The sequence below is a fragment of the Falco peregrinus genome, chromosome 4, assembly GCF_023634155.1.
Source record: "Falco peregrinus isolate bFalPer1 chromosome 4, bFalPer1.pri, whole genome shotgun sequence".
Classification (NCBI taxonomy): domain Eukaryota; kingdom Metazoa; phylum Chordata; class Aves; order Falconiformes; family Falconidae; genus Falco; species Falco peregrinus.
In genome coordinates, this window is record NC_073724.1 from 103,220,753 (window position 1) to 103,364,931 (window position 144,179).

General features: G+C 40.7%; 2 protein-coding genes and 1 long non-coding RNA gene across 6 annotated transcripts; 2 read left to right on the top strand and 1 right to left on the bottom strand.

Annotated features, from left to right (window-relative positions):
• Window positions 1-8,237: 8,237 nt before the first annotated feature.
• Window positions 8,238-49,747, top strand: RDX (radixin). The gene is made up of 14 exons (XM_055802535.1): window positions 8,238-8,368; window positions 16,127-16,195; window positions 26,520-26,603; window positions 31,654-31,749; window positions 33,934-34,208; window positions 38,086-38,169; window positions 38,646-38,792; window positions 40,258-40,354; window positions 40,998-41,161; window positions 41,797-41,927; window positions 44,067-44,227; window positions 45,213-45,305; window positions 46,127-46,369; window positions 47,357-49,747. Exons 2-14 carry the CDS (start codon window positions 16,184-16,186, stop codon window positions 47,519-47,521), a joined length of 1,752 nt encoding a protein of 583 aa, XP_055658510.1. The 5' UTR covers window positions 8,238-8,368; window positions 16,127-16,183; the 3' UTR covers window positions 47,522-49,747.
• Window positions 49,748-52,700: 2,953 nt separating this feature from the next.
• On the top strand, window positions 52,701-57,747 carry LOC114012611 (uncharacterized). Its single transcript, XR_003555171.2, has 2 exons — window positions 52,701-53,119; window positions 57,039-57,747. It is a non-coding gene; the product is annotated as an uncharacterized LOC114012611 (long non-coding RNA).
• A 7,806-nt stretch (window positions 57,748-65,553) lies between these two features.
• Window positions 65,554-112,256, bottom strand: ZC3H12C (zinc finger CCCH-type containing 12C). 4 transcript variants are annotated; one of them, XM_055802533.1, is made up of 6 exons: window positions 111,476-112,256; window positions 89,809-90,575; window positions 77,332-77,471; window positions 74,259-74,493; window positions 73,243-73,349; window positions 65,554-72,484 (listed from the first exon to the last, which is right to left on the bottom strand). In XM_055802533.1, exons 2-6 carry the CDS (start codon window positions 90,501-90,503, stop codon window positions 71,088-71,090), a joined length of 2,574 nt encoding a protein of 857 aa, XP_055658508.1. In that variant the 5' UTR covers window positions 90,504-90,575; window positions 111,476-112,256; the 3' UTR covers window positions 65,554-71,087. The 4 variants fall into 4 exon arrangements, with proteins under 4 accessions (XP_055658508.1, XP_055658507.1, XP_055658505.1 ...); XM_055802532.1 differs by lacking the exon at window positions 111,476-112,256 and adding an exon at window positions 111,034-111,463; XM_055802530.1 differs by lacking the exon at window positions 111,476-112,256 and adding an exon at window positions 110,750-111,001.
• Between the last annotated feature and the right edge of the window lie 31,923 nt (window positions 112,257-144,179).

Here is a 144,179-nt window from a genome sequence, read left to right on the forward strand (position 1 = left end):
TGCTTTTTCTCAGTGGCTGACTTGTTAACAAAAATACAACGAAGCATGAACTTCCAACAGAAAGTTTCAAGCCTGCCCATTTCTGTCCAGCTCCTTTTCTATCAATAAGATGCCAATGGAGCACTGACCCCTGCTTGGTTTTTTTTCCTCTATAATGCTCAGGAAAGGGCTGTTGGTTTGGGTTTTTTTCCCCCCTCCTAAGCCTCAGGCTTACATATTTGAATCTCTTCTTGTTTATTTCATTTTTTAGGCAAAAAGTTCTAATTCAGTTAGAGGCCTTTTTTTCATGCCCCTTCAGTGTCTCCAAATGTCTCTTAATTCTGTAGTCTTTTAGGCTGCAACAATCAGAACTGTACACAGATTTCAGCTGAAATTGTATGATCTGTACATAAATGAATCTTAAAACATTTTGTTGAACATAGCCACATACTGTACTGTCTACATTGACAGCTCTGTCTTTTTCTGGAAACAGCATTGCTAACATATAATATGCCAGATAAATTTTTTACTTTCTCTACCTTATGCAAACTTCATTTGCCATTGTGCTCCCTGTACACCAACACTGATGAAATTCCCCTGGTCTTTTGTAAGTTGAAAATAGAAATGCAGTTTGCAGGGCTCAGCTGAAGCAATGAGGAAAAATATTCTCAGCTGAACTTACACGATAGGAAATTATGTAAATAAGCAAGAAAGGGCAGATCTTCAAGCTCTGTTTCCATGCAAAGCCTCAGTGGTTTTGTCTGGCTCCATGTAGAAGAAACTCCATACGGAAGATGATGAGCAATCAGCAGGACAACCAGAGTAATCCTCCTCTTGATCTGTTAAGTGGGAGCAAGGAACATACTTTGTTTAAAAAAAACAAAAAATGATTAAATCAGAGGTCTTAGCAGAAAGAATGCTTCGTCCCATCTAACTAAACTCAGAAGATGAGCTATGGAGATGCACGCAGTAGACAGATGTTCAAACTACTCCCAGAATTCATCAACTTCAGGACGTAACAAAATTTTGAACTTTCAGATGGAAAAAGTAGTAAGCAAACCTGATGGCTTCAGCGTAGGCTGTGAGTAGCATTTAATGCCAAATGTTGAACTTAAAAATGCAGTCTGCAGTGTAATCTGAACATTACTTCAGGTTATAGGAAAAAAAAATTGTTTAACAAGATAAATAACTTGGACTGCTACTTCTGCTTTAATAGTGGTACACAGTTTTATAACTATTTTCAGCCCAGCTTTTGTCATCAAACTAGGTCCCTCTGCAAGTTTTCTTGGTAACTTTAAAACCTATTAGCCAACTTCCACCAAATGCAACAAAAATAGAAGCCTTGGAAGAAAATAATATCCTACAAATTTCATGTAAGTAGCCATCAGGAAAGAAGAAAAAAAAAACCTGAGGCATCCCCAGCTGGGAAAGATTAACTGAGTGATCTAACTTCTTGGTTAATAGGGAATCCACACCAGGCAGAGCTCTCAAGTTAGCCTCAGTCACGGGAAAGAATTACAGCTACACCAAGGCAGGCAGTTACAGGGCTCTGTTTCCAAGCACACATAACCTCAGTCAATCTAGTTCCATGAAGTATTTTGTAATTTCATCTTCAACAGCATCTGAAATATTAAGACTGTCTTTATGTGCCATCCTTCCAATCTCTGTTCACCAGTGAACTTCATGAATGGCATGTAATACAAAACCATTAACAGAATTTAGGCCCTTAAGGGGACTAACTCAAACTAATTTCCCATTTCAATTTAATCATATTTCACTGTTTTGGTACTCTTGTATATTCTATCCCACCTTGTTCAACTGCCTTTGAGGTATCCTTACGGGTAGCCAGACTGTGTCTTTTTAAGTATTTTTTCTAAAAGGAAATAAATAGTCTCAAATCTTTCAGACCTTCTTCATACACAGTGAAATGAAAAAGGAGCAGCCTTTAAAAATATACTTGGAGACATAGCACACTGAAGTTCTTAGCATCCTAGAATTATCTTGCCTTTCTCCCTTTCCTGCCTTACATTTCTCTTTGCTGAGCTTTAATGGAGGGTGACTTGTTCTGATAAGGTTCATATTGCAACATATTAACTGCTACAGAAGCCTTTCAGGGCTAAATTACCTACCAGACTCAAATTTGCATCTTTCTATCTATGTGTACTGATGATAAAGCCTTGATATTAATCTAGTTCTGTAAATGAAGTGCCTTAATACATTCCTCGCTTGCTATGTTTGAGATGAAAAAAAAAAAAAAAAGAATCTGTGGGGGTATCCACTTCAGCGATAGAGCTGTAGCTGGCTTTAATGACACATGCTTTTGCTACTACCAGCTCAGCCTTTTTGTTCTTAAATTCCTTCAGAACCCCAGTCTATGTGACTTATGACCTTGTACTCAGTACTAGCAGATTAACTCTGAAACGAGCCAGTGATTTCAGTGGAGGCACAACATTTAAAATCAGAAAGCAACTGTATCCAGTCTCTACCTCTTTACAGAATGTTAATGCTGGGACAATTTTTTTTCCCTATTTTTCCAGTAGTTTCATGATTAAGGGCTACACAGGATTTAGCTTAAAACAACTTTGCCAAAAATTGCCATCTGTTTTCTTCTAACTAAAACATTTTCTTAATAAAAGTCGGTTGGGGAGACTGCTGTAGAATACCCCTTTAAAGAGGTGATGGGGCGTTTCCTTTGGGTCTGCAGGCATTTTTTCACCTTTTGTGATGCTGCTGGCATGCTATCAAAAATGTCCCATACCTGAAAAACACAAAACTGAACAGTCTACTTCAATCAATTTTCACTCTTTTTTTTCCTAAATATATACAAATATTCCAGGAAATTCCCCTGTTAAAAAAAGGAGTCTTAGCCACCCTATTTGGCTAGAGTTCAGGGGGAAGGCAGATTTCTGTTTTGAGGTTTTGACATGTCCATTTTGGTAGAACAGGGAGATGACACAAAGTCTTGAGAATATATTTTGCCTGAAAAGTTGTAACTCTTCCTTCCACAGTTTTCCTGGTTGTTAATAAGGAAGCAAGTAAATGCAGTAAAATTAGAGGGAGTCAGGACCTAAAAATATTTCAGTGACTGATTCCTAGTAAAAAGCTCTACTTTTTAATATGATTTTGTTTATTCATGAAGTTGTATGGCTGAATCTCAGAAGAGTGTATACGTGCCTTATGAAAAAAAAAAACAACCCAAAGCATTTGCTTTCGCTTTAACAGTTGTATATATTTTTCAAGCTTGCAAACACTTGTATCCAATTCTTTGGTAACCATATTCCTTCCCCGCCCCCCACCCCCCGAAATAGTTTCATAAAAAAAGTTGTCTGGATTGGTACCTTTAACTCTGCCTAGTACCCTACATCCTATTTTATTTTATTATAAATACTTAACAGTATTTTGCTGAAGTGAATGCCTCCATGATTATCAATGACTTTGATTTCCAGTGCCGTGGACATGACCCAGCCACAGCCACATGAAAACTAAGATAAATGCGGTCACTAAAGAAACAAGGCTGTCACTGTGGAACAACTCGCACTTGCCATAATAATTATAACTATGAATGAGATAAAAACATTAAGTGGCCAGAAGCCAAAACTGCAGCTAAATGTCAGCTGTTACATGACAACCTTATGTATTAGTGAAGGCACGTTAGGGTGACATGACACAAGAGCAGTGACATGAGCAGGTATGTCCTATCTTGGGTACAGGAAATCAGATAGCTTGCCCCAGCCTTAATTGCAAAGTAGCTTGATTTGTTCACTTGCCCCTTGTGTAATTACCAACAGTTACAAAAATAATCATAAAATGATAACGGTGGTTGAAGTAATAGATGGAACATAAGGACTACATAATAAATAGTGTACAAAAATTAAATTGGTGAATTATTACCACAGAGATGCAAATACTGATTCACTTAGCCTGAATTGTTAAGAACCATATTTCACACTGCTAAATAACCACACTCCTCTACAAGTGATTTTGCTACTTCCCACGCTGAGCAGAAAAGGTATTAAAATTTGGCCCTGGGAACAGCTGACACCACTGTGGTATCTTTGCTGTAGTACCAGAGACTAAACACCTAAGAGAAAAACAAAGATGTGTCATTGCACGAGGTCATCATGTGTGAGAGATGGTCAGCGGTAAAGCCTTCAGGCTTGCCCCTCACCCAGGCCCTAGGCCAGTGTGACATGTTTGCTTCTGGTGGGCACAGTCACCAAAAGGAGCAATATTGTCCTTAAGTCTTTCACCAGGAATTCATTTGGCCTCAGGGCAAAACTTTTGCAAAGAACCTTACAGATAGTGAGGGTGTCTCCTGGCCAGCCAAGTTTCAATTGTCAGTGTTTGAGGCTAAGCCTCTTCAGCTAGGTTACTAAAACAAAAGCTAGAATGGCCTGACAGCAAGCCAGCTGCCAACACAGCAGTTCATTAGCAGATTATCCTGACTGCTGTTTTTCAGATGTTTTGATCAGGCTTTTGGGTGCTGATTTATCCTTTCTGTTTCCTGCATGTTCCTGAAGAGAAGGGAGAATCCCCCTTCCATACAATCTTTTGCAGGCTGGGTCTGTCCTCCCTCATCACAACGCTTGTGCAGGGGAATATCCAGCTGAAGAATCCTGGCCCTGGACTCCCTGACATCTTCCCTGGAGCTGAGGCTTGTGGAAGTGCTGCCAATTGCAGGATCATGGCACTGAAGGAGACCCAAGTGAGCTTCACAGAACTACGGTATTTCAGAACAGAAAAGGACAAATCCGTGCAGTGTTGTACCATATTTTGCCTTTTGAACTTAATCAAAGCTGAGACTACATAAAACCTGTTACTTTAGACGCTTATTGTAATTTCACCAAATATTTAAAATATCTGTGAACTGGATTCATCTAACGACCACAAAATTCTTTCAATTCCATTTGTTTCTAGCGAAGGCTTTAAAAGGCAATCTAACATACTTGTTGGAAAAATCAATGTGATTAGTGTTCATTAAGGCAACTTATCCTATTATTGTTATTTAAATACTAACAAAAGAACAAACTATTTGGTTTTAGACCATATAATTATTAATAGTAAGATTACCCTGCAATAATTTTAGACTATGTGAGGTCTGCTTCTGTAAACATATTAATAGATTATATGTCTGTGTTGAGTCATATGCATAAATATTCCCAGGCAGAGTGGCTAGCTTCCAGGCTTGTAGACTAACTCCATCTATAATTCTTCATATTAAGGGCATGGTATAGGCACGACTACACTTCTATCCTAGCTGATGGCATCCATCTTCATTGAATTACAGGATAAAGTAAAGGTATGTTACACATCATTTAAGATGCCGAAAAAACCAGAAATTCCTCAAGGTTGTTTTTTGGTTTTTTTTTTTAGTTCTCCTTTCCAAAACGTTTTCTCCAGTAAATGCCTCTTGGATTGTACATTTAGCTTTAATAAAAGTGGGTGCTAACCCACAACTGGGTCTTCACTGGCTAATACTTTATGCCTTTGCAGGTGCACTGAAAAAGAAGAGAAGCATTGGCCCAGAATTCTTTACTTTCAAAAGCAAATCTAGGATGGATTCCTCAGATTGGGGAATGAAAGTTTAAAAATCTGTTTTTTAATGAAGAGCTGTATTTCGGCATTACTGCAGGAAGACAAACTTCTATATCTTGCAGTTACGGTATTCTTATCATTAACTTTATCTTTATAATCTACCTCTTAAAGAACTGTGTAATTCAAGTTGATATGGCTATCTGAAAGCTCTCTTTATTGCCTCTAAGTTCCTTCTGTAGTTTCAGTTTCACAGCTGAAAAGAAAATGATCTCTTAACTACACTTTTGTTTTTACTGCCCTGTTTTATCAGACAAACTGCCATTTTACTCCTTGTTAAGGAAGCAAGGTGAGAAGAAAACCACATTATACTGTTGACAAGGAAGATAAGACTATTATTTACCTTGACATTTTTAAGCAATAATATTTTTCATGTAACAGGGTAAGAGATAAAGCATATCCTGATAGTGATAATGCACAAATTGAAAGGAACTTTCTTCCACACACTATCAACACAAACTATGCCCTAGTACAATAATCCTATATTTGAACCAGTTCACAATGGACTATTCGGGAAGAAAAGCGAGACTCTAATTCAGTCAGTCAACTGAAGTAAACACATTTTATCTGTGTGGTGCACTGATAGGTAGACAATTTATTTAGGTGACTGAATGAAACGGGGTTTGATTTTCCGTGGCTGGTTTTTTGTTTTGTTTTTCATTTCCCTTGGATCTTACTGTGATCTGCAGGAAAAAGCTACCTGAACAGGGAAGAGCATGTTGCAATACTCATGGCAGCTGGTCAGTGGGACTATGTTATCTGCAGAGACTGCAAGACACTTCAGAAGTTTAATGTACTGCAAAATACCCTGTTTCAAGCCAGAATGGAGAGGAAGAATTAGGTGCCATCACTTTTTCCTTGGAGCAAAATGTTATAAACAAAGCTGGAACTCAAGTTTTAGACCATGGGAGAAAACTGAATGTACTTTTAACAGACTGAGATGTTCAGGTTCTGTGGTGATGACTGCGAGAGAGATGCCTCTTTGAAACATACAATGCAATGCATAAAATCATCACAGATTAAACTCATTAAATGCCTCTAGAAGCAGCAATTAAACTCAAGCTTGTACAATTCAATTTAATTTCTTCATAGTTTGTCTTATGTAGTCATCTACTTTATTGGAATATTCTTTAAGTTTTGTCCAAACAAATTAAAAAAGATTTAGTCATTAAGGCTCCCACAGATTCTCTGGGACATGATTCCTTGTTGTTTGCCAGGCTGCTCTCCTCTTCCTCCCCTTCTCCCTACCTCTGATTCATCCTAAAATGTTCTTATTATTCTTTTTGAAGCAGCTTTAATTGAAAATTCCTCTTAGCTTTTCCCCCAACCTTTCTTTCTTTATCAGACAGCCAGAGGGCGAGGTGTATTAATAGCAGCTGCATGACTCAGAGGGTAGCTCAAGTGGATCCCTTTGCACCGAGCTTCGCTGCTTGACCTCCTTGGCTATGGTGCCACCAAGCTCAGGGTGCACCTTCACTTTCTTGCAAACAAAAATAAACTGCAAAAGCGCACGGGGGGCTGGGACTGCCTCAAGGCTTCTGTCCTTAGCAGGATTCTCTCTACTGCTGTCTTGTCCATTCCTGTTGGGATTGTATGCGAAAAAACAAAAATATGTATATGAAAAAAAAAAAGAAAAGAAGGGTGATCTCATCCCCCAGTGTGACTCCTTCCTCCACCCGAGGGATGAAAAAGGAGCGAGGGTCCCATCCCTGCAGCGAGATGAACGAGGGGCACGGGGTCCGCGCTCTGCACTCAAGCTGCATTCTGCGCTGCTTCCCTGCCTGAGGGGCCCCGCCCCGAGCCCCGCTCCCGCCCGCCGCGGCCGCTGGCGCCGCCCGCCCCGTGCCACCCGCCTGCCTTCCCGGGCACCCGGGCTCCCCCGCACCACGCGCCTGCCGCCTCCTCCCCAGCGCGACGGGCTTCCTCGCGGGGCTTCGAACGGGAGACATCCACGCTGCCCGCCTCACTGGCGTTTTCCGTCCCCGGCCGCCCAGCTGGAAGCGCTCGCTCTCTGCTCATCTTCCCCTCGCTTACTCCAGCGGAGTTTCAGGAGGGCGGCTTTACCGCTAAGCGCCCGTTAGGAGCAACCGCGCGGGCAGAGCCGGGCTCGGGCGGTGTCCGCGGGGCACTCGCGTCTCCCGGAGCCGGCTGAGCCCCAGCCCGCAGGGCGCCGCGGAGTCCCCGCAGAGAAGCCGCAGCGCGGTAGCGGCCCTCGGGGCAGCCTCACGGGGTGGGTGCTCGCCACCATCCCCTCACGGGAGCTACAACTCTCGCCCGCGCCGTCCCCCCCGTGACCGCCCCAGCCCCTCGCCCTCCCCGTTCCCGCAGCGGGAGCCCCGGCCGGCGCCGCCTCACCGCGGCCACGCACGGCTCCTTCCGCGCCCGGGGGCCGCCCGCTCACCCCCAGCCCCCGCGCCCCTCCGCCAGCCCCGGCACTACGGGCAGCGGCTTCGCGCCGCCTGTTGCGCATGCCCGGCCGCGCCGCGCATGCCCAGAGCGGGCGCAGGAGCAACATCTGATAGGGGGGAAAATCCGAACGGCGGCGGCCTCCGCCATATTGCGGAGCTGTCAGCGGCGGCCGCGCTTGGCACCTCGTCCCCGGCGGCGCCGCGAGCAGCGCGGGGCGGCCCCGCAGCGCCTCCTGCCCCGCTGCCAGCGGGGGACTGCGCGGTGGCGGGGGGGACACACACCGCCCTGCCCCGCGAGGAGCGGACACCGCCGCGCCCAGCGCCCTACCCCGGGGTCCCGTTCCCCCCCCTCCGCCCGGCACCGGGAGCGCGGGGGAGCGGAGCCGCAGGTGAGGCGGGGGAGCGGGCCGGGCCGCGCCGGCCCCGCGGGGCGCTGAGGCGAGGGGAGCGCGGGCGGCTGTCAGCCGGCGCGGGGGCGGGGTCTCCCCTGCCCGGGAGGGCAGTGCGGGGGCGGCAGGCCGCGGCCGTGGGGGCCGGTTCCCCCGCCGGGCTCTGAGGTGGGAGCCCGCCCGCAGCCCGGGGCCGGGGTGGCGGGGGGCACCGGCGCGCAGCGGGGCGACTTGTTGCGGCGGCACTGCAACGCGCCGCTCGTGTGCGGGGCGCCGCCGCCGCCCGGGGGGCCCGGCTCGCCCACCCCGCCGCCGCTGAGGGGGCGGCGGGCGCTTTGTTGGGGAAGCCCCGGGAGCGCGCCCTCGGCGTGCCCGTGCCGCGCAGCCCCCTCTGCATTATTCATGTCCCCCGGCGCCGCGGCTCTTGAGGTTACCGTAGACATGTGGCAGTCGGGTCGGCCAGCTGACTGTGGCGGTGTGGAAGAATAATAAGGAATTACTTCATAAACGAGTGCTGTGAAGCATCTGTTGCTGTCTGTTGTTTTCAACAAACGCACATTTTGAGAGTCCTTAAATACTGAGCGACGTAATGGGCACAGCGGCCCTGAATGAGCCTTTGTGCATTGTTTCTTTTTTGAATGGGTTAATGTTTTGTGCAAGTCGTGGGCATTTGTGATTAACCTTGCTGCTTAACGTCGAGCTCAGATAAGGAGGTTTTAGTTTCAACTTTTTGGAATTCGTGTCTCTTGTCAGTTTTCTTAAGTTGAACGTGAAAAAAAAGCCCAACTCTTTGGACTCTAGGCCAACGCAACTAATCACATTAGTTGTAAGGTGCTATTAAGCTGTATTTTGCAGTCAGTGTAACACCCTAGACAAGTATTTCATGTTCTTTCTGGTGCAGGCTTTTAAAAGATTCCATTTTTTTTAACCGAGTTATGGGAGTGGCAGTTCTGAGTTTTAATTAATTCTGCCTTTGTGCCTGGTTTTTGTCAGGCCTCAGACATCTGCCTGCATCTTTTACCCTGTTTTGTTTTCATCAGGGATGCTTGTCATCGTGTATATGTCGCAGAAGCGTTTTGAGAGCTCATCTGCCTGCACAGCACTTCGCATATTCAGAAGATCATAGAAATACTGTTGTTGCTGTCAGTTCTTATATAGTGCATTGGCACAATGCTGCTGGGCAGTGTGTGTTGAGAGGGAAGACATGGAGCTGGTATATAGTAACATTATGGCTACTGCGATGAGGTAGTTTTTTGATCGTTAAAGATAAGAGACAGGTAGTAACTGTGTGTTAGATTATAAGACTTACCTCTATTGATTTATCGATTTAGCATAAGATGGGCTGTGAGAAAAATAAACTACAAGCCTGTGCAATGTTCCCAGATAAGCAGCCTTCCAGCAAATGGCAATTGCAAGGCAGTGGCGCATTTCCAAGCTTTGTGCCAAAGTGACACTGCTCTTCTATCGGGGAGGGAGACTAGAGAGCAAAAGTGCAACAAACAGCTTTAGAAAACACATGGAAAATGACATAATGTGACATGTCAGGAGCTGTCCAGAGACTTTTCCTTCAGTGCTGACTGAAAGAAACAGTGTAAAAGTGTTCGTAGAGGTGACAAAAAGAATTCTGGTCTGACTATTTCTGCCATTGCAGTAGAGAGCATTGCGGGGCTTGATGATAATAGAACTGCCGGAAAAATGTTGGTTCACGGAAAATCAGGTAAAGCCATAAAGAGAGTGAGAATATGGATCCATCTACAAGATGCAGAATTAAGGGGGTAAGAAGTGCAGAGGTTATGATACTAGAAGGCAGTTCTTGGTAAAGAAAGTTACTTTAGCTGTTGCCAGAATAGGTATATGGCCTTTCTTCTTCGACAGTCTTGCCCTGATTTTTGAGAGAGGGTACTTCTGTTGGCAAAGGTGAAGAAGGAAGTTGTTGAAGGTATTACTTTATTCTATGGGATGTGTTAAATACATCAAAGCTGTCTTGTCTCTTTGTATTGCATTTAGAAGTCTGTGGGAGTAGAGGAAGGGGAGGATTTTCAAGTCTGTAAATGTAAACAAAGCTTTATACAAACTTCTGAAGAAAGGCCTGATTGTTGAAAGATATTGATCTATTAAAGCAGCACTCAATGTATCTTGCATGCTCAGCGAGTTTACTCCAGAGCTGAAGGGGCCTAGGTAAACTCTTTCCTTTCAACACTGAAGGACTGCATCTGGGGGCTAGCTTTACCAGTAGACTGATTCTCAGCTGTGCTTTGAATTTAAACAACCTTTTTTCCTTTCTGCTTTAGACATTTATCAATCACTCTGTGAAATGAAACTTTCAAGTCACATAGTATAAGGAAAACCAAGTATTATGTTGGCCCAAAAAGGGATTTAATAATCTTTACTCTGGAACATTTCAATTTAAGAACCCTAGGTAGTGTGTATGGAGACTGATGCAAGTGGCCGGTTCATATTCATAAGTTTATTTTATGGAACTCATTCTAAAAGACTTAACAGCATCATTCAAAAAATATAATACCTGGTTTTGAAATAGGATATACCCAGAATTTCAGTTATGTTATAATTCTTGCTAACTGTATTTCTAGAGAAGGGTTTATTTCACTTTGAAACAACAGAGTACCTGCATCAGTCACGCTTCTTAAATTCCATTTTTGCTGGTACGTCAGATGTACATGGGAAGACTAGCCATCCTGGCAGAGTAGTCCAGGATCTTCAAAATCTTCACGTTATTTCAAATAGTGCAGTTGTGAGTACTTTGAAGCTAAATTTTGAAGTTAAGGTTACTAAACTATTAACTGTACATAAATTACATAATACACCTATAGCATACCAGTTTATTAACTGTCAAACTGCAAGTATTGCACGAGTATTCTTTGGCTGGTCTGTGTTGCTTTTTGTTTAACTACTGTCTTGGCAACTGCCAAGTTTTCATTTGTACTTTTGGAGTTCTCGGGAACTGCAGTTTAGAAGAAACACTTCACTCTTCAAAATATATTGAATTGTAAATACATTTAATGCATAACGATTGTGCTGGTTATATTGCAATTATTTTTCATGGCGGCAGCAAGCCCATCTCAAGTATTTCAGGGAAGGTAGGGTTGGGGAAAGTGGTGGTTTTAAGAAGGTAAAGATACAGTACTAAAATAAAAAAAGTTGGTATATAAAACTCTGCATGTGATACCTAGTGCTGGTCAAGTCTCAATTATTACTTTGGCTGTAGAATTCAGCTCTTTATTTTTCTTACTTGCCTTTTCTTGTGAGATAGATGGCTTGTTTTGTTTTCCCCCTTGGCTTGCTTACATCGCAGACAGTTGTGTAATGACTTCTCTGTCTGTCTGAAAAAGATGTATGCAGAAGTAAAGTCTGTGGCGAATGAACTTCTTTATTGGACTGCAGCAAGTGTGTCGTTAGGGAGCTGTTAGTGGAAAAGATTACCTGCCCTGCAGGCATTCACAAGCTGCTTTGGAGTAGGGAGGTGTTTCTGTAGAAAGCTGAGACCAGTTAGTCAGGTACCGTGGCCTGCAAGTTCCCTGTTGCTGCCTCCCCAAAGATGTAAAACTTTTAGGTATCACAAAAAATGGAACGGAGTAAGACTTTGAAAAGAAAAAAGGTATGTAAATTTTAAGTAAGTTCCTGTAAATAAGTGAGTTAATTATATTGCTGTGGCTAAAGCTCTGTGGTCCTTGCCATCTGTATGTAGGAAAACAGATGGTGAACCTCTTGCTAGAGCTTAGGCGGCACACTGCTGAAGAGACTGCTTCTGAGAGAGGGTCCTAAGCTGTCAGATAAGGTCCTGCTTTTGAGGGCTAGTTCTCTGCCAGCCAGGCGTCCTGCTCAAGCCTTCTGCCTCCTATCCCATCCTCACCTGACCTCAGACCCATGGCTGTATGTATGAATGTTTCTTTTGAAAGCAGCTGCTGCATGAATTATTTGACAGAATTTTGGCATCAAGCATTTTGTGCACCATCATTTTCTGAAGAACGCTTTCTTTGTCATCTTTCAACAATTGCTTTATTTGTTGGTTTCTGTGGCATAACTGGAAACATGGATGATACTGATTTAAAAATACTAACTGCTTTGTTGTGAAATTAATTGAAATCACAGCTCTTCGTTTCAAGAGAATTCTTGAAGTTTTGGACGATTTTTTTGCTTGTTTATGGTGTGGAGCCTGCTGATACTTTGGTGGTTTAGTCCAGGGTCCAGATTACTGTGTATGCTGTGAAGGTCTTGAGCGTTGGATGTTGTAGCAGTAGAAGCTCTGCAAAGTTACAGCGCTGCTAATACTGACTTGAAAGAAGCACCTTTGTGAATTGGAATGCCAAAGTGATGAGCCTTTATGTCCAGTAGGTCACAAGCTCATTTCAGAATGCAGGAAATGACAGGAATATATCATTCCCAATCCCAGGTGGCTAGTTTTTTTCCTCTTATTTGCAATTCCATGTCACATGAGTGTTAAGATAAAACCACATAGAAGTAATCAGTTGTTTCAAAGATAAAGATTTAGTAAAACTGATAATAATTGCATCCACTAAATGTAAATTCATTGGAAACTCCTAAGCAGCACAAGTGTATTACCACTCCAGTAATAATAGTAGAATATTTTGCCTGGCAGTGATTTTTGGTTTCATTTGGCCAAATATTTTCCTTGTATTTAATTTGGTTTTAATGTTATATGGTGCCAATAATTGGGAAAGATAGGGTGATATTTTCCTGTTCAGTGTTTATTTGATTTTATTTTTTGCAGTTTTAAGATCTATGAACTTCTTTATTTTTACATATGTATAATATTTAGTTGCAATGCTTTTGTGTCAACAAACTGATTTGAAATGATATGATATTGAGTATGAAAGTATAGACACAGGCTGTTTTTTGCATTTGTGTATAAAATGGAAACAATGGTCCATGAATTTAAGTTGTAGACCCTATCACTCAAGTTTGATTATTCCCTTCCCCCCTTATTATATGGCACAAGTCTTTATGATCTGAAATAGAAACAAGTCCAGCATAGTTGGCTGTAAATTTATTAAATTTCATTCTTTTTTTTTTTTTAAGAAATGATAGATTATTTTTTTTACTCTAGTAAAAGATACTACAGCAAACACTTCAACAAAAAATACCTGGGTGTTATTTGTTTTGCATAGATTATTTTTTTTTCTGCTGCGTGTGTATTGTGAAAGTCAGGCCCATGAGATCTGTGACTCTTGACAGTGAGACTTCATTTGTATTGAGTTTTGCGCAAGAGCTTTCTGATAGCTTTGTTTTCTTGCGTGTGAACAATAAATGTTAATTCTGTAAACTCACTTAAATTGCATGTCTACTAATTGTGATTTGATGACATAGAATTATCCTCAAAAACTTTGTAGTCATGTTTCCGATTTTAAAAATTACATTGAGATTTTCAAATATGTTTCCAAAGAAGTAATTTAGAAAAATGTTTGGGTAAAACCAAAAGCAAAAAGTCAGGACGTGTTTATGTTTATGGCAGAATTTGCAATGATAAAATGTGTGAGGGTATGACAGTCATTTCAGGTGATAGACATGGTCTCTCTTAGCAAGACCTCTTGATAGAAAGTTGATAACGCAGATCTCGGCCTCTTGCCATGTGTTCTCATTTGTCTCCTGGAGACTGGACTTATCAGTCATCTTACCATACTCCTCCTTTTCAATGCTAATGTAATGATAGGCACATAAAAATGGTTGTGCTACTTTCTATTACTTTTAGTACTGTTGAGTTGGCACGCTTATAAAATGGTAGATGAGAATCTAATTTAGTTTTTGCATTGTTAATTAACTGAGTTTAGGGCTTCTGTCTACCTTCAGTTTTGCAAGCAATGAGCCTCTGCAGGCAGGAAGGTGAACACAAGTATTAGTACACCTTGGAATCCTGCCTACTGTTAGCAGGTCTTAGAGCCAAGCTTATTTTGCTTTTTGCTACTCTTGAATTTTTCTGAGGAGTATATTGGGGAAAGGGGGGAAGAAGACAAGGTAATCTCTTCTGTGAACTGGAAGCATGCTGTTGAATTTTATCAAAAGCCAGTGCTGTAAGCACCCAAAACCCCATTTTATTTTATTTTTCCTCTGAAAGCTTTTGTGGCTAAAAGAAAAGGGGTGTGTGTGTGTGTAGGAAATTGTGTAAAAGTATATTCATTCTTTTCAGGAATATATTGAATAATATCTTAGAACATTAGTCTTACTGATACTGCCTAATACTTCATAATATTCTCTGCGATTAAAATAAAAATAAATCTACTGGAATGTAATTGTCTTTATGCTAGGTAAATGTAGTATTATACATTTATAGCTGTGCTACATTAATTATATCATAATGAATATAACTTAAAGATTCTGTTTTAATTTTGCCAAACAAAATTTGCTCCATATCTGCATTATACCATTAGATCCCTCTTTCTGTAATCGTTAGTCTTGAGATTAACTTTTCTTTACCAGCTATCAACATTGATGCTTCTTGAATCCTGTTTTCATCCTTTATCTCTCTTTCCAGTCCCACTTTTGAAACGTATCTCCAGAGATTAGAAAAAGAAATAAAAATGAACTGCTGGTGCACCTTAGGTTGCTGTTCAAATGTTTCTAGTATTTACTGTATTTTTTTATTGCCAAGAGGCAAGAAAAAGATACGTTTTTATAAATATATGTAACAGCACTTTATATTTGCCTTTTCTGTTTATGAATGAAAAATCATTTATGCAAAAGATTGTTTTTGATAAATTAATTACTCCAAACATTTTGGGTTTTTTCCTTGGTGTTTGTTTTTTTAGCACTTCTGAAAATTTTGTTCTTCTGATGCAGGCATGGAGTTATAATACTGGAATCTTGAATTATTCTGAGTAGTATGTCACTTTCACTTTTATTAGTGTAAATGTAATTCCAGTTAATATTATTTTTGAAGGCAGTGCCATCTTCGGTACTCTTTGGAGACCAGCAGCAGGACTGATTCATGGAAGTCATTACTTTAAATGTGTGTGAGAAGGTGACTAGCTGCTTGATCATTCTGAGTTAGAATGAATCGAAAAGGCTGCAGGATGCTGTCTACAAATAACATTGCAAGTATTTTTTTCAAGGCATAAAAACTTTTTTTGAACAGAACACAATAGTGAATACTTTCATTACCACATAGTCATAACTTACAGCCTTTCTGCTTAAAGTAAAAAAAGCCCTTTTTTAAGCAGAGCAGATTTTCTTCCTTTTTTTACTGTGGTGGTATACTTGCATTTCATTTCTTGTGGGAAAAATGACCATGTCATTCCTTCACTGAGAGAAATGGATGCTGTTATAGAGATGAAATGGAGTTTTGATGCTTTAAAATTATGTTAGTTTGTTTTTTCATGGTGTTTCAAGTTTGACGAGAGTTGACAGATTAAATTGCAGCTTTGGAGTTCCTTGTACAAATTCTACTTCCTCGTAAATAATGTTAAAGCTTTTAATACTAGAAGGTGTCTGATATCAAAAATTTTAAAAAGAATTTGTAGCACTCGTGGAGCTGTTGTCTCTTTATTCTAACATTAGTGGATTAACATTCTACAAAAACTGGAAAAGAGGTTACTACTTAGAGACCTGTAGATTCTGTTTCCGGCTAACTTAATTGCTTTTTATTTTTATAAACTATTGAAAAGTGTATTTTGTATGTGTAGAGCACTTGTTTACCTGCTTTGGAATTTGTACTATTTGCTGTGACATACATGAGCTCTGTTTTGATTAATTAAAAAACAACCCCTTTAATTTTGTTGTTGACAGGAGAGAAAGAGTTTGTAGAAGATCTAAGTGAACAGGAGACTAAAGAAAACAAGAAAAATGCCAAAACCAGTAAGTAGCTGTTTTCTTACTCATCTAAAATCCAATAGGGTTTTCACGTTTGAGTGGTGGTCTTGTAACAGTTCTAGCTGTTTTGACTCTGCTCTTTCTAGATTTCCTAAGATCTGATAATGTGCCATTGGAGTTGAGATAGTTTAATAACAACAGGAAAAAAGATCAAGAAAGCTCGGTACTGCAAGTTGCATGAAGCATGCTTGGAGATTGGGTCAGTACTTAGAAACCACAATGAACTTAAGAGTCCATTTGGCTGGCAGGAGGAATGACTTCTCAGGAATTGTTGACTTTGGGATGAGATGACATACAGTAGTTAATGGAGGCATAATTTGAGCCTTGTCCGATGTCTGAGAATCTGTGGAAGGATTTGCTGCAGGTTTTGGCAGGGAAGACAGAAAATGTGTCTGTGACAGCAACAGCGCTAGGTTAGGTGGTAGTTTTACCATGGTAGAGGATATAACCTAGAAAGGTAAGTGTTGAAGGGAGGGAAGAAGCAATGTTTGTTGTCTCCTATTCATCTTGGCTCAGCTGAGAAAAGGGTTCATCCATTTTCTGTTCAGGGGAAAAGAAAAAATCTCCAACTTTAGTTTCGATAATAGTTCTAGAATTCTTTGAGGAGATAATTATTCAGCAGCTTGATTCTTTTGCTACTGATGTAAAAGTAGTTGCTTAGGATTTCCTCCGCCTTGTGTTAAATGACTTTTGGTTGTCTCTTCCCCTTATATCCAGTGAGCAAAGCATTCATAAAGGGAGCTGAATTGTCAGGGGAGATTATTTCTATTAAACTCAATTGGTTTATGTAATAGCCTTCAGGCTTGCTTTGTTTACTGATATTTTCATTGAAGTAGTAGATTAGGAGCAGGGCAGATATATTACTAAGAATAAATATGTCTGTGTGCATGCATGTACATATATACATACCTATACATAGATCTATGAAAGGTTTTTGCTATTTATCAGAAGTTACCAGTGTAAACAGTCTATATTGCATGCCAGTATTTGGAACTGGTACAACTTAATGAATAGTGTGAGCGTGGGAATGTCCAAGGGCTAGAAGTTCTGTTCTGAGCTTTGCTGTTGGTCTAATGACCAACTGGCCATATCATATTATTTCTGTAATTTCTTCTTTTCCTTGCTGTGGATTGGGGATTGTATTTTAGCACTTTCTGAAGTTGAAAGTTGTTACTCGTATCCTACCCCTTTCTTACAGAAAGCTGCACTATTATAGGCTGGAAAATGAATTAGTAGCATACTGTTTTCTGACCTTTGTGAGTCCTGGCTGTGATAATGTAGTAGTGTGTTGACAGAGTTCTCAATTGGAAAACTGTATTTTAAGAATGAGACAAAAAGTCACTGTGAGCTCATGTGGTTCCTGAGACCCCCAACTCCATGCAGCTACAGAGGAATGAAGTCATAGAAGTGATGACTACAAAAAAAAAGACAGCCTGAGTGAGTGGTATTGGAACCATGAAATTTAGGCAGGCTGGGTTCCCACTATTTTAAGGGCCTGAGAAAATTGTAGGAAATACAGTTACAGGGTTGTTCACAAGAAAAGCAGTATCTTTAGAACTGAGATTGCAGAGGTGTTAGAAGAGCTCGCTATCCACCCTAGGAATGGAAATCAGCTAGCAGATCTTAGGAAAGAAGCTGGACTCATGCCAAAGATGAGATATTTTTTTTTTTTTTTCCCCTTTGATGAGGGGATTTATATAAAGAGTTCTCATATGCTGGGATATTCTCTTTGGTCTCCTGACGATGCAGGCACATGTGAGATCTTAGAAGGAAGCCAAGTGAGAGGAGCTGTTCAGAAATGAAATGAAATTTATTAGATTTCTTGAAAAATGTCTTATGGATTTCTTCCTGTGAACTGTAGGTTGCTGTAATTGTAATTAGTAATCAGTGGATGAAGAAGTAGCACACATGCCAAAGATTAAGTAATTTTACCTATAAAAATCAGACCTCAGATTTTGCCCTGGTTGCTGCTTAAGTGATAGATTGCTTTGGAGCGCTTCATGTTTTTTCTTCTTCTTCCCTTTCCCTCCCGCCCCGCCCCCCCCCCCCCCCCCCTTCTTCTTTGGAGACTATAAGAGCCTGATCATTGGTTATGTTTAATGAATACGACATTGTTCTTTGAAGAGTCTTGCTGTTCAGCTAGGGTTTGATAGTACTGGACTGTAGAAGGTCCCTTGCTCTGAACATTCACTGTAGCTCTTACCAGTTGTCTTTTAAAGACAATCCACAATAATCAAATGTACTTCTAGCCTGCAAACTATTTGTGCTTCAACTCCTTGTTCTTTATTTTTGACAGTTGTTGCAGTAAGACTGTCAGTGTTCAGTAGTTTTATTATTGGAGGTCTTTTAACCTGACAACTAATGAAATAATCATGGATAAAACTAAGAAATCCAGTTAACATAATCGGTGAGAATGAAAAATGTTGACAGTGTTATTTTATAGCTCTCTTCTCTGTATTATTGTGACCTATTTAGGCATATTTTTATTTCCAGATTCTGCTGTAGTGATCCAATTGATACTTTTCAGAAAACCTGGTCATCTTCTAAATATGTGAACCAGTGCAGTACAAGTAAATTTTCTCCATGTTTTCTGAATGAATTACATTTTTTTCTTAGGTATAACAAATAATTAAGCTATAGATTTGTTTAAATGCAATCAGTAAACACTAAATCACAGAAAATACAATGGAATAGATTTCAGTTTCACTTCTGCTTTCACGTTGAAAAGTTTCGTAGTATTCCAGGCAAAATTAAGTAAATGAAGACCAGTGAATGGTCTTGGCATAATTGAATTTCAAAGCAACGATCTTTCATTTTTCCTGGAAGTCTCAGTGTAAAATAAGGTTCGTGCCACTGTGAATGATCTTCTTACATGTGGCAGTAAAAGGTCATTGTTCTTAGGCGTTTGGGATTTTCTGTCTTGGGCTACTAGGTTAAATAGCTTGAGTGAAAAGGCTACTTTGACTTTAATATAATGTCCTGAGGTATAAAGGCAATATGTGTCTGGAAAATACACATTATTGAAACACTTCCTTGTTTGATTGCTTCTCTGTTCACTTTGTAACAAAGTGGCTTTCCATTCTTTCAAGCAGTTCACTCGGGATCTCCTCTACTTTTAAAACAAAATAGTTCTGAGACTTAATATTCTCAGTTCTGCCTAGCAGTGAAAAATTAAGTTTCACTTAGCTTCTGTTGTGATCCATCTAAAAAAAAGAAATGTGAGTGACTTCATTTAATTAGGTCTTTGCTGCTGTAATCAAAATTGGAGCTGTTAATAGGCTGTTTTCAGCGTGCTTAGTTCTCTTGCTTACTAAAGAACAGAATATTTGTTGAATCTTATTTTCAGTGCTTTCTTCCTAAAGGAACAGATTCAAAATGTTTCTCAGATTCTCCCAGATCTTTACCAAAAATAGAAACATAGAAACTAAAATTAGACACCATTAGTTACATAACTGTTAATCATTTCATAGGCTAAGAAGATTAGATTTAATTGACTGAAATATTAGTTTCATGTATCAGGTGTAAGAGGAATTAAAACTATCAGCTTTTTTTTGTTGGTACTTTGCAGCATTTCTATATAAGACTATCTTTGTCTTTCTGTACAAGACAAGGCATGAAGGAGAAAGCATGCTAGATAGGAATGGGGTAGATGTCAAAATTACTAAGATTAAAAAAAGAATTCTTTTTTTAAACTTCAACATTTTACAATATTGTGTATTCAAAAGGAGTAGATAACAGATTCTGGAATAATATGGATGTTTAGAATTTGAATATTTATAAGATCAAGTTAATTTCTGCAAAATGGTTGAATGGAAATAGTCTATAAATTCATTGTTGACTAGAGTGTTCTTTTACAGGAAAATCTTTGAGATGTCTAGTGCAGTATTTTAATTATGGTTTGAATATGTGATTTATTTCTGGAGCAGAAATAGGTAACTGATATCAGTTTGGGGGACTGCTTTCTTTTTATTTGTCTGTTAGTAAAATCTATTTACCATTTTTTCTGTACCCTCCTGTTCCTAATGCTGTTTAACTCTTACCTTTTTACCTTATTCATCTTGCATCTCTTCCTGTGTCTGCTTTGAGGTTGATATGGAGAGTGTGCTGTGTATATTTGTAGTGGGACTAATACTGCTATTCCTTAACACAAATAATTTAATATGCAAACTTAATATAGTAATTGACCAAACTAGTGTGAAAAAAAACGTTTTTACTATATGCAATATTCTTTATTTATAAGATTTGAACTGATTTCTTGGCTTTTACATGTGATTAATTCATATTGCATTTATTAAAACAAAGCAAAACTATTGCAGCCTTTTTAATGTAATTTTAAATGGCTTTCTTGCTAAATATTGGTACCTACTCAGTTTCGGTTCCTGATGAAAGCTGAAGTGCTACGACTAATTATCTGTAAACGATGGCTCAAGTACAGTAATAAGAAGTATTAAGACTATTAAGCTGACAAGTGTTGTGCATATTCTGTGGACAGTCCGTGTTTGAGGAGAGGTCCAAAGATTAATGTGGTAACTGTAATATCCCAATAAACTGTGGAGGATTGAGGTGAGATACTACAAAGGAAGTACAGAAAAATATTTGCTGTGTCCTTAAAGTAGTGAAGGAATACAACAACAAATGTAATTCCCATATGAAATGCATGCTTTTAATATGTGCACATGGGTGTTCCAGGTATGTTCATTGACTGTGTTCTGTATTGGTTTTGATAAATTCTTTCATATACGTATTGCTTTAGATTGCCACAGCTTGCAAAATAGTTCTTATAAAAAGCAATTCTCTTCATAACCCATTAGCAACACTTGTATCTATTGTATGTATCTATATGTTCTTACCTTTCCCTTGACTGTTTAATTCATTTTGGAGCCCGTCTGGTAAAATACGGATGAACTAGTCTGCTAGTTCTGGTGCCAAGGACCTGGAAAAGCTCAAGAAGTGGGCCCATGTGAACCTCATGAAGTTCAACCAGGCCGAGTGCAGGGTCCTGCACCTGGGCTGGGTCAACCCCTGGTATCAACACAGGCTGGGGATGGAGGGCTTGAGAGCAGCTCTGCAGAGAAGGACCTGGGGGTACCGGTGGATGAAAAGCTGGACGTGACCAGGCAATGTGTGCTTGGAGCCCAGAAAGCCAACCGTGTCCTGGGCTGCATCAAAAGAAGTGTGGCCAGCAGGTTGAGGGAGGGGATTCTGCTCCTCTACTCCGCTCTGGTGAGACCCCACCTGGAGTGCTGCATCCAGCTCTGGAGTCCCCAGCACAGGAAAGATGTAGACCTGTTGGAGCAGCTCCAGAGCAGGGCCACAGGAATGATCAGAGGGCTGGAGCAGCTCTCCGATGAAGAAAGGCAGAGAGAGTTGGGGTGGTTCAGTGTGGAGAAGAGAAGGTTCCGGGGAGACCTTGTTGCAGCCTTTTGGTACCTAAAGGGGGCTTACAGGAAAGATGGGGACAGACTTTTTAGTAGGGCCTGTTGTGATAGAACAAGGAGTAATGGTTTTAAATTTGAAGAGTGTAGATTTAGACTAGATCTAAGGAAGACATTTTTTACAGTGAGGGTGGTGAACCACTGGCACGGGTTGCCTGGAGAGCTGGTAGATGCCCCATCCCTGGAAACATTGAAGTTGAGGTTGGACAGGGCTCTGAGCAGCCTGATCTAGTTGAAGACGTCCCTGCTCATTGTGGGGCTGGGGGATTGGAGGCGATGACTGTTAATGGTGCCTTCCAACCCCAACTATTCTATGATTCTATGAAGTGAAGAAGGTGACTTCTACAGTGCACGGTTGGAAGCATTTTTATCTGAGAAAAGTTTACAAATAAATTAAAAAGCTATGTAGGTGCACCCAGATATTGGGACAAAGTGGTTTTGTCAGAAATGAGGAAAACCCGTAGTTTATGTAGCAGTGTTCCCTAAATGTTTGGTGATCCTTTTATGGTAGAAGGTTTCTGTCCCTGGCTACCATACGTAAATCAGTCAAGCTAAATAATCACTTTAAATGCTGTGAGGTAGGTTTTGGTATTCTACACAGAGATTTGGTGCTCTAGAATAGAGCTTTTGCAGTGGCATTTTCCTAAATGTCCAGCATACTTTTTTCTGTGCTATGCTAAACTTCTCTGTGTTCTTTATACCCTCTTACAGCAGCTTTATTTATAAAATGCACTCCTAAAGGTAGCCAGATGAAGAAAACTTTGTGCTAAGCATATTCTTCCTCTTAGACTTCTTAAAAAAATTCAAATAACTGATTAACCTGCCATTGTATCTTGTCCATTATGGCATTTTATATACAGGCTGTGCTTATCTAGATGCTTGGCTTATGTACTTCAATGTACAGTTGCATAAAGGCAACATATTCAGGATGAAATTCTGCCAGAAAGAAGCGAGCCCTAAAGGTGTTTGCATTTTGCCTATAGGTTGTGAGTTTCCTTTTTAAATGCCACCTTCTTTCCAGCATATGAGTGCCCTTGTCCTGGTTTTACTGGATGAACATCAGTATAAGCATATATCTAAATTGGGACCTGAGAAGCTGTCCTATGTCCCCTGCATGAAAACCTCCTATAGCTCTGTGGGTTAGGTGTTGGAAGCATTGGAGGGTTTTTTTTGGTTGGTTGTTGAGGGGTTTTTGGTGGTATGTTGTTTTGGTTTGTTTGGTTGGTTTTTTTACTGTGTACATTGCAGTGGCCTAAGTCGGTGATTTCTGGTGTTGATGTGTGGGGGCTGGTCTAGGACTGCTGTATTGCTGAGTGTCAATTCTGTCATCGCAGAGCTGCCATTCAGGTATGATGGTGCCTGATCTGTGGAGGAGGAGGGGGGGAGTATCTTTCACCACATGGACCTTGCCACAAAGTCTTCAGTTACGCAGTTGCTAAGACTAGAATAGCATTTTTTAAGTATTTCCCAGACATGACCACCATGATATTTTAGTATTTGGTATTTGTGTGGAGATCTCAGAGTCAGTAATAAGTGATATAAATTATGGCACCAAAAATAATGTTTGTGTATAGAGGCTTTTTAACCTTTTTTTTTTTTAAAAAAAAAAAAAAAAAAAATGTTTGCTAAGGCATACTCCTGTGAATTGCAGAACCACCTAGAGAGTTCCTTGGTTAGTTTACTGGAGTAGGATCCTTAGAAAGCATCTACTCAGAGTTCAGTCAAAATCACATATGAACAAACCAAAATAGACTTGCCGTAGCTCTTACCCTGAGCCTGTGCACAGCAGAACAGGATTTGTCTAAGTCTCACAACTGAGCAGCTGAAGTAATTGGTTAAGTCTTGTGTAGTGCTTTGACATAGGTTCTGAAGTTTGCAGGAAGAGGTGTAATCCTGGTGAGGGCAAGACTGAAAAGCAGGCATTCAATGGGTCCTGTGGTATGAGTAGTGAGTGGTTGCCTTCCAACACTTGCTGCAGGAAACCTTCATACATTTCTCTTGTCACCATTGCCAGAGCTCCTTCCTGTTTCTGTGGCAAAGTCAGTTCAGAGTAATTTTGTTCAGATTAGTGTCTGTCTTCATAATTTGTGGTTCATGTAATTTTCCTCTGTCACCAGTGCCTTGTTATGAGTGTTGCTTCAAAGTAGCTGGATTCCCAACAGCAGATGACGTGAGTGGAAGTCTGTTGTTGAGTTTACTGGGCCTTCTTTCTCTGCCTGTGTTTTCCCAGTGTTATTTAAAATGTGGAAACTTCCCCCATGACTCTTCTTAATGTGTTGGTTAGCTGTGTTTTACAGACAATGCAACTGACACCAGAGGTTTGATTTTTGTTGAGAGCATGCTGTGTGGCGGAGGTTTGGATTAGATACGTAAACCTTCTAGGCTCAGTCTCAGGTTTTGCCAAAAGTAACATTATTTTCCATGCCTAGAAATAACTGAAGCTGTGAAACAGTGTTATAAGCTTGGTACTTGTATGCCAAAAATCTAAGTCAGTTCAAATGCCTTCAGAGGTAAAATGATCAAGTGTAGTGTTAGCTTTGAAAGTCTGAAGTATCGTATATCATAAAAGGTAACATTTTAATATTACTATAATTTTCAACTTCTAGTAGAACTGAAAGTGTAAATTTTAATTAGCAGTTGAGTGATCTGATAATCAGAAATTCAGAGAAAAAGAAAACTTCTGAAGACTTAAATGGTTACTGTAATGCATGTAGGTGACCAGGTACTCCTAATGTGTGTTTGTATTTATCACAGATGTAGCAGCTGTGTACTCCTAGAGCACTTAGGTTTTATTTGAGGTGGTAACATCTAGATGCGAACAGAATCTGTCAGCTGTGTTGAGTTTGCCTCTGTGTTACATCTACTATTTTACTATTTGAGTATTTTAGTTCTTGTGAGGGATATAGACTTTTCAGGTAGTAATTCTTGCATTTGTAGTAGATGACATTTGTTACAAGGATATTTATGTAAGAAGTTTCTGCTGCAACTCTTTAAGTCTGCTGCAATTAGCTGAACTTGCTGTGCTTTGTAGATCTTCTGTGACACTTCTTGCCTTGGCAGTGCTGCTGTTACATAACAGAGTGCTGTGGCATTTAATAAAGTTGCATTTTAGCTTTTACATTTATCCTTTGTAACTTGCTTACTTGGAGCTGCCCTGAAGCAGCCTTCATTTTCAAAACTGAAGAACTGCTTTAAAAAATTAACTTCTGCTTAAGGGTCAAGCCCTCACACTTAAACCACTGCAACTGGCAGTGAGTTAGAGCTACCATTTAAAATGGGTTGTTCTGTTGGAGAATAAGCAATTATTTTTTTTTTCCTTTTGAAACAGGCAGAGTGGTGCAATATACAGAAAACACCTCTTCTTTTCCCTCCTCTTGACACACACCCTCTGAATTTTTTTCAGTAAAAACTTACTATCTTTTACTCCAAAGCTTTCAACTCTTGTTTTTTATCAGTGCTTGCACACACAAAAAAGTGTGCTAACCCCTTGATACCTTCCTTGTTTGCAGGACTATAGCCTAGAGGTCTTCAAACTCCCACTACTGGCTACTGTTGTCTTGTGTATCCAGCTCGTGCCTAAAGTTGTTTACCGTGACACTAAAGAAAGGAGTGAACAAGCTTTATCTGTTGTATGGGGACAAACTTTATCCACTTTTCTGTTTCACACTTTAGATCTCCCTTTTGTGTTGTCTTGAGGAGACTTTTTCCAGGCTCTTACTTCTCAAAGTATTCCACCTGGTGGCAAAATCAGGGAAATAGTTAATGGAAATGGTTTACACAGGCACAGATCAAGTAGTGCAAGAACCTGTAATACAAGTCCTAAGTTATTCCTGTTCCATATTTTATGGTAGAGAGAGAAAAATTAGAATATATTTGTGTGCCTTAAGTTTCATGTTTCTGGATTTTGCATTTCTAGTGAAGATGATTTGATTTAACACTTTATATTTGTATTCACTAAAGATAAATAAAATGTGATCCTCTGGCAGGGCAGTAGGAATGGAGGACATTCTAACAATGAGAGGACAGTACTGTGCATATAGTACTTCATTCTGTTTCATGAAAATTTTCACTTCTCTGTGTACCAGTCAAAGAGAAATTGAGACACTGTTGTACTTCCAAGTAAGGTAGGCTTCCAGATATTTTCTGGAATATTTGACTGCTTGTTTTAGAACAAATGAAAACAGTGACTGTCAGGAGTCATCTGGAAAATGGCCCTCTCTTTCAGGGGAAGGAAGAAGTTCATGGGATAGTGATTTTCGGTCTTGTAGTAAGGGAATTGAATGGGATCATTCAATTATTAAGTGTTAAGGGAATCTAACTTCTATTGTTCCTCCTTCCATTGATGAAAACTCTGCTATTAGTCTGTCCTGAGGCGCACAAGCTCTAGTCCTATATACTTTAAGACTGCCAATTCTCTTAATTTTAGAAATTGCAAGGCAGGAGACTGCTTGTCTTTTTATATTGCCAAGTATAAATACCTTTAAATGATATGTCTATGACTAGGAACTTACTCTTTCATACGCATTTGGGAAGCCCTCTGAATGATAATGCCCAGTAGCTGAATGTCCCAGTGTTCTTTGAGTGTTCAGTAGTCAGTCAGCTATCACGTTAAATTGATTTTGCGCTTTCTTCCCTGGTTTGACTTTCAAACCTAGTCTTAAATATTATCCTGAATACGCTTTTTATACTAAATGAAAGATCAGATGTTTATGATTCAAGTTTTCCATTTTTATATCTTCTGTGTTCTCTGTGTATACAACATGATTAAAATTGCTGAATTTACTTACCATATATTGTTTCTTACAGGCTAATCACAGAATATAGAAGCGTGACACTATTACAGTATGATTTAAATGATGCTTTATTTTCTGTAGATCAATGTCAGAGTAACCACAATGGATGCAGAGTTGGAATTTGCCATCCAGCCCAATACAACAGGCAAGCAGCTCTTTGATCAGGTAACTTATATATATTTCTGTGTATGTATGTGTACAGACACATAAAACTATTCTGGTTATTAAGGCATAGTTTAAGAAAGTGGAAGTATTCTTCTGTATAGATTATGTTTTTCCTTATGTTACCTAAACTGTGGTCTCAGTTTAAACTTCCTCATTACTTCTCATGGAATGTATTAAATTCAAAGACTACTCTGTGTAAACAGATTAACAGTGAGGCTTCAACTGAATGGTGAATAGAACTGCTTTGAAATTAATTTTTTTTTATGTCTAATGTTACAGTTGTAGCTGCAATATAATAGAACTATGCATATAAGAAATTTATATAGCCTTTACTATTGAATAATGAATGTAACAATTAAAGTTTAAGGAAAACTAACATATTTTCTTTTTTTCCAAGAACAGAAGCTGTAGATACTTTTTTCACTTCCCAAATATTAGAAAAGTAATGTTTTCCTATGATTCAGTTTGAAATTTAAGTTAAAAAACTCCGTAAGTGGAAAAGTTAAAACGATGGCTTTAATGTGCTTATGGATTGCAGACCCATCAGAACTACAGATTCTCACTTGTCTGTTGTACACCAAATGGGCTAAATGAATGATTTCTTAAAAAGGACTGTTCTCATATTTATTTCATGTGATGTTAGCCATCAGAATCTTGAAAACAATTTTTTGATCTAGGTTGTGGTGTTTTGTAGAAAATGTTAAGAATAGGAGCTTGTTAATGTGCTTTTTTGTTTTTTCTCAAGAAACCAATAAATATATATCTAAATCCAAGATGTATGTATTTAGATAAAAATGCAGATGTATTTGAATTACTCTTCAAAAACACTTTAACTGTATCAGCAGTTATGTCTGGTAGAACTGTTGTGTCTGTCCACTATAGATGCATAAAGTATGTAATGATTGGGTATTAAGAGAAAGTAATGCATTGAAAGAGTTTTTCAAGAACTCCTTAAAACTTTTAATTGACCTTTAAGAGTCTATTAAATGTGTTAGTATATAAGTTGAAAGGAGGATAACGTTTATTGGTTTGTAACACTGAGCTTTTTCTTTTAGATAATTTGCTGGTTTTGTTTGAAATGACTGACTGACCTTCAGTGCTTTTACCTCTTGCCCAGTTCTCTTAACATCGGTAGCAATGTATCTTCAGTTTCTACATAGGAATAGACTTAATGATTCTTAAAAACTTAGAGAGGGGCTGTCCTGCTTTTTGCCTAACCCATACTATCATCAAATAAAAAGTCCAGTATTCTGTGGCACAGAAACCTGAAGCTGTTAACTTGTCTTTTGCCAACCTTTGCTATCATCTGCCATGCAGTATTGGGTGGGGTGACATTCTGCTGTGTAACCTCTTGTGCCCAGGTGATCGGGTTCTTGGACATTCACAAACGGGGAACAAAGATACAGGTCAGAACGCTTTTTCATGCTCTCTTCAGCTTTGTTCCTCAGTTCACTGTGTCGCGTTTGACCGATCTCACCAGCTCTTGCAATCAGCTTCTGCAAGTTTAAATTGAAGAATTGTTAGATCATGCAAAATCAACCAGCATAGTTGTGTGCGAAGGATTTTGAGCATGATGTTAGAATCATATGTGAGTTTGATAGAGTAATGTCAAGAGCTGAACTGTATTGCAAAATCAGCATTAAATTTTTGGACAAAAGTTATGCTGTTCCTCTGTAGAAAGAGGATTGAATAGCACTGTTATTGAGGGGATTTGTCTTCAAAGTTTATGCAGAAATGGTGGACGTGACAGCAGACTTCTTGATTATTGCTCTCAGAAAATAACCTCTCTGTGAATTTAGCTGTTGTCTAGTGTTCCCCTATGGTTTTGGTGAACAACTTGTCCTTTTTTTCTGTCAGTGGTTCTTTCAAGCTTTTAATTGGTGTTTTCTGGAGTTGTTGATTTGTTTCCCATTCCGTAAGTATATTTTCATCATCTTAATCGGCTAGCAGACATGAATTCAGGATATGACATCTATGGCGTTCCCTTTTGCTGTTGTGAAAGTCGGTAAAGTTCTTACTAATTGCATAAACCCTTTTTTTTAACTACTCGTATTTCAGAAGGTGTCTTAACATACTTATCATTAGTCCTTCTGTCTATCCTGTCAGTGGTTAGAATAGGCAAGAGGAGATCTATCCTCTTTTAGTCAACCAATTTAGCACCTCTAACTTTCCTAGGAGAGGAGGAACCCTGAGGTATGTTTCCACACACGGCTGTTAACGGTGGGGGTTGTTTTGTTTTGTTTTCAATAAGATGTTAGCACTGAGCATCAGTGCCTCTGGTTTACTGTAGTTGCCATTCAGAAAGAATGAGAAGGTTGTCTCCTATTTCGGGTTGTACTCCACTGTCCTTTCCAGGTATCTCAGAAGCCTCCCTTATGATCTTCAGAAGCTGACTCAATGAAATTCTTGCTACGTTGTCTTTGTGTGTCTGTTTTAATTTGCCAAAACACGTCTATTTCTCTAGTTGCTTTTCTTCTCCAAGAAGTTTTTATTGACTTATATAGTCAAATTGTAGGATGTGATGGTGGATAAATCTGGTTTACAAATGCAATGAAGACTTGCCTTAAGCCGCTTAATGAAGAGTCAGAATCAGACTCATAAGTTTCTCATTCTGTACTTAACTTTTCATGTCATGCTACTGCAGCACATAAGTGCTTATATTATCTTGGTATAAAGTTGCAGAGAATTTGTTTCCGTTGAGCTGAGAGGCGGTGATAGATTATACTCTTTCCTTATTTGTGGAGTCTGAAGTAAAAAAGGCTAATGTATAAGCTGGTTTTAGTGTTGATTTGCAAGCATGTGTAACTGCATTGCAGTAGACAAGTTGTCTGTATTGAATGTGCAGTGTGCTTCTCAGTGGAAGGGCTGTAGTTAGCAGGTGAGAGCAAAATGTTCTGACGTGAGCATAAGCACTTGTCTCCTTGTGCCTTATGGGCAGAGTTGTTGAGCATCTGCAGTTCTTACTACTTTTGCATCTTGGAGAGCTGATGAGGTACAAAGGCTCAGCTTGCACAGCTGCAAAGTAAAGAGCATTCTCAATCTGATAAAGCCATAAGTAGTTTGATCAGCATTGTATGGATTGTGCCAAAAGTAGTAGCAGGTCTGAAGTTTCTGTGTTGGGACACCAAATTCAATGTTACTCAGGTCTATACTATAACATAAACTTGTTTTGAACATTTCTGATGTTCTAAGGTAAATGATGTAGGAATTCTAGAGAAGATAACTGAGGTCACTAAAGGAATCAGGTTAGATCAATGAACATTCTTCATTCTGTGCTTTGGAGCTGGAAAGGTGAAAGGGTAGAGGAAGAAAAAAAGGTGCACTCTTGAATGATTGTTAAATAATAATACAAATGCAAGGCAACAGAAGTAAGTTTGCACAGCTATCTTGTGACATTTTCTAATTTTCAAAATCTTAATTTTGCAACCCGATAGTACTACTTTAAAATGGAGGAGGATCTATGTGTAAAATTCTATTTACTTCACATGCATCTGAATGCTTCCATAAAACAGCCTTCAGTAAACCAACTTGCCAGCATGGTCCAACCTGAGAACATATGTAAGTACTCCCATACTGGATCTTTTGGAGCCAGCGTTTAGTTATTTAATAATCTTTGCTGGACCTTTCTGATTGATTGCTTATTGAATGAACGTGTACTTTTACTATGCAAAAGGCTTGTAAGGTAGTTCCAAAGCTTCATTAATACTCTGTGTAGTAAAAGTGCTTCTTTTTGTTTGCTTTCAACCTGCTATTGAATGATTTCTGTTGATTCTCTTAAGTCTTAAATTATAAGGAAATAATGAATGTTATTCTCCATTTTTCTTCTACATGCCATGCAGGTTTTATAGACCTGTATTGTATTTTTCCTTTCTTCATTTCTCTGTCAGTAGCCTTAGTTCTCATCTCATCATGCAGAAAATGTTCCATGTCAATGATCATTCTTTTCAACATTTCTGAAACATTTTCAGTGCTGCAGCATCCCGTTTTAAGTTGATGTGACCAGTCCATATGTAGTATCAGAGATTTGGGAATAGAATCATAGAATCATTTAGATTAGAAAAGACCCTTGAGATCATAAAGTCCAACCATTAACCCAGGACTGCCAAGTCCATCACTAAACCATGTCCCTAAGCATCGCATCTATGTGTTTAAATTTTAAACATCTCCAAGGAATACCATAGACATGTATGGTAATATAACAGCTTTGTTGCTTTTTTCCTTTATAATAAGAGCTTTGCATAATTAAAATTGTTGTCTTTTACATACAGTATTTTGTTTTTATTAAATACCGTCTTTTATTGAGGTTCATCTTCCTTTTTACTGCTCATACACAGATCTTTATGGAAAGTTTTCTACAGCAGATTTTGTCATGTCAGTTTCATTCTTTTTTTTGCAGATTACATATGAAGTCCTGGAGGACTTCCCTAGTGGTTACTCTACAAGTCTGTTGTGAAAAGAGTTTATTTTTTTTTTTCTCTCCAACTAGTATGTCCATAAGAAGACCTTCCCTCTATTCAGGGAAAATTTTGTTTCTTTAGTAGCCTTTGGTGATAGACTGATCAGAAATCTTACAGGAAATCCACGTATGATTTATCAGCCAAATCATCCTTATTCCTTTTATCGTTAACTCTTCTAAGATATCAGAAATACTTTGAGAAAGCAATTCATCCTCATTACCTCATACTTGTCCACAAGTATTACCTGTTATTACTGTTTCACCAGTTGTCTTCTGTTGAGGTGGACTTGTCTGTAGGTCTGCAGATGACTTCCCATATGTGCTGTCAAATATCAGAGTCCTGTTTACTACGTTGTGTTCCTCAGGTGCTGAGTTTGATGTATGCAGTAAGCTGCACACTCCAGTTGGTAGTTTGGCAACACTGTGTTCGAGTTTTAGAGCTCTGAGGTGAATGCTTCCCTGAACTTGATATTTTGCTACTATTTTCATTTTTTTGGTTCTTGTAAAACCTGATTACATTTCAATTTGAGATGGTTTCTGTAGCTTAGTTACCATTAACAAAGTGCTGATGGTTATGGATCATTTTATCTTCAGGTGGTGAAAACTGTTGGTCTACGTGAGGTCTGGTTTTTTGGGCTACAGTATGTGGACAGCAAAGGCTACTCAACTTGGCTGAAGCTAAATAAAAAGGTAACAATTCCCTAATATTTAGGCAAGTCTATGGTTTGAGATATACTTTTATAAGGCTTGCTGCTTTAATGTTGTAGGTGAGATGTAGCTGACTTCAAATTTAGTTGACAAGTTGCTTTTTATTTGCTTTAAATGACAAAATACATTGTTTGGTTAGTTATACAAGAATATGCAAAGCTGTATCAACTTTTAATTTGAGAAGGAGATACCATTTCCTGTATTTCCAGTACCATGGTGATACGTGCATGAGGAAAACTTAAATTCATACGATAGTCCTGTTTTCATGTAGTAAAATGTAATAGAATGTTTTACAGTGGAGGACGGGTGTGTGTGAAGTATTTGAGCTTTGGGAATTTGCATGAATACAGCTATAGATCTTTAAACGAGGCACCAATAATAGGCTCCTAAAGTTCTATTTAGGTACCTATCTAATAAGTAGATTGTAGGATAATTTATGTTTTGTTTTTTCCCATCAGCTCTGAGCACCTTGTATCTCTCAGCTTTTGGCAACCAGGCCATTTGACTTGGAATTCTATTTATGAATTTGAATGGTCACTTTTCATTTTAAAATTGGCTGTCATGTTATTAATGGAACTATATAGAATAAAGAGACTTTTGAGTTCAACTTAATCAAGAGTACCTTTTTTGTCTTCAGTATTTTGGGGGTAAATTGAGAGGTTTTTAGGAGCAAGTCCCACTGCCTGCATTTATATAATCTTTCCTTCTCCTCTGTGGTAAATCCAGCAAGTTAAACCTGCTAACCACCAAAGCTGTCTCCTAGAATTTCATGTGTGTCTTGTTTCATATGCAATATACATTGTAGTGCTACAAATATTTTGTAAGCCTAGAGAGAGGCTTGCCTCCAGTGGTTGGAGACTTACAGGATTTAGCACATTCACTTATGAAAAACACAGAAGACGTTGCTCTATGAAAGCCTTTAGCAACTTAAGTTGCTGGTGCAGTTCAGGAGCAACAAGAGTGTGCTAATTTCTTTAGTTTTGACTAAGGCAAGTTTTTTGGGTTTTTTGTGTTTTTTTTTTAAAAAGCTTGTAACATTTCATTAAGTGCATCATAAACTGGCTCTAACTTGTAAATATTTGTGGTAAATACAGGTAAGATCCGATAAATCACAGAATAGATGTGGAAATAAGGTTTTATTATGGCAACAGCACAACTAATTGTTCATTGGTGAGATTAAATTGAATGCTGTGTATGTAAATCAGAGGCAGATGGACAATAATGAAAAGCAAGCAAAACTTAAAATTGACATATGAAATGTTGAATATAATACTTACACTGCCTTATTTATGTGTTTAAATGGCTGCATTATATTTACAATTTTTGCTGTTTCCTACGAGTCAAGCAAACGGATCATTTCATGCATAGTGAAGAAGTTCTAGAGGGACTACTAAGTGCACATAAAATTAAATATGTAATAAAGTGCTTGAGGAATTGGGATTTATGAGATTTACTATGAATGTACTTTTAAATAATAATTTTATTTGATGTTAAATTTAGTTTCATTGTGAATGTTTTTGCTTTAGTCATAATCAGGGCTGAAAGCTGAGCCCAAATGAAATGGAAAATTCTACATAAAAATGAGGTTTTGTTGAAATTTGAAGTAGACATTTACTTAAGATGACCACATCGGATTTCTTCACAGAAATCATGATTATAAGGCTTATGCATTCTAGGAAAAAAATGTGATTAATGCAGGTATGATTTTTGCATAGGAACAGAGCACATGTATTTAGTTCAATAGTTCAAAGACTTTTAAAAGAATCCACTTTACACTTAATGTACTGTAGTTCCGGCTAAAGAAATCTTGTTAGACTCTAGTTTGTTACTTCCTGCAGTTCATCCTTGGATATAGTTTTGATTAAAAAAATTGTGTTACAACTTCTTTTTTTTCCCAGATCTTTACTGTGATAAATACAAATTCACATAAGCCCACAAAAAACCTCTTAAACCAGCCTTTGAGTAATATTTAAAAATTGTCTGATTTATCCAAATTGGTGTACTTGATTCAGTGCCACATGAGCATTTAGTGAGTTCCACCGTGGGCTTGTCAGGAAGCATTGGATTTCAGAGTAGAGGAGCTAAAGAGTTCATTACTACTGAGTTAATTGTATATTAATATACCATTTAGTGCTCTTTTTATTTTTCTTTATTCCTCTCTATCAGGTAACACAGCAAGATGTAAGGAAAGAAAACCCTTTGCAGTTTAAATTCAGGGCCAAGTTTTTTCCAGAGGATGTATCTGAAGAGTTAATTCAGGAAATAACTCAGAGACTTTTCTTCCTGCAAGTCAAAGAAGCGATCTTAAATGATGAAATATATTGCCCACCAGAAACCGCAGTTCTTCTGGCTTCTTATGCTGTCCAGTCCAAGTATGGAGATTACAGTAAGGAGATACATAAACTAGGCTACCTAGCGAATGACAGACTTCTCCCTCAGCGGTGAGTGAAACAGTTTTTGCATCATCTGCTTATATAAACTTGATTACAGCACATTTTTTGATAATTTAAATATTAAGTGATGATGTGCATTTAATGGTAGCTTCCTTAAGAGTGCATGTCTTGCTAGTAGAATTTAGAGATCCTAATTTAGACTCTGAAATAACAAAGAAGCATCTCAACCATGTGGTTCTTGAGACCTGTTTCCTGTCCCATCCACAACCATCTGCATGGATATTTAGTTGAAGAAATTTTCAAATTAGTACAAAATTATCTAATGTTCCTGGAGGCTTGCTTCTGCTAAATTACAATAAAAATAATCTAATATAGAAGTCAATAAGATTCATTCGATACTCCTTTTCTTCAGTTCTTGATGGTTTTGTACATTAAATTATAATAATTTCCTGAAAATAATTATAAAGTGCATTGCAAATAAAATATATTGCATAAAAATGCTAGCCTGGACAGAGAAGTTAGAAACTAAATTGTTGCCACTGTTGTTGAGTATAAACTCATTTTGTGTCAGCTGATTATCTAATTGGTTAGGAAAAGTAAGCACTGAGATTATAGTTCTGTTTCTTTATGCAACTGAAACCACGCTCCTGGCGTGTTTTGGCAGCAAGAGAAGTATTGCAACAAAAATGTATAGAGTTAGACAATTTTTTTATGTGTGTAGATGAATCCATAGTGATGTATCGTGGACAAATGTGTGATTAATAAATGCATAACATTAATGCATCTTCAAAGAAATGAGAGCCATGGAAGAAATCGAGGTTTCTTTAAAAAATCATATGCTTTGTCTCCTTGGTTTGAAAACTAAAAGTGGAAACTCAATCATTAGTGTAACTAAGCTTGAGAATTTTCTAGCAAGCAAAAAAGCCTTTTGAAGGATTGTGGTAAAGTACTGAAAAAAATATTTCTGAAAATGCTTGAGATTTTAAAAAATCCTGGCTAAGAATTTTTTTTTGGCTGTGTACTGCCTTCTTGTGATGGTGAAGTCTATACCACTTTCGAGAAAAGTACTCTTTGTTAGGAAAGCAGGGAGATGCAGAACCAGTAAAACTGTCATTACTGAATATGTTAGTTCACAAATCTTGGGTTTTGCTCAGTTATGATGACAACCTGTCAACACTGGAGTACTTGTGTACAACACAAATTCAAATACTTAAGATGCTCCTTTTCAGTAGACAAATGTTCAGATGATCTCCGAGCATATGCTTTCAACCAGTCGTGTGCCAGTCTGTACTGAGTGAGCATGTTGCTTTTGTATTCATTCTAACGCAACTATTCATGTTTTGTGTCCTGTTACCATGAGATTTCCAGAAAACCAGCAAGTGCATCATAAAAATACTTCAGAACAATATTATGTCAAAAATACTTGTTTCCCAAAGTAGACTAGCTTTCAAAATTTTACTGAAAAGGGTGCGAAGATTTGCAGTTCCCATTAATTGTAGAGTCATAATGTTCACTTGTCAAACTACTCCGTATTTCTTGGCTCAAAACTGAGCTGGGTAGCACAAGGCATCAAGTCCTTGCTGAGTTACTCTGTTGCAATAGTCCTGGCATATCTGCTAGTGATGTTTCATCAATAGCATGTGAAGAGGGGATGGAGGGAACCAAATGACAACGTGGCTATTGCCAAAGATACTGCCAGCTATGAGGATATCATAGGAACACAGAATCATTTGAGGTTGGAAGGGGAGCTCTGAAGATCATCTAGTCCAGTGCGCCTCCTCAAAGTTAGTCACCTAGAGAGGTGATCGATGCTCCATACGGTTAGTGTTTAAGAGGCGTTTGGACAGTGCCCTTAATAATATGCTTTAACTTTGGGTCAGCCCTGAATTGGTCAGGCAGTTGGACTAGATAATCAGTGTAGGTCCCTTCCAACTGAAATAGTCTATTCTAATTACAGCAGGTTGTTCAAGGCCTTTTCCAGTTGGGTTTTGAATATTTCCAAGGATGCTGCTGCCTCTCTGGGCAACCTGTTGTAGTGTTTGACCACCTTCGCAGTAAAAAAATAAAACACTGTGTGCATGTGTATTTCACCTGTAGGCATTGTCTTGTGTCTTTCAACTCAAACTCAATTCTAAAAGAGGAAAGTGCATAGAATTTCTGTAGAAGTAGATACTTTTTTGGAAATTTTGGAAATTTTAATTTGGAAAGCTCAAGTCACCATGAGGGTGACTGAGTAGCTGGCACAGGTTGCCTGGAGAGCTTGTGGAGTCTCCCTCCTTAGAGATATCCAAAAGCTGTATAGACATGGTCCTGGGCAACTGGCTGTGCGTGACTGCTTGAGCAGAGGGGTGGACAAAGTGGACAGAGGTCACTTCCAACCTCAATCATTCTGTGATTCTGTGAAGAAGAGCTTGGGAGCAGGGCTTTTATTTTCAGGTGGGCACTTGAGGGGCATAGTGCTGGGATAGTGTACTTTGCAATATCCTGTTTTGTCCCTTTTTTTTTTTTTTTTTGTTAACTTTATGCTATACCACTGTGAAAGCTTTTGAACATTTTGTGAATGTCTGCTGGAGGAGTAGAAGAAATAATGGTGGAAAGCAGCTCGTAGTGTAGATACCACAATGTAAAAATCAGGCCTCATTTAATTACAGAAATTCTTTAATAAATTAACATTGTCCTAGAAGACTTGGAATTAATTTTTTTATGTAATAAAACTTGTAAAAGATTGCCAGGATGCTTTTTGGTTATTACAGACAGAGCAAGTTGTTCTTTGTGTATTCTGTAACAGGCTTCCGTAAGTATTACATTTAGGGCTTATACTTACATGCAAGGCTAAAGATGAGAAAAGAAACAAAAGGTATGTCCTGTCATTGCATGTTCTTGTGTCATTTATCTGTGAACATGTAAACTTGGTGCAGGTACAAAACCTAAAACACCTGCCTCAGTTTTGAGGAGGAGAGCCTTGACAGGCATGCACACTAGGCAAATCAAAATGTGATAATGGCTACCAGTGAAAAGTGCACTTCACTAGATATGGGGCAAAGTAGGAAATAGAGTGGCAGAAAGATGCTATAACAGATGAAATACTGCATTAGTATCTTCTGCATCACTTAGTCTATTCCTTATTGTACTTTGCTAAAAAGTGCAGGGAGAAGTAGTAAATCCTTACTTTCATGAGTAAAGAAAAAGGAAGGAAAACAACTGTTCTGACTTTTAGAATAAGATTATCTTGTAGTCTTTCTTTTTTTTTAAATTGTCATTTAAAACAGTTTTTCTAGGAATGCTTGAAATGCTAGGTGCATGGAATAAAAGCATAATAAAGTTGTCATATGCATTTGATTTCTTACTGTAGTACTACATTGAAAGTTCTAGTCAGTCAAAATACAATTCCATCATTGCAGCCTGCTGAGTGTAAACTTCAAATAGTTTTCTGAAACTGCTTCGCTATTGATTTTATTTATTAAAAAACGAATCCAAACTGTAAACTCAACAAACTAGTCTGCTAACTTGTCTTGATATGTTACTTTATCTTTCAAGCTTGAGTGTATCTATGCATACCTAGAGATTAATATGCACCATTGTCTTATAAGGATTTTATAGGCCTGCATTTTCAGGTGTTCCAAACATACTAGATTTCATGACTTTACTGAGAGTTGAGATACACCATGGTATGACTTCTACATTACAAAGAGTTCAGAATACCATGAAAAAAGAAGTGATTTCACACAATTGTAAGAGCGTATTTGTTGATATTCAAAGTTTCTGTGTTTGTCTGGGTTAAAAAGATGAGCAGCATATAGGAAGACATGTTCAAGTTTATTCCATTAAAGCATGTGTTATGCTGCATAACCAAACTTCTTTTTGTAACTTTAAGATACTAAATTTGTTGTCATTGTCATTTACTAGCAACAACTTCTATTCACAGGGTGTTAGAACAGCACAAACTGACAAAAGAACAGTGGGAAGAAAGGATACAAAACTGGCACGAAGAGCACAGAGGAATGTTAAGGTAATTATGTAAAAAATGTTCCAAGACCTTTAAGGGTTTTTATTATTATTGGGATGTATTTGGGGAGGTGGCATATTTTATTTGGCAACTGCTTGCTTTTACTTTGACCGGGGTAGGCGGTTATCAAAAACTTCCATGAAAGCTTCAGTGAGGTTTGAGATTCCAGTTAGGTTATTGGCTTACTTACATGATTTCTGGTAAGGTTGTCAAGTGCCTTTGACCACAGTTGTCTGCCTTTTAAAACATATTTAGTATTTCCTTTGCTCACAAGGTGAAAAGACAAAGTGTGATGATTGGACTGTACTTTGGTATTACACTGTAGAGCTCTATAAGTAGCTTGAGTCAATGTACGTGTGAATTTCAAAGAGAGATGTAATTACAAACCAAATTTTACACTAGTTATTCTGCAGTTCCCTTATTCCTGCAATGTACTTTTGATTTTTCTACACTATGCCGTTTTTTTCTTCTTTCATCAGGGAAGATTCTATGATGGAATACCTTAAGATAGCACAAGACTTGGAAATGTATGGAGTCAACTATTTTGAAATAAAGAATAAAAAAGGAACTGAATTGTGGCTAGGAGTTGATGCTTTGGGTCTGAATATTTATGAGCATGATGATAAGTAAGTGGCTAATACTAATTTTGCAGTTCTGTCCTAGGAGGTTCTATCTGAGATTACAGAAAAACCACCCTATTGTGTGTTAAATAACATCTAGCAAAACAGATTCTCAAAGACCTTCTAATCTACGTAAAAAATACAAAAAGAGATATAGATGTTAACTGCCAGAGTATTTGAATCTTGAACATCAAATACAGATGCAAAAGAAGGGAAAGGAAGAGCAGTTCTGTGTAAACTGAATTTTATGTTGCTTAATATGGCTATATGGTAGCTAGACCATCTTTATATGGCTTCTTTCTGTACCTTTCCTTCCCTCAAGACTTTCTTTTCAGTCACGATGAAAAGGACATTGAGAAGCTGAGCAACATATTTAATGAGAAACATTTTGTAAAAGCAGTAAATAGAGTTATAGCTGTTAGAGCATGAAAACCTATGAGGTGAAAGCTTTTAGACATCAAAGAAAATAGATTAATCTTGTGTCCTGATAAAGAGATCAAACATTCTGTGCTACTTGAAGAGAGGTAAAGGTGAAATGTACAAAATCTGAAGAATCTGAGAACAGAACAACAAACTTATTCTTTTGTTTCTTTCCAAACACTTGTTAATAACATCTGATATCAACAGTCCTTTCACAGTGATTTGAAGTTAAAACATGATATGTCAAAACCCAGATAACACCTGTCAACTGAACTGAAACTTAATGTTCTTCAATGTATACATACTCTGTAACAAAATTCTCTAAGCCTTAATTGCCATTAGATGGCAATATAACTCCTGAAAAAAGGAAATATTCAGAAAGCATTCAGATCAGATGAACAATCAACCAATTTTAGTATTCTTTAACTCCTGATAGTTAGCAATTAAATGCTTAAACTTTCCCTAATGCTTGCAATTAAGATAATATGAATTGAAAAAACTTTCTGTGCTCATAGAGAGAAATATTTACAGTTATGCAGTTGTTGTGTAACACTGTAATAGTTTCCGAACTGAATTTATTTTATTTGAGATGCAGGGGAAACACATTTAACTTGAACTTTAGAAATGTAATAACACATATCTTGCATCTGAGTTTAAATAAAGTACAACATTGCTGAAGGCTAATTTAATTTAGTCTTTGAAATGTTGTAACTTTTCTCAAATTTAAATATTCTTTTAATTGAAAATAGAATTATCAATAGCTTATAAAGAATCAGTACATGATTATGATGTTTTGCATCTATTAAATGGTAGTAAAATAAGTCACAAATAAAAGTTTCTTCTGTTACAGTGCCATGTAGTTTATATTCGTTTGATGGAATAAGGTGTAAAAAAACCAAGAAAAAAGTCTAGCAAAATATGCTTGAATGGTTGTTAAGTTTTGTAAATGTAACTGAGGGTGATAGTGAAAATGGTGCAGAGTTAAGATTTAGTAGATGTAAATAAAATGCATATCTTCAGTGCTTCTAATGAGAACTTTTTCTCTTTGAAGGCTGACACCCAAGATTGGTTTCCCTTGGAGTGAAATAAGAAACATCTCTTTTAACGACAAAAAATTTGTCATAAAGCCAATTGACAAAAAGGCCCCTGTAAGTAGTGTGTAGAATAGTATGCCTTTGTATATGAAAAGATTTAAGCCTGCAGGGACTTGCTCTGGTATTATGGCATGAGTATATTTTTTTTGTGCCATTTATTATTCTAATTGGTAGAATAGTCAGAAAGCAAAAGGATATTTTTATTTTCGAAGTATTGTCATGTCATGTTTATTTTCTGTCTTCATTCTGGTTGATACTTTTAAGATTGCTGCTTTTTTTTAAAATTTAAGTCAACTAATGTTTCGTGTTGTGTTGAAAAGATGCTAAATTCTCTGGCCTCCCACCTATATTTTTCTTTTTTTTGTATTACAGGGGCACATTTCATGAGACTTTCTAGGTCAAAACTCTTCAGAAGTAAGAGTAGAGAACAGTCTTACTTTTTCAGAAGTGTAGCTAGTTTACAAAAGATAATTTTTATTTAACCTCCACAAGGAGGCATCCAGGTGTAATTTTGAATTTATCTTGCAAGTTCCTGACAGTAACTAGATGTATAGATTATGGTGTTGGATTGCTCAGAGGATGAATGTCAAAATACTTTTAAGTTTAAATTTAAAAAATGCAAGCATGCAGTAATGGTTTGAATCTTGTCACAACTGTATTTTTAGATTAATGGATTTGCTGAAATTATTTTTGCTAGGATTTTGTTTTTTATGCACCCCGACTGAGAATTAACAAGCGAATTTTGGCACTGTGTATGGGAAATCATGAATTGTACATGAGGAGGAGGAAACCTGATACAATTGAAGTGCAACAGATGAAGGCCCAAGCTAGAGAGGAGAAACATCAGAAACAATTGGAAAGGTAATTAACAAACTTCCGTGAAAGAGAAAAAAATTCTTCTACCCTTTTAAGAAAACTAAGTCATAGAATATCAGACATCTTAGCATTCTAGAAAAAAGAGCTGCTTTTCTTTCTGTAATATGTGAGCAGGCTTGTGGAGTGGCTTGGCTCACCTGTCTTAATAGAAAGCGGTATCGGTTTTGAGCTTTCAGCATAGTAATAGTAGCTGTACCCTTGTTTCTCATGTTTTTGTGAAACAGGCTTAACTCTGTTGCTTGATCCTTAGGGACATTTATACTCTACGGGTGAACGTTTAAAGCAAGTTCAGAATGTCATGGCTTACCTTTTGTATATTTTAAAAAATACTGTTACCATTTCTAGTCCAGATGGAACATCATGTCTAAAATGCAGGTGTAATTGTGGATTTACCTGGTCGAACCATAACCAATGTTGCTAATCAATTCTGTTCATAAATTGGTTTTATGCAAAGTATTTTGAAGCAGAAATTTGGTGGTTCTTGCATTGTAAACAGAATTTGAAACACTTAAAATAACGTGCTTCTGCTGTAGTTGAGTAAACTGAAAAACAGGCTACTAGCATCCTTAGACTAGAATTTAATCTGAGGTTAGAAAAACTTTTACTATTTTTTTTTTCAGGGCACAATTAGAAAATGAGAAGAAAAAGAGGGAGATGGCAGAAAAAGAAAAGGAAAGAATAGAGCGTGAAAAGGAAGAATTAATGGAACGCTTAAGACAAATCGAGGAACAAACAATGAAAGCTCAGAAAGGTGAGCTCTTACTGGTCCTGGATTTCTTATATCTGATAACAATATTTAGTTCAGTTCCACAGTTCTGCTGGTATGTGTGGGTTTTTGTTGCTTTTTGTGTTTTATTTATTTATTTTACTAATAATAACAAGAATTTAGTGGTGTATTATTTGAGAGATTATTTTTCAGTGTTAAGAGTTATGAGATGGTATGCATGTATATGTGTGTATATTAGGAATTGGTTTTATATTACAAATATAGCAAAAGTTTCACTCTAATAAAAAGGAAATGAATGTTTACACAGTTCAACTCAGAATTATGAAGTGCTTGAAGTGCTGAAAACCTGGAGCTGGAGGGAACAGGGAAATTGGAGAGGAAAATTCAAAGTATTTCCTTTTAGGATTTTGTTGAATTTAACTTTTCATTTGGGTTGTTCCTTCATTTTCCTATTCCCTTATAAGTCTTGAGAATTTTAAAACTAAAATCTTGTCAGTTTTTAGTGAATTAATGTGGTTTCACCAATCACAGCTCTGTGTTGAACCACCCCATAGAGTCCCTGCTGCTGCTCCTTCCCAGTTGCTCCTCTCCATGTTCTTGTTTTGCTTCAGGTTGGGTTCACCTTCATAAAAGTTTTTTTCCTCTCATGTTCATAACTGTTGGCTTCAGGCATTATAGAGAGAATTACTGACTAAACCTGTGCACATAAATAACATGTGCCTGGCACTGTTCTCCAGCTCTGCCCCTGCATTTTTCAGTCTTTCAGTGCAGAACAGGTTGGACACATCCAGACAGGTAACACGTGAACTGTGCCTTGGAATTGTTTAAGTGAGAGCTATTTAGTTCAGCACAAAACAGTGTCAGGGTGATTCTAAAGGTTTAACGATATATATGCTTTCTCATAACTTCTGTAAGCGATATAGTGTAACTTCTGATTCAATATATAATGTTTATGTGTTGCTGGTCTTTTTAGCTTTCTATTCACATATGGAAAAGGGTTTATATAAATGATGTCTGCATTCTTTAGTTGACTTGGTAGTTACGTGTTCTCCATCTTCACAGAAAGATTTTGAGTAGCATTTTTAAACATTTATGCATTTTATTTCATTTGCTAAGTACTGCTTTAGTACAACTCCACATACTTGTAATACCGTTCATTTAATTTTGTAACTGAAGTCATAGACCTCAGAAACAAATGGAAGAATATTGATTACACGAGACGTACTTAAAACTACAAGTGTAAAGATTAAGCATGTGTCAGCATACCTGGGGAGGAGCTTTTATGGTATTAAAGCCTGTGGTGAAGGGTAAATGGATCGTTCCATTAACTGAGCAGTTGTTTAGGTTTTCTGGTGAAGGAATCTATGGCAGCTGTGCCTAGACAAAAACATAGTGGAAAATTTGTCATTAAAGTCAGCAAGGAACTTCAGGAGGAGTTTTTTTCATAGTCACTTCATTTTGCACATCAGAGGAATGTATTTTGCCTGTGCAAATCTTACCTTGCAGAACTGGTAGATTATTACTACGTCCTATTTCACTCAAGGTTGTTCTGCCCTTTAGATTGCAGTATTTTGCTAACCAGGCAGCTAGACAAATATTATCGCTCCCTTGATCTGAAATTTTCCTGTTTGCATCTTTTTGGCTCTGTTCTACAGAGTTTTTCTGACCCTTCCAATGGGTCTTAGACCATTGTGCTGGAGGCACGTGCCTAAATTGCCTAAGTTGCATTAAGGAGTCTTTGTCAGGCATTTCAATAGAATAGAAGAGGGGCTTGCTCTTTTACTGAAAGAGTATGATTCAATGTATATAAAGTCTCCTTAGTAGTAAGAGTGAGGGCATATGTGCATATACGTACAAATACATGTACATGTATTTGGGTGTTTACTTTTATCAGTGAGGTGATTAATTTTCTGAAATGCTGGGCTGTGATAACTGTCAGGTGAGATGAAGTATATCCAAAGTATGTCTTGCTGGGGATGGAGGGAATCAAGCACAGAGCATAGCTTCAGGTAACATGCTCAACAGCTCTTCATAGCTTGAGGCAGCCTTGTAAGTCTTTGTCATCTTTCTACGTTATTTTAAGTGTGTTACAGTTGTTATCTGTGTTATGTATGAGGAAGAGCTAGGTAGTAATACCTTATCTGCAAACGTTCCTTTTGGCAGAGCTAGAGGAGCAGACTAGGAGAGCTCTAGAACTGGATCAAGAACGAAAGCGTGCAAAAGAGGAAGCAGAGCGGCTGGAAAAAGAGCGTCGAGCAGCTGAGGAAGCTAAAGCTGCTCTAGCCAAGCAGGCAGCTGATCAGATGAAGAACCAGGAGCAGCTAGTAAGAAGCTTTAACCCTATTTAAACCTTTTGAAACAAGTTGGAAAAGATAATTGAGAATTTAGCCTTTATTCTTGATTATATCTGTTTTGTCAAATGGCTAAGCATATTGAAACACATGTAAAAGTATGGAAAATACTGTTACGGATTGTCATGAGAACTTTTTTAGAAAACTGCATTGGATTTGCCAGTTTTTGCAAGTAAAAAATAGAACCCCAGAGCTGTAGGAAATTAAATGAAGTGGACATTTCAGAGTGACAACACTTATTACATTCTCCTTCTAATAGTGTCAGGCTTATTCAGCTAAGAACAAGAGTAGCTTCCTTCTGCAGTCCACTGGGAAGCCTGTTCTCTGAGGCAGGTCTGTTCTGAAGCTTGGTGGTGGTGGTGGTGGTGAGTTGGTGACACTGTAGTTTGGGGTTTTGAAGGGTTTTTGGGGGGGTCAGTGGGTGGGGTTTTTTGCCTCTGTTTCCAGCATTTACAGTATCTTCTCAAATTCTGTGCTAGACTACTTCTGAATCAAGATTTGCATGTAATAACTGAGAAAGGCATGAAAATAGAACAAATGATTTCTCAACTGTAAAACAGCTTTCGATTTTCTGTAAACGTAGGACACAATTCTGAAGGCAAGATTTAGCTTAATAATACTGAGAGTGTGGTCCAGAATTATAATCTTATTGGTGGAACTATTAAAATTGTATTAAACTGAAATAGCCCTAAATGCTGGTTTGTAACTACAGCTTGCTCTTTTCCACCAGGCTTTGGAAGTGCAAAGACAATTTTTTTTTTTTTTTTTGGACTTATTTCCATCTGGCAAGAGTATAGACTCATTCCCTCTGTCATGTATGCTTAAAATTTTGGTTTTTAGCAGAGAAGTGATGGATGGTACTCTTTTCAAGTCGGATCACAGCAAAGGCTCTGCTTTCTTCCACTGCACAGCCAAAATGATGCCAAATTAAAACTTCTATTTGATTTGTTTGTTTCAGGCAGCAGAACTTGCTGAATTCACTGCCAAGATTGCACTTCTAGAGGAGGCCAAGAAAAAAAAAGAAGAGGAAGCCTCAGAATGGCAGCACAAAGTAATGAGCTCATGCTGTGTGAAGTCAGAACTTCAAAGAAACTAAGGGAAATGAGCATGGAAATCCCACTGGAAGTCCATGGGGTTGAATCTCTCCCTTTCCCCGTAGGCTTCAGAGAAGCCTTTCTTAAAGGTTTTTGTTCTCCAGTCTACTGAAGCCAGCCTATACTTCTATTTAGCTAATTTCTTCATATTAAATAGTCATGATGGGGGGAAATTCTCATCAAAGGTATGGTCAAAGATTTGAAATGGTTTCCTTATGTATGGCGATGAAATCGGTTGGAGCTTTGTGTTGGAAAAGAAAACACCTCAGGGGGGAGGTGTATAAAATCATGAGTCGTGGTGAAAAGACAAACCAGAACAGTAACAAAGGCACATCAAAGGCAACTGGACAACAGTTTAAAGCAAAATAGTATTTTTTTTCTCAAAATCTGCAATTAGCTGTGGGATGTGAATACTGCTTGTGTGGACAGATTTAAAAAGTGATGAACAAATTCTGGTTGAATATGAAATTTGGAGACATTACCTTTGATTTAGGAAGTCCCTGAGCCTCAAATTTCAGGAGGCTAGGAGAGCTCTAAAGCAATCAGTATAACTGCCCTACTCTCTCATCCTTCTCTTGTCTACTGCTGGAAATAGCTGGGCAGTACAGCTGGTTTTGAGTCATGTCTTTTTTTACCCTGCATTCCTATTTAAAAATTTTCAGTGCTTAAGCTTGTAGTGTCATTTATAAAGGACAGTTTCTGTGTGTCAGAAAACATCATTTTTCTGAAAATTCATAAATAATTTTTTAAAATGCTAAATACTCTTTACTATATTTAGGCTTTTGCAGCACAAGAGGACTTGGAAAAAACCAAAGAAGAACTGAAATCTGTGATGTCTGCTCCTCCTCCACCTCCTCCCCCGCCAGTTATTCCTCCAACAGAGAATGAACATGATGAACATGATGAGAACAATGCTGAAGCCAGTGCAGAACTGTCTTCTGATGGTGTCATGAATCACAGGAGTGAGGAAGAACGGGTAACAGAAACACAGAAAAATGAACGTGTTAAGAAACAGCTCCAGGTAATGAAGATTCATAGCTGTATCCACGTAATTCAGGCTTTGGGTTTTCATTCATTATTTGTCAAAAGTCTCATTGAAATTACAGTGTGCCAAGGGAACATCCTTTTTGTAATTTACTAGGTTTATTACTAATTTACCAACGAATATCATTCATAGTGTTCTAGAAGCAGAACAGATAAAAAGATTGGATGTAAGATTGTGCTTTACAGCTTAAAAGTACTAGAATGTTGTCACATTGGACAGTAAACATTTCTAATAATTATTTAATGTCCAGGACACTAAATGTTAACACATAATGCCTTCCTTTCTCAATACTGAACTTCGTGAAGTGGTATGAACAGGTGCTTGCTTAATAATAGTATTTGTTGTGTTTGCAATCATTCACAACTGTTGTAAATGCAAAAACTGAATTATGCCCATTTTGGATTAATCTCATTTCCTTGAAACAGAGCATTTCCTCCTAGACTAGTCTTACCCCTCAAAGTATAATAATCTATGTTAGTTGCAACCCTTTGCTTTGTTATGAAATGTCTGTTTGGGAAGGAATAAAAGAAATGGAAAGCTGCTTCTTTTTCTGGCAGCAATATCTTAGTAGTGTGTATGTGTAATATCCTTTTTGCTAAGTCAGTTGCTGAACAGGATAAGGGAGATAAACAAGAGCTGTCTTTACTCAAGCAGAAACTGAAAAACAAGGTCATTCTCCTGCTTTATCCTGCTAGTCCCTTTCTTCTTGGATGTTATGGCATGAGGCCGTTTTTTTCTTAGTTTGATGCCCACACTTGCGTAAGGAAAGAATCCTGTTTTCTCTTTCCCTCTGCAGTCTTTCTGATACACCTCACAACTTGAGTTACTGAACAGCACAACAAGCATTTCATAGGTTGGCATTCAAGAAATCCTTATCCAAGTTGCAGAACAGTTGTTATCAGAAATTCCAGAACCATTAGAAGATTAGTCAAAGCACTTAAATGTAAATATTTTATTCAACAGGCTTTAAGTTCTGAGTTGGCTCAAGCCAGAGATGAAACCAAGAAAACACAAAATGATGTCCTTCATGCTGAGAATGTTAAAGCAGGCCGTGATAAGTACAAGACTCTTCGACAAATCCGACAAGGCAATACAAAGCAGCGTATTGATGAGTTTGAAGCAATGTGAGAGCTGTTACTTTGCATATATGTTCCTCGTAAAGCTGAACCACCAACAGAGAAAAAAGCAGGCCTTTGCAGATTTGATGGATTGCACCCCATTTTGCCAAAGCACTTAATACCAGTTTGACTACAGTGGCTAGAAGACAAATTTAGGGAAAGCTATTCAACCACAAGGCAGTCTGTCATCCCTAGGTTTCTTGGGGGGGAGGAGGGTGTGGAGAATGATAGCAGTTTTTTCCCAATCATGTTTTCAGTTTGTTTCCTTTTTTTTTCTTTTTTTCCCTTTGGAAACTGATGTGAAGTATATAATGACTGACAAGTGTATATATTGCTTAAAAATTAAGAAATAGAAGAATGGAACTGAACCTAAACTGGATAGGTGCTATTTTAGTATGAAGTTTAAAACTACATTTTTCGATGTAGCTACACCATTAAGAGTTTGATATTGCTGACTTTTAGGTTTGGTGGTTTTGTGGGTTATGTTTTTTTTCCTCCCAAGTGAAATTCTTTGGTGTTTCATGTCCTGTCATCATTGATGGTTTTCTTTGCCTGCCTGTTCACAAAGGTCTGGATGGCAGGTGGTAGTTCCAGGAAATATTTTTAAATGGAACACTACCTGTGGGCAGCGCATGGCTGCCGATAGGCTTGAATAAGTATTGCTTTTCCTAGGTGATCCTTTACAGATGTGCAAAACGTTCTAATGCAGCAAAGGAAAACAAAAATGCAAAACTTCATGTGCTATTTGCTTGTAATTATTTTATTTGCAGTAGAGAGACCTGGACCTTTCTGGCAAGGGAGCATATGAAAACATCAGTCCCAGGGAGGGGACAGTATCCTACCTCACTACTATGTACATGATGACTGGTCCTTCAAACACCATGAAAAAAACTGTTTGAAATTGACTTATCGCTACACAGTGATATCATAGAATGCTAGGAGCCTTTATTCCTAGGATTTTGTTTTACTTTAAGATGGATTTATAGTGCTAAATACTGTCTTAACTGCCTTATGAATTTAAATTGTAAAAGCATCTTTTGTGTTTTAAAGCTGTAATGTGTCACTGGTATACTATCTCCTGGGAGGGGTGCAGATGTGGATGTCAGTTAATTTGGTTTCAAGTTTCCAAATACAAAACGAAAGTTCCCAGAATTGAAGTAAAAGTGTTCATAGCTTCAGTTTTCAGTGAAGCTAGTATTGTAATTGTCATAATGATATCAGATCATTGTTTAATAACTCCTTTCCCTCTTGGAAAAAAAAAATACTTTTTTGAGAAACTTACTTAGAAATTGAACTTTAGATTTACAGTTAACGTGGACTGCAGTTATTACTTTTGTTACAGTACTCTAGTAAATGTCTACAGTGGAAGAACCCTGCTTTCTCTGAGGATGGTTCAGCTCTCTTCTGTTTGATATTATGCACTCATAAATTTACACTTATCTATTAAAATTTGCCATTTTATTAAACATTTTTTTCATGCACAATAGGTTTAAATTTCTTATGAACAATTCAACTGAGGTTTTTTTTTTATTTTGCAGAGTTAAAGATTGGCTATGTGGGGTGACATCATGAAAATAAAATAAAGATACGTTAATATATTTTTGGTTTGTGGGGCTAAACATATCTGGTTGACCTTGAAGACTGATGTGCGGATGGTGTGCACATGCTTCAAAATGCTGCTTGGTGGAAGCTAGTGTTTCTACTTGCAGTGCATTGTAAGAACAGGTTTTGTTTCATAGGCTTCATACACTGAAGCTTAAGCAAATTTCTAAAGTATTTGAACAGTTTGCCATGGCAGGTGAAATACTGTGCTTCCAGTGAGTTTTCATTTTTCCCTGGAAAGTGTGCACTAACACTGATACATCAGTTTCAGTGTTGGGAAAAAATAGCAGTAAAGTTTGTTGTTCATAAATCTACAATATCTAGATTAGGGCTAAATGGATTAGATCCATTTATAAAGCTGTGTGATTTTTTTTTTTTTTTTCTAAACAACCAGGAACAACCATTTGTAATATGGATTTTCATGATGAACAAAGTGGTAATAGCTGCTGTCACCAGCTGTTGGGAACACTTACTGGTGCAGAAATACTAAGAATACATTTAATGATTACTTGGTGAAGTAATTTTCCACATGCTTTTTCCTTTAGCATCATGTTTTGTGTTGTACAATTAAGCTACAATTACATCTACTATTTTGGATAACATTCATTGGTTAACAATAAAGAGATACAGTTAATTTCTCTGAGGTCCATTGTTGTTATTTAATGCCCTTTATTTCTGACAGCTTTACTAAACACACTGTAATAGCCTTTTTCCAGAGCAGTATACACAAATTTTGATCATCTTTTGTTTCATGCTCTGGTCAGAATGAAATAAAAAAAAATACTCAAATTGTATCCCTAGAGGTGGTACTCTGCTTAAGAAATTACCACATACAGCTGGGAGGAATCACTGGTGATTGATTGTTGATTCAAAACAGGATGTGAATCATCAGAGCAAATTGTCTCTCGAGAACAGAGGGTAATTCAGCCATGTAAGGGCTCTATCGGTAATGTAAGAACTTTCAATCACTTGCTACATATTGCTTAGCCCCTGGTTAAGTGAAGTTTAGTTTAACAGGTCAATGTCTAAAGCATCGAGAAACCTTGACATGTTTTTTTGATGCTGCACGTTATAGTGGGTCGTGCTGTCAAATACATGCATGGCCGTATGTTTTAGGTAATGGCAAGTTTATGGGCTTTCACCTGTCTAGTACACTTGGAGAAGGCAGGAACAGTCCTGTGTAAGTAGGTATACAAACTAATGTGCTAAGCAGCTCTCAGAAATTAGATCTCCTCTCAGGTGACATTCCATTCTGTCTTGTATTTGTTTGGCCTTTCACTCAATACAAGCACATGACTCTTTTTGTTACTCCATATGGCAGAATTGCTATGATGCATCGTTAAAAGTATCAAGTACATGTTTTAATTCATATTTCTAGTTTATACTTTCTTGGAGTCCCTCCTGCTGAAGCAGTAGATTTGAGGTTTCTCACTTGTTAGAGAGCGTCTGTGTAGGTATGTAATTTCAGAATATTGTGCTTAAAAGGCGAGGTAAGTGCTTTTGAAAGGTTTATATAAAATGTGCTCTTGAGGTGGGGAGAAAAGGATGCAAAATAATTCCGGCTTGTAAACAGGGGCACTAATATAATCACCCAACATGCCTCGATGTGAAACAAGATGTTCTGTCTCACTGAAGTAGTCCCCTCTGCACATCAAAACCTACATTTTTCTGTTGGTTGTACTCTTCGAGTATGTTTCTTGTATACTGAGATTATTTTTTCCAAAATGGAAAGAAATTAATGTCTGACTTTTTAAACGCAGTTTGGAAAGCATTATTGTGCTTTTTGCCTCTTTCTTAAAACATGTTCTCTAGGGCTGTTCCTGCTTAAGCACCTCTGAGGAAAAAGGAGGTTTGTTCTAAATGAAACATTTTAAACTTATAATTGAGGTACTTTCTCCATAGGTTTTCTTAAGTTTTTAAAAGAACTAATCATTTAGATCTATATTTTAAAACCTTTTGTTTTTGTAAAGGAACTTTATGCAAGCATTTTCTATATCTGTTTCCACGTGGATAATCTAAAAAGTTGTTCTCCAAGACATCAGATTAGTTTCAAGAATTGGGGATTGTAACAAAGATGTATCTCAGTGGGATGAGGTTGTTGATGCCAGTGCTTATAAATGTACTGAGTAAAAATATCAACAGAAGAAATTTGAAAGCTTCCTTGCCAAAGAGCAAAGTTCACTTACTAATAGAAGTTGTCTCATACACACAACTTAATGTATCTTGGCCGGGTGATAAGATTTTCATGGAAAATGTAGTAAGTGTCAATGGATCAGCATACAAGCTGTGGCAATTTCTTTGTCCCCCTCAGAGCACGTTCCGTTGTTTGTGCTTAGAGATGGAGAGTACCTGCCTCCCAGCTGAAATCCCAGGCTGCCTGGTCAGCTGTGTGGGTGGCTAGGAGATGGCTCTGGCTGGCCACCGTGGGCATCTGCCAGGTGGTGTGTCCCTCTGCTCTGCTGAGCAGGCCAGTGCCAATTCTTGCCTCAACCAACTGGTCTGCAAGCATGTGAGTTTTACGTGACAGGTCCTTTTCCCAGGTTGGGGACCCAGTCAGCAGCAAGAAGGGGCTCGGGGCTGAAAGGGATGGCGTAATGGTGAAAAGTAATGGTAGAAGGCTGTAAGGAGGAAGAAAAAAACCCCAAACCCAAGCAAAACAAAACCAAAACACAGATGTGGTAAGCTAGAATCCTTAACTGGCCCATTTACTTGTGTTGAGAACTCCTGTTCAGTGTACTATTGCAGCATCCGTAAATTCACCGTGTGTGACCAGTAATTCGTTCAGCAAATTGAGCAGTCAGTTTGCTGGAGGGAGTTGCGCTTTTCATTTCACAGAGGTGAGCCCTGTTTTATAGGCGTAGGCCAGTTACCCGATTTTGGTTTGATTCACGGTGTCTGTCACTTGTGTTCACTTTACTACCTGCAGACTCCGAGCTGATAAACTGCTCCTTTGGAGTGCAGTTAAAGAAACTTCAACTTGTTTTGCTTTTTCCCCCTTCCATGCGAAGAGGCTGCTGACATGTCAAATGTATGTGTTTCGTTTATGTGAATAAATTGGACTCACCAAAGCCCAAAGAGCCTGCCTGCTCTGCTGCCCCCCAACCTCCAGTCCCAAACCATCACATTTATTCACAAGAAGGGACCGCTATATTTGCAGCAGTGGCTGCAATACTCTATAGGTACTCAGGAAGAGATAGATTATGCCCACACAGCTCATAGTTCAGGGAAAGACAAAGTTTAAGTTAGTGAAGGGAAACGGAGCATTTCGAATTGTTGGGATTCCTCCGTTAGTTGTTTTTATTGGCTTTTGTAAATAACGTGTCAAAGAGTTTCTGTTCGCAGCAGTAGGCTTTAGGCAGCGGAAGAAATGAGGGGAGATGGAAATGCACATCAAAGGAGGCGGCCTGGTTGGTGCAAATATTCCTAATGCACATGTGTGTAAGAGTTAATGTTCCCTGTGCTCTGGATAAGTGGGTCAGGCGAAAAGAGATCGAGGTCAGAGGTAGGACAATTGCATTGCTGCTTCTTTTCTTTTTTTTTTTTTTTTTTTTTTTTGCCTGTTTGTTTAGGGTTTTTTTTTTGTTTTGTTTGCTTTTAAACTCTTATTTGTGCAAGAGGAGTTGCTACTATCTGAATATTTAGCTGAAGGCTTTTAGAAAGCCTGCTGCTCAATAGTGAAAGGTCTTGGAGTTCTTAAGGCCATGTGGACCCAGCCTGGCCTCTGTATACTAAACTCTTATTAAACTTCAGCAGAAGACATCCTCTGGAGTCTGATAGTTTTGCCCAAGAGCATCTCTGCATTGATGAGAGTTGTGTACAGGCGAGGTTCTAGCTGCCGGCTGCTTGTTCCAGCAACGCGAAACCCATGTGAAACAGTAACTGCATAGAGGGCTCCATGACCACGTACACTGAACTCCGCTGGATCTCTTATCAAGTCTGCAGCTCCCCGCAGCCTCAGCTTTCATGCTTCTTATTCACCCTTGATTTCTTCGTTAAACTTGATACGGTATTTAACTTCTTAACCTATAACTTCAGTAATATTCTGCTAAACCGAGCTTCCAGTACATGGTTAACTACAGTCTCAAATGTTTTCTTAGAATACATTGTGCTGATGAGTTGAAATAATTGCACTTTACCTTTATTTAAGCAGCACTTCTGATTAATTAATTATCTCTATGAATATGGTAATTACAGTTGTATTGCCAGAAATAGATTCATTTGCATCGGGTCTGAGGCTGAAAACTTTTCTGCTGAGTGCACTTAGGTCTTTAGCAAAGTAAGTTGAGAAGGCGTAGGGTTACATCCAGAATACACAGACCAGTTGATGCTGCCGCTGCTGCCTCTATTGCTGGGAACAAATTTGTTTACATTTGAGTGAGCAGGTTCAGCGTTTCGGGACTTGAGACAGGACAGCAAGCTTGTTCACACATCAGAAAAATCTCTAAAAATACTAAGAAATCTTTGTATCATTAATTGGCACTTCTGGTGCATGTTTCCTATCCTTGATAGTTCTTCAATTTAATTCACGTTTTGAATTCTTGAATCTCTTCTCTTGCAAACAGAGTTTTGGGCATCCATCTTGTGGCTCAGTGCCGCTTGTTGTATTTCTCTGAACCATGTGAAAACACAGCTGCTCTTCTTTCTTCTTTTGCGTTTGGGATCTTACATTGTTGTTTTCAGCAAAGCCAGCTAACTGACCATATTTAAATTTAGAATGATTACTGCTACTTTTTAGAATAATCTTTGGATTAATTTTGGCTACACGCTTTCTTATCGGGCATGCATAGTATATGCCAGCTTATAGAGGAAATAACTGTATTTAGCAGTTAATAATTGCTATGAGCATTCTGGAGGACAGGAAATGTCAGAAAGCAGATCTGTTAATGCATGCAGGAAACTGGGGGAGATCTGAATCAGCGTTTACACCCACGAGGTTCAACTTTGAGCCTAGCCCGGGTCACACACCCATGGAAGCACGTGGGAGAGAAATTCTGCACTTTCATTGTGCAGCTTGTCTGTCTGCCTGGACTATGCAAGAGAAAGCGCTGGATCGGGGTGGTTACGCCTGCTCAGACGGCAGAGCAGCTGAGCACCACTGCATGGTGCTATGGCTTTGCTCTTCTGCACAGCAGTTGTCCTGGATGTACAAGTACTGAAAAGAAGAAAAACCATGAAATAGTTGACTTTTTCATGTGGACTCTTACTTAAGCGTTACGGTTATATTTCTGCCTGGCTTTGAACCTTGTCTGCAGATCACCCTGGCAGAAGCTTAACTCCTCCATAGCGTAATCGCAGGTATCTTGAAGGAGTTAGGTATCCAGTGGCTCTTCAGCCCATCCGGACTTCGAGAAGCAGGTGTGAGGGGGGAAAAGATCTCATATCAGTCTCTGTTCATACACAGCCATGAAAAGAAAGTCTGCAGAATCTTCTTTCTAGCAGCGGCTTCTGTATGCTTTGGGTGGCCCTTTTCATACATGTTTTTCCCAGTCTCTGAACGCGTTCTTACGTCTCGCTTTACTGCTGCTGGCGTTTTTTTGCTTTTGGTTTTTGTTTGGGCTTTTTTTGTCCTTGCCTAGTGTGTCATGCCATGTATTTAATCTGAAAAATAGATTTCAGCTTAGATCGCTGAGAGCTTTAATGCAATTAAATAACTTTGTTTCAGTATGAGAATGCAAATTAACACAAGGAAGGAAGATGTTGCATAATTATTAGTTTTAAAACATTGTAGGGAAAAAAGTCTAAACCTTAAGACTTACCAAAAGAAATAGGTTGCATTAGTGGACTACTTAAGACTACAGGGTGAAAACAAGAGGCAGGCAGCTACGTATGGCAACGCAGGCTTTGCTCAAAGTAAATTTATGGTAGCAAAGTACTTTGGTAAAATTCACCAGGCTTTTCATTATTTATTGACTGACATTTGCTGGATTCTTTAGTGACCACTGGAGAAGAGAATACTGTGTATTTCTTTGTTCAGTCGTGTTTCCTTTAATTACTTCTGTTGTGGCTTATTCTGTCAATTTAAGGGTTAAAATGCCTTTTTTTTTTTTCTCCCCAGTGATTTTGTAAAATTATGTTTTGCCTGTGACACTGCAACTAGCTTTGCAGTCTGGAGTTTAGTGGATGAAACTGTTTTCTGAGGGGAAAAGTATTATAATTAGCCTTGCATTTAACTGAGCTTGGTAATTGATATACGTATATACACACATGTGTATATAAAAACGTTCTTATATAGCATGGGTAAACTGGAGATTTCTAATACAGTATGTGGCATTGGGTCTTGCAATGGCTGTATTAAAGCGAAATGCACAAGTCACTACTTGTTTTTATATAAACTTTGACATTGAATATTTTTTTAGAAATAAGGCCTTTGAAAGCTAACTGCGTTTAAAATTTTTTTAAAAAAATATTACAGCATGCACAGTAAGTATGATTCAGTTTTGTCCTTGATATCAAAATTGGATCTATTTACCTGCATGTTTGCTTTTATCTTCCTGCAAACTTATTTTGGGGATCTCTCAGTACCAGGAAGCATTTTACTGGTTTCAGTGGTACCTTCCCAGTCTACAGCTTTACTTGCTGCCAGAAGCCTGTTTTTCCTCCCCGCCCCTGGCCTGGAATTGCTGTCAGACTTTTAAGACATGAGTGGGTTTAAGTGCTCCTAAATCTTAACCACACGGCTTATTTGGTTACGCTCAAGCCCTGGCAATTCCTACTGACTCTCTGTGCCAGAAAATGATTTGTGTGGGTCACGGGCTGTGGTATAAAATTTGACTTAGTGTTCCTATGTGTGACGGGCTGTAGCTGCACTCCTAAACGTAAAAAAGTGCTGTTGAGGGCTTGTTTCTTTCAAATGGGAACTAATTCCCTATGCTTATTGAATGACAAAGAGAATCTGGTTATTAAGTCTTTTTCCTGTTTCCTTTTGAATAAAATTCTGATTTATTAATACTGACAGCTGAAGTGTTTCTCTAAAACAATCGGAATGAGAGAGGTTCACACCGTAGGAAGGCTGAATTTAAAATACTGATTATTTTTTGCCTATTCAAAATATATTTAAGGAAGTAATTCTGCAAAAGGAAAATATTTTTCAAGCCACTTCAACAATGAATTTTCATAAAAATCAACATGGAAAATACGGATTTTTGAAACATATTTTCACTGAAGTAAATTTTGACTCATTGTTAAAACTTCCACCAGAGAACTTTAAACTTTAGGAGATAGATAAATTTTAGAGAGATTCTTTGTGCTGTCCTCACCTTTTTCTCCAAAAGGCTCATGCAAGGCAACAAACTGAATAAATTAACCCCCAGAGCTTAATACAGCAATCGGCACATGTGCTGTGCTAAAAAGAAGAGCTGGCTGAAGTCATATTGGCTGTGATTGAATGTTCTACAAATATGTCCTATATTGTTTGTATTTATGCACAAGACATCTTCTTTCAGCCACCTTTGGGAGCAGTTTTAACGCAGTCTTACCAGTGTCGTACTCGGCTGTGGTTTACGTTGTCTGCATTAGCAAATTAGTCCTTTAAAATTACTCCCTGGGTGGATTGTAGGTTAGGTTCTTTATAATGATAAAATTTAGCATCACAACTGTACTGGTATGTGCAAGAATTTGACTCTGGCATAGAAGAGTAGTTAAAGAGAGTTGGACCTGCTCTTCAAGCTGTAAGACAATGGAGACGGGTTCTGGGTGTCCTTGGAGGCCTTGTCCACAAGAACCACATGTTTCTTAAATTGTTCTTTTTCTCACGCTCCCTCATTCTGCCAACGTCTTAGGAATGAAATTCAGTCAGAAATGAAATTCAGAGTAGTTACAGGGAGTGAAGTGTAGCTCTCATGATGTTGCTGCATATTTCTATTTATTGTTTCTGTGTAGTATCCTTTTGCTAAATCTACTTGATCTCTCTGTGTCTTTTTGTGCAGGTTACAAAAGTACGATCTCTTGCAGCCCTTAGGATAGGAACAAGGTAAAGATCAGCAGAAGACCTGGGGTCTGCCAAGGCCTGCTATTGCGCTTCTGTAAATCTGGACAGTTTACAGTGCTTTAAATTAGGTGCTGCCTGGTCCGCGAAGAGTTTTTTGGAAGGACCAGGAAGTGCCGTTACAACATTTTGTTAATGTTTCGTTCTGTCATGGTCTCTCTAAATCATTCCTCTGTTGTCTTTCCCCAGGAGAAAATTAGCTTTTTTGAAGTGTTTGAGCTGTTGTTCTTCTCAGAAAAAACAGGAAATAATACTAATATGTTAATCTTTAACACGTAATGGGATGTGCTAGAGTGAAAGGTGGTGTGACTCTTCAAAGTGCTTGGGGATCTTGCAGACTTTGGCCTGAAATGATGTGGTGTGGGAAGCCTGACTCTATATCCAGCCTGGGTAAAGTGAAGTAAGAGTAGATACTTTCCAAGTTTTATTGGTTTTCTACACAATTTCTAATAGCTTTGATGATACATGAATAGTGTCAGATAATTTTCTAATGTAAAACTCCCAATTTAATGTCTGTACATACATTTCGAGTGTAAGCACCCGTTGCTACTTGCCTTTTTGTATGCTATTGGGATGTGCATACTGTGTATACGTAACTGCATTGAGTTGTGCACCCTGCACAAAAGCCTGAATAAATGGGTTTTAACGTTAATCCAAAGAATCACTATTCATTTGATGATCGGTGTTGCTTGTTGCTAGTGAAATAGCTTTTCACTTCTCTGAGAAGTTCATTATGTGGCACCAATCCAAAGGGGAGTTTCCAGGTAAACGTCTTGTGCTGTGATCAGATAAGCCATGGGAGGCTTTATTTGCAAAGAATGGATCGCTCTTCAAGGAAAAGATGGGAGATGGTAATTAAGGAATCTGGTACTTGAGTAGATGGGCACCTGAATTATTCCCAAATTCAGCTAGCATCCCATGGGAATATACCAAACCTTGGAAACACTTGTGTCCCTTGCGGTGCCTTCTTGCACGATGGCCTCCTGCATTGGGAACTGTGCAGGCAGATCAGTCAGAGGACTTAGATGTGAAGCAACGGCTGCCGAAGCGTTATGAGCAGAATCGTTAGCTGCTAACTGCTGGGCGAGGGAGCTGCCTCAGGGCTCCACAAGCCTCCCATTGAACCGGGATGCTGCCTGAGTGCTCGCTGCTGGGCCTCCTGCCCTGGTGGGGAACAGCCCTCCACCTGGGCTGGTGGAGGAGGGGCTGTGGGCTTTCCATCCTGCCAGGGTTTGGATCCTTCAGGACTGCAGGTGGGCAGGGCGGGCTGTGGGTCATGGCCAGCCTCCTGCTGAAGGCCCCCGGCTCTGCAGGGCTTGTGCAGAAGGAAGCCTCCCCTGCCTCTAGCTGGTGGTGGGTTACACTAGGGCACCACCAGTTGAAGCGAGACCCTGGCTCAGCCCCTGGTGGATGAGGTTTTGGGTTCCAGATGCTCAAGAGGAACACAAAATCCAGAGCTGTGGGATTTCAGGGGCTGTTTTGCCTTTGCGTGTCTGGGCCAGCACCGGGACTGGGGGACTGGCTTGCTCAGCATTTGAGTGATTCTTCTAAAACAGTTTCTGCAGGCCTCCTCTCCCTGACCCGTGTGGTGGGTTAGAGATGTTCCTGGTGCTCAGGGGAGCCAAGGCATTGTGATCTCTGTGAATTTTACTTCTAGCCAGATTTTAAAAGTGTTTCTGCAATAACTGCCACTTGAAGCAGCCTTCTCTAAGTTTGTGTTTGCTTCAGGTACTAACAGTGGAAGGTAGTAAGACCCTTTCATGGAAATCCACGTTCAGTGCAACTGTGAAATGTTCCCCAGGATTTTATTTACTGTTTGGTGCCTTTGCTAATATCTGCCTGTGGTGTGTTTTGGCTTCTTTTGTCAGTGTCAAAGTTCTCTGGAGGATGCCCTGCAGAGGGGGAATTGGGCAAGATGAAGTGTGATGGAGCTTAGCAGCCAGATTTAAAAACAAAAACATAACAGAAAGTGATTTTGATGCCATGAAAGCTTTGGGCTCTTTCTTGCCGCTTGATCGTAGCTTTGTTCAAACTGTAGCTGCTCCCACCCAGCTATAGCACCCCATCATTATAACAGCTGCTCGTTAGCTGGAAGGGGCAGGTTCACCCCACTGCTGGTCCCTGGCCTGAGCTGGCCCAGGAGGGGGTGGCAGGTCCCCACCGGTGGCTGCAGCAGGACCCAGCCCAGGGCCATTGTCTCATCCACTGCAGCAGCTGCTTTCTGTAAGCCTTGATGGCTGAAAATTGTCACTGTCTTCCACACGGGGTGGCAATCGTGCCTCTGGGATGACCACAGGAGGTTTCTCAGTCAGTCACCTTGGGGCGGGGGGCTGGATTTTGCTCTGGTGAGGATGATGATGTTGTGGAAATAGCAGCCTGGTATTTACCCGTAGGTGAAGTATTGTTGCAGCAGAGTTGTATGATGAAAAACGCTGTCCTGCAGGGAAGGAAAGTGTGAATTCAATCATGCCTGTGAATACACAGAGTGAAAGAGCAGTGCCAGGTCTGTAAGGCAGAAAGCAACTTGGTCACCACTTAAAGTGGTTTTTTCCTTCCTTGTCCCTGCCACCTCCATGCTATTTTCATACTTGGTGGCTGGCCACTGGTTTTGCTGGTCCTTGCAGAAGTTCATCATGGGTCTTTCCGCTAATTTCACAAGTGCTCTTCACATTTGCGGCGGCAGCAGGGTCTGGGTGTGAAGCAGCCGGGCTGCAGCCAGCCGGGCTGGGCAGGTGGGCATGTGGTGGCTGGGGTGTGTGCAGCCCCAGCTGCAGGGGGCAAGAGCAGGAGCCTACACACGGTTTACATTTTTTTGCCCCCTTTCTGCAGTGGCATGACTCAAGTTCTGCTACCACTTTGTTTTCCATAGTGGATGTGCACTGGCAAGTTGGTGGATGACAGCCTGCGTGCCTCCCCAGCCCTGGCAGCTCCTGCGGTGGTGCTTGCCGGGAGGGGGTTGTCCCACTGCATTAAAGGTCAAAAGGAAAGGGGGGGGGTGAACAAGTTAACTTTCATGGAGTCTGATCCAGGTTTAGAATAGGGTAGCAGCCCCATTTCCTGGCAGCACGTGGCACGCTAACACTTCCCGTTTTTACCGTGCTGACGTTTTCCTTTCTCTGAAACAATTGTATAGATGCAGCCCATGCCAACTGTGAGCAGCTCTGCTGTGTCCCCTGTGCGTGGCGTTTCAGCGTTAATTAAATGACTTTGTAGCAGAAGGCACCAAGAGAAATTGATTTCCTCTTGTATACAATAAATGGATAAACAAACACGACATCATGCCTCTCTGCAGTTCCTGGAGCATCTGGCTCTCAGCCGTGGTGGCCATGACGAGACCATGCAGAGGCTCAGCCCGTGGATGCTGGAGCAGGTCAGTGCTGAGAATCACCGTGGTCTGCACCCTCCCAAAAAAAACATTTCACTGGGGCTTACCCCAGCAGGTCAGTGGTTGTAGGCACTCTGTGTGGCTCATGCCAGAGTCACCGACATCTGCTGGAGCAGCCAGAGGTGCTGCTGTGGTCCGTGAGGTGGCTCTAGCAGCAGGGCAGCTAAGAAAGCACACTGCCCCAGACGGAGAGTTTTCCTGCTGAAACAGCATTTCTAATTTCTGAAATTAGCAAAATACAGATTAAAATCAGTTTAAAGTTAGGGCAGTGAAGCTGGGGAAGGGGCTGGGGCACAAGTCCTGTGAGGAGCAGCTGAGGGAGCTGGGGGTGTTCAGCCTGGAGAGGAGGAGGCTGAGGGGAGACCTTATCGCTCTCTGCAGCTGCCTGAAAGGGGGATGTAGGCAGGGGGTGTGTGTTGGTCTCTTCTCCCAAGTAACAAGTGACAGGACAAGAGGAAATGGTGTCAAGTTATGCCAGGGCAGATTTAGATTGGATGTTAGGAAAAATTTCTTCACAGAAAGGGTGGTGAAGCACTGGAACAGGCTGCCCAGCGAGGGGGTGGAATCACCATCCCTGGAGGTGTTTGAAAAACATGTAGATGCAGTGGTTAGGGACGTGGTTTAGTGATGGACCTGGCAGTGCTGGCAGGTTAACGGTTGGTTCTGATTATCTCAAAGTTCTTTTCCAACCTAAATGATTCTGTAATTTTAAATCCAGGTTTGTGCATGCCTGAATGCTTTGTATAGGTGGATGAAAACCAATTTCCTTCTCCCTGCCTCCCAAGCACCCCTGGCAAGACCCCAACGCAATTTTCCCCTTATCAGGCTGTTGGCCGAGGGGCGGAATATCCAGTCACCAAAGCTGCAGCTCCAGCTCCAGTTCCAGGGTGCAGTCGGGGATCTCTGTAAGGTGAGTCCACCTGACATAAGGAACCTGCCTGGCGAACATCCATCACCAGCTCCTCATCCCCCATGCTCCTCTGGCTTATGCTTTGCCCAGCTCATGTAAATTAATAGTGGCTTTTAATTTCCATCGTACCTACCAGCTGCTCTTGAGAAGTTCAACTGGGGGGGGGGAGGGGGGGAGTGGGGCAAGAAAAAAAACAACCCACAACACCAACTCTTACTATGGAGGCCATTAAACAGAGGGATACCAGGAACACCTGCAGACCTACACACACGGGGTGCACACATGTATGTCCCAGCACCTGGCTGTTGGCTGTGGTGAGAGTGGGGCACCCCTGCCCCTCAACCCACCCCTCTGCAGGGCAGGACTCCCATGAGAACTGGTCTCCTGGGTCTCCTACAAGCTGGTTTTAGGCAAGTCCTCCTGAGCCTGGAGCCTCTTCCAAGCTCTCCTCGGAGGGGCAGGAATTTCACACCCCCAGGGATGGGCAGAGAAATGCAGGGCAGCAACTCCTCCCTGGTGGTGGCTGAAGGACTCCGGGAGCCTGCCGTGTGGTTGGGAAGGCATGGTGAAACAGGCTGTGTGACAAACCTGCTCAGCAGAGGAAATTTCAATCATTTTCAACACTTCTGCTGCTCCTTCTGCCATGCTGGGTGTCTCAGGAGTGGGTGCTGGGGTTACCGAGCACAGGTCCTCTGTTGTTGCACTGAGAGCAGGATGATGGTGGCATTTAATGCATGTGCTCTTGATGTGCCCAGCTCCTTGCCAGCTTTTTCTCTACAGTCACAGCAAACCTTTGGAGTGAAGGGGACAGTCCGTGCACTGGAGCAGAAAATCTCTCATCCCTTTCTTCAGTGCAGAATGAGCTCAAAGATCCTGTGAGGCTGAAGGACGGTGCCCAGACCAGCCAAAGAGATGCTTTGTCCTGCTCAGAAATGGTCTAGCAAGGAGCCTCCCTGTGCGGTTGTACAGCAGCCTCTCTTGTAGCTCCTCTAGACAAGGTCATGCAGGTTGTCTAGTTCAGGTTTCAGCTCCAGGATGACTGACAGAAGCCCTTCACCTCTGAGGTAACAACGCATCAACCTGCATCAGGAGCTGCTGTGATGCCTGTCAGGCTCACATGGAAGCAGTTTCAAGAGACATTTGTAACCTGATAATGACTCAACTCGCCAAGCCTGTCTTGTATGATGCAGGCAAGCAGGTCCTCATGGGACTAGAAGACTTGACCGAACTGGGGAAACTCACTTTCCTTGATCAGCCCAAAGGAGAACTCAGAGCTGTGCAGAGGCTTGGGCAGTGGTGCAACTGCCATCCGAAGAGACCAAACCAGACAACATAAGCACCATTGGTGTCTTGAGCAGAAAAAGGCTGGGTTTGGTTGGCATTCTTGAAGCAATATCACAAAATGAAATCCAACCTGAGCCGGCAAACCACTGAAGAAACCAAGGTGTCCAGGGACATCCCAAATCACACTTGCCTCTTTGCAACTCCTCTGAATCATCCAGCATACCGGTTTCCTCAAAAAAATAAAGAATAAGCATGACTGTGGTAGCGGCTGTGAGGTCTCGCTAAACAAGGAGTTACAGCTGGGGGTACTGTTTAAACCAGTTCCTCAGTCAGGATCAGCTTCAGCACTTCTACTGTGCTTCCCTCAGTGTTTAATGTGGCCAGGGACATGCTGTATGCACTGTATGGGACAGAGCAGGTGGATCTGCACTTTTGTGTGCTGCAGTGAGCTGCGTGCAGCATCACAACCACAAACATAAGCCAATGAGTTCAGTAATGAAGTAATTTTTAGGGCACTTGTGGCTGAAAGCTGGCTGCCAGTGGGGCTCTGGGGGTGCTTGGCCCCCTCAAGGGAGAGAAGAGCAGGATGGTCACCCGGCATCCCCCACCAGGTACCATCCCGCAGCTTAAGACCAAGAGCTGGAGCATCCTACGGTCGGGAGTCAAATAGGGAAGCAAGCAATGCAACCAGGGAAGCAGCAACTATTTTTTTTTTTTACAAGAACCAACTTCAGTGTACTAAACAACTAAATAACAGAGAAAAGTTATAACCTGTTAATTAGATCTTGTACTGGGCTTACAACCTGTGCTCTGGATGTGCCCCAGGCCCCGTTACTCTTACTCTTTGCAGGGACAACAAGCTGATGCTTGTGGCAGGGCCTTGGGCATCTGCTCAACCCCACCTTCTGCTCCTCAGCTCTCTGGATTTACAGCTCTCAGCTTTGGAGCAGCATAGCATCAACATGTCTCCCACCTGCGGTTTGCTTCTGCATCTAAAATTCATGAAACGTGTTTTTTCTCTGCCCTTGTCCTAAGCGACGCCTTCCAGAGAACAGCAATTTGCAAGAAAAGCAACCTGTCATCTTAACTCATCTGGGTGGAGGCTGCAGGTCAAGCAGAGCAGGACAGGGTCTTCAGCCAGCCCTACTCAGCCTGATAAATACAGCAGAAGTAATTCGCACCTCTGAGACCATGAAGTGAGTCTGTCCTTTATGTGTGCTTTGGGGGATGGAGCCTCTGCCCTCCAAAATTGCATTTTCTTGCCAGGTGAATTATATGATACTGTTTTGAAAAGTGTGCAAATGATGCTATTTAATTTCCTCATCTACTAAAAATAGAAGATTTCTGGATCTGTCATGTGGAAACACAATGTAAATGCTTTAGAGAGACTTTCAGCAGCTGCTAGAGAAACCAACAGCGCTGCACTGTGCAGAGCAGCAGCCAAAGAAATCTCGGCTCTGGTCATCGATCCATTTTTTCTTTCTGGAGACGTGCTCACCCACCCCGAGTCCTCCTCCTGTTTACATACATGCTTTTTGCTCAAGCTCCAAGCATTGATTTACTGAAAAGCAGTTGCCACAGTTCAAACAGCACTTCAGAAAAAATGATGTATTTCCACGCAGCAAGTGTGAAGGCTCAGCTGAGCTGATGGCAATGGGCGCACCTGGGCCAGCAGTAGCACTGCCTGACCTCTGATGAGGCACGAGGGGGCCGAGTCCAGTAGCAGATCAGAAAAATGCAATGCACGCAGAAAATGGTGTGTTACAGACCAGGCAGCCTCATGCTGGAGCTTGCAAAGGAGCCACCACCCGGCACCGAACAGCGTATCAGCAGCGGCACGGGCAGCACCGGTATTTCCTGGGATGGGAAGCACCTGCTGCCCCTCACATCACACGCACGCAGCCTCCCGTCACTCCTCCGCTCTGCTGCCCTGTGCGCGGCCGTGGCTCATGCACACCACGATGACTTTTGGGGTCAGCATCCCTGGAGGTACACTGCTGTAATATTTCCACCCAGCTGCTGGGGAGGGACCTTTCCGTTTCACTCCAGCACCTCTGTTCGCCCTGGAAGGAGGCACAGTCATATGATACGCTCGTGCTGGACACACTAAAACAGCACATGCTCACAGCTGTGCGAAACATACGCATGAAGCAAATCACCAGTGGTCACAACTGATGAAGGGCAATGCTACGCTAGGTTGTTTTTTTCTTTAGGCCAACTGCTCATTCCATCTGCATTTGTATCGCTCTGCACTGCAGGGCTGGCAGGCTGCTCTCGCACCTGCACACGGGGCTACGGGGGGAAAGAAAAGGGGTCCCAGCAAGTCTGGCACGCTGGCCCTAGAAGGTGATGCAATTGTGCAAAAATACAATTCAACAGCTCCATGTATTCCAAACAGTCGTTTTATCACAGCTTATAGCAGCTTCTGCTGTATCCTTGCACTCTATCTCTATTCTATTGCATAGGTTTCTATTCTATTCTGAATTCTGTTCTATTTACCCTACAATATTCTGAGCTAGGCCACTCATAATTGTGTGATGGAAGACGAACAGATGTGTAGCAGTACTTGAAAGGAGACCAGGTCCATTGGCACAAAGTCTAAATCCAAATTCTGCTACTACATGACTGATGCGGCTATTCAACCCCAGAGTTTTAGTTTTCTTAGTAAGCAAAATGAGGGGAAAGAGCCTATTAAATATGAATTACTACATTACAAATTAACTGACAATCTATCATTGTTTATAGGTTTTAAACTCTGTTTAAATTTACTCAAAGTGAGCAGTTTTGTCATGCAGGTTGCAACACAGAGCTGTCTATAACTCACTGCTAACTGCTCTTGAGACTTTTTTCTTTTTTTCATGAAACAAAAGCAGCCCATCAATGAGGAAAATGAATCTTTATTTTTTTTCTCTAAAAGCAGAATCCATGTACATGGTTTTTTGTATGGTTTAGAAGGTGGTTTTAAGATGTGAATAGTCACATCACAGAAATAATACAGAACAACCAGTGAAGGAATGAAGAGCCAGTTTGACAATTGCTTTATCAAGTAGCCCAAACATTATTAACTAATTGTTTTGGGGTTTTTTGCCAGAAAGGACTTCAGGACAGCATTAAAATCTCACCTACTCAACACAAGTACAGAGATAATGAGGGGAAAAAGAACTACAAAACACAATTATTGCTGCTGTATCTGCAATTCTGTTTCCTTGCAGGATGTTCTGTAATACTCCGGTAAAACATTTTTTAAATACCAGTTTCATTAAGAATGTCATGCAGATAAAAAAAAGTAACCAACCAGCCAACCTAATGTAGTAAATTAGACTTCATCTGAGACCAAAAGAAAAAAGCTACAAAAAGCGGAGAGGTTTTGTTTTACAAGGTGAAGAGTAGATTGGAACACCAAGGATGGATGTGCTTAAGCATCCAAGTAGATTTGGTTTGTAGGTGTTCTCAAGGACCACAAAATGCAATCCTGGCCAAAAGACCTGCCAGCACCAGTGAGATCTCACCTCCGTCTGGGAGCAAGTTATGCCAACCCTTTAAGACCTGAAAATGGAAGCTGGAAAATTATTTATAGCATACCCATGACCATGAGCAACATGCTGTATTTGATATAGTGCCTTTATAAACATCTACTGTGTACTTCATGTGTACTAGTGTATTACCTTGTAATGCACTGCAAGGAAAACCCAGCACACGGTACGATCATTCACATGCAAACAGACATTTAATGTGTGATCAGGTGACTAGATCACCAGTTTCTGACAAAGCGTTAAGATATATGAAATGTATTCTAGAACATGTAAAGATGAAGTCTAAACATCTCATGTTACCTAGCAAAAGGTTAGCTGGAACAATCATTTAACACAGATGACTTTAGGATTAGTTACACGGTTAGTCTAAACAATGTGCACATACATATTTAATTTGAACAAAATTCTTAAACTATGCTTCTCTAAAGTTTACAAAGTATATAAAATGCATGATTTCACATTTATAAAACCACAGCCCTTTTCTAAAAAACTAAACAAGGCTATAGACTTTTGTTTTGTTTTAAGTTTAAATGTACTGTTTTTTCTTTTCAGCAGTTTTAGTTCCTATGATAAATAAAAAATATAAATGGCACTCCACCACGGCCTTATAATGCATGGAATAAATTATCAAGAGTCACACTGTAAATCAAAATAAATAATTTCTAAATTATTTTTATTTTAAAAAATGGTCTCTTTTTAATTGCACAGTATTTTAAATTTTCAGTAGCAATGAAAAGTCAGTTGGGTATTTTTCTAAATGCTCCAGAGAGTATGAAAGCATTGTGTCTCATTTTTCAAGCTTTACACATCAAAAACACCTTGGTCAAACCATCAACTGATGAAACTGATAGATGTTTCAGTAGTCTCTTACTGCAGCAAGATGCTGTGCTCTCTCTCACCCTAGGCGTTCAGTCCTCTGGTGCTCACCTTACCGGGGCGAGCGCCCCCAGCTTTCCATTCCAAGTGAGGTACTCTGGTTTACACTGATAGCTTTGATATTTTTGGAAAAGTGTTAGCTATGACTTTCACAGCAGAAGATCATCAACAGCTCAACAACAGTCCACATACTCCAAGGCTACAAAAGTCTCCTTCCTTCAAGGGCTTCCCCAGAGTGGCACGCCTTCTTTTTGGGGCATCACATGAACACAGTGGAGAACCCGGCTACAATTCAGATGTACCAAAGAAAACAGGACACCTGAAAAGATACCTATCTTACCTCAGACTATTAACAGTAGTCTTAAACCCACTTGCCAAGTACCTGTGAGTGTGATACACGCACATGTACACGTTTTTTGTTTGTTTTTTTGGGTTTTTTTTGGTTTGGTTGTTGTTTTTGTTTTTTTTTTAAAAAAGAGACAACGAAGTCATTAATACTGTCATAGCCCGGGAATATTTAGCTCCAAGTTAGGTATCCATGGGACATATTTTAGAACTCTAAATATTGGCAACATATTGTGTACAAAACATTTGTAGACAGATGCCTAATGTGAATGTGCATTCAAAATACTGTGTATCTATATACTATTACTGATGTAGCTGTAATAGCTTGAGACTGTATCTAAAAATAGGGAGTTTCTGCTAAGTATCAAACCAACTCTCAAGTACCGAAGAAAAGGGAAAGTGTTGCCCTCTTCTTAGTGTTGGGACAGGCCTAACTTGAAGGTACTTCATCCTTCACTGCAATTCTAGCACTCAGCTGGGGCAAAGACAGTATCACTGAACCACCTCTATTGTTTAAGTAACACGGGATGTTACTTTCACTTATTTGCATCAATGCAATTACGTTGACAAATGTAGTATTTGACCAGTATCATTGCGTTCATGTTTATTACTGGTGCCCTCTCCAAAGCCTGTTAAATACATAGACTGATCTCTTCACCGTGTGGAGGAGCTCACAAACAACTCCTCATTCTCTCTATTATCACAGCAAAACCAAAGGAAATACCAACACCAATGTTTTGTCCACAGTAAATTTGCTTTACCCAACATAACAGAGTCTAAGAGGAACTAGCATATCATTGCACAACATCAAAACCCACCAATTGACTTCTACTTTTAAAGCATTTTCAGTGCTTGAGTACAAAGCACAGAACCTATTACAAGAATTCTCTAGCAATCACCACACTTTCAGGGATTCAATACTGCATTAAACGTATGTGGAGGCAATCAGTGCCATGATAACCCAGGCCTGGCCACTGCAGCACACAGCCCCACACGTCTCCTCACACCGTTTTAACAACGTGGCTAAGCCTGCTGATCCAACACTCTAGGCCAGACAGCTTCATGTACATGGTAGGAAGCATTCTGATGCTCATGCGATAGGGAAAAAGACAAAATGCCTCTATTACATACACGTTTCTGTTCATGCTTAAAGGAATTCAACTTTCGGCAGAAGTAAATTCCTACATAAAAAATAAATGTAGAAACCCATTAAAAAACACAAATATAATACTTGCATTATTAAAACAGATGCATCTACACTATGGTGTAGTACTTGAGTGTAATTCAATTTAAAAAAATCTTAGTGTACAACTAAGATGAGACCCATTTCCCAGTCCAAACCTCAGCATCAGCGCTGCATCGACCTCTACATTAAAACACGCTCTACAGATCACGACCATCCAAATCCAGGGAAAAACTGTTGCGACAGGTGAAGAGGTCCTCTCCCTAAACAGGTAAAGCAGGACAGATGGCATAGAGCCCCTCTGGTACCGCCGCTGGGACAGGCAATGGCAGATCCCGCAGCACATCAGCAGTGGAAGCTGCACGAACACTACGTCCTGAATTGGTTTGCTGAACATGGTTCAGATTATTGGATATGTCTATAAGCACAATGCTCTTTAGAAGCATTTACTGTATACCCAAACCCTACTCGCTGCAACACACAGTGTCACACAAGTAGTGAAAACATCTTCGTATTCAAAGGTGCTTGGACATCATTTTCAGGCAGCATTTTACCTTTATTTTAGTGAGTTCCCACTACAAAGATTTTAGAGGGAGGAAGAAGATGCCAATAGTTTCTTTTTTCTTTTTAATATGTGAAATTGAGACAGACACCTATCTACTTTTACTTGCCTAAGTCTACTCTATGTCTGAAATCTCTAATTTTTAAATAAGGGATAAAATGTTGCCCAAAAGACTAGTTATAGTTATACATTTGTGTTTCTACTACATCTACAAATCAAAATAGTTCTCAGTTAAAAAGATACAATTTGTATCAACAGTAAAAGGTACTTTCTGGTTCTTCAGGGCCTTACTTTAAATTCCAGCAAGTGTACCAAAATTATCAGCAGTAATAGTGTAAACTTGTGATTTTTTTTTTTTTTAATGCTGAACATCATTACAATGGATGGAAACCTAAAACTGTCGGCAAGTATATCTGACATCAATTGCAAAATCTATTTCTATTATATGTATATATATATATATATAAAAGCTTACGAGGTGCTAGTAAAACCCATGACTTAAAACCAGAAATATCCCTTACTAATACTAAAACAGACTTGGTTTGTCTGTTTCTAAAACTACACTATTTGTGGCAAGAATCAGGCCTAAATGATGCAACAGACCAAAAACTAGCTTCAGGAACACATAACAGTATCTTCTCTCTCTGCAACCCTCCCCTCCCCAGGCAAAACAGAAAGAAAAAAAAAAAGTTTAAGTTATTATTTTGAGCTACAATATCATTACCATAGTGCAGTTAATAATGTTGCATATCCTCAACACACAAAACCTTTTCAGGCCAGCCTTGATAAATAGCAAGAAAAATCAAAACAGTATCTTAAATACAAAATTGCATTGAGATAATTAAATTCATTTAAAAACAGGTAAATATTTTATGAAAAGCATATTTTATCCAGTACACTTGTGCAGCAATACAAAGAAAAACCCCCACATAAAACAGCTAAGCAGGACCCTACAATTTCAGGCCCCCTTCTACTGACCAGAAATACACACAGCTTGGTAACAACACACGGGAACTGAAACAGGGTGGCCTGGTTTGGGGAGGTTCTGAGCATCTGCAGCTTCTCGTCAGTTCAACAGGCGCTGCAAATTCTCAGCACCTCTGAAAATCAGGCAATAAGGCTTTTCTCTTACCCATAAATTAGTGAAAAAAAAAATTTTTTTTCCTTGTCTGATTGCATTTGATTTTACTAATCGAATGCATCAACAATACAATTAACTATTTAAACAAAACAAAGCAAGCAATGAAAAGTGCCATACTATAAATTACCAATATATTGTTACCCATTTCACTGTTTAACTGGTAACTCAATTATTTGTTTAAAAAAAAAATGAAGTCAGTGCTGTAGTAAATCTTTGTTTCCTATAAAAAGATGATTATAGCACAAAAAAGCTCACAAAAAACAAACATACACACTTACGGTGTTGTAAAAAGTTCAAAAACTTGGCTTGAAAAATTGCGTGCCAGAAATAGCAAAATCCTCTTTCTGCAGGTTGTTTTAATACCACGCAGCCCAAGGACAAAGACCCAGCAAGTTAAAAACGAAAACAAAAATCCCAACATGTAACAAGGATAGAAAGTGCTGCATATAAACCCCTGATGCACCAAAGATTATAACCAGAGACCACATTTTTTTTTTTTTTATATATATATATATATATAAATTTAAACTGGAACATTCTCCAGCTGTGAAAATAGCCATTTAAAAATTTTCAGACTAGAACACAAAACATATCTGGTACTTCTGATGCATGGGGCTATACACACAGACTCCATGATACAGTATTTCACATAAACGGATTACTATATAACCTCCTTGCTGAGAAGGAGATCCCAAATGCTATTGTAGCAAACCTCCCTCAGCGTTAGAGCTGAGCTGAAAACTACTAGACACCACAAAGATGCATCATCTCTCAATAACCTAGCTGAGATTTTTCCACTAAGATAGCTGCAGCGAGCTGCTGAGCGTCCATCACGTGAGGGTTCTTCTTCATAACGATCCTCACAAGATCAGGGGGGAAGATGTTGCAGAGGTTAATGTAAACCTTCTCCCGGGTGTCTTGGTGCCTTGGAGGGTCTTGAGGAATTCCACAGTAAGGTACGCGCCAGGTCTGGTCCTGCTGTTCAGGTAAGCTTTGGAAGGCAAACTGCTCGTAACACGGCTGTGTGGGGTTACTCGGCAAGGAGTAGGTCTGGCGGTAGCCATATGCATCCAGCCCATAACTCTGCCTATCCCAACTTCCAAGCCCGTCTTGGCCAGAATAAGGCTTTCTGTGTCTTAATGGAGAATTATCATATAAACGCGAGTCTGAAATGCTGTCTATTCTTGTGGACACGAGGGCTCTCCCCAGATGCATGGTCTTTGAATGTGATGAACTCTGAGACGTAGAGTAGTCATTTGGACAACTAGAACGAGCACCGACTGTGGGATGCTGTAGATGCACAGCCATGTATGGAACTGGAGGTTTGTGGTGATGCTTTGGTTCTTCGTGACTATAGCTTTGCACTCGTGTGAGAGGTTCGTGGTAGCTCTGTAGGAAGGGCTGAGTGTTAAGGCGGCCATGGGAGTGCATATGTTGGCACTTCAAATTCTCATCTAGCTGCGGGTCCGGCGAACTCATGTAAGAGCGATCACTGTAACCCACGTACGAATCACTACTGCCACAGCTAATGCTCCCTTCGCTGCTGCAATCAGAAGCTACAGAGCTAATCCTATAATCTGTGTCCAGGGAGAAGCGCCTTTCAGGACTACGCGGACCAGATATACTTAGATTTGAATACGCACTCAGCATAGAGTAATAACCTACGTCCACAGGAGACTCACATTTTGGATACTGGTCATAAGGCATTGGCGTTCCATGATTTTTGGTTGCCATCATCACTGCAGGATACTGTCCCTGTGGTCTTTGATCCTGAGGTGGAAAGTGAACTCCAGATGGAAGGCCGTTAGTTAAAGGTGCAGTACTTTGGGATTTTGCAGCAGAGGAACTTGGTATACTAACTAAAGAAGGTACAGACCTGGTTTCCAATTTGTTTTTGGTGGGAAGCTTTTCCTCTAAGTCTTGATAGACTTGAGTCCTTATACTAGGATCAGATTGCCTCTTTGGAGCAGCACGCTTCAGCTCAGAAGTGCCGTCATTTTTAGTGCTACAGGGAACACTATTGCTTTTTACCAGTCCTCCTTCACTTGTAGTTTTGGCAGCTGTGTTTCTAGACATGGCACGAAGTTCATCAGCTACAGACCGCTGAGGCTGATTTCCTCTTTCTGGATGATAGTATTTGCATTTGTGCCCATAGGTACATTTCTTCCCTATGAATACAAACATAATCAGATAAAAAAACCTTCAACCAAACTCTGTTAATCATCAAACAATGGAAACGCTCCTCATTTAAAGTTTTACTGATGATTTGAAAAATCTTGCAAATGGTTTTGTGTGACAGGGTGAGATCTAAGATCTCCTCTTGTATTGTGGAGAAAAGGAGGCAGTGGCAGTGTGCTGCAGGTCGTACTCTAGGAATGCAGACCAACACTATCAGCCACGTTTTGAGCTGAATGTGACGCTGTCAGCATGTCTGTACACACCTGCTCTACTGGGCCAAGGAGATATAGAGCAGAAAACTTAATAGGAAAGTCCCACAGAGTCGTAACACCAGCAGGTTTCAGCTCAGTCAAGACGGTGGTGTTCCCATAGGGATACTCAATAGCTAAACTTGAGACAGCTCCATCAATTTTTTGGAAGAAAACCTGGATGTCTTATGACCAAATCACATTAGAAAAGGGTTTTCTGAAGCCTGCAGAATTTAGGTGCTGGTTTGGATCTATTCCTATGAATGATTAATAGAGTTGTTCCTTTAGTTCAACTAGTAGATAGAAATTTCTCTAACTAGCACATGAATAAAATCGCTTCAGTTTCCATCATCAGCTCAGCATTTCAACCATTCTCAGACTAACACAACAATGTAAAAACCTCTGTGAAAAAGCTTTTATTTTTGGCAGTATTAAAGTAAAGCAGGAGCTTGGTCTCCAGTCCCAGCAGTACAGAAAACTGGTAAATTAAACCAAATTACCGTATGGACATGGTTGCTTCTTGTGTTCTGGTACAATAGGCTTCTTCCTAAGAAAATTGTCCAGACTTGGACCATGGCGGCCAAGAGGATCATCAGGAGGCATAAATCTATAGAGCATAAAACAAACAAAAAAAAAGTATTATGGAAGCAAATGAGCCTCTTCATATTCCTCATGCAATGAGCAAGAACCTCATGACTGTGTTCTACACCATAACCTGCCATGCTGACATTTTTGAGCCCGAGTAGTTTGAGAGCTGTTTTGAAAGGCCACCTTTCTGCTGCAGGTACTGCCCGAGAGATGAGTCATAGAAATAGACTGTGTGGACACCCCTAGTCTGCTTCAGACACCTTTACTCGAGCTCAGCTGACCACTCTGTGGCAAAGCAGAGCTACACACCACCAATTCCTAAATCAAAGTAAGGGCAGCAATTTCTCAAAACGCCACAACTAACTTTGCAAAATCATGATTGTCTGGGACTTTTGCATCAGTATTTAGGCACTCAAATACAAGTGTCTGCTTGGCAGAGTACTAAGTCTTTCCCAATAAAAGAAGCCACTAATAGTAATTGCAGTTGGTACGTATGCCAGGGTATGAAGATACTATGGATGGATCGAAGCAGACAGCTGAACCACAGACCTCTTGAGGTTCATTCTGGCATGGGTTTTCTATGACTCTAGGATTTTAGGGGTCTAACCACGGGCACTCAAAAATGCTGGTGGAGTATATAAAGAGAACTGGAATATTATACCATAGCATACATCAAATATACATTGGCATACACCAACACAGGAGAAAAAGAGCATAAAAAGATATAAAGATATTGTTACAAAAAAGCACTAGCAAAAACCAGAGTTTGAGTACTTTTAATTAGAAGACCAAATCTATGACTGACTATTCCTCCTGTTTTCCTACAGGTACCTAATGATTTGGGTGTAAGGTAAGAAATTCATGCAAGTGTTCAAACTGTCCTTTCCTCAATTATTTTAGTGGCATGTATAAAGAAAGAATGACTTACTTGTCATTAACAAATGAATACATCAGCAAGCGTTCATCTATGAACTTCTTCCATTCAGGCTTTTCATTGGCTAGATCCCTGTAGTTATCATTAGAAACAATAATGCCATCTGACTCAAAGGCCAACTTCACTATGAATCGGTCATCATAGCACACCACCCTTCTCCCTTGCACTCGGCGGGATGGTGTGAACACAAGAATCTTCTCCTTTTCTAATTTACGCAAGATTTCTTGATCTACAAGGAACAAGAATTGAAAGTTAAAAAAGAAAAAGACAGAAAAGAAAAAGACAAAAAAGACAGAAAAGAAAAAGATGTTTGTTTAATCTCCAAATACATTAGATTTGATGAAGAAAATCCAAGCATATAGGACTAAACATATCTTAAATGGTTACAGTCCAGCAGAAAGCATTTGATGAAGTCACAGTCAGCAGTCAACTAGCAATACTTTTTAAAAAAAAACCCACAAACAAAACAAAACCTCCTGCTCCACACCATTTCTCTAAGACTAACACAGGAGACCTTGTTCACGTTGCTGTGGTTCAAAAGAAACACTACTTATCAAAATGTCTATGAAAAAAACTCCTCCAGTTGAAAGGGTGGTTTTAAACATTAATGAATGTTTCGGTCTAGGAGGGCTACACCCAAGTATAGTCAAGGGTTTCCTGTAACTGAGCTCCTTGGTAAAAACAGACCTCTTCCATCTCTTTGTGGTACCCAGCAAGAACTGAAATAATTTCGGTAGCTCATGTTAATGGAACCATCTCATTAAAGTCTCTGGCTACAAAGGGAAGGTACTGTTAGTACCCACAAGGACCAGAAAACCCGTGTTCTATACAAACACTCAGGCTCTTCACAAACATTAACAGCACCCCCAAAAAGACCTCTGATGTCATCCTATAACCAAGAGCAAATGTGGTTTTGGTGTTCTTTTACCTACAGTAATAGTTCAGAATGTATCTTTCCTTGAAAAGTTTACAAATTTATATATAAGGTCTCATCAAATCCGAACAGATTTTTCTTTAATCCGGCTAAGTAAGCACTTAATGTTCTATGTAATTCCTTCTTGTCCTACACAGTCTACCAATCACCTATCCAAAAGCATTTTCTCTTTCTCTGTGTGGAAACTGGACATCTCAAAGAGCTTTGAAAGATGCGCTCAGGCTACTAAGGCGGTTGTACAGAGCACTGGGGCACATACCCCTTGTGTTGATTCTCCAAACTATCACTCTCCTCAGAGCAGACAAGCTATGGAAGAAAAATAAACAAAAAGCTAGGCAACATCTAGAATGGCGCAAGATTCTTGCACAAAGAATGAGTCATGGCTCTTAATAATGGTTGAGATCTCAAATAACTGTTTTGTAGCACAAGAAACTTGACAGGGAACATGTTCCATCTAGGAAAAAAAAAAAAAAAAAAAAAAGACTCCAACAAGAAGAAATACAGAATTAACATTACATATAAGCAATATACTTGATACAAACATTTATCTGCTTAATAGAAAAAGCACAAGATTTTACATGAAATCCAGCCTTCTGGTTCACCCCCTGTCTCCTGTCATATGGTAAATGATGAATAAGAGTGTGATGGAAGGTCATTTTTTTCCCCCACTAAAAAAGAATAAAAAAATCTGCCATGCGATGATTGGCAGGTAATAATAAGAAAGATGCAGCTGTTGTTTAGTCCAAGAAGCTTCTGATAGTCCAAGAATACTGACAGTCTAGAACCATTCTCATGTTAGTCATCTAAGACTTTTTCAAAATTCCAGGTGGCGGCGTATTTCAGGTGCATGTGTCTGGAAAGGGAGTGTCAGTGCAATATAATTCACCAGACTGGTAGCAAAGAGGCTCCCTGCATCCTGGTAAGAAAACTGAAGAACCTCTGCTTTACAGAAGATACTTGCTTTGATCTTCCCCCCATTTTCAGGGTCTGTGATGACCCGTGGCAAACAGATTCTTCATTGCTAGACACCTGGTCAATTCTAAGTCTTGCTACTTTCTTGAAACTCCTTTTGGGGCTTCTAGCCCTATCCACAGCTCTAGTAGATGTCACAATCTATATGTAAATAGCCAAATCTTTATTACTTAGCCAATGCTCTTCTCATACCTCAAATACTAGTACAGTGAAAGAGAATGGCATCAAGAGAAAGGCTTCACGCTGCCTGTGATGAGGGGACGATAACAACTTTCCAAACATTTTCCTGCATCAACATGATAGATTCTAGTAGCAACGAAGCAAATGAAATTAAGTGTTGTGAAGATCTTTCCAGATTTGAAAATGCACATGGTAATCAAAACATGTGTCCATATTATTTTACAAACTATAGCTACTACTCTCAAAAGCTTCCCCCCCTTTTAAAGGTAGCCATGTTAAAAAAAAAACCCAAACAAACAAAACAAAACACCAAACCAATATGCAAACAAAAAAAACCCCCCAAAACTCAATCCCCCCTCTCCCCTAAATTCTAGAGGTTTTTTTAACTCCAAATTCTCCTCTGCTTCAACTTTAGGGCACAGGGAGGATGACTCTCCAGCCTTCACACAGAATCAATTAGTCCAATCAAGAAATAAATAACTCTACACCAGATTCTTCTTCTAGATAAACACCTTCAGAATTAAATTTTTTGAAAGCTGTCTCACTTGTCCATAGTAATGATGCAAAGAGGAACTGTTTCCTCTCTGTCAGGATAATTCACATAACCCCAAGTGTGGCACTGACTCACCACAGCTGACCGGCAGAACCTGCTTACTGCAAGAAAGATCACCCAGAAAATCAGTAATTTCAAACCTCTTTGCTGCCAATACTACATGAATGTAATAGATTTTAAAAACAGCAATTAGATGCTTCAAGAAGTTAAGTAGCAACGTTAATGGAAAACTTATCAGGGAAACAGAAAAGGATGATGGGGAGAGGGCATCGCTTTGTCTGCTTCCCTCTGGAAGACCATAATGAAGTCATTACGCCAAATATACTTTCTATAATAGTGTTTTATTTCTAAAGATTTGTTAATCTGAGCAGTAGCACTCATACTGTGCAAAGCATCAAACCAACCAGCGAAGGTGGAACAGAGCTTACCTGTGATAAGCGCATCAGGTCTCGACTGTTCTTTCCTCCATGCTGGCACAAACACAGTAACATCCTTGTGGCCTCTTTCCAAAAACCAGTCTACTGCCAATTTGATTCCTCGACAAGAAAACACTTCTTTGTTCCCGTGGCTGAAACACACATTAAAATTCCTTATTATATGACTATAAACTGAGCACAGTAAAATGCAGTTCTCAAAGCTGTGCTCTTGGCTTCTAAAGGCAGCTGCGAGTCAGACTGAGCCTTGCCCAAACACTGCCATCACTTGCAAAATGGTGTGGGAGAGGGATACTAAATCTTCCAAACATCTTTAGCATCTGTACACAGATTCAACAAGAAAGGGAAAAAATCTAAGTAGGGAGTGTTAAATACCCTCATAACCCAACCAAAATTATGGGGTGTAACAGGCACCACAGAGACCTGATGAGGGAAAGCAGGAGGCCTGAAATACCAACATGAAAGAGTGCTGTGTGTTTAGGAACTGCTGCAGATGAGTACTGAGCACCAGTGTGCACGGCAGCAGGGGAAGAGACAGCAAATTCCCGCTGCAGGAGCTCTGTGAGGTCCCATCTGAACAAAGAGAGAAGGTCTCCAAGCCCAAGGGGATGGCAGGCACTCTGCAGGACAGATTAGGCAAACCAGAGAGACTGTCCAAAATCAACACAACAAAACTAAGAATTTGCTTAGTACTGCACTTCAGAAGGAGAAATACATTGCGTATTAAAAAAGCTGTGGAGAGGGTTTAAGCAGAAACTGATCAGACATAAAGCAAAACAAAAGATGTGCGTCTGTTGGGCAATTACTGTCTGAGGTAAAGCAAGAGACGCAATTATGTCATGTTTCACAGGCAGATGAGTCCTCAGCCAACTTCTACATCCAGTTTCGGGTATGATGGATTACAAAAGACACTGATGAACTGGAAAGAATCCAAAAGAAAGTGAACCAAAACCTATGGGGAAAGGCTGAAGGAAGTGCATTTAGTTCATCTGGAGAAAAAAGGCAGCCTGTAGAAGAAGAAAACAATCTTCAGTATACAGGTGGTAATTAAAAAAAGAGGACAGTGATCAACCATTGGGTGTCTAAGGAAAAGTTTTGGTAACAAAGGGCTGCAGGGTGACCTCCATGAGAAGAGGTCAGGGGCCACCCCATGCCCGGCATGCCCAGCTCTAGCCAGCTCCACAGCAGAGGAGAAAGGAATGAGGGAACATCAAGGCTAGAGAAGAAGGTGTTCCAGGAGGAGCAGGTACACCCCCACAGCAACCAGCAGCTGGTGGAGAACAGGAAAAGTGCAAGAAGGAAGGAGCAGCAGAGAAAAACTGTGCCATCCCGACCCCAACACCCCGCACTGCTCACTGCATCTCTGAAGGGACTGAGTGCCACTTGCAGCCATGACAAGGGACGGGTGTCTGGAGTGATGCTGTGGCAGGGAGGACAGGTGTTTGGAGCAAAGCAAGACTGGAGAAAGGCAAGATATTTTTTCCCCTAAGTATTTTAACGTTTGTCTTTTTTGTTATCCAATACCTGAATCAGTAATTAAGTATTTATGTTAATTGGTTATAAGTTAAGTTAAATTCCCCTAGCTGAGTGTTTGGCATGCAACAGTACTGGTGAACGATATCGCTGTTATCTTGACCCATGAGTTTTCTTGCTCCTGTTCCTCCTGTTCTGCTGGTGAGGCAAGCTGCGGCTGACCCACCATAGTCCTACTGGGTAAGGACAGAAAAGTCTTTAACTAGAGTAAGGAACAGTTAAGCTATGTTAGAAAAAACTTTCTAACTGATCAATGGGACAGTCTGCCCATGGGTTTTGGGACCTCCTCACCAGACACTTTGCAAAACAAGTCAGATGGCTCCTCTGGGACAGTCTGGGTTCTCCATGCACAGGAGACCACCAACTCTTGCAAGGTCTCTCGCAACCCTACAGCTCTGTGTAGCGGAAGAAACAACAGCAGCATGGCAGCAAGCCATTACCTGTCACTTGTTGTATATAGCAGGTATGCCACAATCTGCTTTCCAGAAAAGTAAAAGACAATTCTTTCACTGTGGAGTGATTTGTGAAGGGAACAATATGATAATGGATATTCATGGGGATCCTCCTACTTAACTAACATGCTTTTGAGGCAAATAAAACCACCAGAAATTTATTAAAAACTTTTTTTTTTTCATTCAGTAGGACCATTTTAAAGTACCTACTATTTCCAGCTTTCTAAAACATAGCACTGTTTTATGGTCCTTTGTATTTTGAGGGAGTTTGAGTAATTGTGCAATGGATGAAGTGCCACAGTAAAAGTGAGAAAAGTTTTGGAACAATGTCCAGATTCCAGAAGCCTGCAAAGGGGGTGGTGTAAGCCTTCACCTGTGTCTAGGTGTCAAGAGAGAATGAGTCATGGCTAATACCTCTCACAAAGCATCATCCTCAGAGGCTGTGTTGAAGGTCACAGGCCCCTAACAAAAGAAAATGAGGAAAAAAAGGAAAAAGCGAGGGGGGGGGGGGGGGGGAAGAGGGAAAAAAAGAAGAAAAAGAAAAGGGGGAAATGAGCCCACTACTATCATCTGGATTTAAGTGAGGAACTGTACTACTGCTTCTAATGGTGCTGGAGACAGGACCTGGAAACAATCATATACTAAAGATATTGCAATTGTTGCTGGCCATGATAACCAAAGTTTGTAGATTTCAGCACACATGAGGTACTCCAAGGATAGCTTAAGTCCATCCTCTGTGCCTATAGGGCTATATTAGGAACACTGTCAGGAGAAAGACATCTATGTATTTCAATATGCTATTTAGCTATGGTTATAGGCCTCTGCAATAATACATTCCCTGTTTTGTTCGATAATATGTAATACACTATTACATTGTAATAACACCATAATAATAAAACACATAGCAGTATTTTTTCCAGGCTTTGTTTTACACAATTTTTCTTGTGCTTGTTTGGCTGAAAAAGCAGTATCTTTGTGGATTTCATAACTTCCCAGCAATGGGAACTGAAACCACACACCGATATCTCACACTAAAATGCACACATGCATAGAAGAAAAGCCCAACAGCATTTCCAGCCGTGGCAAGTCTAATTACATCTCCCTGTAACAACAAAAAACCAGGACTCCTGGTGTGCATTTAGGACCCTGTGGGCAGCCATGAGGCCTCCTTTGCAAAGCCTGATACAAGAAGTTACTGTTCATGCTATCAGCAGGTCACGTGCAGCCATATTGCAATCCCTTTCAAAACAATCGGGAAGGGTTGTTTCAGCTACTAAATTCCACTGAAATCACTGTAGTGTTATTACTCTAAACAATCTCCATGGTTTCAAATGGATAACACCACTTCTCACTCCTGACAGCGAACAAGCGTTTTGTTAAGACATTTTAATAACAGTATGTTTCTTCCCCTAAGTCTGAGAAATCATTTCTGGAATGAAATCCTGGCCTCTCTGAAAGAAATGGATGTTCCTGCCTATCTCTTTCCATCAGGTTGGAATTCAAGTCACACTTTGAAAGGCAGAGGGAAGACCAGGCAGTTCAGCTCCTTAGTTTGCTCTTGCCTAATACAGACTATTAAAGTTCTTTCATCCAGAACATAAATTTTAAATATATTTAAACTCTACAAAACAGAAATCGGAAATGCATTACAATGCATACTAGCTTTTCTGCATTGCTGAGCAAGTGGATTTACAGCTCGTATAAATCTTCACTTTTTTTCCGCTCCTTTTCAGACACATGCCTAAGCTTCTATCTGAGTGGATACAAATTACAAGAAATTTAAATGACTAGTGAGAAAGTCTGTGAAAAAGATGTGCAATTAAAATTTGTTCTTTTCTTCTGTTTTGTTGTCATGCAGATTGGATGCTCTCCTTTTTGTGATCTTTGTGCTTTATCAGCTTTATGATACATCATATGGTGAAAAGACTGAAATCATGCTGCTGCTTCTGACTTTCTTCCCCTCTGATTAGTTGTAAAAAAGAGGGTAACTGTTTGTATTTCTTTGTCAAGAAACTTTCTTTTAAAAATCTCTTCCCAATTATCAGAAGTATGTGAAAGCTCAGAGCAGTCAGGATGACAGCTGTAGCCCTGGGTGAGACATTGTATACTGCTTTGGTTCTGCTTGCTGACTATGTTTAATCTACAGTCCTTTAGTTGAAGGAAAATAAAGTATATTCCTTAACAAGTACCTATTTCTCTTTTATACCATGCATGAACGATCCTTTTAATCACCACTTTAATATTAGGCCTGTTGATAGCTGTGGTTTTATTTTTAAATGAATGAAAAAGAAAAAAAAAAAAAGGCAGTATAACACTTCCTGAGCAAAAAAAAATCAATCAAGAATTTTCTAGGCTAGGACAGTTAGCAGAAAGTGATAAAACATCTGATGAGAACATTTTCATTTTCTGTTACCTTCCTAGCCCCCAAACTAGATTTTCAACTGACTGTCTTGAAAAGAGTTGCTGTACACACTCCTAAAACACTGACTACATACAATCGTTGCAAGACTTCTGGCATGCTCTAATGCAATACTCAAACCAACACAGAGCACTACAGAAAACACACACAGTGATGACAATACACATTATTAGCTGACATCTACAGTGTGTGTTGCGATACACATACAGGTTTTTATACATATATAAACTGAAAACTGGACGCATCAAGGTACTTCCCACGTAAAAGTATATTGATTGAAAGCAAGAACAGAACTAAACCACAGATCTGCTTGGTAAATTTAGAGTTACAAAACAATTTTCTTCTATCATGTCATAGGAGGAAAACAGTGTTCAGTCCAAAGCATAGAAAGATAAGAATTTCCACCCTGTATCATATTAGTGACTCATTAGCCTGGCAGCCTGATTTTGTCACTAGTCTCATCGCTTGTTTGGTTTTTTTTTATTTGTTTAAAGCTCTATTAATTTCCTAATCACAGAAACAATTTGTCCCAAAGTATTTCTCAGTAACCTGGGCCTTCTATCAGTCCTGTATTTCTTCCTTTTATATATATATATATATATATATACACATGTATGTATATTTTGGTGCTGACACAAAGACGATGAAACAGTTCCCAAACATTTTTTTTTCCATTAGCCCATGACAAATTACTCCAGTGCTTTGTGGTCTTTGAAGGAAGAAGTTCCTTGGAAACTATAATATCTTTCAAAACATCTTTTGCCTGTAGGACTTCCAGTGCTGGGGCACTCTGTGGACTACGGCAAGTGCAAGTCACCAGACACACACTCAGCAGTCAAGAGGTCAAAAACAGGCAAAGAGAAGTTACACTCAAAGCTGCCAGTGATTAGCTCCTATCCACATCACTGTTACTTGCTGGAAAAATATTTTTATCTATTCCTTAAAGTGATTTCTCAAAATAATCTCAGAAACTAGGCAGCCGGTGCCACTGAAAGACAGATGTCTGAATCAAGGTGCCCAGATACAATCATGCCTACCAAGTGCAACAACACACAACCTGAGAAGAGGCTAATGCAGCTAAACTGTTTGTTAAAATACATATGCCATTAAATTGCCATATGAAAACTACGTATGGCATAGATAAGACAACCAAACCATCTTTTGGTTGACAGTTGTGCAAAAACTTGTATGCAGACCGGGTATCCGCAAACCTTTTACTATGGCCAAATGACCTGCCTCATGGTTAACGCACTGGGACAAGACTCAGCTGCCTGCCCAGAAATGTCTAACGCTGGTTAGGCACCTTCGAGTATCTCGCACCTCCTCCAGCTGAATGCCACTCCTGAATGGCACTGTGGTCTCTGTCACATCTGCCAGGCCTGGCCGTTTCTGATGCCACCAAGCACCTAAAACATCTGCAGCTGGAGGGATGGCTGGGCATGAAAGCTGTAAGAAACTTGTAAAGCACCTGTCTTTGTGTGCCAACTTTTAACTAAACATTTAACTAAAAAACAACCCCCCCAAAATCAGCATCTACCTCTTACAAATAAAAATTAAGTATGCAATGGTTATCTCGTATGGTGTTTTCCCTTGTGCAATGAAGTACCAACAAGCATCATTGAAATATACAGGTCAAGGTTTTCCAAAAGGGGAAACTGAAGTGCATCACCTCTGTGGCCTGGGGATCCTAAGGGTGACATTTGCAGAAGAATCTAATTGCTCAAAACAAGGTTAATTGATTTCAACCTGCAAACCCAGATGACACATGATCAAAATACTTCAGTTCTTCTGTCTATGTAATTCTGAAAGCGGTTGTCTTAATAGTTATAATACAGCAAGTAAAATACCTGATTATTTGCTTATCAGTGTCATCTTCATGTTGCACTCTCTGTAAGCACAGCAGACTTCTTTTTTGCCTACATGTTTTCAACAAAGTTTTGTATACATCTAAAATTTAGAACCCATTCTTTTCACTGTTAGCAAAGTCTGAAGGCACCCAGGGTAGCCAGGGAAAACTAACAAATATGGAACAAAAGCAAATGAATAAAATAGTTAAACAGCTAAAGTTTTCCCCTTGTCTTTGTGACTAACAACTCTGTTCCTCATTCCTTACTTCTTGGTGGCAAAAGACTGACTTTGATTCCAGCAAACAGAAGTATCACAACAATAACCAGTTTTAGGCAATTTTCAGCAACCCAACTTTGAAAAGGACAAGCAAAGGAAAAGGACTGTACAAATACGCTGCAGTGCGTTTCTCTCTTCAGAATGACTTCCCTCTTTCTCAACCTCAGCAGTGAATGGAAGTCTTAAGACAAAGGGCCAAAAGAGAACCTCAAAACCTTGCCTCTGCTGCCTTGTGGAGAAATCGGACCTTCTCCCCTCCATCTCAAACTGCAGTGGCTCAGCTGAGGAAGCTGGGAATGCATGAAGAGCAGGTCCAAGAACACACTGGAGAACAGACAGATGTAGGGATGAAAGTTGACAATTTGCTGTTTCTGGATGGGCAGAGATCACCTTTTGCCCACCTCAGTGATGTTACGAGAAAATTTAGGATAGCTTAAATCATCACACAGGGATACAGAACCACTATTGACTGAAATGTGTTACCTGTCTAGTATCTGTGTCATGCAGTTTACACTAGATAAGGTCCTGAATGCATTTTTATGTCAACAGACAAATGCCTTTCTCACTCACGTGGACTAAGGTTCTAAATGAAGATTTTTGCATTACAACATCATTACCTACGTGCAAGAAACCCCCAGCCTTATGAAGAAGGGTTAGAGCTACACAGTTCTCTGGAAAGCCAACATAGGTACAGCACGACTGAATCCCAGGTCCTATCCCTTAGTCCAGCCTCACTCTCAGCTGTGGGAAGTGTCTATCAAGAGCTTCACAGCTGCCTTAGGGAATTATCTAATTTGCTGTTCAGCTCATATTTTAAGTTTACACACACACACACATATGCATGCACAGGAAAATCAGTCTCATCTGTAAAAGCGTTCTCACAATAGATTTTGTGTGTGTTAGGCTTAAACATGTAGTCATCTTTGCTCTTCTGGAAAAGGATTAAGTCAACACCATGAAACCTAGAAGAGCAAAAGAACAAGATCAGATTTGAAGTATCCCACAGAAACTAAATAGCAATTCTTCAAATCATACCCTACAAAAGCCACCTTTCTCCTATCCAGTTGAAAAACAGGGTTTGCTTGGTTTTAAAACTTGAACAAATTCATATTCTTCAACCAATATCAAAGCTTTACACTTGAAGTACACAAGATACATATGATCAATCACTTTCAGCAATGCCATTTTAAAGTACAAGGAAAGCTTACCAAGCATTACCAAATGGCAGAAAAAATGAGAGTTGTTTTGCTTTGGGTTTTTGGGGGGTTTTTTTGGTGGTTTTAACTACAATTTGCTAAAGCAGCTTGTCTGGAACAGTAATCACCAGACCAGACCAGTATACATGCTGGCTAGAGTAAACTACTCCAGTCCAAGCCTCGTTTTGTTCTGCCCTCAAGGAACTCACAAATCCACCCATCATCAGTTGACTAGATGCACCAGATACACAAACATGAACATCCAGTCACATAATCAGACACATCCTTCCTCCTTTGTGTCAGACTTAGCCTAGCTGTTCTCCCAACCACAAAAACACTGGGTTTCGTTTACAGGTCTAATGGAAAAATAACCCTTTCTGACTTCCCCCCCCCCCCCCCCCCCCCCCCAAGATTAGGAAGCTGAATCAACTCCTTTTGCAGCTGTGCAGCCACTAGATGACATGCAGGTAGGAAAGCATCCCTGGCAGCGAGATAGATGTGTGGCTGAGAGTAAGTCACTCTGTCACTCAGATGTTTTGTGAAACCACATCCTTAATTAGTCATGCAATGGAAAGACAGGGCACCATTCAGTGTTTGATCCTTCCAGAGAAGGACAGCTGTCTCATCCTACTTGTAATATTGGACATCACTCACCTCAACCTTCTCCACAAAACTTCTGCCTGCCCCCCCCCCCATCAAATACATCCTTTAAAGGAAAATTAGCAGTTATTATCTAGAATAATTCCAACAGTAAATGGTATCATCAAGTAAGTGCATTACAGCAACATGGGAGTAAGAATACAGATCACAGTCTACCCATTTCTGCGAGAATATGAGAGCTCCCAAGAATATCCCTGAAAAGACTATCTACAGTCTTGCTTAGGGAATAGGCGCGTATCCCTTTAGCAACTCCAAAGTGAACTCACTGGTCACAGCTTAGAAATGCAAAGAGGAAAGAAAAGGATGGACTGGGCCAATATAGGTTAGTTAGTTGTAATTTAGATATTTAGACACAGAAATCTGAACAAGATTGCCTAAACTGCAGGTGAATTCCTGTGTCTCTCCCACTGCTTTGACCACTGTTCTGAAATCTTTCCTTTTAAGTATTTAAAGTGCTTATTTACTATTACCTATTTTCTTGAAGGGGAAAGGACAGATCCTGTCAGTGAACAACTGGTTGCACAGCTGGCATCAGCAATAGGGGCTCATCTTTTGCAAACGTGGGAACAGCTTTGGCAACCAAGGACTGATTTCTAGGAAAAGGTGGGATCCACTTGACCAAGCAGAACAAAAGCATCTTTGCCAACAGGCTGGCCAACACAGCAAGGCGTGAGCAATCCAGGAGGTTTCTGGAGTGCATTGATGGTAACTTCTTTTAACATGGGTAAGGACCCAGCATACTGAGGACCCAACGAGGGAACCTGCTGGACCTCGTACTTACAAACAAGGAAGAACTGGTCAGAGATGTGAAGGTTAGGGTCAGGGTCACAGGCAGCCTGGGCTGCTGACCACGAGTGGTGGAATTTGGGAAGTGAAGAAGGAGCAAGGCAAAAAGCAGGATCACAACCCCAGACTTCAAGAGAGCAGATATTGGCCTGTTCAGGAGAATCCTGTGTGACATGACCCTGGAGAGAAGAGGGGCACAGGAGAGCTGGCTGATTTTCAAGGATCACCTCCACCCAGGTTGGTCCACCCTGATGTGCAAGAAGTTGGGCAGAAGTGACAGGATAAGACTTTCCTTCAGCAAAGGTTAGGGAACACTGAAATGGGACAATCCCAAGCTGCTGGGTGTCGATGGAATGCACTCAAGGGTGTTGAGGTAGTTGGCTAATGTCATTGCAAGGGCAATCCTGGTAACCTTTGAAAGGCAGTGGTGACTGGGTATGTTCCTAAGGGCTAAAAGAGAGCAAATACCCCTTCTGTCTTCAAGGGAGGCAAGGACGATAATTCAGGAACCTACAGGCTGGTCAGCCTCATCTTGATCCCTGTAAATGTGATGAAGCAAATGGTCCTGGAAGCCCTTTCCCAACAAATTATGTAAATTGGGTGATTTGGAACAGTCAGTTCCAAATCCAACAGTCATGGATTTATGAAGGGAAAATACAACTGACCAACCTCATAGCCTCCTAATACTCTCTATTGTGGCTTTAACAAGTCTTTTGACACTGTCTCTTACAACATCCTCACTGACAAACTAATGACATATGGGCAAAATAAGGAGACAGAGAGGCGGACTGAATTCTGGCTGAACTGCTGCACTCAAAAAGGATTGTCAGTGACATAAGGTCCACCTGGAAGCCAGTCAGTATTGCTGTACCTCAGGGATGGCTACTGGGCCAAGCATTGCTTAACATCTTCATTAATGACTTAGATAACAGGACAGAGTACACCCTCAGCAAGTTTGCAGAGCACCCAAAGCTGGGAGGAGTACACCAGGTGGGTGTATCGAGATTCAGAGGGATCCCAGCAGCATAGAGAAATGGGCCAACAGGCACCCTCCAGCAAGTTCAACAGAGCGAAATGCCAATCCTGCACCTGGGGAGGACTATCACCAGGCATCTGTACAGGCTGGGGGCCAACCCACTGAAGGCAATTCTGAAGAGAAGGTTCTTGGGCTTCTGGTGAACACGAAGCTGACCATGAGCCAGAAAGGTGCATTTGCAGCAGAGAAGGTCAACAGCCTCCTGGGCTGCATTGGGAAAAGTGTTGCCAGTAGGTCAAAGGAGCTGATCCTTCCCCTCTGCTCAGCCTTGGACACATCTGGAGAGCTGGGTTCAGTTCTAGGCTCCCCACTGTAAGACAGGCATGGGCAATACAGAAGAGAATCCACTGAAGGACAACAAAATTATCAAGGGACTGGAGCACCTGTCACACAAGGTGGGGCCGAGAGAGCTGGGACTGGAGAAGAGAAGGTTCAGGGGGATCTTATTCATGTGTATAAATATCCATTGTGAGGGAATAAAGAGGACAGAAACTGACTTGTCATTGGTGTCCAGTGATAGGACAAGATGCAATGGGCACAAACTGGAATATAAGAAATGTCATCTAAACAGAAAAAAAATAAAACTTTCTTACAGTGAGGGCATTCAAACACTGGCCCAGAGAATATGTCGGGTCTCCATCCGTGGAGACATTCAAAACCCAACTTGACATGGCCTTGAATTGACACTCCTCTGTGCAGGGGATTGGACTAGAAGATCTCCAGAGGTCCCTTCCAAACGGAATGATTCTGTGATTAAATTTGGCAGAAAACACATGAAGAACTGTTAATCTGATTCTTGGGTACAGAAAGACTGTTATATTAATAGATTTAATCTAAGGCCCTGTAGCATGCTTCCCCATTTGGCTCATTTTCTGTAGGTGGTCAAGAAAGCAAATTGAGCATAGGGAGGCAGCTCCTAAATATTTATGCTAATAGCTGAATAAACATTAAGGAAAAGTGACTGATCTGGAGCTACTTCTGGAATGTGCTCAGTGCAGTTTGTGGGAGAAGTTGAACCTAAGTCCACCCACCAAGTCTGAGCTGTGCTAACTAGCTAACACTTACACAACTGTTTCAGATTTACGTGAAATACAATCCAAACCCATTTTAGAAGTCTCTGGATAGCTTCTTGTTTGAGTACCAGAATAGTGTTTGTTCAAATAGACATACTTCCTTTACAGGTCAAGTTGAACAAAAAGATTAGGAATGACACATCAGGTAGAAGGAACTCACAGGAATACCCCATTAACAAAGTAGTAATATCCTTGCTTTATGAGCTAACACATTTACTTAAACAAAACCTATCATTTTGGCGTAAATAAGAGCTGTATTTGAAATTAGTTTTAAAGAGACTCATTTAAAGGTAACTGACTTGATTAGGAGCTAAAAAACCTAGGCCTTTAGCCCAGAAATGTCTTGCATGAACTTTTATTACTAAGCTAATGAAAACCACATCAAGCTGTCAGAAAACTAAAATTGACCTTCTCAACCATGGTGCTAGTAATCAGATAATCCTTATGAATTACCCAATTAGTTACTAATCAATTTGTCACTTAATCATTTACAGAGCCACAAACCCCCCATCTCTCAGCATGTGCCTGCCATTTCCTTCTCTCTCTCTCATCACTGATGAAGCGTGAACCCCTCACCTCCCCACAGACAAGTTTCTTGCTGTGCACCTAGATGACTGGGGTCAGGATGAGTGAATGCTGTAGGTAAATGTATATCTATGGGCATTTAAAGTGAAAATCTAAAGCACAGTAACCTCAGGAACTGATGGCAATAAAACCTAACTCCAAATCTGATAACCAAGACCAATTTTACAGACAGAGTAGTTATTATAAAATAGCCTACCAAAAAGTATCCCTTAAACCACTTAATTCTAAATCGCTGTTTCATAACCCTGGAGAATCTTACATTTGCTTTAACCTCCTGTATCTAACTGGATACAGCGATTACCCATAGCAATGGTGCCTACCAAAAATGAATTAAACACTAGATCGGCAATGGGAAAGAGATTTGATAGCTGCCTACAAGAGGAGACTGACATTAACCTATAGTTGTTCTAACAGTGAGTACAAATCACTGAACTCTTACAGACCTCTAGTCTGATTAAAAGATTGCCGTACTGTGTGGTTGATGAAGATGCTTGCAAGGGAACCAGCATACAGTCTTCAGCAATTATACCAAACAGCAGTGCTTGAACAGGACACAATCTTTTGGTTTTCACCTAAACATAAAAGCAAAAGCTTCATGATCACATACCTCATTGCAACATTGCTGCCATCAATAACTATTGGCCTCAGGTTGTCACCATCCTCCGTCACATCCTCCTGCAGTGGAGATTCTGACCTCTGAGACTCTATGGAAGACGCTTCACGCATTACACTAGTGTTAGCATTAGTTACAGTCTGATCAGTCTCAGTTTTATTCCCAAGTTTGACAAGTTCTCCCAAAATATCATTTATTAAAGCATCAGTACCAAGTTTATTTAGTACAAGTTGAACCTGCTCTTCAGAGTAACCCAACTTAAGTGCAAACTCCAGTTTGGTTTGATATTCTTTCACCACATCAGGGGGCTTTTTTACTTCCTTAGGTACTATCTGAGCCTCTTCTATCCTAAAGTCTTGCAAGATTTCATTTCGTTTTAGTATGTGAGGCTCTAAGCAAGGAGACCGGCACAGCTGTCGGTGAGTCTTAGGCAGTAAATGCGATTCTGATGCAGAATTATTCAGTCTCTCTGAATCATTGTCAGAATTTGTGCTTTCTTCAGAGTCACAACTAGAGCTTCCAGAAGTCTCTTCAGATACCTCTTTGTCTACATCTTCTTTCCTAGAATTAACCTTATCCATCGTTGGCTTCTCTGCCATTGACCAAGGTTCAATTGCATTTATTTGTGTGCCAGTGCTCCCCACATAAAGGTGGCCTAAGTCATGCCCCAGATGATCCTTCAAGCCCATGAAGCTGCTGCATGTACTTGACTCCACTTTGTTGTTTTTCTTGTATTCTTGAATATAAAGTGTTCCGTATTCCTAAAGAAAGAACAAAAATGTTGCAACTGGTTATACATATTATTTGTTTTCTATTTTCTTGCTGCTTCCTCAGAACTGCATTTATTCTCCCCCCGGAGAGAAAAAGGACTTTTTTGTTGGGTTTTTTTTAAACACTGAAAACTTTTTTTGGGCAAAACTTTTCCTAAGGAACACCCATAACTAAGCAGATAAACCACTAATCATCTCTTTTTGGAGTGTATAAAATGCTTTTACTTAAGAATTTCTAAAAACGGGTTTATGAAAGAGTAGAAACCACACTGCAAGTATACCTACTGTAATGCAGAGACAGCTGTCAATATTTAAAGGAATAGAGATATTTCTTCTAGCTTAAGACAGTATTGTGACAATAAAAAAAAACAACCAACCCAAAACAGGTGTAAAATACAAGTGCTAGGAAAGCTTTTTAAACTAAATACTTTAAACTCTCCGTTGAATAGAAAGAAATTAGCATAATACTAGATTATCTGGCTTATTATGCAAATATAAGACATCATAACACAAAATGAATTAGTAACAGAAAACATGATTCAGTAAAAACTTATTGGCCCTAAGACACACCATCAGTTCAACTGAATACACTCAAACTATTTCTGAATTCCCTTTTACAGTGATAGTTAAGTCAAGAAAGACTAATTGCTCTCAACAGAGTGCTGCATTACTAACACACACAGCATTTAGAGACACGGATTGATCTCACAGCCAATAAAGCCAATGGACGTCTTTGCACTGATTGCAACAGACCATTCATCAAGCCAACGAGGCAATAAAATTAAAAGCTGATTTCAACCCTTGGACTAACGCAAACCTTTTCCTGAATCAAAGCTATATATAGATAGAAGCAACATAGGAAGAACAGAAGAAGAAATGCTGCTGTTTTCTGGACTTCATACAGTTGCCACATAGGTTTTTCTGGACAAATTTTGCATAACAGTACTTAGAACTTAACTACCCATTTCAACACCAGGATTACTTCCACAATCTACGTTTAAAGGCAAGATTGCTACCTCCTTCACTTATTTTATTCTTTTAAACAGGAATCTTTGCTAACTGCTTCAATAAAGTAAAAGATAAATTATTTCTCACCGATAAAAATGGACCATATGGACCAATTGTACTCAAGGTTACCATGAAAAAGAAGAATTTACATTAAGGGAAGACTATGAAACAAAGAGTTCTTTCACACTTCCATCTTGCAAGGCAGAACATAAAAGCCAGATACAGAGGCAAAGGACTTCACTTGAACTTGACAGATACATTACAGACACAAATCTCATCAGGGAGGATACACTGAGAAAAAAAACATTACATCAAACAATCTCTTGATCTATACTAGCACAAATTACAGCTCTATCTCATGAGCAGCCAAAATCGTTGTCAGCAAATACATTAACTCTCCCATCCCCTTACAGGTTAGCATTTAAGAACGACCCAGCGTTTTTAGATTTAAGAACAACTCAGTGTTTTTAGAATATGGTATACTTTCCTCTTCTTGGGATAAAGATCTGAGAGTGCACACAAGAAAAATTCATCCAGTCTTAAGATTAGAGAGAATCAAGCAAAAAAATCCAATCCGTGGTTCAGTAAAAGCAGACTCTGTAGGCACTGAGAGGCAAGACATCACCACTGCTGTGGAGCTTTTTGGTTATGGGGCACAAAAACTTGCTTTACCTACGCATTTCTAGTTCAAATAAATAAATCTATCATCAGCATTTTCATGTCCAACACCTTAATCCAGGCAAGACTGACAGGAAGGAAAATACTCTACAGAGTTTTATTTAGATCTGATCTTGTTACAAGGCAGTAGGGCTGTAATTCTCAGGCAGCGTATCAATGAATATTACTCTCTCAACTCAAAAGCTTTAGGTTTTCAAGCAACGCCACAGATGAAACACAACGAGAATTTAGGAAATGAACCTTTTCACACTGTGATTTATTTACTAAGGTAATGCACTTGATAGCGCAGTGCTAGCAACAAATCACAAGGATAAAAAAAACAAACACTGTGGCCTTCACAGAACTGACACCAAAAAACAAAAAAGACAAAAAACCAACAAAAAAAACCCCAAACCAACAAAAACCCCACCACCACACCCACCCTCAAACAAGAAACCCCTATTGGAAGTGAGGCTGCTTAGCAACCAGCCTGTAGTTGCTAGGATGCGCTCCTTTAACATACCATCATGAATACTAGCACAGCCAAAGAATAATTTGGTATGAACAAAAGCCCATGAAAGAGAGTGGGACTGAAGTGCGTCTGGTTTCCCCTTGGAGAACAATGCAGCTGCCAAACCGATCTGGAAGCCCCGACATCATTGTTCCACCAAGCCCACAATCTGCTCTGACTCGAGGAAGTCTAGTTAATGGGCAACACTTTTAAGCTGGACTGAAAAGTTGAGCTGGCTCATGTACTGCCACCACAGCATACAGGGAGATAATGGGTCACTGCCTAAATCCGTGTACTGTGAAATGTCATTTTAGTATTGAACTAAAAGCAGAGGGAGGTTTTTTTCTGGGAGGGGGGAAGAGGAGATTGCATATTAACAACGTGGCATAAACAAAGCTTGAAGTGCATGCCTAGATCAGAAAGAGGATTATTTTTTTTTGGTAATATTAGTTAAAATAATACTTAAGTCATTCTCCAATCACTTCTTCCTTGAAGTTTAAGTGCTTTACAGCAGCTGCAATCGTAACACCCTCCAGTGGGATTCAAAGAAGTCAGCAGCATATGAACGTGTCTGAAGATCGGGCATTACATGAGACATACTTCAGACGATCTGCACATCAACTGCATATGAAAAATGACCATAAACTGAGCTTTGTCTGTTCTTGGGAATGTATACATAATCAGCCTCGCATCTATCTGCTTTAAGTCTCCTGCCAATCTCCATCTTGCTCCAATATGTAATTGGGTTTTTTTTTGCATAGAACTCTAGTCTAGTTTGTCAGAAACTATTTAAAGATTAGAGTAATAAGAGCAGCAGCTTTCAAATCTACACCAGATAACATACAGTCACCATACTTTTACTTTAAAAGGGTAGTTAAATTATGTTTACACTGTAAATCCAAAGCTAAAGATTTCTCTGGCTTCCTGCATAAGCAGTACACTATTCCTGGCATTTGGCTTAACCCCTGCATGCAAACTGCATTCATTTTCACACAAATTTTTACAATGTCTGTGAACTTTGTACACTGTATTTGTGGTCAGCAGCACCTCTCAGAAACACAACACTTTGGAGCTCCCAACATGATGTCCTTTATGAGATTCATTGATTAGAACCATGAAAATCAGATGTCACTGTTGAACGCTGCTTGAATTGATTATTTTATCTTGATTTGGTCAGTGAAGAGCAACATGCCAGTCAGCCTATTTGAATGAATTTGTATTCCAAATAAACACTAGCGTACCTATATATAGGACAGTGAAGCTCATGAAAACCTGAAAAGGTCACATTTATCCAAGGAGTAACATCAGCAAAGAACAACTCCTTGCACTCTTTATTTACAACAAACCCTCATTACACAATACGGTTTTAAAGTATGCTTACTGATACAATGCAATATAGCTAAGAAAAATATCCGCTATGAATTCTGACTCAACTGAGAACCAACCAAACAAAAAATCAGCCAAAAAATTCTTGTCAAGAAAGTATTCAGCTTTTGGTTACGCTCACCGCAGCTGAGTAACTGAATTTGTATTTATGAAAAGGTTATTAAAATGGGTAACGCCCAATTTGGACATACTACACCGTAGAGTTTTAAACTACAGCCTGTTTAAAGCTACAGTATCTCACACTATGTTCACTGTTAAAGGCCTAAAATACTGTACTACTGAGTCAAAGACATTTATCAAGTATAAATGTAATATAGATGAGCACTGTGCTACTACACTGTAGAAGTGTAATCTTTTCCCATTTCTTAGAAGTCACCACTGTTTTCCACTAACCATTAACAATAATCAGCCCATTATTTCACCTTCACACAAAACAGAAATATTTCTCAAAGGGATGTGGGCAAGTAGATCATCTAATCTTTCAATGTGTATCCAGAATACTTTCCACTTACAACTGAGCATAAGAAAAGCAATTAATGCAAATTTAATTCACAGAGGAAAATAACAAGGAGTAAAATAGTGTCATGTAGGCACAGTATAACAGAAATGGTGTATTCTCAAAAGACTGTCAAAAGTTTCTGAAGAGACATTCTACAGTGAAATAGCTGCGTGTTTTCACACAGGCAAGTCTTCTAAACACAAAATGGAAAATATTGAAATCACAGTTTGTTGAAACACTGTCATTACTTGTCACAAACAGAAGTGCAGAACTGATCAGAAAAAAAAATGAACGGATCTATTATCCAAATGATAAAGATACAGCAACAATGCAAATAAAATAATGAATATGTAATAAATACCTACTGCTGTAGTTTCTATGTATTTAATTACCATTGTATTTCAGTGAGTGCTGTTGTCTGCATCACTCTATCCAACAAAGGAAGGATGTCCCATTGAACAGATTGGTTAATGCTCTGGGGCAACAGATGTCTACTGGAACTGCAGGAGACCAGCAACTGGTGGCCTGCCCATCTTCTGAAAACTTTCAATAGACTCATGCATATGTTCACACAATAGAGCATGTGGTAGAAATGCAAACCTCTTTTTAACCCTTTTATATGCCCTCTTTCCCTCCCAACTGATATATGAAGGTCTTTGTTTTGGTTTTTTTTTTTCTTTACAGGATCCTTGGAACACAGGCTCATGGAGTACACAGTGTTTGTTCTTCAGCCTAACATTCGAACTCAAAACATAAAACAAAACAGATTAGAAAGTTTATAAAAATAGCCAGGCTAGATCTGACACACTCATGAATAGCTTTCAAAGCACAAAACCTTTGACTGGAACATGTCCCCATCTGACAGCATCTGAATGCTCTATCTTGCGCTACGGCATCTTCATATAGCCCACAATGGAGCTCTTCCTATTTTCACAAACACAGGAAATATCACCCATTGTATGGTATAATAGAAAAAGGTGTTTGTTTCTTTTTTTCTCTTAAAAGCTCTTTCTACCAGTCACAAATTAAAGTAAATAATACCTTATTTGCAAAAAAAAGGGTAAATACCTATAACTTAAAGTTGAAACCTCCCCCCCAGGGGGCTAGAGGAGAATTTGTTCTGTTGATGGCTACTGCCTACCATTTTCAAATTCTGGGAAACACACCATTACCGATGCTTTTGAAAGTTCCTTAATAGAATGCACTGGGTGAGATCATTGCTCTTTAATATACTTGGTCTTCAGACAAACTGTTTTTCTTTCCCGCTTTTTCCAAGAGACACCCAAAGTGTGCAAATCTCAGCCGATACATGCACCCACTAGCTATGCTGTCCAAACGCAAACTGATATGCTGAAACACCAGACAGGTGAAATGTCCCATTTCTGCAGAGAGAAGCCCATATACTTACGATAGCTGGAAAACACACAGACATTGGTTTCTTGTAGCTGTTCCAGAAGCAACTCCTTAACACGATTTCAGCTGCAGACTTCAGGCAAGCAAGCAGAACAATGAATGGACGAACAGATGGACCCGCGATGTCTTTGCTTAACCTATTACTGAGCGGCCGCAGAGCCAATCACGACCCGTAGAGCTCACAATTAGCACGCCGGGCAGATGCAAGGCAACCTCCCCACCCTGCATCAGGTTCGGAGGTTTCTAAGATAAGCAAGTTGATGTCATTCTCAGGGTCTGCCCCGGGCAGCATGTGTATTAACGAGGGGTGTGCAGCAACAATAGGCCATACAAAAGAGACTAGCAGGCAGCTGCTGTATGAGAGCCAGAGTCATTAGGGAGCAGGCTGCCAACAAGAAACACCTGGCTTGGGCAGACTTCAGCTTCTCCTCATTGTTTCTAATTCATGAAACAAAGAAAGGAATTATTTTTAAGTAGTAAAAGTTGTGAGTTCCTATTAAAATACATCAGTCTTAAGGAATATAATCCCTTCTATTATGGAAACAAAAAGTTCTTTGTGAGGAAAAATATTAAAGAGAAATAAATCTATCAGTAGCTATTGTAGTCCCCTATTCTTGTTAGCAAAATTAATCATATTGGTATAAAGTGCAAGAAGGTATGAAAGGAGCCCACACTAAACACTGAAATGTATTCAGAAACCCCTTTCTGAATTTCCCGACACTTTTGTACATCAGTCAATAAATGTAATAAACTTGCATTTACACACAACACTAACAGTGTACTTGTGGATAATTTGAATGGAAGGTGAAACTGATTACACTAAACCCATGTAATATTAATATGTGGAATAATGGATATTTTTAAGCACTGGCATTGAAACATTAGGGCACTTGATAGAAAGGAACTAACAACCACTCTTTTGTTCTGGAGTCACTCATATTTGTTTGCAACAGAACTTCTTTCCCTTTTATTTCACAGATCTGTTCTAGATGCCAAGATCTTCCTGTCTCTTTGCAGTAACAAAATATTTGAACAAAAGTCAGGAGCTAGGCCATAGCCAGCTTTTTATTGTTTATATTTTTATTGAAGTAAGCCACATGGAAATATTAACTGTAGTCCACACCCTCCCCTCCCCTCCCTTCCCTTCCATGCCCAACACTTCCAATATCATCAAGCCCTGTAACACATACATTTAGTGATGCACTAGTAGCAGCAAGGTTTGATGCTTGATAAAAAAGGTGGAGTAATGTAGACTTTCAAATAAGAAGTTGCTACTGCTGGCAACTTCAGTGAAGACAGCCCAGCACAGAGGAGGGGATTCTACGTTTGCAAGTGTTCATTTGAATGACTACTAGAAAAGAGTATTTACTGAACTTCAGCATCATTACATAACTAAAAGCAATACTGAGAACTACAGAGGCAGCTGTCCTATGCTTTGAGAGGACAGGCAATCTGCTGGGAAACACCTACTGTGATTTAAAAGAAGAAAAGAATTAGAATAGGTTTGTTAGAGCTGTTTTGAGTAATTTCCCAAGCTTTATGTGGATATTAAAGTGATTCAAGATAGAAAACGAAATCACATACCGTCTATTCACAATAAATCACAATGTTATTACACTGATGCATTTATCATATATCCAGATATTAAGCTGCAAACCAAAAACCCCAGCTATAGTCTCTCTGCACTGTCCATTAAACATGCCTCAGAACAACTACTAACACCACTATTTCGGAGCTTTTAAGTCAGAGGCAGGAGGAGACTCCTCACTAATTTCTGCCACTGTGAACACAAAGAGTGAGAGAAAGCTACCCACGAGCACAGTGGGACGCCTGATCTCCAGCACTGGATTAAGCCTCTTTGCAAACAGCGAATAAAAGCAGTGATCTGAAAAAGCTAATCAGACCCTGCTGTGGTATTTAGAGTACCTCAGTTGCCGGTATTGGATAATGTTAAGCATATTAAAACTTCTGTAGGCAAAATAGGAAGCCAGTCCAACTCACCTATGCCCAAAAACTGCAGTTAAATGCAAGCAGGATCACTTGGCTAGTCAGTTGTTGAATATCAGGCACTTCTTTTGCAATACCAGAAACACTTGTTTTGCAAAGGACATGTATGACACTTTATGCACAGCTGTAACAAATCGAGAACTCCATAGCACAGGAGTGGCGTACTTCAGGCTCTACAAGCACAACGAGGGCAAGTGTATGATCTGCCTTAAAAATAAGGCTGTAAGAAATTTACTCGCAAATACCTGCCACCCCAATGCCTTCTACAGTAACAGTAAGAATACCCCACACCTCCAAACCAACTCTCCATACTTCAAGTGCATGTCTTCAGGAAACCAGGTCTACTTGCAGATTAATGTTCATGCTAATGCCATGCTGCAGCTGACTATGACCAAAGTTGGAACAGATACAATCTGAAGACTTATGTTATATTATTTAATGTACAGAAAATATTCTAGCAAAGCTGTAGTTGCATGAATTAAGAAGACATTTTCTAATTCTACCTTGTGGACCACGTCAGTTACTGAAACCAGCTGTTCTGGAAACATCTTCTCAGTTCTTCTGTAAAAGTTGGGCTGTCCATGGTTTAAAAGGTGTCAGATCATCCTATTAAATCACACTTGCGATGACAGAAAAGCATTTGTATTAAGGTTTAACCAGTACACGAGGCTTCCTTGTGGGAACGATGAGCTCAGCAAAGAAACCTTAGCAAGAAACACTATGGCTCTCCCATCACATCTGTGAGAGGCTGTAACAGCATCACTAGAAGGTACACAGCATAAATGGGCAAAGCAAGCTCTACTTATGCTCATCCTTCCAAATCCAATAACCTGACCAGTTTAGTAGTCTCCTATTAACACATCTAAAAAGACAAGATGTCAGTAAGTTAAATCCAGTCACCAAAATACAGCAAACTTAGCAGTGCTTCAAATTTCTGGTCTTGCAAGATCAGTAAGCTGTGAAAACCTAGTTTTGTGGCTCCTAGAGACTGGACATTGTGTGCAGGGCTCACTGGGTCCCTAATGCCACTTCATTAAACAGCAGGCCAGCACAAAATCCTGAACTGGCTGGAAATGATGGGCTCAGGGACTCCATGGTGGAAGAAGATTTCCAAATGGCACACAGCAAGGGGACGGGGCACTGCAGAGGGACGGGAGCCAGGGTGAATCTCTCAGCTGGGCAAGGGGTGGGAATGGAGAATGTGTTTCCCCCCATGCCCCCGCCCGTGCCCCCCCCTGCTGCCCAGTTTGGTATGAAAAGCACACATGGCAGGATCAGAAAGACCAAAGGAGGGAGAGCTGGAGCAGCTGGGAAATTCAGACAGTGTAGGCTGAAGATATTAGGGAAACACTACTCTATGGAAGGGGGAGGGGGGGGGGGGAACCCACCCTAAAATAAAAAGCTGCTAGTTCCAGCCAACTCCTGTTGTTTCAAACACATTGGAAACAAAGCCCTACTTAACAAGATATTATTTTATGCAAGCATACAAAATGGTCATTCTGTAACTTAAGTGGTATTATTGCAGCAATTAGAAAGACAACTTGTCCCATTAAAGTATTTAATTATCTTTTATCGTAGACCTTTATGCTAAGCCTCCAGTAACAAATGATGCATTTGTAAGAATACAGTACACAAGTTAAATCAACCACATATTTATGAATTAGAAATGAAAGTTTATGCTACAGACAAAACTCACTGCTGTACCATTGCAAAATATTCTACGTTTACTGTTGGAATTGGGAGTTGCAAGGGAGACGCTTATCTTTAAAATTATGAGGTGGCAATACAACAGAAATTCTTCTTTTCCAGTTAGTATGTTAAGAGATGCAAACTATCTTAAGGAGAACACTTTAAAAAAAGTCTATTTAGTTTTGAGGAATAGTAAGTGGTGCTCTAAACTGTATCTACACACAGTCATAAAAACAAACACCACCATTCTACAGTCACACAGAGTGAATTAAATGACCAGTAAAAAGTGCTTAGAATTCAGAAAAACACAAATGGTACACTGATAAATATGAGTAATGCTTTGGCTAGAGAATAACTAGCCTTTAAAAATAACATTTAAAAAGGATCAACTATTTTTAAATACAACATAATTTCTCTGTAGAAAAACATGCACTTTCAAATGCACTAAAACAAAGTAGCAGAGTTCTTTCACTCTTTGAAAAAAAGACTCATTTGACTGCACTTACCCTTAAAATTTAAAAAAGCAGAGATGCATTTTCCAGCATCTTAAAAGAAGGTTAGGAGGTCTACAGGCTCTAGTATAATCCCAGTAGATTGTCAGTATTGACTGCATGGAAGACTTGAGCAAACCACTGCAACATTTATCATGATATCCTCTAATACCTTTCGAAGAGAAGAGGGCAAGTTTTACCACAAGTAGTGATTACTTTTTTGCTAACCTTGGGTATAAACAGATCCAGTCTTTCCTTGTCTGTGGGTAGACGAAGGCTGTGACCATGAGATGACAAGATGCCTGCCTGTAGCTGCACCTAACTGCACAGTCTGCCTACACGAGGAGCCCAACAGGCATGAGCCATACCAGCAAGCCACACAGAAGGCATAAAGCTGCATTCTGCAACAGCAGAAACACTGGTATCACCCATCAGTACCACACTGAGAAGTTGCTCCTAAAATGAGACATTCTCTGAAGCAAAGACTTTGATTTTGAAAGTGAATACTTTTGATTATGCTTACCTAAGAGGATAATTAAAAAGCAGCTGCCTCAGCACCGTAACTTCAGATATCCATTGTAGGCATGGATCCCTAAGCAATGCTCCTGCCATAGTATCACAGAACCACTGAGGTTAGAAGAAACCTCTGGAAGTCAGCTGGTCCAACCTCCCTGCTCAAGCAGGGCCACCTACAGCTAGTTGCTCATGACCCTGTCCAGACAGCATCCAAGTATCTCCAAAGACAGAGACTCCACCACCTCCCGGGCAACCTGTGCCAGTGCTCAGTCACCCTCACAGTAAAAAAAACCAAAACATTTCCCGGTGAGAAGAGGGAACCTCTCCTGTTTCTGTCTGTGCTCACTGCCTCTTGTCCTGTCCCTGGGCACCACTGAAAAGAGCCTGCCTCTGCCCTCATTGCACCCTCCCTTTGGCTATTTATACGCATTGGTAAGATCCCCCTCAGCCTTCTCTTCTCCAGGTTGAACAGTTCCAGCTCTCTCAGCCTTTCCTCACAGGAGAGATGCTCCCTTAATCATCTTTGTGGCCCTTTGCTAGACTCACTCGAGTATGTCCAGGTCTCTCTTGTACTGGAGAGCCCAGCACTGGACACAACACTCCAGGTGTGCCTCACCAGTGCGGAGCAGAGGGGAAGGATCCCCCCTCACATGCTGCACAACTCCACATAATGCAGCCCAGGACACTGCTGGCTTTCTCTGCCACAAGGACACACCACAGGCTCAAGGATTCTTCCCATCTTTAAGTGGAAGCTCCAACTCAAGTGTGGTTAAAACCTGGCACAAAAGATGAGTCACTAACCGTACCAGCACAAGGGCGTGTGCACACAGACAACATGATCACAGAAGCCTGGCTTCCAAGGGCAGTATTTCTTGGGTTTTTTGGGGAACAGACACCCAAGAGCATTCCACCAAATGTGCAGGGGAAATGTTTTTCTTCACATAAGCAATGTGACCATTTCCACAGTTTGGCCAGTTAAGGTTCAATTTTGCAACAATGACTGTGCTCATAAGGGTAGATCCCTTTACTCCCTGCTGTGATACAGCCATGTGTAAGAACCACCCCATTCTGTGAGTCTTCGTTTAGGACAAGGCCTCAGTTACCGTTTCCTGTCTGAAAAAAAAATAAAATCTTTTTATTTAAAAATGCAAATGTAAGGGAAAAGCACAACATCTGCCACTAGCACCAAGACATAAGTCTAAAAGTCTTTAGTTTTCTTTAACACTGCACTTAACATCTTGTACTTCTTTCTGCCCTTTTTGGGGATGCAAGAGCGTAAAACACTTAAGCTTTTAAGAAAATTACCCAGATTAAAAATCCTTAAACAGAAAAGGCAAAAAACCCCAAATCAATCACCTGCCACTGGTTTTCAGATTCCAATCTACAGACACCGAAGGGTCTATCCTATTTTTACACACTTTGCCAAAGAAACCCAAGAAAATCCAACCTGCAGTTCAGCTACATCAATGCTGGGCCTTTCAGCTTTACTGGAAAAATTTCAGGGGGTTGCAAGCCAGAAAACATTGAAAGCCCTTGCCATGCACTAAGACGGCTGTCGAGCAACTACTCCTATCAACACCAGGGCAGTGTGGAACATGCTGCTGATTTCTGCAACAAATGGGGTAACAGTGTTTATTTTAAGATTATTGCTGGAGGGCATTCTGCTTAATTTCTTTCTTAATTTTATTACTTATGAATTGAAGCAGAGACACTGAGGTACAAAGGACTTTAGGGAAAAGTTTCCAGCAATACATGTTAGATTTGATCTCTTTCCACTTCCAGAATGAGTCACACTGTCTGGATGCTTTCTGAGCATAAAAATTTGAACTAATTAACTTTCCCTGTGACAATATTGGGCAGCCAGACAATGCCTACAACTGTACAAAGTGTACGCCGTCATGCTTAGCAAAGTACTTTTATTCAAATTTGTTCTGTCAGAAGAAAATCCTCTAACAAAACTAACATGGTTATGTTAAATAAAAAAGTATTCTCTTCATTTAAATACAAATTTAAGAGACTTAGCCAGTCAACCTAACATCTTTTATCTGTGCCACAGACTATTATTAAGAGTTTGAAAGGCTCGTCAGGGGAAAATAGGCCTCTCAAACTGTCTACTGACATGGCCAGGTTGTGTTTCAGGTCATGCTGTTGGCAACAGAGCTCCATAATCTCCAGGGTTCCTGGATGAAGTTCAAGGTGTTAGTTGGACTCTGCATCACCCTAAATGGCTTCACAGGGTTATGCTTATTTGAGAGACAATTCCTGTGCCTGTACCACAGGGCTGCAGTTGTCATTTTGGACTGGAGCCTTCTGTGAGAGAGCTGCCAGCAGCAGATTTTCTGCAAGACTTTCGGCCTTGCTATTTACTCTCTATTGGAATGAAAGAGCCAGAGAGTATCTTACGGTCCAGTTTTTTTGTCCAGATTTAGTAAGTTAAAAATCAGGGAAGACAGAGATGGTCATGTGGTTTGTCAAGACACACTTAGTATATAATTATTTCTTACTTTGTGGGGAAGCTTTTACTAGAGCTGACATGTAGCAACAATAGCCAGATCTTATAGAAAGTGGGCTACTGTAGCTGCAAAGACAAGTTAAAAAATAAATAGAAAATAACTACACATAAAGTCTACCTGTCATTTAGGTATGGCTGTTCTTCAGATTTATTGTATCCCTGAATTCAGGGCAAACCACCAGGAAGTCCCCATACTGAACTATGTACACCAGGCCTTGAAATCCTAGTATTTTATACGTTAATAAAACAGCTTGCTCACTTTTGTTTAATAAACTAACATATCAAAAAGAGACAATCTGCTAGTGATTTCACATAATTTTAGGGGGTCTTCAGAGTTTCAGAGTCTTTCCATTCTGAGCTCAGACATTTCAACTTCTAAAGCAGAAATTAATATTGCAGACCAAACTTCCTTATGTTTAGTCTCCACTTTATGAAGCTTCCCCCTCCTTTTTTTTTTTTAAGTTAGACAGGCAACTAGATTTTAGTCCTATGAAACTTGCATAGATTCCTTCATTAAAAGTTAGTATTTCAAGCCCTTTTTGGCCTCCAGAGCTCACACTTTGCTTTTCAGAGTCTTACCACATCATTGAGTTAGATCTAACAACAACAGATGCAAATATGAAGATTTCATTCAGAACTGGTGATACTATTTAACATTTATAATTAAATAATTGAGTTTGGAAGGGATCTCTGGAGGTCAGCTAGTCCAACAAACTCACACTCAACACAGGGTCAACCACAGTAGGTTGTTCAGTGCATTTCCCAAATCAACTTCTGAGCATCTCCAAGGCTGGAGATTCTACAACCTGTCCAGGCACCTGTTCCAGTGTTTATCTTCATGGTGACATTTTTCCTAATATCCAATCTAAACCTCCCTTGGTGCAACACTTCAGGCCATTTCATCTCATTCTATGACTTGTTACCTGGGAAAAAAAGACAGACACCCACCTCGCTGCAACCACCTTTCAGGCAGTTGTAGAGAGCAGTAATGTCTCCCCTCAGCCTCCCTTTTCAAGGCTAAACAACCCCAGGTTCCTCAACTGCTTCTCATAAGACTTGTCTTCTACACCCATCACCAGCTTCGTTGCCTTTCTTGGGACACGCTACAGCACCTCAACATCCTTCTTGCAGTCCTTCTTGCTCACAGAAATATGCAGAGCACAGCAAGAAAAGATCAGCCTTAAGAGAGTGATGCTTGTTTTCACACTAATGAGCTTGCTTATCTGAGGTCTCTCTTGTGACAGCTGTATACATTAAAAGGCAATTGATCTGTAACATACTAATGTCTGAAATTAATAAGGTGTCCTGTGCAAACTAAAGACTGCTAACACTGCCTTAGAAAATCTGGAGCTGCCAGTTTTATGAAACAAATCAGACAGAAGACCATCACCAAATACTGAACAAAAACTTATGGAGAGACCATGCATGGAACCAACATAGTTAAACTTATCAAAGTCAAAGAGCAATTATTTTGAGTCTTGAAAACAAGACTGGTTGTGTAATTCCACAATGCAAAGACATGCTTAATCTCTGCGAAGACTGGTAGTTTAATTTCTCCTAATTCATCAGGCAAGTGTGGTTTACCAAGTTCCACTTGTAACAAGTGATGGTCAATTCAGAGAAGGAAGAAGAGAGCTCACAAGAAAGTCGCAAGACTGAATGAATCTTGGTAATAAGGTCAAACTCGACCTTGTGGGCATCACCTAAACACATTTATGGGCCACGCAGTCTTTTGCTGGAACCAGATGAAAGTCACATCAATGTATGCATGATACCAGATGTTATTTTCCTCCACACAAACAACTACAATAAAAAAAGCTATTAACAGGCAAGTGAACAAGCGGCTGGGGAAATGGCAGCTGAAGCAGAAAACTCTTGACTTCAATCTTTCAGCAGTAAGCATGGGCTGTAGCTCAGCAACAACTTCAAGAAACCCAGACTGTAATCCCAACAGTGACAGTTCCAGAAACACTAATGAGTCCAACTCACAGCTCGGCAAGAGCAGCAAAAGCCCAGTTGGCAGCCCAGCAAGAATGGCAGCAGCAACCCCAGAAGCAGCTGCTACAGAGACTCATGAACCCAGGTGCACAGCCCTGGGCGCTTGTACATCATAGTCCTTCCCAAGCCAGAACAAACCATTTCCAGAGGTGTATCTGGCATTACAAATAGTACGTATTGGAATTATTGCTGAAGGAGAAATCATCTAAGGTTTTCAAATCAGTTGAATGCTTTAAGGTGGAAAGGCCTTAGGGGATGTTGCTGCAAATTATGAGGCTCTCAGACCCTCCACTTCGATAAAGTAGAGATCTCCATGAAAGTGTTGATGGAACTTTTTATAAGAGAAGTGCTTCTTATCAAGGACGAGGCCATGCACTGATGCTAGAAAGATTAGATAACTCTGTGATTCAAACATCAGCTTTACAGATGATGAAGGATTGAAGAGATCTGCCCAGAGTCAGGGCACCAATGGTAACAGTGACTAGGAAAGCACAGAGATGAGGGTTTATAGGTACCAGCTACTTACATTAACAGTTTGAAGAACAAAAGGAGACTAGCAAAGTAGCTTCTGTTAAAGGAAATGTAATCTGTCCCTTTTCCAGCCAATCTCTGTCAAACTACTAAATTTCATTAGTCCTAAAATAAAAGGTCTAAAGTCATAACACAATAAAAATTTTCAGTCACGGCAAAACGTCAAAGTTTGATGGGACTGATTCACTGATTTTGCAACTTAACACATTACTTTTTACAGCTCACAGGAGAGGATGGCTCACACAAACAGTCATTCAGGAATTATCATGACAGTTTTTGCAAATTAGTAAAGGACTCCAGGACTTAAGACTCTTCCCAGCCTCTGAGCTTTACCTGCTCACAGCAAGCAGACCGCTTTTAAGGAATTTTCAGTAACTTGCATCACATTTACTGCTGAACACCTCCAGCTTCACTGACTTCCCCAATCTCTGGCACTCCTCTGCAACTTTCAACCACCTCCCAAGACATTCCTTTCATACCAAAATAAATTACTGTATTTCTTCCATTGGGACGATTATTAACGTCCATTAAACTCTCTACTCCCAGCCACTGTCTTGCTTTGCCTCTCCCTCTTCTCTCCCCACTCTTTTCTCAAAATACCAACTTCCTATTAAGTAAAATCCTTACTCCTGGTCGTAACTTCAATTTCCTCACTATTTACCCTCAACAAAACTATAATTTTAAGACAGAATACATTTAAAATACTTTGTATAATCTTGCAGAAGTTTTATGCTAAGGACGTATTTATCCTGAAAAGATTCAGAACTAAATCACTTTGGTCTAAAATAAGAGGTACTGGGTGCTGTATTTGTGAGCACATAGGCGCCTCCTACATTTAAAGGACCGCAGATCCTGGGATGGTCTTGCATTCCATTCTGCATCTATCTACCTATACACACACATATACAGGTACATATATACACGTAAACAGACATTCCACTCCCAGGGAGAAAGAGGACGTATGTCATATTTTGAAGTGTTACACTGGTATTGTAAATTATGAAAATACAACCTTAAAATGGCCAGGCAGTCAGAAAAGGTAGTCTGGCACACACTGTGAGGTAAGCCTGGAAGAACGATGAATCTTGCAATTGCAGAGAGTGAGCTTCGTTACTCCCCAGGGCAAACTTTGAAAAGGTCTTGTCCAGACCTTTCCAGTCGGGACAGCATAAGTACGAGTCTTACAATTAAAATACTCTTTCAAAACATTCTTATTCTGCAGCTATGATTCAAGAATGAATGGAGTTTGAGTTTACCAAAAAACTAAAGTAATTCCTTAACGGGGGGACAGAATATCCTTGCAGAATGAGAAAGTCAGTGTCAAGTGATAAGCCCAGCACCTCATACTAAGCAAAATGCAGTTTGGATTTTTGGTAGTGCATGCTCAGCCTTTTACACAAGAAATGTGATCTAGCCTGAAGTAATCAATCCTGATAGGTAAAAGAGAAATGCCTCGTTCATCTAAGCAGATAGCCCCAAGGTTATGAAAACCTCCCTCAGTTTCTGCTCATCAGTAAACAACATGGTAAGGAACATGCTTTTTGACAGAGCCTCAAGCAGTTACACAAAAACATTTAAAGATGCAGAGCTTTACAGTGAAAAATATCTGTACAGTATTTTTCTCTTCTGACTCTGGAGAGCTGCCTATTCCATAAGACATGCAGAGGAAAAAAATATGGAGAGAGAGGGGAAAAAAATTTAAAAAGGGAGGAAGAAGAAGAAAAAGAAGGGGGTGGGAAAAGAAATGCCTCATAACTCTACCAGGAAGGCAATTATGAGCAGATTACAATTGATTTTCTATCTATGTCTAACTGGAAATGACTACAGTTTGAGACAAAGAGGTAAGAAAAATGACTCTGCTTCTCGTTACACCATCTCACCTCTGCTTTTGTTATATTCTACCTTTAACATGTAATTTAGTAACTAAAATGAATTAAGTGTCAATTCTTTCAAGCATAAAAATCGGGCTTGTTCAATTAATGGGTTTCTCGCTTCAAACACAGGGTAGAAGTAGCATGTTTATTGTAAATATTGAGCAAGCCTGAAGACAGGAGGCATTTTAAACATAACTACGCATAATAAGAGCGATAAAGCATCACTATACATTAACTTCAATCTGAGGACAGAAACATTTTAGTCTCTTCACAGAAACAACTCATTGCAGTCTTTGTACAACATCTGTTTCTTACAGTTTCCAGTACCACACAACAAAAAATGAAATGTAACCACCTTGATCACTAATAAGGCCGCTGGCTAGCTGCCATAGCAACAAACACTACGGAAATGAGTGAACAATGACGACTCTCTTGACTAACTTAAAAAACCCTTATCCATGACTTCCTAACTACACCTGGGACAGTGCTTCACAGAACAGCAAAAGCAGCAGAAGAGTAACAGCCTACACCATAACCTTAGGCATCACACATTTTCTAACCTTCCTCTTCGATACTCTAACACCCCTTTCTTATTACTATCACTTTCTTTCAAGCACTGAAGTTTTTAAGAATTATTTAAAATACAGACTATGAAGACATCCATGACTGGCAGCTGAAGCTAGCAAAATTCAGATTAGGAGCAGTTTTAATTTAAAAAGTGCAATCAGTGAAAAAACTACACACACTTAAGTTTTCAAGGGCAGATTTTTTTTCGTTTTCTTAAATTACTGGTTCAAGCTCAAAGTTACGGATCCAATGCAGAAAATACCAAACAAGATTTTATGGCTTCTGTAATTAAAGAAGTCAAACGAAATCACACATCTCTTTTCTACCAAACATGGAATTGCTTAGCCATAGCCATTTCCTAGTACAACAAAAACTGACCTGAGCCAAGCAAGTTCCTCATTTCACTTCATGCTAAGTTTGAATTGTCTTTTTTCAGCTCACTTAAAAAGTATTTTCCACTGTACGTAGGATGTATAAGATCTCACAGAAGAAAATCTCATACAGTTTTCAACTTACCTATGTAAAATTGAACAGCAAATAGATTTCTTCAAAAATCAAACTGAATCTCTGGCCTTTTCAAGTCTCATCGACTGCAAGCCTGGTGTTTTGGGTTTTTTTCCTCAAAGAAATAAACAGCTCTGGAACACCCATAGTGTTTTTAAAGGTTGGTACAACCCAGAGAAACAGGCAGTGAAATCACTCCAGTGGACTGTTGCTCAGCTCAGCTTGAAATGCACAATCTACATAGATGAGGCAAGTCTGGATAATCCCTTCATGCTCTGTCAGGTTGAGAGTATGGGATTTGTTGTTAAATTGCATACCTTTAATAAACTCCACTTCTCTTTGCATTTACATTACAAGATGACTTTTTTTAAAGCATGTTTTGATTTGCAGATGCTTAAAAAGTTAGTGGAGCTCTATCAGGACCTCATAAATAATAACTGCCTTTCTAAAAGGATCACAAATGGTAATGGCAATTATAAGACCAGAGTGACTGCTGCCCTATAAGTCTAGTGTAGTAACAAAGGTGTAATAACTACGTTGGACTAAAACCATAAATACAGCAAGGTTTGTGCAGAAATGAAATACCTTGAATTGGTTCAACTACCTCCATTAGGAAAAAAAGACCCCAAACCCCAAACCTTTTGAATTCTCAAGACTAATTGGTCTAATTAATAAAAAAGAAGGGGGAGAGGGAAGAGAGAAAACAAAAACCACACCTTTCCCTATTTTCCTAAAAGAGTTGCAAATGTGTTTTATACTGACATAACAAATTGTCTTTAAAATGACAACATGCTTAAATTTTGATCCATTCACTACAGTACACTCTGTTGAAGTGCAATCTCACCCCAGAGCATAACCAGACAAAAAAATATAGTTAATTAAGATTTATCTAATACAGCACTGGAAAAAATGTTACTGTGAAGTCACTGGGTCGCTAAATGCGAAGTGGCAAGGAGGCAGTGGAAGAGGAAGTACCCTCTTACTTTGAAAACCCCGACATGCTTGAATGCTTTCTTTCCAAATGAAAAGACTAGGCTACCGCTATCTTAAGTAGGGTTATGCAGTTAATAACATAAGAGCCGCAATTATGATTTATGCCTCTGTTGTGCAAACACAGACCAAGAGAAGACACAGTAAACAACACGTTTCACTACATCTGCTGTTAAAGAAACGTGGTTTGCCGTGCAGCTGGAAGAGCTTACCGAGCCCTGTTGTCGGCAACACCATGGCAGAAGGGCTATCTGGCCCCATCAAAGCCACCAAACCGGACCGTGGCACGGGAGCACCAGGCTGGACGGGGCCAGCTGCCGGCGGTGCTGTTCAGACACAGCCCGGCGGAGTTTCCTCCCCGGGGGCATCGTGGAATAACGTCACCGCTCCACAAATACAGCCGCACATGCCCGGCGCTACCCAGGCACGCCTGCAGAATTCGGTCCAAAACACACAGGTGAATGAAAATTAATTTTTAAGAAAAACCTGAAACATAAAAGCCACAAGTACATCTGAGAATGGCGCAGCCAGCAATTTTAGAGGCTTCTGCCCGTTACGGTTCGACTACACAGAGCAAGCCAATTTAGGCAGCCGGTTCCCCTACCCAAAGGGCGGTGAATAAATCTCGCACCGTTCTCACGGAATTATTAAAAAAAACCAAACACACACCCCCCAAAGCCCCCAAACAGCCCGAAAGTTACAAGCAGCGGACGGCACGGCTGGTAGAGTACCTGAAATAACTTTTCGGCTCCTTCTCAGACGGGCGGCACCCGCGGGTACGCGCGTCCCCCGGGCCGGCGGCAGCGGCGAGCAGCCGCGGGTCGGGCCCCGGGCGCAGCCCACCGGGCGGGCCAGCCCGGCGCTGCGGGGAGGAGCGGCCGCTCCGGCTCGGCCCGCGGCTCCCGCCGGGGTCGGCGGCGGCCAGGCCGGGGGAAACTTTCCGCAGGGACGGGGCCTGCCGAGGCGCCGGCCCCCCGGAGCGGCGGGGCAGAGGGACGGGGCTGTCTTCTACCTCCCCGGGAAGCGCCGAGCGGCAGCGGCGGCTCCTCCCAGCCGCACCGCGGCCTCCGCCGCCCGGGCGACCTCGGGGAGGCGCCGGGGGCAGGGCCGGCGCCGCGGCCCCGTGTTGACACGCGCCGGCTCGGCCCCGGCAATGGGCGGCGCCGGGCCGGGAGCGCGGAGCGGGGCAGCGGCCGCCGGGCCCGGCGCGGCGCTCCCCGCGCTGCCATCGTCGGGAGCAGCCGCGCATCCCGCCCCGTCCGGGGCTGGGTCTCCCGCGCCCCCGCAGCTACCCACCTGCAACCTCCCAGCAGCCGCATGCCGAAGGGAGGGCGGCCTGGCCCGGCCCGCCCCGCCGCTGCGGGCGGGAGAGGCGGCGGCAAGGTCGCCTTCACCTCGCCCGCCGCCGCGCCGCCTCCCGCCTCATGCCCGCGGTGCTGCGGCAGGCGCTCCACGGGCCCCTCGCCGCCACCCCCTCCCCGCCTCCCGCCGCGCCGCTGGCGGCCGGGCCGGGGCGCGCAGGCCGGGCCGAGCGGGCGGCACCTGCTGCCGGGGCGCGACGGAGCCTGGCGGGGAACCGCCCGCCCGCGGCTGCTCGGCGCCGCGCCATGAGGGCCCGGCCCGGCCCCCGTGGTGCGCCGCTGAGGGACGTGGGTCACCCCCCCGTCTCCCGGCTTCCCGCCGCGGGGGGCGAAGGCCGCCGTAGTTACACCCCCTGCCCCCACCCCCGAAACGTTACCGGCTGGGGCGAGTTAGGCGGGAGGCAGTGGGCCGAAGTGGTCTGGCCGGTCGGGGCAGCGGATCCTCCTGGCCTGGCACGGATCCTGCCGCCACCCGAAGGAACCTCCGGTGCTTAGGGCCGCTTACTGTGCGGGTCCCCCGGGCCTCGCTGCCCCTGCCCGGGCAGGCGGCTCAGGGGAGGCGGGAGACCTTTCCGCCAAGGATAACAAACTCGCTCTGTGGCGGAGTTGGTAGAAACCTGGATTTCTGTCCCGTGTTCTAATTATGAGATGTTTCCTCCCACCCCGCAGTTACTTTTATGCAGATGAAGCAAACTACCTCTCACGGTCCCACCCTGCCTCCCGCCGGGGCGGTCGGGGCCGTGGATGAAGCTCTGCCGAGGGGACGGCGGCTGGCGAGCGCCGGGCATCGCACACAAGGCACGGCACACGGCGGTCCTTACTCACCGGCTGGAAACGTGTGTGTGCAATTGTTATCCGCTCCTATTCTACTACTGAAGTTCATAAAAAAAAACCCTCTTCCGGTACCCAGTAGAAAATGGGCTAATTTTTTTCAAGTTTTTCATCGAATCTATGCAAATCGTACACAGAAATACTTGCCTGAAGGGCTGCTTCGCAAGGTTTATTTTTCCAAGAAAATGTCATAGGATCTGCCTGGACAAAAGATTGTAGAGGAACGGGGCTATGCTGCTTTCCTACATATGTTTCACTAAACCCTCCCTCTCGGAGCTGACATCATCTCTAAGAGCGACGGCATGATTTTGTCCGTTCAGCTCATTCAGTACAATCTCCCAGTGTATCTCATCCCCAGGCATGAGTTTGGAGGGTTCAGCTCATGGTGCAAGAGGCTGGCTCTCTGGTCTGGTTAGTTACTTAGCTGTGCAGAAGGAGTTTGAAAGCTCTACTAAAAAAAAAAAACCCAACCCCAAAAACCCCAAACCAAACACAACACCCAAAGTTGTTCCCTTGGTTCCAGACATACTGATGCTGTTCCAGAGTCAGAGTGGTGTCCAAATGGGACTATGAATATTAATTTAATAGAGGAAATGGATGAAAGCAAGACTAAAGAATTAGCCACATGACGGTACTACTTTGCTGCTTATTATGGAAGCCTTTGCTAGTGATTGAGGAGCATATGAGTCAGTTAAAAGCACTGCAGTGCTGGAGAAAATGATTCTCAATTATCAGAATAAGACAGAACAGAATAATATGGAGTGGAATTGATTTTGAAACTACTTAAAGTCACAAGAGTTTCACATTAACATTTTTTTCCTTAATATACTCTAGTTCCTGCTGAGTTTGTCTAAAAGATCTTTTTGACCTCATCTCCTCTTTAGAAGAGATTGCGATTCTTTAAACCTACAGTACCTTTGTAATTGATTAAAACATGGTCTTTACAAGTACGAGTTAAGTCTGTTCAAATGTGAGGTTTACTCGAAGTGAGCTGCTTGAAGTCACTGCACTGCTCATTGGTAAAACCTCATTTCCTCTCTATTGCCTTGGGAAGCGAGACAATTAAAACAGACCTTTGGGAGTCAGATTCCGGGACTTTCCTGTCCTGTGACTACAAACCGCAAATACAGCAGTAGGACCTTGGAAAGGGGCTTGTAGAGTGTTGAAAGTTTTTCTTTCTCTGGGTAGGACAGTCAGAGGCTGCGGATTCACATGCCTGCAGAAATTTTGACATCTCTCATCCTCTGAGTTTGGTTCCCCATTGTATGTTAGCAGTCCCACATCACTGTTCTTCAGGTTGTGCCGAAACTCAGGATTTCCGTAGCTTCTCTGGGACTTTCACACATTGCACAATGCTTTCCTGGTCAGCAAATGAAGGAAAATGTTAATAAATGAGAATGCACTCATGGGATTAATCAGTACTTAGAAGCAGGAAGAGGGGAAACAGGGTCAGCTGCCCCATTCTGAAAGAGAACTGCCTTCATTTCCAGAATCTGTATTTGTTTAACTACAATGTAACAATGCAGAATAGCAAAAGTTTATAAACCATACTTTTCTATAAAACTGGCCCCCTGAAGCTCTGGTTTCCCTTCTGTCTTCTTTATGAATCTCTGTCAAGTCAGACTTGCTTTAGCAACTTTGCATCACAGTCACCTCTTCTTTTAATTAAAAAAATGCACATTCATATTTTCAAAATTTCTTTACCTTCTCACTTACGTTGTGCATTTAATCTGCCATTTCTGCCCTCCTCTTATGAACTACAGCTGTTTTCCATGACTTGCATATTTTCTGCCTGTGACATAGAGAATGCCTGTTTTATTCCTGCAGTTGTCCTACGAGCTGGCCAGCCCCTGTAATTGAGCCTACTCGGCCTGGGAAACTCGCTCTTCGTGCCTCCATCCACAACAGCCCACTTCTCAGGTAACTCCTGCCCAAAACTCACTTGATCCAGCTTGTTCTTGACATTAGCAGATATGCCAGAGCAGATAACTGATTTCAGCAGCACATTGTCACTGTTAGCACCTGTTGCTTTTGTCTTCTTAAATAATTGCTGCTTGACTTGAAGATCCTAAACATTAAGTCAGCTTCTTGCTGGCTTTCTGCTTCAGTCATTTGAGTACCTTTTGCAGGTAGACCCTCATCCTTTCCTTCCACTTAAGCACAGTTACGGTCCCTCGTTCCAAACTGACATCCTTGAAATGTCTAGATGATTTATCAGTTCTTTGTTTAGCCTCCACCTGGCATTATTTTCCCTTTTCAGCCACCGCATTTTGTCCAGATACTTTTTAATCTCAGAACCTTGTGCTGCTTCTGCCATTATTTGCGTAGAAAAGCCTACATACTTCATATGACAAAGCTGCTACAACAACGTACATTTTGTTAATTTATGTTACCACAGCAACTGAGTCATGCGAAAATGTAATGTGGCATTGTTTGGTATTGTACCTTGGTATTCTGATAAAAAGCTAGGGAAATGTAGTCTGCCTGGAGCGGCTGTGGATCTGGGGTTTAACTAGGTAGAGAACTGTGCCTACAGAGGAGGTATCAATTGCTGGTGTCTAAATGGGTTTACCACGTAGGAATCCCCTAGGAATCTAAATCCAGTTCTTTTCAGTTCTGGGAGGAATTGCAGGCATGTTGGAGGAGGGAATTAGGATCTTGACAAATACAGAACTGATCTAGTAAACATAAGGCACAGGCTGGGGGGACAAAAGCAAGCTGCTGAGCCTAGGCAGGAATAAAAAAATAGCAGAAATTCGGGAAAAAAAAAACAATTGGTGGAAGAGCTATCTTCCAGAAAGGAATCTGGAGCTGGAGTCTACTGTAAGTCACGAGCTGAACATGAGTCAGCAATGTGTTTTCATGACAAAACCAGTAAACATCCCAGGAAGATGTGTGCGTGGGAAGTGATCCGTGGGCTCTATGCAGTCAGTATTGGTAGGACCTCAGTGGAAGGGCTAGTTTTCTGCACCATAGCTCAAGAAGTATGTGAACCAACAGGAGACGGGGCAGGTGGCAACAAGAATAACAGTGGACTGGGAATACTAAAGGAGCTGGAGTTGTTCAGGCTAAAGAAAAGAAGGCAGAAGAAAGACATGCTAAGAATCTTCATATTCTTAAAAGGCCATTGCAAAGAGTAAGAGAATAATCTTGGTAGGTAGGATAAGATGTAATGGACTTAAATTGCATCAAGGAGGAAAAGCTTTTTTAGTGGTAACATTAGTGAGGCACAGCTTTATATTACAGAGGGTGTAATAGTGTTTCCATTACTAGAGGTCATACGTACATACTGGACAAATAGTAAGTACTATTGATCTGGCACTGGAATTGGAGGATGGACTAGGTGACTAATCAAGGTCCATTCCAGACCTATTTCTCTGTGATTACGTATAATCTGAGTCTTCTTATTAATCATCATTCCTTTATCCAGTCCCATTGTACATTCTGTTTTCTTTTCAACTAGGATCCCTAGTTATTCCTGTGTCCCTTGGAGGACAAAAAATGTTTTGTCCCATTTTTCTCTGAGTGTATTCGAATACCAAAGCCTTTCTCGTTTTCCTGGCAGCCTGCAATAGACACAGACTGGTGAGTTGTACTGCACTGAGCTGCTGAGATAACTATGATAATTTCATGGGAGTCAAACATGCAGTAAAAATTATTTAGATGACTGTTGCCAGTCCATTCAAACACATTCTACATAAACTCTACATAATGTTAACATAAGTCTGAGATGCGTTAGACCAATACTAGATAAAATTGCTCAATTCATAAAATATTTTTTTATTATATTAGACCTACCTAATATTATTATATTAGACCTACCTAATGCACACAATCCTCAGTTCTCCAGTCTTCACTGCCAGGAACCCATAGAAGTTTTTAATGTGAACTGTACCATGTTACTTATTTTCTAGGCATGATTTGTTTTGCATGATTTAATATACAAAGTCTTGTATATTAAAGAAAAAAAAAGTAGTTTAGTATTTACTTCTGCATTTCCATTTAAAATAAATAGCTTATACCAAGAACAATTGACATTTGTTTACTTGGCAGATTGGATCAACAGACAGCACTCCTGATAGGTTTTCTATTTTTCCAACCATGTTATCTGCTCTAATTAGGTATTACTTCTTTCACAAACTTTTGCTGTTATAGCCTTAAATCAACATGTTTGTGAGAGCAAAACCATGCATGTTTTGGGCATCTTAGAATAAAAAAAAGCTACTGCAATAATTGCCAGTGCTGAATACATTATTTACTGATCTTTTAAGGCAGTGTCCATCAGGAGTTTAAGGCTACTCTTTTCCCCCTTAGGGACAACTTTGAAAACTTGTATAGTCGTTTTATCCTTTTTGAGAATGAGGTATTTTGTCCTGTACTGATTTCTTGTTAAGGATAAATAAAGTGCTACACAGAACACGGATTGCCCATGTACCTGCGCCGATCAACATGCTCACAGGTGATGTGGAAGAGGTGGGGAATAAAGTGGCAAAATTTCATGGTTATATTTTGTTTCTCAGGGTCATAAAAACTAACATTCAACAATGAAGAATCATCGACTTCATGTAAAGTTAAGGACATTGGAGCTGTAATGACAATGTCAGCGTTCAGCCATGGCTGAAAGAAATAGATATTAAGAAAAGAATAGGAAACAGAAAGCATCATTATGCCACTGTTTATGGTGCTCCAGTTTTTTTGAATGCTGCAAGCAGCTCTTGCCTTCACATCTCAAAAGAGATACAATAGAACTAGAAAAGAGTGATATGGATGATTAGGGATATAGGACAGCTCCTCCATGAGGTGTGCCTGAATAGACACTTTTCAGCCTGAGAAGGACACAGCCAAGACAGGGTATGAGAATGATCTGTAAACCACAGATGGCACAAACCCCATAAATAAAGTACCTGTCTTTCTTAATGTAGGAATTAGGGAGCATCAGATAAAGTTGTCAGATGTCAGATTTCAGAGAGGCAAAAGCAGAAGTTCCCTGAAACTACCAATGTTTTCAGAAAGCAAGTGAGTATGTTTATGGAATAAAAATCCATCTAGAGCCGTTAAAAACCAAAGCATAGAGAACTCTGTTTCAGCAGGTCCCCAAGAAAGGCAGCCCCAAGCCCCAGGTTCCAGCCCTGCTGGAGCCTTTATACATTTGTTTAGTTCTTGTGTTTGGCAGAGGACGTCTTCAGCTGGCCGCTGTCAGGGAGAGGTCTGGGACTGGACAGAGACACGTGTCCCAGTGTGAGCATTCTTACTTTGTAGTTTATTAGCCTGCTCACTGAGAAAGCTCTGAAATCCTTTGACTTGTCTGGGGCTGTGCTTCTGCAAGCTTGCAGCACTGCGGGAGACAATTAGCCTGGGAAGTGATCAAAAGAATAAGCAGGAGGCAGAAATCTGCCCTTGATAAGTCAGAGCTTTTTAAAATTTTATTTTCTTTTAGTTAGAAAAAAAGATTGCCTCCACATCCATGGACACAGACAAGCGTGGACACATGCCTGACTCCATTATCACCTTCTCCTTCATCATGAAACAGCCAAGCAAAATCCTAAGGCACTTTAAGGCCACAATATGGGTCAATAATGTTGGGGGTGGGGGAAACAGTGAGGAACATTTCCTTGCTGAGCCTGCTGGAGAATGAATCTAGCGAATGCAAACCTACTTTCTGCAGCTGGGAGACATCACCTGGGGGATCCCTGAAGTGGGTCAGGGCAGGGGTCATGCTTGCTGTTCTCAAAATTTCCAGAGCATCAGCAAGAAGGAGAATTATCCACTGTCAACATATCCAGAGGTATGACTGAAAACTAGCACGGGAATTTTCTTCACTGCAGAGCACAAGAAAGCAAGAATTTGATGTTTGATCAAGTCTGACTGACAGGAATATTAAACAGGCTTTCACTTAGCAGGATGCATACATGTTGGCTTCTGCAGGCCAGGAAGGATAGAAGTCACCTCAAACATGCTGCATCTGTCTGGAGAACTGAGACACTGTATAGCCAGAGGAAGAAGGTCAGTGCTGAGAGATTGTTCATACCTATGATCTCCTTTAGGCTGGGGAGAGTTCTGGGAGAAGGTGATTGAGAAACCCAATGTTAGCATAAGAAAAAGAATCCTGTCCCTGTTTTAGGAAGGTTGTTATTACCCCACACATTAATCTATTGCTACTGTCATGCGGTGGTTTAATGACTAAGGGAGAGAAGGATATGGAATGTAAAATGTCTTCATCCCATTTATTTACTATTGGGTTTTTGCATTTTGAAACAATGAAAATTCAAGCAAAAGTAGTTGCTACAGCGTTCCAAATTTTGAGTAAAAAATGTTAAAACACTGAGCACTTTTGCATGCATAAACTTTACAGAATTTTCTTTAAGTAAAATAATTTATGTTTCCATCCTTAGTTGGTTTTTTTGATACCTTGATTTGAAAGAAATTTTCAGTCTGAAATTTCCTTTAGTTTGTCTGAAAATACTTTAAATGCCAAAAATCAAAATGAAAGAGCACTGTGGTGATAATTTTCTGAAAATCAAATGTTGACCTTAGCTCTTTTATTTTCTTCATAGCTGTCAAAAATTGGCAGAGCACTACACAGGAACAAGCTCTCTTCTGTCCTTCTGCAGCCAATATGACTTTTAGTCATATTCTGCTGTATCACCTGAAAGGATTTTTTATTACAAGTTTTAGAGCTACACTGTGGGTAGTTGGTGCTTCTGTAAGGTGAAGTGTTACTATTTTATTTCCTTTGTTTTGGTAAAGTCTGTTCTTACTGATGCAAAAAAAGAATCAATGCTTGTGCTTTTTTTCCTGGGTGGGGGTTGTGTTATTTCATGTGTCGTTCTGCTTCGTGATGGCTCAGAAGCGAACACAACACAACAGTTAGCACAAATGAACAAAATGGCTTTCAGCTGCAGTGAGAATTCATTTTTTCAGGAACTGTGCAACTTGGCCCAAAGCTGGTATGCATCGGTATGCTACCATTTTCTTAGTGGTTTTGCATATCATTAATAAGATAGCAGTAATATATTCTCTCCTAATGGTTGCTGTTCTTTATACCTCATCTCCTGGGAGATCAGAATCTCTACTTTCTTTATTCCCCACATTTATGTAATTTTTCTGTCCCCTTTTTTTGAGCAAAACCCTGAAATCAAACAAGTATTAAATCATCTCAGTATTTATTTATTCGTTGTATTTTAGATAACCATACTGTGATAGTTGGAACTGAGCATCCATGTTCTCAGCTTTTGGTTCACTTTAATTTCTTTTTCAAGTGTTGAATTAACAGAACAGTTTCCAGTGTCTATATTTTAGTCAGGAGCAATAACAACTTTATACACTCACTTTTTAATTTGCTTTGGTCTTTGCACCTCTTGGGGTCTATTTCCCCCATTCTTGGCCACCCTTGTACATCGTTATAAGCAGAATCATATAAACCACAGAAAATAGTATGAAAAGAGACATATTTTGGCCCATCATTATAGTCCACAGCAGGTTAATCTCCACCTAAATTAGTCCTGAAGGAGTTTGTCCTACTTCTTGAGAATTCCTGGTGATGGAGACACCATATACTTTGTAGGCAAAATGCTCCAGCACTGACTGGTCTGTACTATTTGAATAATTTCCCTGGGAACTGTCTTTCAAATAATCATCATGCAATTAATTCTCTATGTGTAGATGTCTACAGGTATACATCTACAAATACTGCAGGTTTCTAAGTTTCTGCTGGAAGATGTGGAGATCTGGATCTTGATTCATTTGTCTACAGATAGGTGTTCAGAGCCATCTGAGATGGAAAGAGCACCGCTGATGTCTCACCTATACTTAAAGCCATTTCACTCTGTCTCATCAATAGGACACGTGTGGAGTGTGCAATTTATTCCTTTCCTCTTTGTTGTACCCATTACACTTACTTATCATGTTGCCTGTCATATTCGATAGGCTAAACCAGTTCACTCTTTCTTTAAACACTGTTTATTCTCACATCATCTGTTTTTGTTCCTCTTTGGACTCTTTCCAGCTGGTTCACGTAGTCCTCATAATAAGGAACTCAAAACTAAATGTGGTGGAAGAGAGACCATGTGGTATTAAATGTATACTGCGTGAACCCCAGTTTATCTTTTAGGACAGTGAATGGGGAACTTAATCAGAGGAAAAGCTCCCTTTCATTACATCACCACTGAAGCAAAAGCAGTACATGCAGCTGTGTAGTGCTCAATTCAGGCTGTACTTACTGTAAAGCTGGGTGCTGGATACCAGTGAGCCACAAGGCCCGATAGGAGAGTATTGAAATCAGCAAACATCACGTCAGCAAAAGCGTGATGGCTGTTTCTTAATGATGTATGTCTACAATGCTTTGAAAAAGATGCTCACAAGAACAAGATTGTAGAATCATATAATTATAGCATGGGTTGGGTTGGAAGAGACCTTATAGATCATCTAGTTCCAGAATCTAGATCAGCTAGATGCCAGAAGTGCTCTTAACTTTATTATCTTGATTGCTAGTTTAAGAAGATATTGCCTTCATTCTTGAAGTTGTGGAGTAGATTTTCAAGTTCATGTGTGGAGGAGGAATGCTGACAGGATTTTTTTTGCATATATCTAAAAAGCATGTTGATCTAAAAATACGCTCCATTGTAGCTCATTGTTCAGAAATATTACTCTTTTCAGTTCTATTTTTATAAACAGCTTAAATGATTTATAATGGTTCCTTAAAAAAATTCCTTATTACTATAGTACATCTTATGATGGAGGATAATTGTTCCTGAATCTTCTAACTGTTCACGTGTCAATCAATTTATAAGAAGCTCAGAACAGTTTTGTGAGAATAATGGAACAAATTTAAAGTGGAGAGAGTTGTCTGAGGTCAAAGGAAATACAGAGAAAATACAAATTACCAGACTGATAGTGGGGCTGTGGGAGAATGCATGAGTATCTGCAAAGAGCAGTTGTGGTAAATCCACACCACTTTGATCATACCTTGATTTTAATTGCATTATGAAACTAATAATGACTATAATGAACCTGGGATTCTAAATTTCACATGAATACCATTGGTTTAAAGAAATCATCACAGTTTGAAAGATAGAAACCAAGATAGAAGATAGAAAATTTACTTCATACGCTGTTGCCACTGGTTGCTCATATAGAAACATTATATTTAGCTCCTTCTGCTTTGATGTTCTGGGTTCAAAATCATCTGAGAGGAGAGCCAGGACATCATCTTCTCTGTGGAGACAGAGATGAACAGTTTTTGCTTCTCCAGATCTTCAGGACAGAGCCCACGAGAGGCTTGCAGTGGGCTTTTTGATCAGTTGTTTTGATGCAGTCAATATCCTGGGTGAGTCCGAGCTACGGCATGTGACCTGACACATGGACTGAAGGCTTTTACATTAAAAACCTTGTGAGAATTCGTTGGGTTTGTGATTCTGAAATTGGAGACCATCAACATCTTGATTGGATACCCTCTGCTTTATGATGTTGTCCAATAATATGTAAGATTTTCCACTTGCACCACATATTGCAAAGTGCTTTGAATTCATATTGTTATCCATTAATAAATCTCTCCTGCAGTATTCTCTTACTATCATTGCAGCTACTTGATATAGTTTTAAAATTAAGTTATTGGTAAATCAGAATCAGTTTATTGTGATGCACCTACTAACTGCTTCTAAGTTTCTCCATGGTCTTTTGGGTATGAGTTTTATCTTTATAAATCTTTACATTGTTCAGGACTTGCTGACATAAAGGACAACCAGCTTCTTCCAGTTATTCAATTATTATTTATTTGTTGTATTATTATTACACTTAAGGGCTTATTATTAGTAGACCAAGGATTTGTTCTAGACGTTATGCAAACACAGAATGAAAGAGGAACTCTGTCCCCTCCATAGTACCTAACCTAGGACAAGAGAAGATAGATGCCACAGTCAGAGACATGTGGTCTGAACAACCGTTGTTTTTGGATGTATGAAATGAGATACTTCAAGATTTATGTGCAGGAGATGATATTTTTCTCATTTGAAAGTGATTTTCTACTGAAACTGTACGGTGGAGAAATAAAAATCATCAAAACTGAATTGAAATCTCCTTTTAAATGCAAGTTGTTTTTTTTTTCAATTGACATGAACACTTCTTACCCTGATTTGGGGTGGAGAACTTTTCTCAGTTCTTGAAAATTTTCCCCGGGTGGGAAAACAATTTCCCATCTACCTCTTCCCCAGAGGACAGTGGAATGAGGGACAGCTCTTCGGGTCTTGTGGCACAGCCTGCACAAACACAAGGATGCACACAGCTCACTTGCCATCAACATCAAGAAGTTTTACAGTCAATCTCCCTGATTTTGACTTCAAGTAAAACTTAATGGTAATTACTAAGCATGCCACCTAGTGATTTTTCAAAATCTGGAGTTAACCATGTTGTAGGCGAGCTGTGTCAAAGTGCAGCTTCCCTCTAGAAGCACCATGAGAAGCAACGTGATTAACAAAATGAAACCATGGCCCACTGCTGAACATGTGAGAGGTAGGGTATGGAAAAGGCCCCGGCATTGGTTCTCTTTTTCTCTCATCAAATGTCAGGTTAGTTTTAGTTACCACTCTTGCTTTTACTTGGTGTTTGTTCTGTCTGTAGTTGGTCTGAATTTGCTTGAGCGTTGCAGACTATTGAACTTAAGGCAGAGTGATATTAAGTGGGGTTGATTCTGTGTTAGCAGATGTGTTATTGTTTAGACACACTTGCAGAGTGAAATCTCACCATCTATTTAAAAGTGACAGTGTGAAAAGTTTAACATGTTAGAGAGGCCTAATGATTTCCGATTTGATATTTTAATATGTCCTGCTGCAAAATTTGTGGGCTTGATTGCTGTGTGTGCTATTTGCCAAAATTACTTATGCAAAAAACGTTCTGAAAGGGTGGCATCTTAGGCAGAGGTGAAAAGACAGCTCAGAAATGCCTTCCTAACCCAAATATAGTTGCCCAGTGCTAGACCTACCCTGAAAAAGGGGTGGTTAATCTTTTAAATGTCTTGAAGTCCTCCAAAGTATTCCTGCATTCCACTGTCTATACAAAAGATTAACTATGATGTATTGTGATTGCCACCCTGGTTCAAGTAAAAATAATACTACAATTATTTATTACGATCCAAAATTAATTTAGTGCAGGTCTAGAGGAAGATACATAATGCCAAATGGAAAGCTGCTTCTCTGTCAGCAGCAGCATGTGGGTTTTCAGTAAACGAGGACATTTGGTGATGTTTCAGCTTTCACAGATGAAAGGTAGGAAAGATTTACATTTATACATAAACATGCACAGCATGGGGGAGGCTTGTCTGCCTCACTGCTTGCAGCAACTGTTCAAATTAAAATGAACACTTGTTAAGAGTACTATTCTGGGAAGTGCTAAGAGTCCACGCTGCTCACTGTGCCAACGGCCCCAGGAGCAATATACCTTAGATGTATGCCACAACACATTCTGGCAACAAGTGTATCATCAGCTTCTAAGGTTTATGGAGTTCAGTGGATTGTTTATTGATCATACATGAAAGAGCTCAGCAGCTAGTGGTAGAGGTTCCACCGTGTATCGGAAACATCCATACTGTGTCCTAGGGAGAGATACAGGTTAGTAATGAAACACCATTAGTACAATTACTAACCCAGCAGGAGGTACGGAGGTGGGAAGAGGCTGGCCGTGTATCTGCCTTGGTACCAGAGCACTTGTGTTTCTGCTTTTAATGAAATCCTGGCCAATTTGGGACAGGCTGTTATTGAAAAATCCTCAATGGATTTGTCTTACTGGAGGCAAATCTGTCTTGGTGTTTGCTGAGAGGATGAGTGCAGAGCCGCTTGCTTTCTGGGATAGATGGGAGAAACAGTGAGCTCCTGGGTGTCCCACATCCACGTGATGCTGTAGGATCCTTCTTGTTGGGGATGGCAGGAATTGCTTGATGGCAACATTAGGCAGCTTTGAATTTAGCTCATGTCCATTTGTGGGTTTTGCCCCTGCTAACAGTCCTGCGTGGTGGGTGTGTTCAGGGTTCTGGTGCCTAGGTGTTCTGCATGAGGTTTGTGTCCACTTTGTATCCTTGGGTAGTTTCTCTCCACTGGGATTTTGGTTGGCAAAGAACCAAACTTTCCCAGTTTCTTGAGCAGAGGAATGGTTCCCTACCATGGAGAAAACATCCACAGGCTGCTTCTTAGAGCTATAATCTGTTAAAGACAGAGCTGGGTGTTCTTGGGACAATCTAATGTCATGTTAGAGGGAACTAAGTACTGAAAAATCACAAGGCTGCTGTCTTTGCCTTTTCTGGATCTTACTCAAAAGCACATCACTTGTTCTCGTATTTGCTGCTTTTTAGTAGGTAGCAGTGAGTCTTTAACTTGAAAGAGTTGCTTGACATCGGTCAGGCCATGAATTTAGTCTTCCCTCTTTCTGCAAGAGGCATTACTAACCAAAGATTAGAACCTTGCAGCTTGGGCTTGGCTTAGCCATTTTGGTAACAGTTTATAAGCACCTTGCCAAAATATTAGCTTGATATGTACCAGGACTGGCTCTAGGCATAACGCTGTGTGAACCAAGCCTCTTTGTACACTTCTCCAAATGTGTTGGTGAAGGCTGCGGTTGCAGAAGGACGATACTCCAGTAATAGTCTGCATAAGGTTGAGTTTGTATCCTGTTATCTGAACAGAGCTTGCAGCAAATCTGAATGAAACCTGCAGTTCCCGTCTCATTTTCTGTTAATACATTTTCAGGATCATCTGCTAGTATTACTGCATGTATATTTTCATCACACTTAATCAGTATGATTAATCTACCATTTTTACACAAGGGACAATCTTCTATATTAGGAAAATGCCAGGTCCCTGCCTGAGATGTCGCAACAACTCTCCCCATATCAGTCCTTATTTTGAGGATTAATTACATTTGATTGAAATGATGTCATACTCTGGGGTTAACCCTCTCTGAGAGTAGGTGAATGATTCCTACTTTAATGCAATTTATTGTTTGGCTGGGTGAATTATGTGTCTGGAAGAAGGCTAAAGTTTAAAACAACAAGCAAAAATGCAGCCTGCTGGTCAATTGCTTCTCATCCATATTGGGCAGAAATTTGTAAGATACCCAGTTTAGTGCTCTCTAACTGGATTAATACTATGACTTCACTGTAGCTAACAGTGTGTCTGAGCAGGTTTAAAACAAGATTGCTTAAGTACTGCTGGCGGTGTCAATGTGCCAGCGTGGTACCTCACATGAGCTGTGAAACGTGATGGCATGAATTTGGGGAAGCTTTAGTGACTCAGAGAGTTTCCCTACTGCTCTGTCGCACGCCACCAACACTCGGCGTCAGTCTGACTGCTCACGCATGTTTCTCAGCCCACTCCTGGATATCTAAATTATCTACCAGGGCTCTGAGGAGTCTGAGAGGGAATTGGTCTTCTTCAGGATCACCCCTAAACCTGGTATATTTTTGCCTCTACTTTTCCAGCTACCCTAAAATCATTCATAGCACTAAGAGTTCAGTATTATGAGAACTGTATTTTTAAAAATAAAAACTAAAAAATCTATATTACACTAAAGCAGAACATGTGAGAAAGTCATTGCTTTGTTTAAGGTCAAATACACAGAAATATGTGAGGTTCGTTCTATCTTATTCAGCTACAAGGCTCTCAGGTTACTCACTGAATCCAGTTCTTCGATGAGTCTCACTCTCAAATTTGCTTCTCTTGAAATGTCTTCTGCTTTGGGTTCAAACCCATTCTTGTGTCATCATTTTTCTCCAGATGCCTTCAAGGAGGCCCTCAAGTGGACCTTTGTAAAGCTGTCTGTTGTCTTTTGGAGGACAGATTATAACTGTAAAAAGTAGCTACTGACAATGAAATTTTATGTGACCATATTATTTGAGTATTCCTTCTGAGAGAGAATGTTTATGAAAAGGTGAAAAATATAAGTGATTACTGGTACTTTATAGATAATAGCTATGAAGATACTGAAGTGAATCTGGGAGCAATAGCGTATTGGTAGTAAATGACTCCTCTCTCTCCTTGTGGTCCCCCAGGTCTGGCTTTATGACACTGGGATACTATGGTGTGTGCTAGAAAGCTGATAAAACCTCATACAATTAGTTCTGTACTGTTGGCAACTCCACTGACCATTGCACGTGAAATAACATTTTACTCTGAGCAGATGCAGCTGCAAAACCTTTACTTTGGAGGTGCCTGGTTCAGCTGGGAAAGCAGCTTCATGGTGCAGCTTCTCACTGTGCATTCCTGGCTGGCTGGTGCTCATACTTCACCACTATGTTGTGGGGGTTGTGTAGGATACTGAGCCTTTTGGGAAGTTTTTTTTTTTTCGAAAATTCTGTTAGTGTAAACTACGATAACTCCAGCTGGTGCTGGAGTAAAGATATTTTATGTGTGCCCATGTATTTTTAAGAGCTTCAGCTAATGCTTGGGGGAGGTTTTTTATATATATTTCTATATATAAATATAAAATTAAATACTTTCTACATATTCATCTGTGAACTCTTTGTTTTATCCGTGGAGTAACAATCAAATCAGGTATGTTTTTAAAAGCCTTTTTTTCCCCACTGGATCCTGACATCTGTGTACTGTCAGGGAGGGTGACATTACCCATGCCATGTGATGTTCTGCACCTGTTGCTTGTGCTGTTTATTGCTTTTGATTCTCAAGAAGTGCAGTACTTAACAGATATATTGAAAAATTGTTTTATTTTGCCAGATTTTCCCCCTATTTGATGAATGTGGTTTCACCAGGAAAGATTTTGCTAGAGGGTCATTTTTCCCCTCTGCTCAGTGATTTTGTGCCGGGCTTTATGAAATCTTGATCTGTTTTTCTGTCCAGAGAAAGCATTCAGTGATGGTATGAACATTTAAGGGAAAAATGACGGATCACAGGTTACGCACTAGTGGTTATGGGAAGAGCCCTGTTTGTTTCAAATGCAACTGCTAATGGGTTTTGCAGTAAACTAAAACAAAGTTATTGCGGTCTTATTGCACTAACCTGCAAACCAGCCAGGGTCATGTTTCTGTTAATTCTGCACCTGCACTCATTGCAGAAAACTGTTGCTATAACCTGGCAGGTGGTGTTGATCACAGGAGCTCTCATGTGTGTTGCTTTTGGATGAACCACTATCACTTTTGGTGGCATTGCTGTCTACAAGTGACCACTCCAAGCAGCCGCTGTGCAGAGCTGCGGGTGCCTGGCTCCGTGCACAGCCCCAGCTGGGAACTGAGTGCTCCCAAAGGGCGGCTCAGAGTGACTATCCCACCATCACCTTTGTTTGTGCCAAGTTTGTGGCACGCTTCCCGCATTGTTCTGGCCTGGGCCAGCTCATGCTGTGTCAGACAAAGCCTGGTTTAGCACAGGCTGGGGACTGTGCCCTGCAGGCAGTTTGGACGAGGCTGCTCTGTTTTGGGATAGAGGGTACCTACATGGATGTAGGCTGTGCTGTGCCAGTTGGTCAGATAATAGTCCCGAAGCTGTTTTATTTACTTGTACAGATGTGGTGTAATGGATAGAGAGTCAAATGACTTACTACCTGTATTTATATATTCCTGTGTCACACAGGTTTAGAAAGTATTATGGAAGTGCTATGAGAATGAACACATTGAGAAAAGGCTGAGAGATGCTCAGAAAATGTGGCTACCAGGGCTACTTAAGCACTCTTAACTGGAGCACTGTATCGCTGTATTTATTGAATCTCTGCATTTCTTGTCCTACTTTAATGTTCTTGCATGCTCAGCATAGGTGATGCTCAAAAAGCATGGAGAAGTAAATGCATCTAAGCCATCCTCCCCAAAGATAGGAGGAAAATAACTGTGCCGTCCAGAGCATGTATTAATATATTGCAAAGCACATGAATGTTTTAATTGCTTTTGGGAGTGAGTGAGCCTCTTGTTCCTACCTGTTGTTGTTCTTTGTTTCCCTGTTTGACATCTTGAAAAGCATTTGTAAGGCCCTCTTTAAAAACAGGCAGTGTGCTGCCATCCAAAAAGCAGCTCCTTCTGCATCCAGGGAGTCCTTTTGGTATCTCCTGCAGTACTTTTAACACATAGCCTGACTGGAAGAATACAACGCTCTGTTCCATCTCTGCTGGCCCAAAGGCTGCCCCTGATCATGTAGGCACAGACCAAACGGTGACGTGCCATACACCAGAGCTTTTATGGCTTCATTATTATAACTCATTAGGTCTTAATCAGCTTAAAAACAGCAACACTTGATTGTGCCAAGTGACGGTATGTTTGCTTGGTGACTGTGCTCTGCTCTGTATTGTCTCCCTTCCCAGTACAGTGCCTGGTTCACGGACAATGTCCCCTCAAAGCCCTTTTATGACCCTGGCATGAGCTTCCAGGGCCCTCACTGCTCCTGGGTGCTATGTGATGGAAGATGTCCTCTGCTGAAGGACATTCTGGACTCATGCTGTAAGCAGGCATGCTCCAGCTCCCTTAAGGTCAAAGGCGGTACCGTGGTCTGGGAGGAATATTTAAAGCCCTGAACGTGCTGGAGCTTGTTTAGTGTCAGAGGAACTCGCACATACTAGCAGCTAAATAAATACCAAACTACCTGCAGGCTCACAAACATGGAAAGCCCCTCCAAGCTGAGCTTTTAGTTAAGAATCACCATTCCCAAAATATCCATCTAGCTTGTCCCATGGGTCACTCCAGCTATCTCCTGTATTAAAGAGACCAGGTATTACTTTCTCTTCCAAGTGAAAATATGTGGCAGATGCCAGCATCCTTTCCAAGGTAGAAGGCCAGACTGAATGTTTCCTTTCCAAATTAAAGGTCAAATGTGCCAGCAAAGAATTGCAGGTGCCAGAGCAAGATGCCGCTAATCAGGTATCTGAAGCATCTTGGCTCAGGCTGAAGCATGGGCTGGAGGAACAGGGGTCTGAAGCCTCTCTCTCTTCTGTTCTGCAAGATGTCATAGCCCTGAGCTCCTGATGTCATGGCCCTGAGCTCCAGCTCTCTGTGTGCCATGGGGGCTCTGCTCATCAGCTTCCTTGGTCTCTGGCGCAGCAGATTGCCCATCCCTCGTACTCAGCAGGGACTAGTTGCTAGTAGCCCTTTTAAAGTGATTATCTTGAAGGGCAGCAGCTCAATAGAGGTGAGGTGGGGGTAAGGATGTTCACAAAATTACCAGATTCAGTTGCTGAAAAGTTGTGACTCAGATTCCGTGCCCTACCACACACCCCCTGCACCCTGTGCCCATTGGTGCTGTTTTCTTTAAAATACCCATTTATTTTCCTTTCTGGCCCTCCCTCCCCACATCTCTATACTTTATTCCTCCATGGCAAGAGTTAGAAATGGGGTTGATTTGCACTAAAGGCCAAGCTTCTTACCTGACTGCTGACCCCAGGGCTCTGAGCCGGGAATGGGCAGGAGCTGGGATAACAGCGTGGCAGCTGACACCGGGGACTTCAGCCACAATTGAGGGTGGAGACCCCACTCCCAGACCTTTAGGTGAGTTCGGAAAGCAGAGAGGAAAAGCAAAACCAGGCAGCAAAGTCTATTTTAGCAAGCTCAGAGAAGCAGGGCTGAGGATGAGGGACTTAAGGAGCAGTCTTGTAGCTCTGTGCAAATCTGAGGAGGCATTAAAGAGCATCAGGGTGTTTGTGGTAGCTCCTCCTTCCTGACTCGTTGGTGGGATTGCTTGTGTGTCCTAGTTTCAGCTGGGGTGGAGTTAATTTTCTTCTTAGTAGCTGGTGCAGTGCTGTGTTTTAGATTTGGTGTGAGAACAATGTTGATAGCAAGTACTCACCTTACATTTAAAATTGGTCCAGGATTGTTTTTTTTTTCCCCCCTGAGAGTAGTTAAGATGCCCAGAAAATTATGTTCTTTCTTATGTCTTGGCTGATGATTACTGTCAGCCTGTTGCAGACATTTTGGCTTGTATATGTCAGGGTTAGACCTGCTGTTGGTGTCCTGCATGGGCTTGGTCCCAATCCACTTTATAGTGCATCATGCTAGCTAGACCTGAAAGACCATTCAGATAAACTCCAAATTAACTTAGGAGAGTGCAATGCCCTGAAGAGGACCCTGGTGATTGGGGCCAAAGACGTCAGGTTGTTTCTTTTCCACTAACTCTATTAACGAATAAAACTAGTGCTAATCACTCATCTTCTGAAAATATGCCACTTAAAGATGTCAAAAAACGGTACAATTTTTTTAAAAATTTGGATTGTCATTTATTATGTGTTTGGGTTTTTTGGCTAAGAAAATTGTGAAAATGAAATGGAAAATGGGTGAGCCCTAAAAGCTGTATAATAATCTTTTTTTCCCCCATTATGAAACATAGCTTTTTCTATTAGCTGAACTCCTCTCCAGGTGGGTCAGTTCCAGCAGCAAATCTGAACTCTGCTTGCATTTAACACCTCTGAATGCTCCTGTGGTCAGTACTTGTGGTGATAACCAGACCTAATTTGTAGAAACAGTAGGCAAGAGAAGGGAAATTCAGTCCAAACATTTTGTCCTTGAAATTATGGGCACAAAGTTAATAACATAGCTAAGACCTTAATTAATGTTATTTTCAATACTCTTTCTGAACCAGAACTATTGACATCTCTGGCGTAGTGCCACCTGAATGCCACCCCTCAAAAGCCTTGCTTGCATACCCCGTTGTAGGAATCGGAGCACCTGAACATATCCTTGTTGGTTGTCCTGTTCAATCAACCTTAAATACAAGTAGCTTTGCCTCAGCAGCAATGCCTTGGGTACAATTCCTTGTGCTCTGTGCAGTGACTCAGTACCCTGCACTTTGCTGTGAATCTAACCTTCCCTTTTCTTTCTTCAAAGCCCTTGAGGGTAAAAAACAATTTGCTGGTAGTAGTTCTGCTTCTTTATGGATGGAATATTCTATTTATTTCTAGAGATGTACATTTACCTTTCATGTCCTTTTCTTGTTAGCTAAGAAGCTATTGCAGGAGTTTATTTTTCCCTTGGTGGATTTTTCCGCATAATTAGTGAGAAATGGCAATTGCAGTGTTCACCATGTACTTGTACTGTGGACAAATCACATTCAAGTACTATGAAAAATGTGTTGTCATTTCCCACTGAACATAACGAACAGTATCGTATCACCTACTGAGTGGCAATCTGTGAAGCACTGACTGCTCAGGAGTTGATGCAGAATGACACCTCAGTGGTTGATGCTCTGTTTACTCACAAAGCCCAAGTAATATAAATTTGTAGTCGACAAGATGATGTATAGGGCTTAATTTTTATTTCACGGAGTCCTTCTGGAGGGGCTGTGATGGTTTTGGTCTGTCCGAAAATGTGTCTGTCAAACAGCTTTGGGAGTGATGGCTGTACAGGGCAAATATGTGAGCTAGCATTAGCCAGCCGTCTCACGTACTGGTAGCAGGCTAGCCATGATGCTTGTCTGGTGCTGCCCTTTCACCCTTCGTCCCAGCCTGCTGATTGAAGCTGGCAGCTTTTGAGATGCAGACAAATTCCCATTAATAGTGGAACTGGGATCAGAAACCTAGTCATTTCTAAAGTTACTGTGTCTTGAGAGGACTGAAATAAATGGGCATCTTGGGGGATAAAAAGTCTTCAACCCCTTTGGTTAAACCTTCCAGTGAACCCACTTACATTTTTGTTGAGATAAAGCAAAGAAACACTCACTGCCCTGTTTACTGTCTCCCCAAGCTAATCAGGTAAAGCTGAGGACTCAAAGTAAAGGATGGTCATTAATTACCTTACAAACTCCTGGTCTCCTCACTGAGCAGTGTCCCTTAAGCAAAGAAACAATTCATTGCTGCTACAATGTGCAACGCTTCCTCATTCAGTTGGTATGCAAAGGCATGTGTTGCATGGCAGCAATGAAATAAGATGCAAAGGTGAAAAAAACCATCTCAGTCATTTACTGGTATCTGACAGCCCTAATAACAGTAATTTAATAAATGAGTCAATATTTTTTACAGGAGGCAGTAAAAGGCCAGTTTTTAACCATTAAGAGAATGAGACTTGTATCCCAGGTGTCCATTGTGCAGTTATGTGTACTATGTGCAACATCCTGAGCGAAAATCTAAGTTTAAGTGTCCTGGACAGATTCTGACTCAGGAAGAGTACAAAGGCTTGATCCTATGGTCCTTCCAAGAATATTACTGTAGTGGACTTCCATCTAATACAGATAAAACTCTAACATGGATTAGTTAGATTAACTTCGATCTCTGTTGAAATCAGTGAAATTACTGAGTATTTACCTGGGTATAGCAGCATAGGAAACCCCAGGTTATTTATGCAACATACCTTAGTTCTCAAGTCTGCAAACTCTCAGCCTGGTCATAGGAGATGCTCCTTGCTATGTACTGAGAAATCAGTGCAACAGAGCTTGCTTTCTACTCGTGGCTTTCATTGTAAATCAACTCCAATATTTAACAGCTTTCAGCCAAAGAAATCTTCCATGCCTTTATTGAAGAAGCCACTAAACGATTACTTTTTAGGTTGTATGAAAGAGCATAGGAAACCAGCTGCTGTTTGTTTTAAATGGAAACAGAATCAGTATCCTTTTAAACAGGTGTTTTTGCTAGTAGTGTCAAAGCTGTGGACGTCATGGGACATGCCATACTCCTGATTCCTAGATGGGAACCCAGGTGTGATATTGGATGCACTGGCCCCTTTTCTTGTGTCAGTTTCCTACATGGCTGAGAATTATAGCTGGGAAAAAAAGGGGCTAGATGGCTCCTTGCAGGTCACCTAGTTGTCCTTTTACCCAAGGGAAAATGAACTGTAAACTGTGTCATCCCTCAAACATGTTTCTCCAATATGTTTTTGAGGACAATGGGGGTGGACAGGGGTCAGCTGAGGCCTCACCTGCTCTGAGCTGGTTGTGATTATCTTCCATGGCCTTCCTGCCAGCTCACTTACCATTTATTTGCTCCCGGGATGATTTATGTCTTTTTGCAAGAGTCTGGCTTCTCTTCGTCCTGTCCTTCTCTCTAACCGTACCCTTTCCTGAGCAGTGCTTCATTTTCTTTATATGTATATCTGTAAATGGGAATTATGGACATTTGGAAGTATATCCATTATGCTAAGGAAAAGCAGAAATTATTTTTCTGATTTTGTTGGGTTTTTTTGTTGTTTCTGTTTTTGTTGTCTTTGTTGAAATGTGGTTAAACACAGGAGGCTGGGAAAGAAGGGCAGCACTTTTCATCTAGGTTTGGCTAAATCATAGCTAAGTCCCCAGCTGTACTAATTCAAAGTCATTATCATGCCTTGTGGTTATCTGGAAAATACAAATTAGCTGGCTGTGTTGTGGCTGGATGCATCAGCTGGCATGTCCCCCATGGTAGGAGGAACACGGGATGTGACTTAGCCTTTTACTCAGGTATAAGCCTGGTCCAGCCACCCTAAGTTCAAAATAAGAAGAGAAAGTGTCACTTGAGGCTGGTTCAATAGATGAATAACAAATTTTAGCATTTGTAGCTAAACTTTGACACAGTCCACTTGCAGTAGATTTATGAAGACATGCAAACCCAGAGAGAATACTATTATTTATAGGAGAGTGTCACAGGTGGAACAGATTAACTGAGATCATGGCCACATCTTTTCAAAATTTCAGTAGCAGATCTACATTTCAAATGGTAGTTTCTTTCTGTTTTCTCTCAGCTTAATTTCTGCAGGGCTAAATCCCTGTTTTCAGGTTGATTTGCACAGATGGATTATCTGGCAGAACATAATACAGACTCCTGAAAGAATCAGATTTGAGTAGCTGGTTGCCATAATTCACGACACATTTAAGGCAGTAAAATTTTGCAGCAGAGGGAAAACAGAGGAGAAAAGACAGGGAGCAGAAGAAATGATGACAAGGTCATTTCAAGATCATTGAAGTGAGATGCATTGATTTCCATAGGCTTTGGGTTGGGCCCATAGGAGGCAACTTATGAGAGCCCATGGGCATTGGGGTGAGTTTGTCTCTGCAGTTTATTACATGTAGCAGGATTACAGCAAGAATGAATTTAGCAGAGTCATCAACCTCACAAAACAACTCCTTGATGTGCTGTCCCTTCCCTCCTTGTATTTTGCTGTTCTTCTTCTGCACCCTGATTTTGCAGCACATGGAGTAAGAGGCAGATGCCTTTCAGGTGAGATTGGGACAGGGTAGTGAAGGCTGATCTGATTAACGTGCTGGGGGAAAGGAGGGTAGGTCAGGGAGGAGAGGTGACATCATGGAGAGTTAGCCTCAGAGTCCTCTGCATGAGTGCTGCAGGCACTATCCATTTCTCTTGATGTTCCCTGCATCTATGCAAAGAGTGGAAAAGAAAACTTCTCCAGGCCTTTTAGACCCATGAGTATTGCTAAGCTCTTAAGAAATAAAACTCCACAGAGGCTACTCCAGCTTCTTCAGCAAAATAGTAAAAGACAAGACATAACTGTCCAGCATTCAGGACACGACTCAGTTTGAGATTATCAAATCTAAATATAGGGGGCTGAGAGCACTAGTGCTGAGGACCCCATCACGGGTAATGGCATCCCAGCTGAAACATCCCTGGGACGGAGGGAGCTGCACAGCAGCAGGCACTAGAGACTTGCATGCCTGGTTGTGTGCCTGCACATAATGTAATTTAAGCTGCCTGGCCTCCAGCAGGCCATGGTCCCTTGTAGGTCATGGGGGCATCTTCCAGCTGCATGTGGGTGTCTTGGGTGTCCCATGGCATCCCAAACAGCATTCATGTATGGAAAACTGAGCCAAGCAGTGGGTAAATACGTCAAGGTGAACAGAATTATTCTCTGGGGTCTGCTGTCTGCACTTGCTCAGAATTCAATCCAGCTGTCTGCACATAGGTGCCTAGTGCTGACTGAGATGTCCTGTCCTTGAGTATCCAAGACATCCATGTGGGCTGGTGCATGTGGCACAGGACCTTCTGTAAGAGAAGCTGGGGACCAGAGAGGGCACTAAACACCTGTCTGAACTGAGTCCCGTATCTCTGCTGACCACAGTATGCCCTAGGTGCCTAACTCACGTGTAGGCATCTCTAAGTACATGGATGATCTGCAACTGTTTGCTACCTTGGGTTAACTACCCTTATCGCCTTAGCTAACCATACCTTGAGAAGGGGCATCAGCTGGTAAACCCAGAGGCACTTTCACTAAATGAACCCTGTTGTGACTGCAGAGTACATCCTCACATTTGAACAAAGGCGGCAAAAATAATATAATTATGGACCACAACTTATATTCTTTACTTAGGCAAAACAATGTTCAGGGTTGTTGGCAGTACTGGTGAAGAGCATTCCTTCACATTGAATAATTATTTAATACTGTGTATTCATGCTAAGACATTGCAGCCATTTCCCGGGAACTAATCTCTAACCACAAGAATCATAAATTGACTGACATCCATTGATTTGTTTGTGACAGCGTTTAAAAAGTGGAAGTTATTAAAGTACTATTTCAATCAACACGGCTTCACTGATTATGTATCTCATCTATCTCGCTAGGTTGATTTCCTGTTATATTATTAACTCCAAAACCTGGCTTCTTCTAACAAACAGTTATTTCTAAACCCAGTATTTCCATTACGCAGTTAATTCCATCTGTTTTTTGCACATGTGCTGGTTACAGCTGAAAAGTCAGTGTTGGCAACATGGTATCATGTGAAGTGCCAAATATAGGAGATGAGGTACTCAAAACTGCTGACTGATTAGTGGCAGTTTCCCTTCATATACTGCAGGGATGCTGGAAAAATCCATGTCACCAGCGCGCAACGTCACCTGGGACATTTTCTCCACACCTCTGAGACCCCCTCTGTGGGACCTGTACCTGTCTGTGAGGCACTGAAGTCATGGCAGGCAGGCTTCACTTCACCTGCCTTCAGTCATCTAGAAGTAAGGACCAGGCTAAGCTTATGAAATAGCCTCCACCAATGGCCAGAGAGGCAGAGAAAGGCATTTCGAAGGGTGATTCACTTCCCCCATTGACTAGGGAGGGAACTTAACCATTAACCGAGGCTAGGCACCTAGCTTTTAGACAGCTTATGTGACATGAATACTTCCAAAGTCCAAAATCTGTAGCAACATTTGCAACAGCTCTGGAGCCTTTTGGTCTGTACTTAGAAAATTGCTGCATCTGCTGTGATTTTAAGTAAAGGCCTATTGTCAGCAAAATTGAGGCTTCAGTAATAAGCCTGACATTTAAAATTGTATTAATGAATTGAAAGACATGGAGAGACCATTTAAAATTACGTGCCTTTCTATCTGTGCGCTGAGTAACTAATGCTGGTCTGGTTACTAATTTCTGCATAGTTTAGCAGGGTACTCAGCCTATTATCTTACTCATTTCATCTGGAGCAGAACTCAAGACTGACAAGTACCACTGCGCATATCGTTACCAATTACTGCCACTCTTACTGCAGTTGTCTTAATTGTACTTCATTACTTGTATCAATATCTTGCATTTCAAGACTTCAATAAAATGGTCTTAGTTTTAAAGGTGCTAGTGGAGCAGCTAGTTTGGACTTCAGCATCTCTGGAGACTGTTTAATAGTGAAACAAGTTTGCCAAATGCAGAAAGCTTACAATTTGTTCTTCTATCAGTTATTAACTTTTCTCTAAGTGTGATTTTAACATTTATTTTCCAGTCCAATGAACCATATGTAATGGATTGTATTTCGATTATCACCTCTGATTTTAGAGATTTTAGAGTGAGGTGTGAATCTCCTAAAAGGACATTGTTTTTCAGTCATACGAACTTGTAGCTTCTTTTCGATGGCACCAAGAACCTTAATTTTCCACTTTGGAAAAAAAGGGTTCCCTTTACAAATACAGGGTTATTGGTTTAAATAAAAAACCATAACAGAAGTACTAAGAAATGGGCAGTGGTTACCAACTGTACCCTACATTTCATTAGGGTTACAAAGCATTTTAGGAGTCTTTGGAATGATGAAATGCTAGAATGCAAATCTTCGCCAGCACCTTTCAAAGCTGACAAATGATTTGGGACATCTTGTTTCTTAAGTATGCACCTTGACACCTTGGCTAAAATTGCTGGATTTGACGATTGTGCCAACTCCCAACCTCTAAAAGTCAATTCCTTTCATTCAGCTGAATTAAAACTCCAGAAACATTGATGGCTAAATGTACTGATCTTATGCTAAGGAGGAAAAGGGCATACTTCTTCCTTCCCATGCTATTTTTCCTATCAATCAGATTAATGAGCAATCTTGACTTAGATAGAGATTTTCTGTACAAGTTTTCTTTTGACCTTGAATATTAAATTTGGCTCTGGCAAGCAACCCCTCTAAGAATTTAAATATACATACTTGGGGTTTCAAAGTTTGTGTTTCTATTTGTCCTTTTTTATTTGGTGCCAATAAGTCTTTTATTGCAGAATTATTTCTCAACTCCTTTCCAATGAGTATGTAAAATTCTACCTATGGCAGGGAGAGATCTCCCTTTTGCTAGGTATACCTTTTACATTATCTTCTGGATTTGCAATATCTTCTGATCATTTTGCCCTCACATCCCAACTGTAGTGACAAAATTTTGCACTTATGATCCACAACAAAAGCAATTCCAGTTTTCCAAATGGTATGTTAAGAAGTCTGATTATTTCAAAACAGAAGCAACAGGGGGCTTGTCTTCACTAACTGTGTTTTATCAGGTTCAGAGAATAGGATTGTGTTACTAAGTTGATTAAGGCTGCTTATGATATAGTCTCATATCCAGGGCTTAAGATTTTCTTCAATGAGATGAAGGAGAAACCTATTACCTATGATTCCAAAAAGTCTCTCTTAAACAGAAGTACCTGTAGTTGGAAAGACGTATAGCCTATTAGTCTTATTATTTCAATGTGTAAGTCTGAAAGCTCCATCAGACACCACTTCTTTTCAATGATCTTTCTGCCCGCTCCCCGCCCCCCCCCCCCCCCCCCCCCCCATTGCTGCTAGTAGCTGATGGGAACATCACCTTTCTGATGCCAGGCTCAGTTTTTGGCGGGGAGTGCTTTTTTCTCTTTGGTTATAGTATATGTGTATATATATATATGTGTGTATATATATGTATATATATATATATATATATATATATGGCCTCAGACAGCTCAGGACTTGGCCAGCTTGCTGTCTGCCTCAAAGCCTGTAGAGAGCCACTACTCCTGTAACACTGAAAGCTGCAGCATTCCCATAATATGCCATTCCCTTGCATACCTGAGGTGATGGCTGATGGGCCTTTTCGGTGCAGAACAGCTTGGCAGGGAGAGCAGATGAGGCAATGTTCTTGCCCTCAGGTACGAAGGGACTCTGCTGTCTCCTGAGTGAACAGAGATTGAAAGAGTTGATGAGTTTTGGAAGATTTTGAGAGACTTTATGGGCTGGTGGGTAAAAACAAGCCACTCTGTTTCTCCTCTGAGGCTTTCCTGCTTTTTCCCACTGCTCTCTAACCCATCCTGGAATAAAAATGAGGATGCAGGAACAGTCAGTCAGAAACAGATACTCTTGGATTAGTCTTCCATCAGAAAAATCAAGAAAAAAATGTCTGATTCTTGGAGAGGGAGGCTCTGTGCCACCTGAAAATCAGGTCTTGTATCCAGTTTCAGGTCCACTTTCTCAAGCTGGCCCTCCAGTAGGGCAAGAATAGGTCACCAAAATAGTGACTGCTCTTTAAAATGTGGACATTAATCCTAAATGCTTTACACTGAGGTCAGAGCATGCACAACTGAGATTCAGTGGAAGAGACATGAATATTAAGAGCTTAAGGGATGACTTTGTGGATTTGTCTGCTGTTACTCAGAGTGCATCACTTAAGTGCACCGAAAGTTTCAGCTTAGTTGTAGAATTTGCATCATGATGTGAATGGAGAGGTGGCAGAAATGGTTTGCCAGACATTGCAATGAGCACATCCCTTGGAAGCACATCTGCAGCAACTGATTCATTGACTCACTGAATTAAATCATGCTTTCAGCATTAAGCTGAAAACTGTTAAGCATTTAAAAGAGGTGCCTATTTGCAGGTGCTGATAGAAAGAATATGGTCAACATCTTTAAAAAATGTACTATTGTATTTGTGACAGGTTTCTGTCCCTTACACTTCATGAATTATTAGCAAGTTTGACAGCATAGGAAGGCTTTGATCAAACCAGTCCAGTACTTCAACATTGCCCCAAAATGGCAGACAGGAATTTCTGGAGAAAAATGAAACAATTTTCCTCCCTGTTTTGGGCCACAGTATGTGGGAGTGTAATTGCTGTTCCCACATCATTTTCAGCATTCTTCTGTTTGTAATAACGGAACCTTTTTCACTTTCTCTTTTTTTTTTTTAAACAAAAATTAAAATCACAAAGGAGCCAATACTTCAAAGAGACAGTTGCTGGTAGGCATACCTTTTGTACAGGCTGATTAGGAGCCAGACTCTAGTTGCTGAGGTCGGTGCAAACCCTCCCACTGAGCCTGATGTCCTGCACTTGCACAGGCACGCAAACCTGTATCCCAGCATCACCCGGGGGTGACCAGTGCCCCCTAACAGGCACCCACCACAGACACTCCGGCAGCTTTTTTGTTATTGACGACTTCAATCGTGGGGATGAACTTCCCAAACTCAACACATGCTGGCAGCATCTTATCTAGCAGGCAGACAAGATAATGGGTCTGTCTGCCTGCTAGGTCCAAGATAAGTTTTTTCTACTAATTTTCAAAATGCCTTACAGTAATTGTGTTTCTTCCCTTCTCTCCTCTGCCATTTCTTTGGTGAAATAATAGAGTCTGTAGCTGTCTGTTTGAAGAAAACACCTTCTCTGCTTCTGAAGACAAGCAGACAGTACTTTTGGGATAACTTTCAATGTTAAACCCTAGTTTGCAGAAGCTTATGATTCACAGGATGCATTTAAATGCTACCCACTGTTCACCACCTCTCGCTGTTATACAATCTTTCAAATCTCGTAAACGCTTCCAGGGCTTTGTCATGTTCTTTTGGTTCAGGTACATGAACAGTCTTCTGTAGGTTAACATGTAATTGATATAGTTTGACTTTCATTGTACTGCAGATTTAAATCCCCATGGAGGACCCTAGTTTATCAGAGGTGAGAAGTCTTCCATTTGGGATAAAAGGGGCTCAGCTCAGTACAAACCACTCTAGAGCGAGGCTAAAGGCGAAAAAACCCCACCCCTATTTTAATGAGAAACTAAAGCTGGGAATAAAGAAAAAGGTCTGTCATCAAGACTTTGAGGCAAATAATAGAAAAATCTCACTTCCAGGCCAGCAGACCCAGGCTGTTGCGGGAGAAAACAGTTTAATGGCAGAAAGGCAGCAAGCTGTCAGAGGGAGAAATGATCCTGTTAGTAGACCCCCTCTGCCAAGTGAGGACTCTGTACCCACTTGCATTGGAGGTATTCCCTCTGGGACTGCTGTAGGGAATTTCTCTCCATGGATGGGAAGAAGCAAGTTAAAATGGAAGATATTTTGCTTGCCAAGCATATTGGTAATTGGGTTTGTGATGCCAGCTGGATGCAACAGTGCGAGATCTTGTAGACCTCTGCAGAGGCTTGTAGGGAGTAGCTGAATGGTGGTTTGCCTTTTCTTGTGGCTGTCTTTGCTGAAATGCTCCCAGTGCCAAGTGTCAATGCAGAAAGACTGAAAATCAATCTCAGGTTATGTTTTAGGAAATGAGGAAAAGAAATAATGCAGAGTTCATACTCATCATAAGCTTTTGAAAATCTGGGTTCTACATTTAGAAATGTTAGAAAGTGGTGTTCAAAATAGAAAAAGTCTGTGAGATTAATAAAGAACTGTGAGAAAGCAAAGAGGTGTAGCATCTGAAAAGGCACGTCATCTGGGGTGAAGGTATGAAAAAATCTACATCTTTGGATGAGTGGTAAAGACTGATAACCCAGGAGAGAAACAGTGATGATCAGTCTGAAGATCAAAGTTCTATTTAAACAAGGTGCATGTGTGTACGCACATACAAACACACACACAGAGGTAACTGTATCAAGGGGTATGTGCTTCCACTGCAAGCTGAAATCAGGGAATGGGTATGCTTGTTTTTAAATTTGGAAGCTGACATAGCAGACATCTCAGAATTGGAAAGGAAAAACTGATAATCATTGGGATATTGTGTCACCTAGGAAAAATGATTACCAAAAAAAAAAAAAAAAAAAAGTGGCTGCCAGCTCTAACAGTAGTGCTATATGTTAGATAAGACATGCAGTCAAATCAGATAAATGTTGATCTCCAGGAGACAGTGTCCCCAGCATGTTGGTACGCATGGGGTTTAGAGGTTGTTGTGATGAGCATCCTGCTGCGAGGGCTGCTCTCAGGTGGGTGCTGTGCTGGGCAGAGCCCGCCATGCCCCAGGCATTCCAGGGCCATGGTGCAGAGGCCCCCGGTGCTGAGGTCTGATGGGCCACAGCCCGATGCCTCAGGGCTCACAGGACACTCATGCTCATTAATGGACCCAGCTTATCCTCCAGCTGAAGGAGCAGTGGCAGGAAGCCACTGATTTGGGTATTTGGGACCCATTGGGCTGGCTGGTGGTGCGGTGCTCAGAAATAACCATTTGGGCATCTTCCACAGGTTGAAACAGGAGTTTCAAACTCTGCTTGGGTGCAGAAGAGATGAGGACAGGGGACCAAAGTTACCTCCTCAGTGCTGAGGAGGCTGCAGTGGGAGGCAGAAGAGCTCAGGCTCCACTGACTTCCTCGCTGCAAGCTACAATGAATGCAAATCAGTCATCTCTCAATGAAATTTTTAAGAACAACTTAAAAAAACCCCAGATACATGATCCATTATTAAAATAAACCCATGAAAAATTAAAGTATGTTGTGACGAAAACTTTCAAAATGCGTTCTCTTATTTTGTGCAGCCTACATCATGAAGCTAAAAATGATACTTATATTTCAGTGTTACTATGGTTACTGATACTATTCTTCTGAGTCTTCAGAGGAAATGAATTGATTGTGTTAAGGAGGAGGCTGTATACAGGAGATAACCTTAGACCTTCACGATGGTTTCATTTATATTGTTCTGATTTCAAGCTTTCATGGCCTAATCTGCACCTAACTTAAGTAGCTGTAGTTTCATTTTTCTGTCTTTGTACAGACAAGTTTAAACTCTAACAGACAAAGTTGAAAGTTTTGGCCTGAACTCCCAATACACAGAATCTGTTCATTTTCTATTGCTTCCCAAAGCACTCCATGAGCTAGCTGCATCGTTGAATGTCCTGGTAGACTTCCTTATTTGGTGAATGTCATATAATTAAGAATGCAGAAGGTATTTTTTGTAGTAAGGATGATCTTACAGCCAAAAATATTTGTTCTTTGAAGTCTTTTTCTGTCTCCTTTCTCCCAGCCCAACACTGACTCGTGTGCTATTTGCTGTGAACCACAGCACTGCGGGGTAGCTCAGACTGGGAGGGACCTCAGGAGGCTTCTGCTCCAACCTCCTGCTCACAGCACGGTCAGCTCTGAGGTCAGACCAGGCTGCTCAGGGCTTCATCCAGTTGCAGCTTGAAAACTTCTGAGGATGAAGTGTTTGTTCCCACCCCAAAACACCTTTGACTTCAGTGTACAGGAGAGACAAAAAGGCAGAAGAGGAGCCAAGTCACAAGGAGGGGATTAGGGCCATATGGAGAGCTGGTGACAAAGCCAGGAGCAAAGGCCTGAGCTCTGGTACTCAAGTCAAGTCAATAGAAGTCAACAAACTGTTCCATAAACACTGATTTTATGTAGTTTCCAATTTCTTCAGAAGCAACACAGCTGTGCAGCCCTTCACTGCAGGCAGGCCTCTCCCTCGGGTGCTGTCTACTAGCGGCACATGCAGTCATGTGACAGTTAAGAAGACCATCTCATAGCTTTGAGGCCAAGAACCCTCAGGCATATTTAGCTTGTGCCTGTGCTGGGAGAGGCTGAATTCATTAAAGCAGACGTGGTTCTGCATTAATCTTCCTGCCTGGTTGTGCTGGATGGCATGGCTTGTGGCTGTTGGCACACGATGGTGGAGCAATGCCCCCAGGGAAGAAAGATAAGAGATGCTACTGCTTGGTAATAATGCCTTTCAGTGATGAACTGCAAGTGGTTTGAGGTGAGTGTGTGGATGATTTAAAATAAGGAGACATGCAGAACTGGCCTTCTTGTTGGTATGTTTGGTGTAATTGTGCTGTGCTGACGACACTGATCTTAAGCTAACATGTTAGCTACGTTTGGAGCCTACTCAAGGCAGTTTAAAGCTAATACACATCTTGTCCTACAGTCTCACTAATGAGACCATTTGTTTCTCAGCTGGAGAAAATGAAAGCATATGGAGTGATTTAAGACTAAGACAATACTGTAGGGACAGCTTAACTTTGTCTAAACCTAGTTTGGCTTAAATCAAATGGGTGGTGGTTTGAAATCACACACACAATGCCACAATGCTTGTGTTGTTTCCGTTAACTCTGCCTGGAAATCACTCCAGCTACATCAGGGCATCCCCTGGTATAATGAGGTCTCTCCTCAGATGAGTTACACTGACATACAGAAGCTATACAGTAATGGTCAATGCAGCACTAAACTGTCTGTAAACAAGCCTTAAGGCACAGCTGATTAAGATGGCCTGCTCAGGGATTTGCACTGGTTTAAGGAATTTGGTTTGTTAATTGAATTCCATTAAACTACAGAAAGTTTTGATTTTAGACAAAGCCTCGGGGCCTGATTTTCTGTTTGGACCTGTCAGTAGCACTGACTGAACTGCTTCTGATGAACACTTCATTTGCAACAGCGCAGTGTTGGTCATCGCCAGACTGTTAGTATGACTCAATTTGCCAAATTGTTTCCCTTTTTCAGCGGTTCCAGGGGCTGATGATGAGGTGGTCTCTTACTTGTGATCTCTGAGCTCACTAGGTACAGCACAACTCAGGGTAAGACCCAAGTTCACTGTGAATCATCTGTCTAAGGGGATGTGAACTGGTAACTCTTTGGCTGAGCAAAAAGGCGTTCTTCCTCTGCCTTGAGAGTCATGTGCCCTGGGCTCACCACAGTAACACCATTTCTTGTAGGATTTTTTCACTCAACAGCTTGGAGTATCCTGGTTGTGGCTGCTCCAAGACAAAGGAAAATTAGTGGGCAAGAGTGGGAAAGCAAGAGGAACATATGGGGTGAGGTCAGGAAACACAGATTTGTCAGTGCCCCTTCTGGAGACCGTGTTGGTTAGGTGGCTGTGCCTTGTCTAAGCGAAGACTGTGGGCTGTGCTGGCTCCTCCTTAGACATGAGGTGACACCGTAATCTGGACTGAAAAAGCCATAAAAAGGGGTTTTCTCTAGAAACTAATGTGAAGGTCTGGTAT

Coding starts and splice junctions, on each gene's coding strand:
- RDX (XM_055802535.1), top strand. Junction 38,170..38,645: donor GAGCACAGAGGAATGTTAAG/GTAATTATGTAA, acceptor TTCTTTCATCAG/GGAAGATTCTATGATGGAAT. Junction 46,370..47,356: donor GTGTTAAGAAACAGCTCCAG/GTAATGAAGATT, acceptor TTTATTCAACAG/GCTTTAAGTTCTGAGTTGGC.
- ZC3H12C (XM_055802530.1), bottom strand. CDS start 110,986: ATGCGCGGCTGCTCCCGACGATGGCAGCGCGGGGAGCGCCGCGCCGGG. Junction 77,472..89,808: donor GGCAGCAATGTTGCAATGAG/GTATGTGATCAT, acceptor TGTGTGTTTCAG/CCACGGGAACAAAGAAGTGT. Junction 74,494..77,331: donor ACCTGATGCGCTTATCACAG/GTAAGCTCTGTT, acceptor TGTTCCTTGTAG/ATCAAGAAATCTTGCGTAAA.